The sequence below is a fragment of the Scyliorhinus canicula genome, chromosome 15, assembly GCF_902713615.1.
Source record: "Scyliorhinus canicula chromosome 15, sScyCan1.1, whole genome shotgun sequence".
NCBI lineage: Eukaryota > Metazoa > Chordata > Chondrichthyes > Carcharhiniformes > Scyliorhinidae > Scyliorhinus > Scyliorhinus canicula.
This window is the reverse complement of record NC_052160.1, coordinates 122382636-122526814: the sequence shown is the minus strand read 5'-3', so window position 1 is coordinate 122526814 and position 144179 is coordinate 122382636. Positions and strand designations below refer to the sequence as shown.

The 144179-nt window shown below is 46.6% G+C and overlaps 1 protein-coding gene across 2 annotated transcripts; it reads right to left on the bottom strand.

The window, feature by feature from the left end:
* Nucleotides 1-67049: 67049 nt before the first annotated feature.
* Nucleotides 67050-139425, bottom strand: LOC119978510 (hematopoietic progenitor cell antigen CD34-like). 2 transcript variants are annotated; one of them, XM_038820192.1, is made up of 5 exons: nucleotides 139122-139425; nucleotides 105763-105840; nucleotides 98327-98526; nucleotides 77238-77378; nucleotides 67050-69881 (listed from the first exon to the last, which is right to left on the bottom strand). In XM_038820192.1, exons 1-5 carry the CDS (start codon nucleotides 139189-139191, stop codon nucleotides 69846-69848), a joined length of 525 nt encoding a protein of 174 aa, XP_038676120.1. In that variant the 5' UTR covers nucleotides 139192-139425; the 3' UTR covers nucleotides 67050-69845. The 2 variants fall into 2 exon arrangements, with proteins under 2 accessions (XP_038676120.1, XP_038676119.1); XM_038820191.1 differs by having other exon boundaries at nucleotides 67050-69936; nucleotides 139122-139422.
* Between the last annotated feature and the right edge of the window lie 4754 nt (nucleotides 139426-144179).

Here is a 144179-nt window from a genome sequence, read left to right as displayed (position 1 = left end):
GGAAGGCGGAGGGGGTTATTGAGAGGAGTCATAGGGAGGTAGTCACACCTCAGGTAAAAGAAGAAGGTAGATGGGTTACCGTCAGGGGAGGGAGAGGGAACCGGCAGGCAGTGCAGGGATCCCCTGTGGTCGTTCCCCTCTATAACAAGTATACCGTTTTGGATACTGTTGCGGGGGACGACTTACCAGGGGTAAGCAATGGGGCACAGGTCTCTGGCACAGAGTCTGTCCCGGTTGCTCAGAAGGGAAGGGAGAAGAGGAACAGAGCACTTGTCATTGGGGACTCCATAGTTAGAGGAACAGACAGGACGTTCTGTGGGAACGAAAGAGACTCATGGTTGGTGTGTTGCCTCCCAGGTGCCAGGGTTTGTGATGTCTCTGATCGTGTTTTTGGGAAGGGGGAGCAGCCCCAAGTCGTGGTCCACATAGGTACCAACGACATAGGTAGGAAGAGAGATGGGGATTTGAGACAGAAATTCCGGGAGCTAGGGTGGAAGCTGAGAGCTAGAACAAACAGAGTTGTTATCTCTGGGTCGTTACCCGTGCCACGTGCTAGCGAAGTGAGAAATAAGGAGAGAGAGGAGTTGAACACGTGGCTACAGGGATGGTGCAGGAGGGAGGGTTTTGGTTTCCTGGATGATTGGGGCTCATTCTGGGGTAGGTGGGACCTCTACAAACAGGATGGTCTTCACCTTAACCAGAGGGGTACCAATATCCTGGGGGGGGAGATTTGCTAGTGCTCTTCGTGAGGGTTTAAACTAATTCAGCAGGGGGATGGGAACCTAAATTGTAGTCCCAGTGTACAGGATGTTGAGAGTAGTGAGGTCAGGGATAGGGTTAAAAGTTCGAAAGAGGGCACCGGCAAGCAAGACACTGGTTTGAAGTGTGTCTACTTCAACGCCAGGAGCATCTGGAATAAGGTGGGTGAGCTTGCAGCATGGGTTGGTACCTGGGATCTCGATGTTGTGGCGATTTCAGACACATGGGTAGAGCAGTGACAGGAATGGTTGTTGCAGGTTCCAGGATTTAGATGTTTCTGTAAGAACAGAGAAGATGGTAAAAGAGGGGGGGGGTGTGGCATTGTTAATCAAGGAAAGTATTACGGCGGTAGAAAGGACGTTTGAGGACTCGTCTACTGAGGTAGTATGGGCCGAGGTTAGGAACAGGAGAGGAGAGGTCACCCTGTTGGGAGTTGTCTATAGACCTCCGAATAGTTCCAGAGATGTAGAGGAAAGGATTGCAAAGATGATTCTCGACAGGAGCGAGAGTAACAGGGTAGTTGTTATGGGGGACTTTAACTTTCCAAATATTGACTGGAAATACTATAGTTCGAGTACTATAGATGGGTCAGTTTTTGTGCAGTGTGTGCAGGAGGGTTTTCTGACACAGAATGTAGACAGGCCAACAAGGGGCGAGGCCACATTGGATTTGGTACTGGGTAATGAACCCGGCCAGGTGTTAGATTTAGATGTGGGTGTGCACTTTGGTGATAGTAATCACAATTCAGTTATGTTTACTTTAGCAATGGGCAGGGATAGGTATATACCGCAAAGCAAGAATTATAGCTGGGGAAAAGGCAATTATGATGCTATTCGGCAAGATTTAGGGTGTATAGGATGGGGAAGGAAACTGCAGGGGATGGGTACAATCAAAATGTGGAGCTTTTTCAAGGAACAGCTACTGCGTGTCCTTGATAAGTATGTACCTGTCAGGCAGGGAGGAAGTTGTCGAGCAAGGGAACCGTGGTTTACTAAGGAAGTTGAAGCACTTGTCAAGAGGAAGAAGAAGGCTTATGTTAGGATGAGACATGAAGGCTCAGTTAGGGTACTTGAGAGTTACAAGTTAGCCAGGAAGGACCTAAAGGGAGAGTTAAGAAGAGCGAGGAGAGGACACGAAAAGTCGTTGGCGGATAGGATCAAGGAAAACCCTAGGTATATCAGGAACAAAAGAATGACTAGAGTAAGATTAGGGCCAATCAAGGATAGTAGTGGAAAGTTGTGTGTGGAATCAGAGGAGATAGGGGAAGCGTTAAATGGATATTTTTTGTCAGTGTTTACACTGGAGAAAGACAATGTTGTCGAGGAGAATACTCAGGTTCAGTCGACCAGGCTAGATGGAATTGAGGTTCACAAGGAGGAGGTGTTAGCAATTTTGGAAAGTGTAAAAATAGATAAGTCCCCTGGGCCAGATGGGATTTATCCTAGGATTCTCTGGGAAGCCAGGGAGGAGATTGCAGAGCCTTTGTCCTTGATCTTTATGTCGTCTTTGTTGACAGGAATAGTGCCGGAAGACTGGAGGATAGCAAATGTTGTCCCCTTGTTCAAGAAGGGGAGTAGAGACAACCCTGGTAATTATAGACCTGTGAGCCTTACTTCGGTTGTGGGTAAAATGTTGGAAAAGGTTATAAGAGATAGGGTTTATAATCATCTTGAAAAGAACAAGTTGATTAGCGATAGTCAACATGGTTTTGTGAAGGGTAGGTCATGCCTCACAAACCTTATTGAGTTTTTGAGAAGGTGACCAAACAGGTGGATGAGGGTAAAGCGGTTGATGTGGTGTATATGGATTTCAGTAAGGCGTTTGATAAGGTTCCCCACGGTAGGCTATTGCAGAAAATAAGGAAGTATGGGATTGAAGATGATTTAGCGGTTTGGATCAGTAATTGGCTAGCTGAAAGAAGACAGAGGGTGGTGGTTGATGGCAAATGTTCATCCTGGAGTTCAGTTACTAGTGGTGTACCGCAAGGATCTGTTTTAGGGCCACTGCTGTTTGTCATTTTTATAAATGACCTGGAAGAGGGTGTAGAAGGATGGGTTAGTAAATTTGCAGATGACACGAAGGTCGGTGGAGTTGTGGATAGTGCTGAAGGATGTTATAGGATACAGAGGGACATAGATAAGCTGCAGATCTGGGCTGAGAGGTGGCAGATGGAATTTAATGCTGAAAAGTGTGAGGTGGTTCACTTTGGAAGGAGTAACAGGAATGCAGAGTACTGGGCTAATGGCAAGATTCTTGGTAGTGTAGATGAACAGAGAGATCTCGGCATCCAGGTACATAAATCCCTGAAAGTTGCCACCCAGGTTAATAGGGCTGTTAAGAAGGCATATGGTGTGCTAGCCTTTATCAGTAGGGGGATTGAGTTTCGGAGCCACAAGGTCATGCTGCAGCTGTACATAACTCTGGTGCGGCTGCTCCTGGAGTACTGCGTGCAGTTCTGGTCACCACATTATAGGAAGGATGTGGAAGCTTTGGAAAGGGTTCAGAGGAGATTTACTAGGATGTTGCCTGGTATGGAGGGAAGGTCTTACGAGGAAAGGCTCAGGGACTTGAGGTTGTTTTCGTTAGAGAGAAGGCTGAGAGGTGACTTAATAGAGACATATAAGATAGTCAGAGGGCTAGATAGGGTGGACAGTGAGAGTCTCTTTCCTCGGATGGTAATGACCAACACGAGGGGACATAGCTTTAAATTGAGGGGTGATAGATATAGAACAGATGTCAGAGGCAGTTTCTTTACTCAGAGAGTAGTAGGGGTGTGGAACGCCCTGCCTGCAACAGTAGTAGACTCGCCAACTTTAAGGGCATTTAAGTGGTCACTGGATAGACATATGGATGAAAATGGAATAGTGTAGGTCAGATAGGCTTCAGATGGTTTCACAGGTCGGCGCAACATCGAGGGCCGAAGGGCCCGTACTGCGCTGTAATGTTCTATGTTCTATTTTCTATATGCCTCTCTTCCTCCAAGCTCTTCCCCTTTCCACTGGGAGAAGGATGTAGTTAAGAGAGGCATCTTTATATAGGCAGTTTACATTATAAATGTGGAAAAAGGGGTTTTTGATGGGAAATACAAAGATAAGGGCAGAATGTATTACTTTAAAATTGGGACTAAGTTGCACTTGCGATTTGATCAAATTATTCCTCCCACCTTCTCATCACGCTTCATCTTAATATGGAGCTGGATATCTTATACCCGACAGGGGGGGGGATTGTTCTTTGGCTCCATCCTTTGTCCAGGCCATTTTCCCAGAACTGGGATCAGGGGGTGAGGGTGTGGCAGGGTTGTCCACCCACCACCAGCAGGTAGCCCATTCACCCAGTTGGTAGCACATAAGGACAATTGTCAGAGGCCAACTGGGATTTTCCAGTCGGCCTCCAGATCCCTGCAGGCAGCAGGGGACAGTGCAACACCCTGGAGTTTGGCAGGCCAGAAGCTGCATTGGGTCCAGCTGCAGCCAGAGGTTGCCATGCCAAGGGGGCTTTGGGATTTGACATCAGCAGTCATCGCAAAAGTTGTAGGAAGGAAGGAAGGAGAATGAAGAGGGGTGATCATATCTATCTGCCCGTTCTCTGGAAAAGATTGTGACTGGATGGCTTATTACAGATAAAGAAAACATATGCAAAGTACTTAGAAATTGTTATGATCTGAAAAGGACATAAAGTAATACAGCACAGAAACAGGCCCTTTGTGTCTATACCAACCATCTATACTTATCCAATTTACCAGCACTTGGTTCATAGCTGACTACGCCGTGGCAATTTAAGTGCTTATCCAGGTGCTTCTTAAATTCTGCAAGAGTACTTGCCTCCACCACCCTTGCAGGCAATGCGTTCCATATTTCCACCACCCTCAGGGAGAAAAATGTTTCCTCAGTTCCCCTCTTCACATCCCGTCCGTGGTCAATGTCTCAGTCAGTGTTTATGAGTGAAATGGGGAAAACAGTAAGCAGATTGGAGGAAGAAATATCTGTAATGTGACAAAGCAGGGAAAGGAAGATTCAAAGCTAATTGGAACTGCTATGACTTAGACAACAATATGGATGTACCATAGCTGCCAAAGGGACTGCGACATTCCATTGCTATTTCTTCAGTAAATACCATCAAGAATGTTGCAATATCCTCTGAAGAGACAAGCAATTGTGATCAAACGAGACGCCATGCTTTGTAAACAAATATCCTGTGACATTGATAACTCTGATAACTGCTTTGTTTTTGGAATAAACAGAAGTTGCTCCCAGAAGGAAAAACATACTTGGAGATGATTTTAAAAATCTTTGCTTCCAAATCTATCCATAATTGTATTAGAAATGAGGCAAGCTTCAACAACAGGAAAAACAACCCTCATAAAGAAGGGATTAAGTGTAACATCCTGCGTTCCTGAGACCAAAGACAATCCATATTAGTGTTGGCACTCCATTTGGTACTGAGGAATTTGCTGTGAGTTTGTCAGTAAAATAAACTCAATGTCTTTGAAGTTAGACAACAACAGATCTCACACAAGCCTTTATTCCATCTGATCTGTAAACCAGGCAGAAGTAGGGAAGAACTATCACCTAGTTGATGATAACAATTATTATTTTGCACCAGTGACATTGATACTGCTTCACGGTATCTGGAGCGTTTGGCAAAAAGAATGAATTTTCATTTATATACTGCCTTAACATTTCCACAGGATGTGCAAAAAATACCTAAAGTCCAAGCTTTAGACCCTGTCATAACACAGGCAAATGTAGCACCAGTTTCCATGTGAAAAATTGCACATATTGCAAGTCAGATTTATGACTATTTTAAATCTGTGTTTTGGTTTTGAGGCAAAAATATATGGTGATATAGGGTGGCAAACTTTATTCTAAATTTGAATTATTGCTATAGTTTTGGAATTCAGCTGGACCACATTGTATTTCGCTATTTCCTCACTGTGCTTCACTGCAGCGAGCTGTAAACTCTGTGACCAAGGTTAATTTTAGTGAGTGCAACATGAGACAGACACGAGTTTGGATTAAAATTAGACTTTGAGGCTGGAATTACATGAACTTGCACATCGATTCTAAGTACTGTTTTTTTGTTGCAATTTTAAAACATTCAAAGTATTTTACAACAGCTTGCACATAGAGAGCACTTTTAACAGAAAAATACCCCAAGGTGCTTCACAGAAGCAGAATTAGAAAAGCGTTGACACCAAGCTGAAGATAGAAATATTAGGAGGATTGACTATAAGCTCGGTCAAAGAAATAGGCTTAAGGTCTTAAAGGAAATGGCAAGATAGAAAACTTTACGGAGGGTATTCTAGATTTTGGGGTCTAAACAACTGAACTGAGTGGCTTGCTCGCCCAGTGCAGAGGGCGGTTGAGAGTTGATCACCGTGCTGTGGATCGGGAGTCACGTGTCGGTCACGCTGGTCTAGACGGCAAATTTCCTTCCCTAAAGGTTTTTACAACAATCAGCAATAGTTGTCATGGTGACCATCACTGACAACTAACTTTCAATTCCAAATCTATTCATTGAATTTAAATTTCACCAGTTCCATGGGATTGCAACCCATGTTCCAAAAGTATACCCACCTGGGTCTCTAAAACAAACAAGTAAAGAGTATTCCATCACAGAATCTTCAAAGTGCTGAAGTGGCCCATCGAATCTGCTCAGGCTCTCTGAAGGAGCACTTTTCTTAGTCCCACACCCCCTGCCTTATCCCTGTAAACTTGCACATTTTGTCTTTTCAGATAGCGGTCATGGTACAACGGCCACGCTAAGTGCGAAAAGCAGCTCTTCGCAGTGCAGCATGGCCGATAGAATCCAAGAGACCCCACTCCAGGGAGCTAATGTGCTCTCGCGAGACGTTGCAATGTAAAGTCCTGCCCATTGTGGGCGGGATCACATTTTAGCAATTCTGCATATTTAAGCGAGACAGCTAGTCTCACTTTGATATGCAGTTTCTGGAGGTACTCAAGGCGTTGGAATCCATCACCTTCCCCTCAGAGTCCTCAGGCCAGTGCCGTTCAGTTCTGGTTTCTACAAACGGGGACCAGATGGAATGGCATTTGTGGGAGTCTCCCAGCGGATTAGAGGCCAACCAGTGGCATACCCTTTGCGTAGGGTGGTACCCTGGCACTGCTGGTGCCACCCAGGCACCCTGGCAGTGCCAGCCTGGCACCCTAGCAGTGCCACTTTGGTGCCACCCTGGCAGTGCCATGGTGCTTAGGTGGCACTCCCAGCTGGCAGGGGCACTGCCAGGTTGACACTGCCAAGTTGCTAGCATTTGTGTGTTCAGGCAATTGTGCCGTTGGTGCCCTGCATGGGTGTTGGGGAGGTGCGGGCACCCTCCAATTGTGCGTTAGGGTTGGGGGGTTCGGGGGTAGCATCAGGGGCCTCGGAGATTGGGACGGCATTTAAAAATGGCGTCCCGATTTCTTGCTATACTGAGGAGCTCCGGTGAGATAGCTCCTTGGTATAGAACCAGAATTATGTGCAGTCTTGGACGGGCTTTCCCCGCTTAAGCCGCTTATTTAACGTGAGTGGCGTTTTATAGCCATGTGTTTCTCGGCACTGCGAGTGCTGGGAAACACTTGGCTCAACGTGCTCACTATGGGACTTTATTCCCATTTAGTTGAATCACACTTAGCCATCCAATTCCCTTTTCAATACCTCACTCGAATCTGCCTCCACCACCCTTCAGGAAGTTCGTTCCAGACTCCAACCATTCTTTGGGTGAAAATAATTTTCCTCACATCATATTTACTCATTCTGCCAATTATTTTCAATCTGTGCGCCCAAGTTCTCGATACTCCCTTGAGTGGTAACAGTCTCTCATTATTTACTCTGCCCATACTCAGGATCTTGAAAATCTCTTTCACGCCTCCTCTCAGCCTCCTTTTCTCAGTCCTATCAGACAGTCTCAGATCTATTGAAGTAAAGGGCTTCAAAGTGCAGTCATGGTGAGCTTTGTGCACGAGCAATGGGAGAGAGGCCACAGACAGAGTGAGGTTTAAAATTTAAACGAGAATTTGAAACCGAGTGGGGATTGCGTTGATAGGTCTATTCATTTTTGTTTTCCAGAAGTTTAGTTATCCAGTTAAAAGGTTATAAGGGTTAATAAAGAGCTGCCCCAAATACCTGAATGGCAGTTTTCTGTCAATCTCCTAAAGCCTGATCAGCAGGGAAGAGTTGTTGATTACATCATTTGAAGCTTAATTGGTGTGTGAGTCATCTCAGGCATTCTCGGTTGTATTTAATTAAAGAGCTTCAAAGCGCACTCACAGTGAGTTTTGCGCACGAGCAGTGGGAGAGAGGTCATATCCAGAGTGAGGCCACAGGCAGAGTGAGGTTTAAGCTTTTAAACTTGGGAATTGGAAGCCGAGTGGGAATTTGCTGCAGAGTGGGAAGAGGTGCGCTCCTACCTGGGATTATCCCTCTCTCTGGATCTGTAAAGACTTAATCACCTGCAAATGCTCGCATTCAAAGTAGCATCTTGCATCTTTGACTTTGTCTATATATCTATATATATATATATATGTTTCTGGAATCCACCTCTTCGTTCATCTGAGGAAGGAGCAGTTCTCCGAAAGCTAGTGATTCAAAACAAACCTGCTGGACTTTAACCTGGTGTTGCAAGACTTCTTACTGTGCCCACCCCAGCCCAAAGGCGGCATCTCCACATCATAACTAGTCATCAGGGAGTGGAGTTGGCACGAACTCGGGGAGGAGGAGCTTTGAAACAGTAATTATAAATAACTCACCTGTTGGGTATCGGGGACTGGGAAAAAAAACATAAAAGTTCTGTCAAAATAAAGCCTTGACCTGATTGGCTGGTGGGGAATCTTCTAAATTTGAAAAACTAGAGTAATTAGCTAAATAGAGGAGCAACTTGGGGATTAGTGCATTTAGCATTTAATATTTATTGGAGAAATCTTGAGCAAGGGACCATATAGTTAATTTTAACTTAAATTTAACAAGTATTTATTTTAACATAATTAATTAATTAATTAGTACTAAATTTAAGAACTATTTATTTTGACGTAATTAATTAGTGCTATATATCTCCGTTAGTGCTCTAACTGTGAGATGTGGGAGATCCGTGAAGCTTCCAGTGTTCAGGATGACTACATCTGCAGGAAGTGTACCCTTTGGCAGCTCCTCACGGACCGCGTGGTTTGGTTGGAACAGCAGGTGGATGCACTTAGGAGCATGCAGATGGCGGAAAGCTTCATAAATAGGAGTTAGAAAAGTGATCACATCCAAGGTGCAGGCAGACAGATGGGTGACTGCTAGAAAGGGCAGGCAGTCAGAGCAGGAATCCCCCATGGCAGTCGCCCTCTCTAACAAGTATACCGTTAGGATACTCTTGGGGGGATGGCCTATCGGGGGAAAACAACAGCAGTGGTCGGAGCAGTGGCACCTCAGCTGGCTCTGTTGTTCAGCAGGGAGGGTCAAAGCTCAAAAGAACAATAGTCATAGGGGACTCAATAGTCAGGGGCACAGATAGGCGCTTCTGTGGTTGTGAAAACAACTCCAGGATGGTGTGTTGCCTCCCTGATACCAGGGTCCGGGATGTCACTGAACGGCTGCAGAGCATCCTGAAAGGAGTGGGTGATAAGGCAGAGGTCATGGTACATGTTGGTACCAATGACATTGGTAGAAAGAGGGATGAAGTCTGGCATCAAGAGTTCAGGGAGCTAGGCTGTAGGCTAAAAAGCAAGACCTCTCACGTTGTAATCTCTGGATTACTCCCAGTGCCACGCGTGAGCGATTATAGAAATAGTAGAGTAGCACAGATGAATGTGTGGCTTAAGAGTTGGTGCTGGAGGGAGAGTTTTAGATTCCTGGACCACTAGGACTGTTTTGGGGAAGTTTTGGGACCTCAAACGGAAAGGTCTACATCTGAACCAGAGCAGGACTAACATTTTTGCTAGAGGGTTTGCTAGTGCTGATGGGAGGAGTTTAAACTAATTTAGCAGGGTGAGGAGATGCAGACTGTTAGCAGAATAGGGACATAGTGTATCCCAGAAAAACAATCAGATCAGAGTGAATACAGTGGTAGCAAGTTTCAGGAGAGTAAGACAAGGCTGAATGGCCTTTACCTTAATGCCCAGAGTATTACAGGTGAAACGGATGAGTTAAGGGTGAGGGTTGACACATGGAATTATGATATAGTAGCCATCATGGAGATGTGGTTGGAGTCCTCCAAATTTTTAATTCTCTGGCCATGGGAGAGGTGCCAGAGGATTGGAGAACCGTGAATGTGGTCCTGCTATTTAAGAAAGGCTGTAGGGATAAGCCAGGGAACTACAGGCCAGTGAGTCTCATGTCAGTGGTGGGGAAACTAATGAAGAAAATTCTGAAGGAGAGAATCTATCTCCACTTGGAGAGGCAAGGTTTGATCAGGAATAGTCAGCATGGCTTTGTCAGAGGGAGGTCATGCCTAACAAATTTGATTGAATTTTTTCAGCACGTGACTAAGTGTATAGATGAGGGTAGTGCAGTTGATGTAGTTTACATGGATTTCAGCAAAGCATTTGATAGCGGAAGACTTATAAAGAAGGCACATGGGATACAGGGGAACTTGAAAAGGTGGATTCAAAGCTGTAGGAAACAGAGGGTGATGACAGACGGCTGCTTTAGTGACTGAAAGCCAGTATCCAGTGGCGTACCACAGGGATCTGTGCTGGGTCCCCTATTATTCATCATTTATATAAATGACTTAGATGACTATGTGGCGGGTAGGATCAGTAAGTTTGCGGATGACACAAGGAAAGGCTGGGTGGTTAACAGTGAGGCTGAGAGTCTTGGATTACAGGAAGATATAGACGGGATGGTCAAATGGGAAGAAAAGTGGCAGATAGAATTTCATCCTGTAAAGTGTGAGGTGTTACACTTTGTAAGGAGCAATGTGACAACGAAATATTCAATGAATGGCACAACACTGGGAAGTCCTGGGGAGCAAAGAGACCTTGGCGTATTTGTAAATACCAGATTAATTCCCGGGATGGCAGGACTGACATATGAAGAAAGACGGGATCGACTGAGCTTGTACTCACTGGAGTTTAGAAGAATGAGAGGGGATCTCATAGAAACATGTTAAACCCTGATGGGACAGGACAGGCTAAATGAGGAAAGAATATTCCCAATGTTGGGGACGTTCAGAACTAAAGGTCACAGCCTAAGAATAAGGGGTACGCCATTCAGGACTGAGAGGAGCAAGAACTCCTTCGCTCAGAGAGTTGTGAACTTATGGAACTCTCGACCACAGAAAGCTGTTGGGATCAGTTTGTTGGATACATTCAAGAGGGAGCTGGACGTTGCCCTTTTGGCTAAAGGAATCAAGGAATAATGAAAGAAGGTGGGAGTGGGATACTGAATTTGCATGATGAGCCAAATGGTCTACTCCTGCACCTATTTTTTATGTTTTCTATGTTTCTATGTTAAATAGATCTCTGAAGGCAGAAGAGCAGGTTAATAGGGTGGTGAACAAGGCATATGGTACACTTCCCCTTATCAATTGTGGCATAGATTACAAAAGCAAGGAAGTTATGCTGGAGTTGTATAGAACTTTGGTGAGGCCACAGCTGGTGTACTGTGTGTAGTTCTGGTCACCACATTATAGGAAGGATGTGATTGCGCTGGAGCGGGTGCAGAGGCGTATTTCCAGGATGTTGCCTGGGATGGAACATTTTAGTTATGAAGAGGTTGAATAGGCTTGGGTTGTTTTCACTGGAGCAGAGTAGACTGAGGGGCGACCTGATCGAGGTGAACAAGGTTATGAGTGAGATGGACAGGGTGGATAGGGAATAGCTGTTCCCCTTAGTTGAAGGGTCAGTTATGAGGCGACACAAGTTCAAATTGAGGTGCGGGAGGTTCAGGGGGGATTTGAGGAAAAACCTTTTTACCCAGAGGGTGGTGACAGTGTGGAACGCACTGCCTGCTTGGGAGGGTGGTCGAGGTGGGTTGCCTCACATCCTTTAAAAAGTACCTGGATGAGCACTTGGCACGTCTTAACATTCGAGGCCATGGGCCAAGTGCTGGCAAATGGGATTAGGATTGGTAGATCAGGTGCAGACTGGATGGGCCAAAGGGCCTTTTCTGCACTGTATTTTTCTGTGATTCTCCAACGAAAACAGTCTTTCTACTTTCGCCAATGCCAACTGCAGTATGTCACTCTGTTCAAATGAAACCTATTTTTGGATATGACCCTCCTCATTCCCTTTTCCCATGAAGTCGATTGAAATTGCTGCTGCTGTGTAGCTGGCCTTCTGTATGCACACATTACATTTATCTGCCTGCTTAGGCCATCATCGGTTACATGTGCCTATTATAAAGCTGCAATGAGGGGGGAGTAGGCTAAAAAGAGTTACAGAGCAAGTTTCAATCAGGCCTTCTTGTGGGAACTAAAACAACAGAAGAGGAATGTAAAATCCGTACAGAAATAAGAAGCCATTGGATTGATATTTAAGCCTGGCAGCCAAGTCAGAGCAGCATAGTTGGACGCTCTGAACTACTTAACAAAACAAATAGAATTGCATCTATAATATTCAGTGCGCAGCGTGTTATGAATCCAACAGCACAAGTTAAACAAGCTACTTGAGACAGACAAAAGCCATGGGGGTTCGGGCAATCTGCTAGAAAGTTAGGCCACTGTCATTCACTGCCTGGAACCTGTATTGCAGTGAGTCAGGCACCATGGTATTTGTGGTTGCCAATTGTTAATGTGTTTACCTTCTGCATATTCTCGGGGTTTTGTGGACAACCCGTCACTGGTAACTCAGCCATTAGTGGATAGGAAATTACAAAAGCCAGCTGGAGTTTGCCAGAGCTGTTATTTGTTTCTGTTGGCAAAGCGGATCATAGACGATTGCAAAAAAGAACAGTTATGTCCACAAGTAGTTCGTTCCAGCAACATGATGCCCTGATTTACTGAAATTCCAGCAGAGATTTAATCGTATCAACTGTGCCAGAGGAGAGGGATTTCTGTTCCCGGTAGTTGTTGTTGGGCAGGACACCTGACAGGAGATAATGATTGATGTTAATGGAAGCTGTACTGGTCTGCAAATCTGGCTGCTTTGTGGCTAAAAGTTCCATGACCAAACCAAGTATGTTAAGATAGGAAACCCCACTATAACTATGTTAATGTCATAATGTTAGGGCAGCACGGTGGCACAGTGGATTAGCCCTGTTGCCTCACGGCGCCGAGGTCCCAGGTTCGATCCCAGCTCTGGGTCACTGTCCGTGTGGAGTTTGCACATTCTCCCTGTGTTTGCATGGGCTTCACCCCCACAACCCAAAAAGATGTGCAGAGTAGGTGAATTGGCCACGCTAAATTGCCCCTCAATTGAAAAAAAAATGAATTGGGTACAGTAAATTTTTTTTAAATGTCATAATGTATCATAGAATTTACAGTGCAGAAGGAGGCTATTCGGCCCATCGAGTGTGCACTGGCCCTTGGAAAGAGAACCTTGTACAAGCCCACGCCGCCACCCTATCCCCATATCCCAGTAACCCCACTTAACCTATTTTTTTTGGACACTAACGGCATGGTCAATCCACCTAACCCGTACATCTTTGGATTGTGGGAGGAAACGGGAGCAGCCAATTTCTCCTTGGACAGGAAAATGCTGCAAATCGAAATTTATAATGGTAAAACACATCAGTTCAGTCAGCAACTTTGGAGGAAGAAAGAAGGACTGGGATTTTCTATGCCTTCATGGTGACAGTAAGATTCGCCTTACCTCAGGTCTCAGTCCAGTTGAATAAATGTAAAGCAAAGTTTATTTATTTAAGAACATATTTTGGTACATTCACACAAAATTAGCTGGAAAATGTTTTTTTCCTGTGTCTCTCAAAATGTCCTTGAGACACCAACAAGTGGAAGCAAAAAACTTCAAGATAAAAGTGACTTCTGATTTACAAAATTAAAAGTCATTTCAACAAGGCCTTAAAAAGTAAATTTTACCAATGCTCCAAGGATTCTCCGATGGCTATAATTTCTCTGCCAATCAGTTAGACAGATCACAGTCTTAAGGGAATCCTTATCTGGGTTTCGCCCCTTACTTACTTTGATTGGTTCTAATTCTCAGCTGAGACCCCCTTCATTCGTTCAAGAAAGTATCACTCGCTTAACAGACGATTGGTTAATTAGACATTAATCAATTACTCCAAATTAATTAATTAACTGCCCCATGACTTTTGTCCCATGTTCAAACTCTCTACGTCATGTCTGGTCTCAGTTACGATATTGTTTCAAGCTTGTCGAATGTACCTTCACATCAGAACTTGTAGTACATTATTCATAACATTTTTACAGTCATGGACAATGTTCAAACAATTATAACTTACTCATATTTCTACAAATACAGTAATTTTCAAGAATCATTTTAGCTAATATTTTAAAGGACCCCCTCTATAATTGTTGAATCCAACAGTGACTCAATTACATAAATCTAGAAAGCAATTGTCCCTTAATGATGGTCCACTCTCGGATGTCAGGATCTTAAACAGAGCAAATCAGCATCTTATTGTTGTGGCCAGACGTCAGAACCATCCCCACCTTGTTAAATTTAGTGTGGGATGGGAGGAAAGAGGGGCGAGGGTGGGCAAGGCAGCACCAAGGACAGCCTTGGGGCAAGGGCTGCAGTGTGGGGGAGGGACAAGGCAACACAGACGGAAGGAAGTACGCAAGCATTTACGAGGGCTTAGGTGAAGAAATCTGTCACGTATTTGGAAAAGCATTTCAAGTTTGAGCATTCTTCTGCAGCTGAGACTGTTCAGTATTAGCTCCTTAGTCACGCTTGGAGTCTGACTTCTGAGGCAATTATGCCCATGCAAGCAACACTAATTCCTGACAGTGCCAATGACTGCTCATGAACCTTTCACCCCTCCGGTGCAGATGGCAAATTTAAAACTTAAACATTAGAGGACACAAACTCGGAGCAGGAGTAGGCAATTCAGTCCCTTTAATCCTGCTCCGTTATTCAATATGATCACGGCTGACCTCCCCACAGGCTTATCCCCAACTTCCTGCCTGTTCCCCATAATCCTTCACCCCACTACTAATTAAAAACCTATCTATCTCCTCCTTAAATTTGTTTAGTATTCCAGAGCATCTACTGCACTCTTGGTTAGAGTATTCCACAGATTCATGGCCCTTTGAGTGAAGTAATTCCTCTTCATTTCTGTTTTATAGCTACCATCCCTCAGCCTAAAACTATGGCCCCTCATTCTAGAATGTCCAGTAGGGCAAAGATCTACACTATGTCTATCCTGTCAATCCCCTTTAGCATCATATGTACCTCTTATTTACCTACCTATAAATCATTAGGCAGACAGCGAGAGTAGCAGACTCCATCTGCGGGATTTTCCGTCGGTGGGATCCTCCCCTTCATTAGCGCACCTATGTCCGCGGGTTTCCCAATTGTGTGGAATGGCCACAATGGGAAACACCATTGGCCAGTTGCCGGAACGGAGGATCTCGCTGCCAGTGGAGCATGCTGTGCTGGAAAACGGGTCTGACGGGACGGAGAATCCCACCCCATGTTCCTGATGGTCTCCTCACTGCAGTGTCGAAAAGAGAGACAGTCTCAGTATCACTCAAAGAGAGACAGTCTCAGTATCACTCAAAGAGAGACAGTCTCAGTATCACTCAAAGAGAGACAGTCTCAGTATTACTCAAAGGGCCAAGAATCTGTGGCATTCACTAACCAAGAGTGCAGTAGATGCTCTGGAATGATAATAGGTAAGGAGAAGATTGTGACAGAGGTGTCTGTCTAGGTAAAGGGAGAAACACAGCCCTCAAGATCAAGGGATTGTAAGCCCTCAACCGCATGTATAGGGAGATCCACAGAGAGCCATTGTCCATAGGTGCCTCGCTAGACACAGGGTACATGTATTATCTCCCTGTAGATGAGCAAGAACCAATGTTGCCAAATTCCGCAATTGTCAAGCACGGGCAGCACAAGTGGATAGCACTGTGGCTTCACAGTGCCAGGGTCCCAGGTTCAATTCCCCGCTGGGCCACTGTCTGTGTGGAGTCTGCACGTGCTCCCCGTGTCTTCGTGGGTTTCCTCCCACAGTCCAAAGACGTGCTGGATTAGCCATGATATGCCCTTAGTGACCAAAAAGGTTAGGAGGAGTTATTGGGTTATGGGGATAGGATGGAAGTGAGGGCTTAAGTGGGTCGGTGCAGACTCGATGGGTCGAATGGCCTCCTTCTGCACTGTATGTTCTATGTTCAAGGGAACAGGTTACTCACATGTGCGATCTTCTCCAGGATTTGGCACCTTGGGACTCATAGTCCATTGCCAGTGGCATTGAAAGTGACCACTGCCCTCAGTTTCCTCAGCAGGAACATGGCTTTAGAGTAGAGTAAGAGGTGACTTGACTGAAATATATAAGGGGCGGAATTAACTGACCCCCTGGGGGGTCAGAGAATCGCCCAGGGCCAGCGTCAATCCACCCCCCCCTTGAGATTTGGCAATGGTGGGAATTGCACCACGCCGTTTGGCAGGCCCCCCACGGCAATTCTCCGGCCCGCGATGGGCCGAAGTCCCGGCGCTGACAGGCCTTTCCCGCCGGCGTGGTTTAAACCACCTCTGGCATCGGTGGGATTGGCGGCGCGGGCGGACTCCGGGGTCTGAGGGGGGGGAGGCGCCGGGCGATCTGACCCGGGGGGGTGCCCCCACGGTGGCCTGGCCCGCGATCGGGGCCCACCGATTGGCGGGCGGGCCTGTGCCATGGGGGCACTCTTTTTCTTCCGCCCCGCCATGGTCTTCACCATGGCGGGGGCGGAAGAGACCCCCGCACCGGTGCATGCGCGGACTTCTGCTGGCCGGCGAAGGCCTTTGGCCCCGGCTGGAGGGGCGCCAAAGGCCGTTCGCGCCGGCTGGCGGAGCGGGAGCCATTCCGGCACGGGCCTAGCCCTCAATGTGAGGGCTTGGCCCCTAAAGATGCGGAGAATTCCGCACCTTTGGGGAGGTCCTACGCCGGAGTGGTTCACGCCACTCCGTCCTGTCGGGATCCCCCGCCCCACCGGGTAGGGGAGAATCCCGGCCAAGATCCTGAAGGGTCTTGACAGGGTGGGTGTGGAGAGGATGTTTCCTCCTGTGGGAGAATGTAGAACTAGGGGGGTCACAATTAATTTAGCATGGCCAATCCACCTACCTGGCACATCTTTGGGTTGTGTAGGTTGTGATGCTCCTTGTATAGTTCTCCAGACAACTAAAAGTCGTAGTGTTGACAAAGAACATTAAGCTATGTATTTAATACAAAGCTAGTTTATTTTACACTACTTTAAATGGTTCGCACACTCTACTAAGTAATAGCTAATAAAACAACAGTATTAAACCTATGCTACAGTAATCTATAATGTCTTTCTAATACAACTAACACTATCTCAACCTCTCACTATCCTTCTCCTTAACCTTCTCCCAGAGTCCTTAGAGACGCACCCTTTTATCAGACTACTCAGTGATGTTAAGTAATGGGTTAATTATTCCAATTAGATGTCTCATTTATGTTAAGTATACAATAATTGACACTGATATGTAAAGAGGCTTCAGGTGGCCTTTGTGTCAGGTGATGTGAAGATAGAGTTTTGTGCAGAGTCTGTTAGGGTGAAATAAAGGTGTTTGTGAAAAGGAGAATAACTTTTGACTCTTCATACAACAGCAGCTAAACGTCTAACAAATATTAGCAGAGGATGGTTGCTGTACAAATGCGAAGGGTTGAAAGATATAACCTTTCCAGAACAAACCAAGGAGTGAGTGAGAAGCAAAAAAAAGATATATGGCTGAACCCAGGATAAGATGGCCGGATATGACTACCCGCCTTATTTTCTGAAAGGGGATCGTACGATCAATGGAGAAGTGCAGTAGTTATGTGGACTAAGGTAACTGCCTTGGGAAAGAGAAATCAAGGTATGGCATTGGCTCTTTCTTTACCTTATGACAGTAAAATCCAAAGCAAAGTGTTTTCTGAGCTGGAATTGGAAGAGTTAGACTCAGAAGAAGGTCTGGAGACTCTATTACGTTATATGGATAAGATTTATAAAAAGGATGACTTGTTAAGTGCGTATGAAGCATGGTCGGATTTTGATAGGTTCCAGAAAATAGAGGAATTCTCCATGGAAGACTATATAATGGAATTTGGCAGACTATATAAGAGGCTGCAGAAAAACAACCTGAAATTTCCCACAGTCTGTGTTGGCCTTTAAATTACTTGACTGTGCTAGAGTGAGCAACATGGATAGGCTCCTGGTTTTGACAGGAGTTCAGTTTGCGGATAAGGATACCTTATTTGATCAGATGACAGAAGCTTTAAAAAAGTTTCTGGAGAAACATTCGATTCCGATGGCTCTGATGACCCAAATAGGTCAGTCTGCAATAAAGCAGAATATGGAAGATACACTACTAACAGGATGGCAAAATCGCACGGCTACAAACAGGTTCCAAGACTGTAGAAGCAGATCGGGACCCGGAAATTATGAAGACAGAAACCCAGTTAGAACCTACAATAGGAAGATGAACCCCAGGAATGCCCGGGGTATGATAAATCGATGTTTTCGATGTGACTCTCAATACCATTATGCTTTCAACTGTCCAACATGTTATAATACAGTGTTTGAAGTGACACATGACATGGAAGAGTCAGAAGAGGAAAAAGATAGTGACCAGAAAGAAGGCATTGTCCCATTAACAAGCAGTTTTACGCCAGTAATGAGGGTGTTGGTTGCAGAATCCTTCAATTGTGCTGTATTGGACAGTGGCTCCACATCTACTGTGTGTGGGATTGACTGGTTAAAATGTTACCTGGACTCCTTGAATGCTGAAAATCGTATCAACGTTAAGGAATTTGAAAGTTCCACAAGTTTCAGGTTTGGGGATGATAATACTCTGAAGTCGCTGAAAAGAGTGGTGATCCCTTGCAATATTGCCGGAGTGAATCATTTTATTAGCACGGATGTTGTATCAAGTGAGATACCTTTGCTTCTGAGCAGACCGTCGATGAGGAAAGCACACATGAAGCTGGATATGGAACAGGATAAGGCAACAGTTTTTGGAAAGACGGTGGACTTACAATTTACACAGTCGGGACACTATTGTGTTCCATTACTGACAAATGATATTTCAAGTACAGTTGTTAAAGATGTTTTAATGGCAGCTAAAAATGGGACTTTAGCTGATAAAAAGCTTGTTGTATTAAACCTGCATAGGCAATTTGCACATCTGTCTCCTTGGAGGCTGAAAAAATTATTAAAGGATGCAGGGGTAAGGGATGAAGACTTTACCAAACTGATAGAAAAGGTTAGTGATCGCTGTGAAGTTTGTAGGAAGTACAGAAGGACACCAGCCCGGCCGATAGTAACCCTACCTTTGGCCAGGGATGTTAATTACATTGTGGCCATGGACCTTAAGATCTGGGATAAAGATAAATAATATATTTATTTTGCATTTTGTAGATTTAGCAACCAGATTTAGTCAAACAACGATTGTACGAAGTAAAGAAAAGAGAGTAATTCCGGACAAATCATGGAAAAATGGAGAGGGACAGGAATGGGCCCACCGGCAAAATTCCTTACCGTCAATGGGTAATGATGAGTTTAGGGATATGTGTGAGAACGTGAATATCACAGTTATGAATACGGCTGCGGAAAGCCCATTAGTAATGGTGTGTGTGAAAGAAACCATGCGGTAATAGATGACATGCTCCGGAAAATTTTGGTAGATAGACCAAACTGCAAACTAAATTCAGCTTTAGCATGGGCGGTACATGCAAAGAATTCATTGCAGATGGTTGGGGGCTATAGTCCTGATCAATTAGTGTTTGGTAGAAATCCTAAAATTCTGACCATTTTCGATGACCAGCCTCCAGCTTGGGAAGGGACTACAATTAGCTCTGCATTTGGTAAGCATTTAAATGCATTACATAGCAGTAGAAAAGCTTTTTTGGAAGCAGAAGTCTCTGAAAGAATTTGCAGAGCTTTAAGACATAATGTACGGCCATCATATGCCGCTCTTCAGAAAGGAGACATAGTATACTATAAGAGAGACAATTTTAATGAATGGAAAGGCCCAGGGAAGATCATAGGCATAGATGGCAAAATAATTATTTTGCAACATGGCAATCAAACTGTTAGGGTATGTTCATCAAGGATAATGGTACAAATTACAAATTTTCAAATTTGGACAGAGCAGACAGATATGACAAGGAACCAGAGTCATCTGCTGTGCATGTATTACAGAACTATGAGGACCAGTTAACTGATATAGACAGGGTTTCTGTAGAGGAATACAACACTTCTCATGAATTAGAACAGGCCATTTTTCCAAAAGACAACTGCCAAAAGTTGGTACAAAAGTGACATACTGGCCTGAAGGGTCTAGTCAATGGAATGATCCAACTTTTATTAGTAGAGCAGGGAATTCCACTGGAAAGTATAAACATTGGTTGAATGTACAGCATTCAGGGGAGGGAGTCAATCCGATGGATTGGGAACACAAAGTTTAAAAAATGGAGGGCACAGAAATGCAGTGCCAGTTCAGATAGTACATTGGATAGCGAACAGGTCCGCAGGAAAAGGTCGAGAACTATTGAAAGGACATCCCACAGCAGAAGGGAAAGATCAAACAGTAGCAGTACAGAATGAGATACCAGGCCGGAGAGGGGACGTAGTTTACCAAGGTCTCGGAACATGAGTAAGACTATAAAAACTAATAGGAGTAGAAGCCCACATGCACGTGAGATTTTGGTGGCTTCCAATAAATTAGATGAAAAAGTTATCAAAGATGCCAAACAGCAAGAACTGCATAGTTGGAGTGAATTTGGGGGATACACGGAAGTACCGGATAGGGGACAAAGAGCTCTATCCCACAGATGGATTTGCATGGTAAAGGTTCTTCCAGATGGAACTTATAAGGCAAAGGCGAGGCTTGTTGCAAGGGGATTTGAAGAAAACTTAGAAAATCAGGATTGAAGGGTAGATTCACCTACGGCAGGAAAGGTTATTTTAAAGATCTTCTTGGCTCTATTGGCCACAAAGGTATGGGAATGCAAATCTATAGATATAAAAGCTGCCTTTTTGCAGGGGCATCAGCTCCAGAGAGACATTCTCTCCGTCCTACTAAAAAGGCAGTAACACAGAAGGGGTACCCTGGAAGTTGAACAAATGTGTATATGGATTCAATGATGCATCTAGAGTCTGGTACATTTCGGAAAGGTCAGTTTTGTTAAAGTTAGGCTGTTGCCAGTTGAAAGCAGATCCAGCAATGTTTTACTGGCAGTATAAAGGAAATCTTCCTGGCATCTTTATGATGCATGTCGATGATTTTTTTGTGGGGTGGGACGAGTGATTTCAAAGCTATTGTAATCTCTGGTTTGAGGAAAGAATTCAGGGTTGGAATTCAGGCTTCTGGCGCATTTAAATATATTGGACTGGAAATCGGACAGACTAAGTTAGGGGCAACTTTACGTCAGCAATCTTATTTGGAAAGCATCAGCCCAATAGCAATTAGTCATGGCCGGGTTTCACAAAAAGACACAATGGTTTCAAAGATGGAAAAAGAGCAACTGCGAAGTTTAATTGGGCAACTGAAGTGGTTAGGTAGACCGACTAGACCGGACGCGAGTTTTGATGTCTTAAGAGTTGAGTACAAAACTGAATGATCCCAAAGTGGAAGGCATAATAAGAGCAAATAAAGCGTTGGTCAAACCAAAAAGGCAGGAGTGTGTTTTGAGGTTCCCGGTTTTAGATGACCTTAGGCACTTGAAACTCATAGTTTATAGTGATGCCTCCTATGCAAATTTATGTGATGAGGTTTCAAGCGCAGGAGGTTTTATAATTTTCCTTTTGGGTAACAATCCCTCTTGTGTGGGAAACAAAGAAAATAAGGAGAGTGGTCAAAAGCACTTTGGCTGCTGAGACGTTAAGCCTTGTAGAGGCGGTGGATATGGCCTTTTATATATCTCAGATATTGACAGGAATTTTGGGATTAGGGGATTTGGGTAATATACCTATTGAATAGCACACTGAAAATAAATCCCTGTGGGAAAATGTGCACTCTACAAAAAGTTTCAATGAAAAAGGTTAAGGATAGACATTGCATGTTTGAAGTAGCTGTTGGACAGAGGGGAAATAGCAAAAATTAAATGGGTCAGCAGTAGCTATCAATTGTCAGACTGTTTTACAAAAAGAGGGGCTAGTTCACAGAAACGTTTGGGTATTGTTAATGAAGGGCGCCTGGCTCTGTGACTTTTTTTTTTCCAAAAAAAATGAAACCAAAAAGAGAAGGGGGGGAAATGACGTGTGTGTTTTTGAGTTTCTTGTAATTTTGGTTTCACCTAATTATTTTTTTTTCTCCAAGGAAGGGGATACTGTTAAGTAATGGGTTAAGAGACATTCCAATTAGTTGTCTCATTTATGTTAAGTATACAATAATTGACACTGATATGTAAAGGGGCTTCAGGTGGCCTTTGTGTCAGGTGATGTGAAGATAGAGTTTTGTGCAGAGTCTGTTAGAGTGAAATGAAGGTGTTTGTGAAAAGGAGAAGAACTTTTGACTCTTTATACAACAGCAGCTAAACGTCTAACAAGTGATGCCATCTAGTGTTGAGATACATGAACATCATCTTTTTAACCCTTTACACGCCTTACATTATACATATCATTACATAGGTGAGATCAAGCAGACACAGAGGGAATGTGCAAATTCCACATGAACAGTGACCTGCAGCCGGGATTGAACCCGGGTCCTGGGTGCTGTGAAGCAGCAGTGCTAACCATTGCGCCACCATCCTGCCACATCACTGTTTAAAAATAAGGGATTAAAAATGGAAGTGGGGTGAAATATATTCTCTGAGAGGGCCATGAGTCTGGAACTCTCTTCCTGAAAAGGTGGTGGTAGCAGAGTCTTTGAACATTTTTAAGGCAATAGTGGATAGATTCCTGGTGAACAAAAGGGTGATCGGGGCAGGTGGGATACAGATTTGAGGTTACTATCAGATCAGTCATGATCATATTAATTGGTGAAGCAGGCTCGAGGGGCCGAATGGCCTACTCCTGCTTATTGGCCATATGTTCAAAAGTACTTGTTTCCTTTGCATGCACAATCACCTGTCCCCCTCCAGCATTACATCTGTCAGGAATGCAGATGAAAAGGGCACATGTAACAGCTTGTGACCTAACAATGTTAGGGAAGTATATTCTTGCAGTAAACACATCTACCTCAAGGTGCAGGCCTCACTGATGTGGGCAGTGACTTTAGGACGGTGCAATCACTGTGGTCAGAGGTTTACGCACAGCACACTTCATTTTGTGCAGGGACCAAGGTTCCACTTCTGAATGACATGAACACATCTCATCAGAACAGGACAAGGCACCAAGACCTGTAGGGTCCTGGCCTGCTTTCAGTGTCCTGTGTGTGGCCTGGACACCCTCCTCGGCATGCAGAGCTGGAGTTGATGCAGTCACAGGAAGAGGGGATAGGAAGTAGCTGGACACATCCAGAGTTACCCGAGTGGATGACCCTGGACTGTAGAGAAGCTGGTCCTCCTTCTTATAGGTGCCCTTCACTCTGTCTCGGAGATCGGGCAGCTGGAGTGAGATTGAGATGCTCCACAGCCTTCTTGACAATGATGGATGCCAGCATGTGCCTCAAAGAAGAAGTGCAGCACATGCAGCAGTGCAAGGCTGTTTTTTCCCAAGGTCCCATGGCAGCCACCATCCTACCTGTGTTCACCTCAATGCGATGGCATGCCAATGCGATCGCCTCGGTCCGAAGGTGGATGGACTCTTCCATCGTACCTTGCAATTCGAGGAATGCACCCCTTCTTAATGCTCGGAAGCTTGTCTTTGCACCATCAGCAACTAAGGTAGAGCCAAGTCCAGAGGCTTGACATCTGCCTTGTACTCAGCAGATTTCTGTCCTGAATTCAGGCATGCTGAGATGTCCTTGCCTCCAACCTTCAATGGATCAGACAGAGGACTGTGCCCACCAGATTGTGACTCCAAGGCTACTCTAGAACTGGGTCCAATCGAGGTGTGTGTCTCTGCGCAGGTGGAGGATATGGGTGGGCCCTATGACGGATCTTCAATTAGTATGTCATCAGATTCACCTTCTGAGGTGTCTTTAGGCCTTGAGGCAAGGGTTGGCTCATGGATGGTCTCTGATGTTTAGCAGAAGTGCCTGTGAAAGAAAGGAGAGGTTGTTAGTGTATGGCAGGGTTCTGTGGAACAGGAAGCATCACTCGCTGTATGTAAAAGGGTTATATGGATTCAAAACATTAACTCTGTTTCTCTTTCAACAGATGCTTTCCAAACCTGCTGAGTTTATCCAGCATTTTCTGTTTTAATTGCAGCATGGTTTTCTGATGGATGTTGTACTGCAGAATTCTCACTTGGTTGAGTGTCACTGACCTCACTGTCAGCAGAGGAACAGTCTGCATCTCTCAAGCCAGTTGGATGGCTCTATTCTCAAAGTCAGTCAGGACCTCCAGTTTGGGTATTCTGCTGCTGGCCCGAGACCTCTCCCTATTGTTATGAGTCAGCTTGACCTGCATGACAACAGGTGGAAAGTGTGTAAGCAGGATGCCTGCCATGTCAGATCAGAAGGATGCCTGGTATCTGTGGGTGGTGAATGTGCTATGGACAGGATGTGGACACGATCCACAGGGGAGATGAAGGTATGCGTGAGAGGGCAGTCAATGAGACTCCCGTGGCTGTGTGATGGGTTTGTACGTGTGTAAGTTGAGAGTGATTTGAAGAGTGAGTTACCCTGGCAGAAAGGAAGAGATCATTCATCCTCTTGCCTCACTGGTTGGCTGTCCTCCTTTGTAGGCGATTAACACTAACCACTATACTCCTATGCTGGATTGGTCACCTTGGATGAGGTTCTTCATGCACAGCAAGGGTATATAGGTCTTTGTGAAGGGACTCTGTTTTGTCAAGCAAGTGCTGAAGAGAAGCATCACTGAATTTGGGTCAGCAGTTTTCCTCGCTTTTGAAGCCATGGCTTTGCAGCTGATTTCAGTCTCTTTGAGCAGCGATTCCTAACCAGTGTGCCACAACACTCTGGTGTGCCATGAAGACACCCAAGTGTGCCACGAAAAAAGATTCAAAATGATTCAAAATTCATATAATTAAACTAAAACTAACCTTCATCTTCAGTTCTTCAAGACCCGATGAACCTTGGAACTCTTGCGCAGGGACCAGCTGGGAAAGAGCCGCAGGTGCTTGCTTTATATATTTTATGTTGGTCAGGTCCATGCACATAACCAACGGGACTTGGAGCTGAAGACAAAGGTCCCATGAGCTTTGGGGCAGCACGGTAGCATAGTGGTTAGTACAATTGCTTCACAGCTCCAGGGTCCCAGGTTCGATTCCCGGCTTGGGTCACTGTCTGTGCGGAGTCTGCACGTTCTCCCCGTGTGTGTGTGGGTTTCCTCCCACAGTCCAAAGATGTGCAGGTTTAGGTGGATTGGCCATGTTGAATTGCCCTTAGTGTCCAAAATTACACTCAGTATTAGATGGGGTAACTGGGTTATGGGGATAGGGTGGAGGTGTGCCTTTGGAAAGGGTGCTCTTTCGAAGAGCCGGTGCAGACTCGATGGGCCGAATGGTCTCCTTCTGCACTGTAAATTCTATGAATGAGCCTGGACAAAAAAGTGAAAATTCAAAAAGGGTGCAAAAACCCTAGGAGAAGTGAGAGAGGGAGAAAGAAAACAGGAGAGAGGACAGGGAGAAAAACAAAGTTCCCAGTAATGGAAGAAGACAGGGAAAATAGGAGGTGTGCCGCAACGATTTGTTATGGAATAGAGGTGTGCCTTGACATTTAAATTTAGAGGACTACGGAGATAGGGCGGGGGTATGGGACGAGCTAGGGAGCTCTTTCAGGAGCTGGTGCAGACACCGTGGGCCGAATGGCCTCCTTCCTTGTTGTAAAATCCTGTGATTGTATAAAAGGTTGGGTAACACTGCCTTAGGGAGTGCTAGCTCTGTTTAAAAGATGCCTTTAAATATGGCACCTGGCTTACTGAAGGTCTGATGTCACGGTGAGGCAGGCGAATCTGAGGCTGCCCCGCCAGCAATTTGAGGTGAAACCTGTGCCTCTGCATTTTTTCCAATAAACTGCCGCATGCTGCGATAGAAAAGGCCGCATTGCTGTCGATGGCGGGTCAAATGCTATTGTCCCCGCCCAATATCGAACTTTGTTGATTTCCAGGATGATTGCCCTCCAGAGTTAATGTTTCGGGTTGAAGCCCTCTCATTATAACTGAAAAATGTTAAAGATGTAAAACGTGTTCAACAAGTCCAGAGATAGGTAAAGCGGGGAAGGGATAGGAAAGAACAAAAAAAAAGATTTTTGATGGGTAAAAGGCAGCGATTGAATGACAGAAAGAATGGCTGCAAGACAAATGGGATAGGTTAAGAAATGAAAAAATTGGGTCTAGAGGAGTTGCAAATGTGAATCGCAGAATTTTGACTTATTTCAACAATAATAATCTTCATTAGTGTCACAGGTAGGCTTACATTACACCGCAATGAAGTTACTGTGAAAATCCCCCACTCGCCACCCTACGGCGCCAGTTCGGGTACACTCAGGGGAATTCAGAATGTCTAAATTACCTAATCAAGCACGTCTTTTGGGACTTGTGGGAGGAAACCGGAGCACCCGGAGGAAACCCACGCAGACACGGGGTGGAACACGCAGACACCACACAGCCAGTGACCCAAGCCGGGAATCGAACCAGTGTCCCTGGCGCTGTGAAGCAACAGTGCTAACCACTGTGCTACCGTGCTGCCCTTGTGGAGGCAGAGGTCATTGTTTTATATGTGTTTTCGCTAAGGAATAGGATGCTGCCAATGTCATAGCACAGGATAAGATAGTAAAATATGGCTAGGATAAAACTAGATAAAGGGAGATCCTTAAAATTGTTGTCAGGGTTTGCATGTTCAGATGGGACACATCAAATGTAAGGGTAGAAATTGTGGATGGTCTGACCACAATCTTCCAATATTCCTTCGCTATAGAGGACTGGTGGGTTCCAAGTTTTACACAGCATTTAAAAAAGGGAGTGGAATAAACACGGAAATTATTGTTGACAATGGGACAATTTTAGGAGACAATAACCTTGAGAAAATGAATTGTCATTTGAGAAAATATGGCTTCCATCAATGAAAGTTATTTATTAAAGACAAATCACATTTGGCTAACTTGATATTTGATGAAGTAACAGAGAGGGTCGCTAAGGGCATATAAACTTTCAAAAGATGTTCGATAAATTACCATATAATACATTTCACTGCAAAAGTATAGCCCAAAGCAGGATTTCCTAAACGTTTCCAGCCATGGAAAATGTTTGACCTCCCAAGAGTACAGAAGGAACACCTGAGAAACATTATTATTGTGTTGACGAGCCAAACCACAAAAAATATTGTTTTTGTGCAATAGGTACAAACCTCCAAAAACCTAATTTATGGAAGTCATTTCTATTTCTTATATGTATACATTTACTATAATTTCAAAGTTATCTTGTTAAAAAATGTACTTAGGCCTCGCCATTTTGTCATCTTTAAATGGGAGGAGTACTGTTGGAAAGCTAGACTCACACGCACTCATTTCTCTCTCACACACATTCATGTTTCTCACACACACTCATCTCTCACACACACACTCAACTCTCTCACACACCCATCTCTCTCTCTCACACAAACTCATCTCTCTCACACACACTCATTTCTCTCTCACACACACATTCATGTTTCTCACACACACACTCCTCTCTCTCATACACACACTCACCTCTCACACACTCCTCTCGCTCTCACACACTCCTCTCTCTCTCACACACTCCTCTCTCTCTCTCACACACTCCTCTCTCTCATACACACACCCATCTCTCACACACACTCATCTCTCTCTCACAACACACACATCTCTCTCTCACACACACACTCATCTCTCTCTCACACACACACTCATCTCTGTCACACACACAGACTCATTTCTCTCACATACACAATCATCTCTCTCACACACACTCATCTCTCTCACACACACTTATCTCTCTCACACACACGCTCATCTCTCTCACACACAGACTCATTTCTCTCACACGCACACTAATTTCTCTCACACACACTCATTTCTCTCATACACACGCTCATCTCTCTCACACACACACGCATATCACATACATACTCATCTCTCTTGCACACAAACTCACCCTCACTTACAGATTTATTGTAACTCACAAAATCACCCTCACTCACACACATTCTCTCTCACACTCATTCTCTCTCATTCTCATCTCTCACACAATCATACATACTCACCCTCAATTACACACAAACCCTTCCACACAATCATTCTCTCTCACACTCATTCTCCCATACTCTTGTATCCTTCACGCACACTCATTCTCTCACACTCTCATCTCCCTCGCACACACTTATCTCTCTCACACCCTCACCTCTCTCTGAGGCTGCTCCCCACCCCTTACAGGCCCTGCCCTCTCTCCCTCCCAAACCCTGCTCCTCTCGCAGGTCCTGCTCCCACCTCCTTTCTGAACCCGCTCTCTGCCCTTGCTGGCACCCCTTCCCCCCCTCTCGAAGCCCTGTTCTTCCCCCTCACAAGCCCTGCTATCCCACCACACAGGCCCACATTTCCTTCCTCAAAGACCTGTTCTCCCCCTTGCAGGTCCTGCTATCCTGCCCCGCAGACCCGGTCTCACCTTGCAGGTCGTGCTCCCCCGCCCCCACCGCTTTGCTGCCCCCACTTTCTCCCTCTCAAAGACCCTGCTCTCTCTAACAGCCTCCATTCTACCTGATCAAAAGCCCCGCTATTGCCCCTCGCAGGCCACTCCCCCCCCACGGGCTCTGCCTGTGGTAGTATGACTAGAGTACTACGGTACCTGGGAGTGTGAGCTACCATTGGTGGAGAAGGCTCGCTGCTCATTGGCCCAAGTGTTTGCATTTCATTGGTCGGAATGTAAGGTAGCTCTGCCCAGTGAGGCTGGGTATAAGAACCCGTGTTTCCCAGCAGCCAGCCTCTTTCTGTACTCGAGCTGCTGGGGAAACATCTTGTTGATTAAAGCCTTCAATTCGGACTACATCCTCGTTTCAGTAGTTATTGATTGCGCATCGCTGCCCCTACCTCCTCGCAGGCCTCAATCTCCTCCCCTCGCTGGCCCTGCTTTCCCTCGCTCTAAAACCTTGTTGTCTCCTCTCGAAGCCCTGTTATTCCCCCATGCAAATCCTGCTAGCCTGCTGTGCAGGTCTGCTCCCTGCCTTCCCCACTTCACTGGCCCCACTTTATTCTCCTCACAGGTCCCTCTATCCCTCGCTGGACCTGCTTTCCGCCTCTCAAAGGCCCCGCTCTCCCTCGATCACAGCCTCCAATCTCTCCCGTCACAGACCCCACTATCCACCCTTGCAGGCCACTCTCATACTCTTGCAGGCCCTGCACTCCCCCCTCACAGCCCCCGCTCTCAGCCTCGCAGGATCCACTATCCCACCCCACAGGCCCAAGAATTAAAGGGGCATTGACAATGTGGATACAAAATTGATTAAGGGATAGAAAGAAGATAACTGTAATAGTTGTTTTTCAGACTGGAAGGAAGTGTACAGTGCAATCCACAGGAGATGGTCGTTGCTCTTACTAATATATATGGGCAGTACAGTGGCACAGTGGTTAACACTGCTGCCTCACAGCAGCAGGTACCCGGGTTCAATTCTGGCTATGGGTAACTGTGTGGAGTTTGCACTTTCTCCCCTTATCTGTGTGGTTTCTTCCTGGCGTTCCAGTTTCCTTCCACATCCAAAACTGAGCCGGTTTGGTGGATTGACCACACTAAAATTGCCCCTTAGTGCCCAAAGATGTGCAGGTTGGGTGGGATTGCGGGGATCGGGTGGGGGAGTGGGCCGAGTTTGGGTGCTCTTCCACAGGGTCGGTGCAGACTCGATGGGCCGAATGACCTCCTTCTGCACTGTGGGGATTCTATGGATTAATTACATGGGCAGGGCATAATTCCAAAGTTTTCAGATGGCACGGAACTCAGAAATATAAGATACTTTGATGAGTAAGAGATTTCGGGAGGGCATCGGCTGACTGGTGGAAGGCGTATGGCAGATGGAAATTAATGCAGGGAAGTGGAGAATGATTCATTTTGGTGGGAAGAATGAGGAGAGACAATAGAAGCTAAATGAGACAATTGTGAAGTAATTTCTGGAACAGAAGACCTGTCTGAAGGTGTTAGGAAGTGATGCACGATCAATTGAACAAAAACTAGAGTTGGATACAACTGAGGCTTTATTGCTCTAAGATGTGTGGCCTCCCACAGCAGCTGGCGAAATGGCTGCTGCATGGGGGACACACATATTTATACTCCGCCTACTGGGCGGAGCCAGCAGGCTGGGAATATCGGCAAACCTGTAGTACAGGTCCTACCATACATCACCTAATAAAGGTGTAACGGTGGTTTACCACAGGAAGATATTGAGAAATAGGATGGTATCCTTGAATTTATAACAACGTAGTGCAGAAGAGCGTGGCCGGAACGGAGAATCCCATGGACAGTGAGGACGTGCCGCTGAGGAACACACAGCTGGCAGACTGACGAATCCCGCAGATGATGTTTTGGCCTCAACCACTTCCTGTGATAACAAATTCCACAGGTTCACCACTCTCTGGGTGAAGACATTTCTCCTAATCCCTGTCCTAAATGGTTTACCCCGTATCCTCAGACTATGACACCTGGTTCTGGACACACCCACCATTGGGAACATCCTTCCTGCACCTACGCTGTTTAGACCAGTTAGAATTTTATAGGTTTCTATGAGATCACCCCTCCTTCTTCTGAACTCCAGCGAGTATAACCCTCTCCACATACGTCAGACCTGCCTTCCCAGGAATCAATCTGATAAACCTTTGCTACACTTCCTCAAGAGCAAGAACATTCTTCCTCAGATAAGAAGACCAAAACTGCACAATATTCGAGGCGTGACCTCATCAAGACCCTGTAAATTTGCAGCAAGGCATCCTGCTCCTGTACTCGAATCCTCTCGCAATGAAGACCAGCATACCATTTGCCATCTTTACCGCCTGCTGTACCTACATGCTTACCTTCAGTGACTGGTGTATGAGGACACCTGGGTCTCATTGCACATTCCCCTCTCCTAATTTATGCATATTCATATAATAGTCTGCTTTCTCGCTTTGGCTACCAAAGTGGATAACCTCACAGTTATCCAAATTATATTTCATCTGCCATTCATTTGCCCATTCACTCAACAAATCGCACTGAAGGATCTTTCCATCCTCCTCACAGCTCACCCTCCCACCCAACTTGGTGTCACCTGCAAATCTGGAGATATTACGTTTGGTTCCCCCTTCCAAATCATTAATGTATATTATGAATAGGGGTTCGAGCACCAATCCATGCGGTACCCCACTAGTCACTGCCTAGCAATTTGAAAGAGAGCTGTTCATTCCTACCCTTTGTTTCCTGTCTGCCAACCAGTTTTCTATCCATCTCAATACGCAGTCCCTAATCCCATGGCCTTTAATTGTACACGCTAATTTCTTATGCGGAACTTTGTCAAAAGCCTTCTGAAAGTCCGCATATATCACATCCATTGGCTTCCCTTGTCAACACTATTAGTTACATCCTTGAACAATTCCAGTAGATTTGTCAAGCATGATTTCCCCTTCACAAATCCATGCTGACTGTATTATTACTGGAGGGGGCGAATGTGGAGAAGGTGCGGAGCTGGGTCAGAGGGGTTGATTCCCAGTGGGTCAGAATGGAGGAGAGATTGTGTAGGGGGATGGGATTGAAGGCGCTAGCAACAGCTCCGCTCCCGATGGCCCGGGAGAGATACTCAAGGAGTCCGGTAGTTATAGCTTCATTGAGAATTTGGAGGCAGTTTCAACAGCACTTCGGTTTGGGGGGCAGGATCAAGGGAAATGTTGATTTGGGGGAACCACAGATTTGAGCCAGGGAAGTGGGATGGAAATTTTCGGAAATGGGAGGAGAAGGGGATTAAGACACTAAAAGATTTGTTTCTTGAGGGTCGGTTTGCAGGATTGAAGGAGCTGAGAGCGAAGTATGGGCTGGAGCAGGGAGAAATGTTTAGATACATCCAGGTTCGGGATTTTGCCAGGAAAGAGATACAGAGCTTCCCGGTGGAGTCGGCCTCCACATTGCTGTAGGAGGTGCTGACGTGCTGACGACAGGGGAACTGGAGAAGGGGGTAGTGTCGGCAGTTTATTCTGGAAGAGGAGAAGGCACCACTGGAAGGGATCAAAGCAAAGTGGGAGGAAGAGTTGGGAGCGGTTATGGAGGAGGGGTTCTGGTGTGAGGTGCTCCGGAGAGTGAACGCCTCCACCTCATGCGCGAGGTTGGGGCTGATACAGCTGAAGGTGGTATATAGAGCACACCTCAAGGGCGAGGATGAGACAGCTCTTTGAGGGGGTAGAAGATTGAGTGAGTGTTTGGGGGGGGGGGGGGGGGGCGAATCACGTTCATATGTTTTGGTTCTGTCCAAAGATGGAGGATTACTGAAAGGAGGTTTTTAGGGTAATCTCTAAAGTGGTGCACGTGAAACTAGACCCGGGCCCTCGGGAGGTCATATTCGGGGTGTCGGACCAGACGGGGTGGGAAACGGGTGTGGAGACAGATGTTGTAGCCTTCGCCTCATTGATAGCCCGAAGGCGGATCCTGTTAGGATGTAGAGCATCCTCTCCACCCTGTGCCCTGGCGTAGCGGGGGACCTGTTGGAATTCCTGACTCTTGAGAAGGTTAAGTTTGATCTGAGGGGAAGGATGGAGGGGTTCTACAATTCATGGGCATTATTCATTGTGCACTTTCAAGAATTGGATAGCATCGAACATTGGTGGGGGTTGGGAGGGTTGGGGGCAGGGGGGCTGTATGTGTTAATGGTGATATGGGTGATTCCTGATTCCTTTTTGTTATCTGTTTATGTTAACTCTTCGTTTAGGAGACAAAGGGTGTGATTTTACAGAAATGAAACAGAGTCCCATGTCGGGCACATTTAGCCGGGTATTTCCTGATGCTGGCAGCAGCGAGAACACCCCCACTATTAAATGGAACTCTGCTTTGATTCTGGCATCGGCAAGGAACACCTCGCTGAGCCCGCACGTATCCCGTTTCCTGCACTAAAGAGTTCCGCTATTGAAAAATGGTGCCCTGACCTTTGACCCCCCCCCCTCCCCCCCCAACCATGGCCTATGGACCTCCTCAATGCTCCAGCTTACCACTGGGGAGTTCCTTAAGACCCTCCCCAAACTCAACTTCATAAGGGCAGGGCATTCCTGGGCCTGATCCCAGATGTGGGCAGAATGCTATCTGGGGCACGGTTCCGTTGTCAGATCACACAAAGTGTTGCCACTGGGACTGAATCGCTGGCACTTGGCGTTTCCCATTCCCACCCACGTCTGATTCGCTGGGGCTGAAATTGGCATTACAGAGCCTGGCAAACTGGAGCTGCTTTTAACTGCTCCGCTCACCAAACACTCTCATTCCAACCAAAAAGAAGGCTCCAAGGTTCATGGAGAGTGAGCTGGACAGAATGCTGGATGCATTCAGAGTGAGGCAGAGACTGAAGCCCACCATTGTCAACAGGGCCCAGGAAGAGGGGGTGGAGGCAGTCAGTGCTGCCAGACTCCCTCGGAGGACTGGGACCCAATGCAGGAAGAAGATGAATGACCACCTTAGGGCAGCTGAGGTGAGTCATCACCTGTGACCCTGGCATCACTCCCCTCCCTCACTTCTTTCACCACTGCCCATTCCCCTAGAGACCAACCACACACCACCTGCCTGTGTCGCCCTTATATCCTGTCCTCCACCAAACCCCAACACCTGTATTGTCCTCTGCTGTCAGGTGCCTCTTACACACATGCCACCAACTACAGACCCCAATTAGAGCTCACTTCCATGCAACACACAATGTCTTTTATGTGTCCCGAGCGTGGTCCATAATATGCGAGAGCACCAGAACACTAGAGGCGGCATCACTGATTTGCGAACCCAGATCCCCGAGGAGCAGAGGGCGATGGATCTAATGGGCTAGGCTGAGGAAAAGACAGTATCAGAAAGAGAGGTCGGCATGTGGCAACCAAGTGATAGCCAAATTACACCATGTGAAGTTGATGTCCCTACACTAAGTGAGTCACCCATCTCTTACAAACCAATATTTACCAAGATCTCATCATGCCTCTTGTCTTTCGTCTTCCAGGATCATCAACAGTTGAGGCCAGGCTGTCCGGGGTTCCTGTCCCCCAGCCACAACCTCAGTACACCCAACACTGCTGTCACCGACAGTCTCTGCGACAGTGGAGGGTATCACCTTGGTGAGGCATTTTAATGATAAGGCTCCTGGGACACCTTCTGGTGCACACGGCACACATGCTGCAGCACTGAGGGTGCAGATGGTCGGAGGGTTGCCCGATCCCCGGTAACACCTGTAACCTGGACAGATGTCGCGCTTCTGGAGTGCATGATCCCCTTACTGGTACTGGAAGGCTTGGGTCAAGAGGTCATAGCCATGTGTCAAGACATCCAAGGCTTGGGGCACACTGTGCGGTCGATGGCTGAGGCACAGGACAGGGGAGCCCAGTCACAGGCTGACATTTACCAGGCTCACATGGACATTGCAGCGGGATTCCAGAGTCTGGCCCAGTCACAAAGGGCCATGGCTGAGGACATCAAGATCATTGGCCGGGCACTGACTAACCTTGGCCAGCCACAGAGGGATATGGCATAGTCTCAGGGGACATTGCATAGTCTCAGGGGGACAGTGCAGAGTCTCAGGGGGATATTGCACAGTGCCAGATCGACATTGCACAGTGCCCTAGGGATATTGCACAGTGCCAGATTGACATTGCTCAGTGCCAGAGGGACATGACCGTGGCAGTGAGGGGACATGTTTCACTCACTGGGGGATGGGTTTCACACCTGTAAGAGATGGGAAGCTGATTCACCGTATTAGTGGCCACCTGAGACCAATTAACAGGGGCCAATTGGAATCCATGTCCCCACAGGCAGAAGAGATCAGTGCAGCAGCCTGGAGACACCCTCCTCATGACAGACTGGGGGCCAGAACTCCAGGCTATGTTAGCGGCCTCCCTCTTTGTCTGGGTTCAGCCGATGCCCCAGCTGCCAAGATTTTATTTCATTTCAAATTTCAAAACATTGGAGAACAGGAACCTTCATTTTGATGTGTCCTCCCCCTTGCTTTATCTGGCACCTGATGTTGTTTCTATTAATTTAACGGGATGTGGGTGTCACTGGCGAGATCAGCATTTTTATTGCCCATCCCTAGTTGCCCTTCAGAAGGTGGTGATGAGCTGCCTTCTTGAATTACTGCAGTCCGAGGTGTAGGTAGTGCCATTAGGGAGGGAGATCCAGGTTTTTGACTGAGCGATAGTGAAGGAACGGTGATGTACTTCCAAGTCAGGATGAGGAGTAGTTTGGACGGGAGCTTCCAGGTGGTGTTCACAGGTATCTGATGCTCTTGGCCTTCTAGATGGTAGTTGTCGTGGGCTGCCTCAGGAACCTTGGTGAGTTCCTGCAGTGCATCTTGTAGATGATACACATGGCTGCCATTGTTTGTAGGCAGTGGAGGGAGTGAATGTTTGTGGAAGGAGGAGCAATCAATCAAATTGCTCTGTACTGGATGGAGTCAAGCTTCTTGAGTGTTGTTGCAGCTGCACTCACCCAGGCAAGTGGAGAATATTGACTCCAGTTTTGCTCGGGCTCCTTGAAACCATACTTTGTCAAATGCTGCCTTCATGTCAAGGATAGTCACTCTCACCTCACCTCTGGTGGTCAGCTCTTTTGTCCATGTTCGAACCAAGGATGTACTGAGGTCAAGAGCTGAGTGTCCCTGGCAGAATCCAAACAGAGCATCCGTGAGCAGGTTATTGTTGAGCAAGTGCCACGTGCACTGTTGATGGCCCCTTCCATCACTTTACTGATGATGGCGAGTAGACTGATGGTGCTGATTGTGTACAGGACATACATGGGCAATTTATACATTGCCGGAGACATGCCAGTGTGGTAGCTGTACTGGAACAACTTGGCTAGGGGGGCGGCAAGTTCTGGAGCACAAGTCTTTTCAGGGTCCATAGCCTTTGCAGTATTCAGTGCCTTCAGCTATTTCTTGAGATGATGTGGAGTGATTAGAATTGACTGAAAACTGACATATAGATACATAGAACAGTACAGCACAGAACAGGCCCTTCGGCCCTCGATGTTGTGCCGAGCAATGATCACCCTACTTAAACCCACGTAACCCGTATACCCGTAACCCAATGTGGGGGGCCTCCAGAGGAGGCCAAGATGGATCATTCACTCAACGCTTCTGGCTAAAGGTGGTTGCAAATGCTTCAGTCTTGCCTTTTGCACTGATGTGCTGTGCTCCCCCACATTAAGGATGGGGATATTTGTGGAGCTTCCTCTTGTTAGTTGTTTAATTATCCACCACCATTCACGGCTGGATGTGGCAGGACTGCTGAACTTAGATCTGATCCGTTGGTTGTGGAGGCCAGTTAGATCTGTCAATCACTTGCTGCTCATGTTGTTTGGCATGCAAGTAGTTCTGTATTGCAGCTTCACACGGTTGACACCTCATTTTTAGGTATGCCTGGTACTACTCCTAGCACTCCTGCACCCTTCATTAAAGCAGGGTTATCTCTCAGCTGGATGATAATGATAGAGTGGGGGATATGCCAGGCCATAAGGCTTACAGATTGTGGTTGTATGCAACACCGTTACTGCCGATGGCCCACAGCACCTCAAGGTTTAGGGGCTGGTTTAGCTCACTTGGCTAAATCGATGGCTTTTCAAGCAGATCAAGAGGCCAGCAGCACGGTTCGATTCCCGTACCAGCCTCCCCGGACAGGCGCCGGAATGTGGCGACTAGGGGCTTTTCACAGTAACTTCATTGAAGCCTACTCGTGACAATAAGTGATTTTCATTTTTCATTTCAGGTGCCCAATTTTAAGCAGCGAGATCTTTTTGAAATCTATCCCATTTAGCACAGTGGTGGGCCATGCAACACTATGTATGGGATCCTCAATATGGGTGGCACAGTGGTTAGCACGGCTTCTTCACAGCGCGAGGGACCCGGGTTCAAATCGGTCCTCGGGTGACTGTGTGGAGTTTGCACATTCTCTCCTTGCCTGCATGTTTTTTTATTATTATTATTTGGATGCTCAAAACAAATCTGTGTGAAAACCTATTAATTAGGTTCAAAACCACAGGAAATCTTGGAGATGGTTAATAATAATCTAATAATCTTTATTATTGTCACAAGTAGGCTTACATTAATACTCCATTGCAGTTACTGTGAAAATTGCCTAGTCGCCAGACTCTTGCGCCCATTTGGGTACACAGATGGAGAATTCAGAATGTCCAATTGACCTAACAGCAGGTCTCTCTGGACTTTTGGGAGGAACCCGGAGCACCCGGAAGAAACCCACGCAGACACAGGGAGAACGCGCAGACTCCGCACAGTGGCCCAAGCCGGGAATCGAACCTGTGACCCTGGTGCTGTGAAGCAAAAGTGCTAACCACTGCGCTAGATGGTTAAGATGTGGGCAGCACGGTAGCATGGTGGTTAGCATAAATGTTTCACAGCTCCAGGGTCCCAGGTTCGATTCCCGGCTGGGTCACTGTCTGTGCGGAGTCTGCACGTCCTCCCTGTGTGTGCGTGGGTTTCCTCCGGGTGCTCCGGTTTCCTCCCCCTGTCCAAAGATGTGCGGGTTAGGTGGATTGGCCATGCTAAATTGCCCGTAGTGTCCTAATAAAGTAAGGTTAAGGGGGGGTTATTGGGTTACGGGTATAGGGTGGTTACGTGGGTTTGAGTAGGGTGATCATGGCTCGGCACAACATCGAGGGCCGAAGGGTTCTGTGCTGTACTGTTCTATGTTCTATGTTCTAAGATATTGAATGAGGAGTAAAAAGAATGGGGTCTCGATGGAGGTGATACATCAGAGTAGGGTAAATACTGAATTTGGATAGGTGAACGTGGCTGTTACTAATTCGGATGAATAATCTGGTCTCAAAACAAATGATAAAATCTACACAGGAACCAAACTAGGCAGGTTAGAGGAATTGAACATGGCTGCTCACAACCTGGTCAGGCTATTTGGACAGAACTCTGCTGTTCTTCTTTCAGTGCCTTGGATTTTTTTTTAAAAATCATTCATGAGATGTGGACACAGCTGACAAAGGCAACATTTATTACCAGCTTTAATTGCCCTTGAAAAGGTGGTGGTTTGCTGTCATCTTGAACTATCGCTATCGTAGTATTTCTGGTGTGGGGACTCCCACAGTTCTATTAATAATAATAATCTTTATTATTGTCGCAAGTAGGCTTACATTAACACTGCAATGAAGTTATTGTGAAAAGCCTCCAGTTGCCACATTCCAGCGCTTGTTCGGGTACACTGAGGGAGAATTCAGAACGTCCAATCCACCTAATAGCACGTCTTTCAGGACTTGTGGAAGGAACCTGGAGCGCCTGGAGGAAACCCATTCAGACACAGGGAGAACGTGCAGACTCCACACAGACAGGACAGCACGGTGGCATAGTGGTTAGCACAGCTGCCTCACGGCGCTGAGGTCCCAGGTTCGATCCCGGCTCTGAGTCACTGTCCGTGTGGAGTTTGCACATTCTCCCCGTGTCTACGTGGATTTCACCCCCACAAGCCAAAAATGTGCAGAGTAGGTGGATTGGCCACACTAAATTGCCCCTTAATTGGAAAAAATAATTGGGTAATCTAAATTTGTAAAAAAAAAAGACTCCACACAGACAGTGACCTGAGCGGGAATCAAACCTGTGACCCTGGCACTGTGAAGCAACAGTGCTTGCTACTGTGCTGCCCAGGGAGGGTGTCTCAGGATTTTGACCCAGTGGCAATGAAGAAATGATGATATATCTCCACGCCAGATCGGTGTGTAGCTTGCAGGATTGCTTGCCAATGGGGGTGTTTCAATGTGTCTATTGTCCTTGTTCCTTGAGGTGATAATGTCCTAAGTTTGGAAGGAGGTGTCAAAGGATCTATAGAGACTTCCAGCAACGCATCTTGTGCTTGGGTGGTGGAGGGAGTGAATGTTTAAGGTGCTGGATGGGGGTCTGATCAAACTGGCTGATTTGTCCTGGACGGTGTCGAAGTTCTTGTATGTTGTTTGAGCCACACTCATCCAGGCAAGTGGAGGGTATCGTATTACAATCCTAACGTGTGCCTTGTAGATGTTAGGAAGGCCTTGTGGAGTCGGGAGATGACTTACTTACCATGGAGTCTCTTATACTCAACAGGTCTCGCAGCATCATGATTCAGGTCATGACCTTTCCTTAGATGTGCGTTTGGGAAGATGGAATTGATAATGAGTCTTAGTAGAGTCAGTACTTAAAATGTCTAACCCAGCTGGAGAAACAATCAACAAAGCCAATGGAAAATTGAAACAAATTGCCAAACAGTCAAACACAAATCAGAGTAAATCATGATCAAACCATTTGGTGATTTAGGCCTTTGATGAGATCTACCATGCGGAATTAGTGAAATCTTCCGACGCTAAAACTCAGTAGAAATTGGAATTAAACTTCTCGGACGCAAACAAGAATCTTTATTGCCTCTATTTCATTACAATTGAGAAAAACTTAAATCTATTCTCAATAAAGTCCGGCTAGCAAAAGGACTTAAAGAGAAGTAACTTATAAACAATTTAACTTTCAAAATAATACAGAAATGGTTTCTTTCTTCCAGCAAAACAGCTTGCATTTACTTCAAGACTTAGAGTGGAAAACTGAAAATATGAAAATAAGGATAGCGAGTAGTTAGATCAAAGTATAGGATGATCCTGGATAAAGATGGCCATACGGACCATCATGTTTAAGGAGAATCTTATCAGACTTTAGGCATCTATCTACACCTCTATGTCGTCCTCATTGGTTTGGGTTAGAATCAAATACATTTGATTTGATGGTTAACTGTCATTCCTTAATGTGGAACGTAAGTTCTGAATGTTTCATGTTTGAATATTTGTGTATGTTATGGAATGCGATTCTGTGCTTTTATCAAGACTGGTTTCTACTAGGGCAGTGCGGTGGCGCAGTGGGTTAGCCCTGCAGCCTCACGGTGCTGAGGTCCCAGGTTCAATCCTAGCTCTAGGTCACTGTCCGTGTGGAGTTTGCACATTCTCCCCGTGTTTGCTTGGGTTTCGACCCCACAAGCCAAAGATGTGCAGGCAGGTGGATTGGCCACGCTAAATTGCCCCTTAATTGGAAAAAATTAATTGGGTACTCTAAATTTATTTTTAAAAAAGACTGGTTTCTACTGGTTTCTGCTGACTTTGCTTTTATCCACAGTCTGGAAAATGGTGCCTTCATATTGCTGTGGTGCTTACTTGGCTTTGATATGATTACTGGTACAGCTCATTTCTTAATGTCAAACTGCCTTTAAAAATATGTTTATTAGAACAATAGCTTTTTCATCTTGCTCAGTGAAAATGTTGTTTTTATCTCCAATTAGTTTATGTATGTGTCAGGTTTTTTGTGTCTCTGTTGAAGCTATGTGTTTCGTCATGACCTGAGGTTGTGAGTGCTGAAATCCTCATTTTAAATTGGGTATTAAAACTGGGTCTTAATATTTACATTAAAATAGCCTTTTTACCTATTAGATCTATCAGGAAATAGTTGATTACTATCAGCCTTCAATAATCAAATGTCTCACTGACAAGGGCTGGATACAATTCTGAGGTGCAGATAAATGCTGTGTCTGATCGTCAGTCTTATAGATCTCAGATATGAGGAAAGTCTGTAGATGCCTTGGTTCTCAAGCTCTTAAAGGAAATATCTGAGGGGTGACCTGAAACATGTTTGTACACAAGTAAAATTAAATGAAACTGTAAGGGTAGGACTAAAGGCTCACGGGTTTAGTTTAGATTTGAGACTGATATCAGGAAATCCTTCTACATTGGGTAGCATGGTGGCGCAGTGGTTAGCACTACTGACTCAAGGTGCCGAGGACCCGGGATCGATCCTGGCCCTGGGTTACTGTACGTGTGGAGTTTGCACATTCTCTTTGTGTCTGCATGGGCCGCATCCCACAACCCAAAGATGTGCACGGTAGGTGGATTGACCACGCTAATTGCCCCTTATTTGGAAAATGAATTTCCCATGAGAATGATGGGGGTGATTCCCTGGCCTCACCTCTGTAGGCTCATATCGTGTTGTGATTGGGTCTTTTGCGAGAGGGCCATAACACGATGTACACCGGTGGAAACACATTTTGCGATTCTTCCCAACTCCAGCTGGCAACATAATCTGGTTCATGCCCTCACTGAGCGTGAAACAGATTAGCATATGTAAATTCAAATGTAACTATGCAGAATAAGCTTTAAGGCAAATACATCTGGCTCCTGTAATTCTCCCACTCGCCGGCGCAATATGTAGTCGACGGGAATCACTACTGGTCACCAAAAATGGAGACCAGACGTGATGACCAGGGCAGCACGGTAGCCTTGTGGATAGCACAATTGCTTCACAGCTCCAGGGTCCCATGTTCGATTCCGGCTTGGGTCACTGTCTGTGTGGAGTCTGCACATCCTCCCCGTGTGTATGTGGGTTTCCTCCGGGTGCTCCGGTTTCCTCCCACAGTCCAAAGATGTGCAGGTTAGGTGGATTGGCCATGATAAATTGCCCTTGGTGTCCAAAATTGCCCTTAGTGTTGGGTGGGGTTACTGGGTTATGGGGATAGGGTAGGGTGCTCTTTCCAAGAGCCGGTGCAGACTCGATGGGCCGAATGGCCTCCTTCTGCACTGTAAATTCTATGATATCAGGGGACTCAGAGGTCACTGAAGCCCCAGGTGGTCAGGGACATGGCTGGAAAGTGCCCTCCCACTGTCCTCCTCACCCTGGCAGTACCAGATTGATACTGCCAGGTTGGCACCGCCAAGTACCAAGCTGGCCCTTTTTGCGTGTTTGCGATCAGGCCAGGGGCGTCCCAATGGCGTCCCGATCTCTTGCTACTCTCCACTCTGCGCAAAACAGGGCTATGCGCTCGCCATGGAACTTTGTTCCCATTTGGGTGAATCGTGCCCAGTATCTCACCGCCTCCTCCATTCAGATGAGGCTGAACAAGGAGAAATGCTTTGCCACCTGTGGATCCACGCAGGATTACAAACCTAGATTTCACCCAGTACACTCCTCTGCACTGTTAAGCGGTGGCCAAGGCGGCAACTCTGGCTGATTTTCCTGCCTGCTAAACCAGGGAAAATGAGGTTAATTGTAACATCATCCAACCTGATGGCACTGGACAGATTTTTAGTCAGTTTATTCTATCTTGTTTCTCATTAGGATTCCATAGCATTTGTCTGTGCTTCAAAGCAAGATTTTTAAATCTGAAGTCTGTGAAACATTGTGTATCTGCGAGGCATAAAGATCATGCAGGCGATGGTCTGTCCAGCTAGGCCCTTGGTAAACAGGCGGCAGTCACAGGTTTCCTCCAACGTACATTTCTGCTGTTTACAAACAGACTACAACGACGTCCTGGGACACGGAGGGTTAAAATGGAATCCCTTAGCTATAACATGCATTAACTTTACAGGCCTAAATATATACTCTAATTTTTGCTGCCAAATTCATCATCTTTTCACACTAAACTCTGCCAAATTAATTGCTCCAATGGATATTTTATGAGATAGTCAGCTGAGCAGTTACTTCCAGCAACATATGAATAGCAACACTATGATAAAATATTCATACACATGGGTAGAGAACTATGCAATTATAACTTCAGCCGAAAAGTGCTACTAATTATAACGTGTGGGATTTCAGAAATTAATTTGTTACAGCTCGACTCTTCTGACATAAGCGCAGCTTTCCAACAGGGGGCAGCATAGAGCTATAATGGAAACGGCAATGGATGCAGCGATCATATAAAATTCCCTGCCAATACAACATAAACCATTTTAATAGCAGACAGATCCACTGTATGGAAATGCTTTTCTGCAAAAACATGTTCCATGTAAAATATCAAGTTAAATTGTCACAAATATAATTGCATTGTAGACAGAAGGAAATGACAACTATTTATTAGCAGACACACGTCTGAGAGAGAAGTATCCAATGGGTTATCTCAGGGCTCACCACTATTTCCAATAATAAAGAAATAACCAGGATTCGGAAATGCAAAGTGTTCAAATTTACAGGTAACGTCTAACTGGGGGAGGGGCAGCTGACTTGTAGGAGGCAGCTGGGAAATGGCAGAATGAGTTGGAGTGGGTGGGGGAAATAAATGACAGGCGAAGTTGCCTGCGAATTGTGAAGTGCTTCACCAAGGAAGGGGAAATAAACAAATGTGTACTGCGAGAATGAATAACCGGGTGTCCTCTTAGACTCAGTGTGCAATGTGGCCCAACCAGTGCAGGGCATCCCATAATCGAGTGCACTCAGCAGGTCAGACTGCATCTGTGGAGAGAGGAACAGTTAACATTGCAGGGTCGATGACAGTTCACCGTTCACCAGAACCTCCACCTCTGTCATCTACTTTGCAGATTGTTCCAATATAATACAACCCCCGTTTCAGGGTGCAGGGGGGAGATGGATGGTGTGGTGGGGGCAAACGGTAATGTGCGGAGGCTGGCCTTAACAAGGTGAGAGTGGCACCTATGCCCCTCAGGGACAGCAAGTCCCACCCTCGCCAGCTGCTGTCCCATCTGATTCAGCCGGCAGGCCTGTTTCCTACTGCCTTCCCCCACCCACTGTATCATGGCAGCAGAGGCAGAAATGGGTTCATAAGTGACCTTTAGTTGGCTGCGTAAAGGTCTCAATAGGGCCAAGGAACTGGGTGAACTGGCTAACTCTTTAACTGCACAGCATAATGTGGTGAACTGGCTCAGAGGTGGGTACGAATGTGATGGTCTAGCCAGCCGTTATATTTTACACGGCCCAAGCTGTCAAAAATGCCAGTGCAGGCAGTAAAGTCTCTCCCCCCCCCCCCCCCCATGGTAAACCACTGTATAATATATGTATTGTGGTAAATGGCCACTGTATTATATGAAATGTGGTAAACCACTGCCCGAATGCTCCGCCTCGCCTCGGGCCCGGTATAAAGGTAGCTGGTCTCCACCTCTGATCCAGTTTGGGATCAGAGGCCAGGAGGCTTTCCGTTTGGTTTATTAAAGCCTCTAGTTACATTCACCACTCGTCGTGTGTTCATTGATGGCATATCAATTGAATAAACTAAACATCTAAGATGAATTCATCACTCAAGCCTGAACGCCTGGAGCTGGACCCACAGGCAGCCGACGCCACTGCAACATTCGAGCACTGGCTAAGCTGCTTTGCAGTGAACCTCGGATCCTTCACCGAACACTTCACCGACCTCCAAAAGAAGCAGATCCTCCACGCACGGGTGAGCCCGCAAGTCTTTCTTCTCATCAGGGACGCCCCCTCATATACGGAGGTGATAATGCTGCTGAAGGGACACTATGTTAAGTCTGTGAACGAGGTGTATGCTAGACACCTTCTTGCCACAAGACAACAACACCCTGGGGAATCACTAGCAGAATTCCTGCGTGCGGGTATTCTGCCGGAACTTGACTGCCAGGCGGTATCGGCTAACCAATACGCGGAGCTGTTGATCAGGGACGCTTATGTTGCAGGCATGAAATCAAACTACATCCGCCAGCGATTGCTAGACGGGGGTACACTCGGCCTCCCAGAGACAGTGCAGCTCTCAAACTCGCTGGAGATGGCCTTCCAGAGCATGGAGGTCTTCACCCCGACCGCGCGGCACCCTCGAAGACCTCGTGGGCACCGCCATCATCCGACACAGGTGTGGCGCAAGCCTGTGCCGCGCAGCAGCCCGCCAATGCCAGAAGCCCGAATTGCTACTTTTTTGGCCAGGGTAATCATCCCAGACAACACTGCCCTGCACGGAACACGACTTGCAACGGGTGTGGGAGGAAGGGCCACTTTGCGAAAGCCTGCCAGGCCCGAACTCTCCCTAAAACTTCTAGGCCCAGCAGCGCTGCCTGCTGCCTATCAGGGCCGCCCCCAGCTACCGCACCACCCACCATGTGCGACCTGTGGGCGCCGCCATCTTCGATTTTGGCCACCACGTGCGACCCATGGGTGCCGCCATCTTTAATGCCATCTTATACTCCACCCGCCACCACGCGCGACCCATGGGGAACACCATTCTTGACGCCATCTCCGATGCCACGCGCGACTCATGGGGGCCGCCATCTTGGGACCACTCCGCAGCCTCCCGGGGGCCCTGCTCACCCGATCGTACACTGGCCGCCGCTATCTCCAACCGGCCTACCCATCACCTTCCAAATCTCGCCTCCATCACGCTTGACCAGTCCCGCCTCATTACCTCACAAAATCTACGATGACAGTAGATGCCTTTTCGACTCTGGGAGCACAGACAGCTTCATACACCCAGATACAGTAAGGCGCTGCTTCCTCCCTATTTTACCCATGACCCGGAAAGTCTCCCTGGCTTCCGGATCACATTCAGTGGAAATCCGGGGGTACTGTGTCACGACCCTTACTGTACAAGGCGTAGAGTACGCTAACTTCAAACTCAACATCCTTCCCCATCTCTGCGCTGCCCTATTACTGGGGCTCGACTTCCAGTGCCACCTCCAAAGCCTTACCTTAAAGTTCAGTGGACTCCTGCCCCCCCCCCCCTCACTGTCTGTAGCCTCGCGACCCTTAAGGTCGCCCCACCCTCGCTCTTCGCTGACCTCATGCCGGACTGTAAGCCCGTCGCTACTAGGAGTAGACGATACAGTGCCTGGGACAGGGCCTTTATCAGGTCGGAGGTCCAGCGACTCCTATGAGAGGGGTCATTGAGGCTAGTACCAGCCCCTGGAGAGCCCAAGTGGTGGTTGTCAAGACTGGGGAGAAGCACCGGATGGTCATTGACTATAGTCAGACCATCAACCGGTACACGCAGCTCGATGCATACCCCACATATCTGAAATGGTTAACCAGATTGCGCAGTATCGAGTATTCTCCACAGTTGACTTGAGGTCCGCGTACCATTAGCTCCCTATCTGCCCGGAGGACCGCCAATATACAGCCTTCATGGCAAATGGCTGCCTCTACCACTTCCTCAGGGTCCCCTTCAGCTTCACCAATGGGGTCTCGGTCTTTCAAAGAGAAATGGACCAAATGGTTGACCAGTATGAGCTGCGGGCCATGTTCCCGTACTTAGATAATGTCACCATCTGCGGCCTTGACCAGCAAGACCATGGCGAAAACCTCCGGCACTTCCTCCACATCGCTAAACTCCTGAACCTCACCAACAATTAGGAAAAATGCATTTTCCGCACAACCCGCCTAGCCATCCTTGGCTGCGTTGTGGACAACGGAGTCCTAGGGCCCGACCCCGATTGCATGCGACCCTCCTGGAACTCCTTCTCCCCCACAGTCCCAAGGCCTTGAAGAGATGCTTGGGGTTCTTCTCTTACTATGCCCAGTGGGTCCCTAGTTATGTGGACAAGGCCCGTCTACTTATTAAATCCACAATTTTTTCCCCTGATGGCTGAGGCCCGCTTGGCCTTCAACTGCATCAAGGCTGATATTACCAAAGCCGCGATGCACGCTGTGGACGAGTCCATTCCGTTCCAGGTGGAGAGCGATGCGTCAGACTTCGCTCTGACCGCTACCCTCAACCAGGCGGGCAGGCCCGTGGCTGTCTTCTCCCGTACCCTCCATGCCTCGGAAAGTCGACACTCCTCCATCAAAAAGGAAGCCCAAGCCACTGTGAAAGCTGTGCAACATTGGAGGCATTACCTGGCTGGCAGGAAATTCACTCTCCTCACTGACCAACAGTCGGTTGCCTTCATGTTTAACAATACACAGCGGGGCAAGATCAAGAACGACAAGATTCTGAGAGGAGGATCGAGCTCTCCACCTACAACTACAATATCTTGTGTTGACCCGGGACGCTCAATGAGCCCCCAGATGCCCTATCCCGCGGTACACGTGCCAGCACACAAGTAGAGCGACTTTGGGCCCTCCACAATGACCTTTATCACCCAAGAGTCACCCGTTTTTTTCACTTTATCAAGGCTCGCAACCTGCCTTACTCCATCGAGGAGGTCAAGACCGTGACCAGGGACTGCCTGGTCTGCGTGGAGTGTAAACCGCACTTCTATCAGCTAGACAGGGCGCACCTGGTAAAGGCCTCTAGCCCCTTTGAGCGCCTCAGCATCGACTTCAAGAGGCCCCTCCCCTCCACTGACCATAGCGTGTACTTCCTCAACGTTGTTGACGAATGCTCAAGATTCCCCTTTGCCAACCCATGTCCTGACATGACCTCTGCCACCATCATCAAGGCCCTGCACAGTCTTTTCACCTTGTTCGGGTTCCCCACCTACATCGGTAGCAATCGGGGTTCCTCCTTCATGAGCAATGAGCTGCGCAGTTCCTGCTCAGCAAGGGCATCGCCTCCACCAGGACGACCAGCTACAACCCCGGGGCAACGGTCAGGTGGAGAGGGAGAACGCAAAGGTCTGGAAGGCTGTCCTCATGGCCCTACGGTCTAGAAGTCTCCCAGTCTCCCGCTGGCAGGAGGTCCTCTCCGACGCGCTCCACTCCATCCGGTCGCTCCTGTGCACTGCCACCAACGAGACCCCTCACGAGCGTGTGTTTGCCTTCCCCAGGAAGTCCACCTCCGGGGCCTCGCTCCCATCCTGGCTGACAGTCCCAGGGCCCGTCCTCCTGCGGAAGCATGCGAGGAGTCATAAATCAGATCCCTTCGTCGAGAAGGTCCTGCTCCTCCATGCCAATCCACAATATGTCTACGTGGCACATCATGACGGGTGACAGGACGCAGTCTCCCTACGGAATTTGGCACCTGCAGGTTCCCCAGCGACCGTCACCACCACCCCCGACCCCGCACCGTCTCCCTCCACTCCTGCCCAACTACCTTGAGAACTGGCACCCGCAGGCCCACCGGCGACCATCAGCCCCCCCGCCACTGATTCAACAATTGGGTGAAGAAGTGGACAACACGCTCCCGGACGTGCAAGTCTCGACACTGGTGCCCACACCATAGCCGGGACTGAGGCGATCACGGCGGAAGGTCAAGGCCCCCGACAGACTTGATCTTTAAGTCCACTTCACCCCCGCTGGACTCCTTTTTTTTTAACAGGGGGTGAATGTAGTAAACCACTGTAGTGTATAATATGTGTATTGTGGTAAATGGCCACTGTATTATATGTAATGTGGTAAACCACTGCCCGATAGCTCCTCCTCCCCTCGGGCCCAGTATAAAGGTGGCTGGTCTCCGCCTCTGCCCCAGTTCGGGATCAGAGGCCAGGAGGCTTTCCGTTTAGCTTATTAAAGCCTCAGTTACATTCACCACTCGTCGTGTGTTCATTGATGGCATCACCCCATAACCCTTTCTTTCTCCTAAGCGGGGAGACACGGTAGCACAGTGGTCAGCACTGTTGCTTCACAGCTCCATGGTCCCAGATTCAACTCCCAGCTTGAATCACTGTCTGAGTGGAATCTGCACGTTGCCCCCATGTGTGCTTGGGTTTCCTCCAGGTGCTTCGGTTTCCTCCCACAGTCCAAAGATGTGTAGGTTAGGTGGATTGGCCATGATAAATTGCCCCTTAGTGTTAGGTGGGGCTCCTGGGTTCAGGGATAGGGTGGAGATGTGGGCTAAAGTAGGGTGCTCTTTCAAAAGGGCCAGTGCAAACTCAATGGGCCGAATGGCCTCCTTCTGCACTGTAAATTCTATGATTCTATGATTCGAAGCATTCCTCAGATTTAAACATTGTCACTTGTGAATTTATCTATATTCCCATTTCCATTTTAAAGGAGGGATTCTGACAAATTATCAATCTGAAAACTCTCCACACATACTGAGTGTTTCCTGCTTTTTCTGTTTTTATTTCAGATTTCCAGCCCCTTCAGTTTTATGCTTTTGTCTTTGTTATCAACCAGTTTTAATTTCATACCTGCCCCCCCCCCCCCCCCCCCCCCCCCCCCCCGCCCCCCGCCCACATTGTTAGGAACAATGTATATATTTTTAGATGAATACATGTATAATATATGTATTATTTCTGTGTGTTATGGAAAGTAGGGTAGTTCCAGTTTCATTTAAGTTTTTTAATGGACCTATGTGCCCAGAAGTCTGGGTGGAACTGTGACCAAAAGGTCAATCTTTTGTTTTTAAAAAAATATATGGATAGATCACCATTTTTAATGAGGATTTACAACACCTAAAGTTAAAGAGATGCGTTAAGTAGTTTTGGGGAAAAAAGCACTTCGTAGAAAAACTGGGCTGTTGCCTAACAACAGTGCTCAAGATACTAGTGTGACCACATCTGGAGTACAGTGTACAGTAATAGTCACCTTATTTAAAGAAGAATGCAAATATGTTGGAAGCAGTTCAGAGAAGATTTACCAGACTAACACCTGGAATGGGAATTGATCTACTATGTCCGCATGTTGACTGACTTGCTGTTTGCTTCTAGTATTTTCTCTTTTTCTATCATACTTTCATTTTAAGGCAGTCCATGGTCCAGGATTAATCGGGCCACCAAATGGAATGCATGGGTAGCTTCTCGGAGAACAAGGTTGTCATCTTGGTGTTTTAACTTATGTCACCTCTAAAACTTTGTGCAAAGCAGCCACAACTAGGTGTGCAAGCGTTTAGAGCATTACTGAATGAAACATGCCATATTGCTGGACAATATTAGGCTCCTCTACAATATGACAACACCTAAGGTCTTTAGAATCATTTGCGAGGATTTAAGACAGGGATCTCACCTACCGGTGGGAGACAAGTGTTGTTTTTCTCTCCAGGAAGCTCGATGTGATTCAATTCCAATCAGGCACTTACCTGGTCAGTGTTGGGCCTCCCATCCAATTAAGCCCGCAGTAGGATGGAAATCCTGCTCTCAAAACCTGCCAGCCAGTTAGAGGTCGGCAGCTGTCCAGTTCTGACAGCGCCACCAGGAGTGGTGGCTGCAGCTGGTACTGCTAAAGGAGAGCCTGCAGGATGGACGGGCAATGGATCACTAGAGGTGAATGTGAGACGTATAGTCATTGAGTGGAGTGGGATGCTGATGAAAAGAGGTTGGGGGGTTGGAGGCAAGAGCAAGGGCTGCCTTACTGGTGCACGTTCCCCCACTTCCTGAAACTGGCTCCATCAATCACATAGTGTGTTAATGAATGAAAGACCTTTCACACTTCCCCACCCCCCTCCCCTGGCCCTGGGTGGAATGCTGTCCCGTGCATCAGGGTGAGTCACCCAACTACAATTGATTGAATACTAATGACTTGTGGCTGAGGCTCTTTAGTGGCCACTTTAAAAAAAAAATGTAAAGTACCCAATTCTTTTTTTCCACATAAAGGACAATTTAGCATGGCCAATCCACCTGCCCTGCACTTCTTTGGGTTGTGGGGTGAGATCCACGCAGACCCGGGGAGAATGAGCAAACTCCACACGCACAGAGGCACAAGGTCGGAATCAAACCCGGCTCCTTGGCAGCGTGAAGCAGCAATGCTAACCATTGCACCACGGTGGTGCCCTTTAGTGGCCAATCAATGGGCTCAATTGGCCTCTGGATTGAAAGGCCTCCCATCCCTAAGCCTTCCCACCCCGGACTTCACCAGAGACAGGTGGGAAGATGGTGGGATTTCAATCCCAAACCTTCCCAGCAGATCACACGGTCCCCTGCTGTCTCTGAAGCATTAATTTCTGTCCACCGTGAGTTGCCTCTTACACATACTTAGCGATGTAACATTGCACAGGTTGAAGATATTTGACGTTACATTTAGCTGGGGCCTTGCAACAGGTGAAGGCCTCAACCATTAGATCAAGTGCCTCATCTGCCCAATGCATTAACAAACATCAGCACATCTGCCTCAGGTACTGTCCAACTATAACTTCATCAAAATTGACCTCTGCACCATTTTGTTTATCATGGCTCCAATTCCTTCAGCTGCTAAAGGCGTACCCAAACTATGAGAAGAAAACTGTCTAGACACAGTTGATCTAAATTGCAACCAAATGTAATTCCTGAAATGTGAGTAAATTTGGAGCTGGTGTTTTTCACCCTGGTGCTTCCTCTTGGCGACAGTCCATATTTAATGTGCTTTGCATTCCTTCTCAGTTCTCCCCCGGTGATAGGAGGAAATAAGGAAGTTGGCTGCTGCATCCCAGTGTGAGATTCTTCATTTTGCGAAAGCTCTGAGAATCCTAAGGCGGAGGGAACTTTAACCTAACAAACTCGCTGGCGGTAAGAAAGACATTAGCTGGTTGAGAATGCGCCCGGTTCAGTAGTGGGCTTTACCGTGGCTCTTTAACTTAGCCACAGCATCAGTATCGGTATCCCTCTTCACAGTTCCACAACCAATTGGAGAATGTGGACGAGATGATGTGCCAAAAGGAAGGATATTTAGTTAAACTTCCCCTGCCTGGGGTCAGAATGGCTGAACTGGACATTGATTCCTGAGCCTTCAATTACCATAGGAACAGAGGGAAGACAAGGGAAGGATGCTCCCCTCATTCCCTCCTTCCACCAACCCACTGAAATGAGATGATGTTTCCCAGGTGCAGGAGGGAAGTGCCAACCTTTCAAAGTGAGCAGACACGATAAGTGACCTAGGAAATGAACAGCAAGAGTGAGATCCCCCAAAGCTGGAGATGGGCTCTGTCTCAAGAACCTCAGGAGGGGAGGGTGCGTGAGTGGGAAGATGCACATTCTGCCTTTCCAAGCTTTCTCTTGCACAACACTTGCATATCTTGCAGCTCCACTAATACAGATCCTTCCACGGATCTCCTCACATAGAATTTCTACAGTATAGAAGAAGGCCATTCAGCCCATCGCATCTGCACCTTCCCTCGGATTGAGTACCCTACCGAGGCCCACTCCCCCACCCTATCCCTGTACCTCCACCTAACCTGCACATTTTTGAACACTAAGAGTTAATTTAGTATGGCCAATCCACCGAATCTGCACAGCTCTGGACTGTGCGAGGAAATTGCAGTAGTGGGAAGAAACCCACGTAGACGCAGGGAGAACGTGCAAACTTCACACAGTCGCCCAAGGCCAAAACTGTGAGGCAGAAGTGCTAACCACTGTGCCACCATGCCGCTCACCATCCTCATCTGAACAGTCGATCTTCACACATGCACTCATCTTTGTACCATCTTGTCCCTATGTCTCCCAGTAAGCCTTCACATATGTTGTCCTTCGCTCCTCGCCACACAATCCACTTCTCACATTTACAACTCAGTCATTGGGTATGTTCAAGGCGGAGATCAATAGATTTCTACATATTGAAAAACATCAAGGGATAGGGGAATAGTGCAGTCATTGAATGATGGAGCAGACTCGAAGGGCTGAATGGCCTGCCTCTGCTCCTCTTATTTTTATGGTCACTTTTACTGATACTGATACCAGCATCATAGATTCCCGACAGTGCAGAATGAGGCCATTTGGCCCATCAAGTCTACACCCACCCTCCAAAAGAGAACCTTATTTAGGTCCACTCCTCTACCCTATCCCTTCACTTCCAATCTTTAAATACTGAATCCGAACTCTCAAACTACCATGGATTTGAAATCACTATCTGCTTACTGGTCCCAGCCTCTGCCTTGTCTTTGTGAAAAGGAACCTACCAGGATTCTCACCTCATCCTAATTTTGTACGGTTACTTTCATCTCCAATTTCACTACCACTCCAGAAGTAGGTTCCTTGGGAATCTTATCCCAAATGGTGGTTCTTCACACGTGAACCAAGGAGCAAGTACCGGCAGATTACTGGGCACTAGGGGCATCAGAGATGAAACTGGTTTTATTCTCACTCGGACTGCATTCGCACACATTTCAATAGAGATAACAATCCGGAGAAGGCGTAGAAGGAGAATTAGAAGGAGAATAAGACTTACATTTAGAAGACTTCCTATCTAGACGTACCTGAGGCAGACAAAGCATGTGCCTGCGTCTGTTTAGAAAAGGGAACCCTAGCTGATTTTTCTGCTCCTTCCTCTGAGTGCATCGAGCCGACTGAGGTACTTCAGCAGTTTCTCTGTTGGGGCCCAGTTAGCCGTCCAAAACAGGAACATTCTATTCTCTATAGCAGGCATTTTCAAAGTGGGGGCTACGACCAGTGGGTGGGTCGCGGGCGCATGTCGGGAGGAACACAGAGCCAGCCATTGCGGCGTTCCGGATCGCGGGAATTTACGCGCAACAGCCGCAGCAGCCGGCTTTTAACAATGCCGGCTGTGACCCGGCTTTGAAAATGGCTGCCGCGACTAGCTAGAAAAATACGAGAGTACTGCACATGGGTGTCCGCTCATCAGTGTGCATGCAGCCCGGGAATGTTGGGACCAGAACCTGGGGTCAAAGTGCAATCGCGGCATGGCAACGGCTGACTGTGTGGTGATCACCAATGATGAACAACGCTATGACCTCGATCTGTTTTGCATCCCTAAATATTACTGTAATGATTTAGAGAGAGTATATATTCCTCATGGTTTAATCATGGACAGAACTGAATGTTTGGCAAGTGTTGCTTGAAGAGTTACTGTAATGATCAGTCAACAGAGGAGCTACTCCGAGTTTATGAACTGAGATACAAAATCCATGCTCTTCTCCTGTGAACCTTGATAAGTTGGGTATGCTGGGTCTGCGAGGACTGCGTTTACCATAGCAGTGAGAGAGACAGGCTAACAACACTTGTAGAAGTACAACTCTATTTTATTTAACTATGAGCTGTTAAACATATTTGCACTGTGGGTCGACACTATGTTAGGTTGACTGGAGACCTGAGGCTAACCTGACCAGACTATACTGCTAGCACATGGTAGATGTTCGTGTTACTGATTACGGGCTCTTGCTGACTCAGAGGCTGCATCCCGAATGAGCGGGAAAACTAGTGCCCTCTGGTTTTATAGTGGCCGTGTCCTGTCTAGTGATTGGCTGCTGTGTTCTGTGTGTTGATTGGTCTTTCAGTGTGTCAGTCAGTATCTGTCTATGCACCATCATATACTTGTGTGTATATTATGACAAACCTGATTGGAGTGAGATCATGAGGACCAAGCAGACTCATATCTTGCATTAAAGGTAGGAGAAAATGGTGGGTTGCAAATATCGGCCGGGTAGGTCACGAAGGTCGGCCGGCATGGGTCCCGAAGGTTGGCCGGTTGGTAAAAATGGGTCCCAGAGAAAAAAGTTTTAAAAACATTGCTATATAGCTAGGAGCACATTGTTTGGTGCCTTTAGGATGTGGTTTATGCGGGAAAGGCCACATTTATTGCACAATCCTAGATGCCCTGAAAAGAAAATGGTGGATGTCCTCTTTGAGCTCCTGCAGTCTTTGGGCGGCACGGTAGCACAGTGGTCATCACTGTTGCTTCACAGTGCCAGAGTCCCTGGTTCAATTCCTGGCTTGGGCCATTGTCTGTGCGGAATCTGCAAGTTCTCCCTGTGTGTGCATGGGTTTCCTCCTGGTGCTCTGGTTTCCTCCCACAAGTCCCGAAAGACGTGCTTGTTGCGTGAGTTGGACATTCTGAATTCTCCCTCTGTGTGCCCGAACAGGTGCTGGATTTTCACAGAACTTGATTGCAGTGTTAATGTAAGCTTACTTGTGACACTAACAATGATTATTATTATTATAATTATTATTGTGGAGATGACATTTCCACAATAGTATTAGGAAAGGGGTTCCAAGATGCAGTGATAATGGACAATGGTGAAACCTGTCTAAGTAAGGGTGGCATGTAACTTGGAGGAGATGTCTTTCTCATGCTTTTGTCCTTGCCATTGATGGAAGTCAAGGGGTGAATGTGTGGTCAAACTAATCTTGCCGATTCACTGCAATGCATCTCTCTGGACATGGTTCTGGAGCAATGCTTCCTCTCAGCTGCACAGCATGCAAGCCGTGCCCAACAAGGCCAAACACAACTGTCCGCTTTAAGTTCCATCGCATGTGCGGTTGCGCAAGAGAATTCAACGGACTCATGCACTTAAATGAATAGGCAGAGCACAAACAAAAGAAATCAGCAGCAGACAATATTATCGAGCATCCAGTAGCTTTATGCACTTTCTCATATATATTGGTGTATAGTTTGAAATCCTTTGCTGCAGGATGCCAGATATTACTTTAATTATCTTTTCTCTTGCCCACTGTGCCTCATTATGCCTGTACTATTCTGGTGATTTGAGATGATGGAGTGTTGTCACAGGGCTTTTCTCAGACAGCAATGACGGACAGAAGGAACTGTCTATTCATTTGAACTCCTTGTTCAAAGTGTTCAGCAGTGCTGATTGGCAGCACAAAAACATTGTGCATTGAACAAAAGAGCTTGCAGTTACCTACAAGCATTCTCCCTTTGCACACAGATCCCTATTTTGATTGGTACACGAGGTGGCATTGTGTCTTGGGAAGACAGCAACTGCACAGAGGCAATTAAGTGACGCGCCTTGATTTCCAGATCAAATAATCCCATCACCTCATCAATACAACTAACCATGATCAAATGTGTAATTCTCGCAAATCCCGTTTTCATAAAATGTTTCATAACCCATTTAATATTTTTTACATGCCAAGTGACATATCGCATCAAGTGACTCTAATCCCCGTACAATCTCACTTAGCCAAGAACAATGGGAGCGAAATATGCTTGTGTGGAGTGAATGGAGATTGTCCTTACCTGCGAGACAGAATTATCACTGGAGCCGGGATGTGATCTGTCAGGATTGGTTGAGGTGACTAAACTATACCAATGGAAGCCAGCAAACTCATGGTTTCCTGGTTTAGATTCACATTCTATTCCTTATGAACTTTTGAGCGGCAATCAAATTCATAATTACTGATAATGCTTGTAATTATATAACTAATTCCAAAGTTTGCCATAGCTGAAAACCCTTTGACAACTAGACAAGTCACCTCTACAGAGATTCATTTTGGAGCCACAAGCATGACATTGTAGTGGACCATTGACATTGCACACAAAATATTTCCAGGTTCATTTATCACTTATGATATTTCAAAGGCCAAACTTTAATACAAGCTCAGATTGGTAATAAAAAGAGACACAGGAAACAATGAAATCAATAAAATCACATCAGCCCGGGTATGCCAGGAAATTTGAACATAATTTGTATCTACCTTTCGCTAATTAATGATTAAGAATAACTCTACACATAACACCCAAAGTGATATGGTGAAAACAACTTGGGCGAGATTCCCCATCCAGCGACGCCGGAATCGCGAATCGGGATCGGGCGGAGAATCGGGCATCAGCTGAACGCCTTGATGGCGGCGTGGATGTGTTCCACTCCCTGCACCGGCGTGGGCATGCAAATCGTACAGTGACACTCTTTAGCGTACCATTGACGGGCCTGACCTGCTAGTCTCCTGCCTCCTGCGGTGCTCCGCCTCCCCCAGGCAGAAATTACACTATCCCAGTTCACTTGTGGTATTTAAAAACGAGGACTTGCCGACATGGTTGCTGAGGGGGAGAGAGAGAAGTTAAGTAAAGTTTCCAAAGGTGCAACAGTGTGCTGAAAGTTATTCCCCAGGCTGGCGAGTGGGGGGCAGGGGGGTCTGCTAGGGCCGGGGGAAGCTGCAGGGGAATAAACAGGGGATGGGCCGTGGACTCGGGGTCCCTGGCTGCTCACTTCGCTGACTGCCCACTGTGTCCTATAAATGTGCAAAGCCCCACCTGCTATATGGTGTCACCCTTCCCCCAAAGGTCACCTCCTCAGGAACCCCCAGATCCCAGCCACCCATCGCAGGATGGGATTGGTCAGCCAGTGGCCCACCTGGTGCTGGCACTCCTTGGTGCACCCACAGAGGCGTGTCCCACTGCAGGGAGAGCAAGGGGACAGCAGAGCGCACCCCGTACAGCGGACACATGCACCGTGATTTTCAGCACCCACCCTGGAACACTTCCCCTTTCTGGGCAGATGCCCCACCAGTGGCACTCTTAGCTAGCCAACACCGCAGGACCACTGTGTGTCACTGAGCCCTGACTGCCCACTGCTCCCCTGCCCCACATGTCCCCCTCCCCATCACCCGGCTGCTCCACCCAACACTCTTCTCTTCGCACCATGCCCTTGGCCCCTGCCAGTGTCTGTTACCTGCCCTGCCACCCCTCCCTGCCAGTATTACGCTCTGCAGCCCATGTCCCATGCCCTCCAGAGGAGTCTATCGTGGGTGTCCTCCTTGGGTAGGCCACATGATACCCTGTCAGCACGATGCCGCCTGGTTGCGGGGAGAACCGTATACCACCGACCAGTGCCATACATGGTGGCAGCTTGGGGGCAGGGACTGTAAACGGGGCTGGACGAAAGGGTGGGCACCCATTGAAACTGTAGTTATAGTCTGCCGTGGGTGATGCATGGGTTGTGCCTACCTGTCTGGTGGCAGGATGGATGGGAGCAGGGGCGCAGTTGTCGATGGGACTCAGTGACGGCCAGTGTTCCTGCTGGGTGGGCTGGTTGATGGTGCCACTGGTGGGGCATCATCCCTGGGGAGGGGAGTTGGTGCTGTGTGCCAGGGAGGGTTGCAAATGTCATGGTTCATATGTCTGTTGTTCGGGCTGCACTCCACACCCCCCTCTGTTCCCTTGCAGTGGGGCAGCACCTCGGATGGGTGTACTGAGGGGTGCCAACACCTAGTGGGCCACTGGCTGTACTGGGCCAAGCACATCCCATTGATGGGTCAGCTGGGGTCTGGGGGTTCCTGGGGGTAGCCTCGGATGGTGGGGGGCATCCATATGGCCGGTGGCGCTCCGCACATTTACGGGATACAGTGCGCAGTCAGTGGGATGCGCAGCCAGGTGGCTGCCTTGCAGGTTGTGGCAATGGCGGCCCCTGCCCACCGACCCCACTCCACAAGGGGGGCACCCTGAACCCACGGCCCATCTCCTGGCAGCCCTCCATCACCACACCCCCTCCCCCTTGGTCCTGACAGACGCCCTGCCAGCCCACAGTTGCGCCTTTGTAAATATGTCTCACCTCCTCCCACCCTCAACAGCCACGGCACTCGGTTCCCATTTCTAATGACCACAAGTGAACCGCGCTGGCATCACCTCAGCCTGGCGGAGGCGGAGCATCGCGGTAGTCCGAAAACTACCGGGTCAGGCCCATTAATGATATGCTAAGGCCATTACTTTATGACAAGCATGCCCACACCGGCGCAAGGAGTGGAACACATTCTCACTGCCAATGAGGCACCGGAGCATGTCGAGCGCCCGCGACGACCTCGATTTTCAGCTGACGCACGATTCTCCACCCGATCGAGTTTCGGGAATCCGGCGTCACTGGATGGAGAATCCCGCCCATCATCTTTTCTCATTATCAGAATTTTGGCATTGGCATTGCTGTTTTACAAAATGGACCACGCTTTTCATACTTTGCAATCAAATTATATTTGTGCTCCAGTAAATAGTCTTCTATTGGCCATTGGTTTCAATGCAATATATGGCTCTTTGGGGGGCAATTTTCGCCAGATACACCAAGATGGGCAAGCTGGTGTTTTAAACTGAAATACTGGTTTAATCCATGTCCAGAGCAAGGTGTCATCTTGGTAAAGGGGTTGAATCCACACCAGGATCAGCTGCCCCGAGGATCATCTTAAATTGTCAGCTAGCACTGATTATAGTAATAAACTTTACTGTCACAAATAGGCTTACATTGCAATTAAGTTACTGTGAAAAGCCCCTAGTCGCCACAGTCCAGCACCTGTTCGGCACAGTATTTTGAAGGGTAGCAGTTGCCCTACCACAGTCCAACTGTGGCCAGATGACTGAGAATAAACGAGTTAATGAAAAGGGTTTTGAGTGCCACTTCAGGGCATATAAAGACTTGCTTTTCTCTTGCTGAAGGCTTGAAGAAAACATGAATGGATCTCCTGGCAGACTTTGGCAGACTTCACCACCACACAATCAAAATTAATTTCAGACATTTACTGAGAGATCCACCTAAAAGGAGTAAGTACTGCATTATCGTACCTTATTGAACACTTAATAGGAGAAAGTGATTGCACGGTCATTGACATCTTACTAGGAGTTTCCCTTGGTCTGCAGGAGGAATGGGAGGAGGGCATAGGGAAGGCACAGAGGAGTCAGCTTGTGCAGTAGAGGGGGCAGGAGGGCAGGGCGGACTCCATAACCTCCTTCGGAGATCCCTCTCCCTCTGGACTTCCTCCACCAGCACTACGAGTGACGTGTCCGAGAACTTATACACCCACTCACCTGTTCCCCAATCCAGCCCAAAGCTAGCTGTTGTCTGTTAGCCAGAACACCACACACCTTCAGTGGGTACAGTTGTGTGGAACCTTCATATCCTACTCCACAAAAATTGTGTCTAATCAGTGCTTCAGCAAGTGTCGGTTTTCGTAGCTTCAAGCAAGTTCAAATTATGATTATCATCAAACACTCATGTTAAAACCAGTCTTGTCTTATTAGCATAGCACGCACAGTTTTTCCACCTTTTATCAAAATAAATGCCTTTGTTTAAAGAAGTTGTAGAATTTAACATAAAGGAGCTGTATTCACTTCTTCCTCCTGTCAATCCACTTGACGGCCATATTGTATTGTGGAAGGGTGAAAAAGCCTTATGCAGAGGAAATAACATATTTACCGTGAAAAATAATTAATGCGCAATTGCAGGCACCTAGTGGGATGACATTTATAGTCATTGTGCTTGAGTCTAACTGAAGCATCAAGCCTCTTGTGTAATAAAGTTCAAGTTTCAAAGGCTTAATTACCCCTGCTCTGATAAAGATGCAGCATGTCCATTGGCAACGCAGCCACAAAATGTTAATTTTTCCATCCTCTACTGAGACATTTTAATTCATGACTGTGCACAGGAAGCTTTGTAAACCTGCACACAAAATCTTTGGCAAAGGCCTAAGCAGGATCTGGAAGCACTGACACAAAACTTTGGCAAGTTGACTGCATTGTTGACTGAACTGTTAAATTAAACAAAGGATGTGTCATTACTGAGGATGCTGAGCTACACAGTTCTTTATGAATGTAAAAGTTATAAGTCAAGAAGGTCATTCATAAAAGAGGAAGCATGCCAGGAGCTCACGATCATTTGCAACAATCAGTCCCACACAGTCCCTTTGCCTACACACTAACAGTCAAATAGTAAATTCTTTTTAACTTTGCTAACACAAGATGAACTCGCCATTTTGTAGAACATAACTTGAGTATTGCTGTAAAAAGAGACATGCTGTCAAAGTTTTTCATCTTACACTCATCAGGATAGGTGCAGGAATACAACATTTCAATTTATACTGCATGAGAAAAGGATTCTGATTGGTTGGCAAGTGGACCTTGATTGGTCAAAGTGTCACCATGGATAATGCACCAGGGAACCGTTATCCCCAAACGTTAGTTTAAATTCAAAAAAAGGCAAGTCAACTCTGATTAGTCAAGGTTTGGCTTTGGAGAATGCATGAGGGAAAGGTGTTCTCCCATGCTTTTGGTTAACTGAGAAAAGTACAGTGTCTGGACATGTTCTTTCTGTTTGCAGAGGACAGGGCCCTGTGAATGTAGCTTCTAGCAAGTGTAAATGAACCACATTTGAAGCTCTAACACGATCAACCCAAGCTCGCAAAATTCAGAAAAATGGGTAGAATCTTACCAGAAAATGGCACAGTGTCAGTCCCAGTGAGAAAAACCGGTGGGATTTCTCATGGAATCTTGAACCTCTTAGAAAATAAGAAGCGAGTGGGTAGTTAACGGCATTACTTTGGCAAGGCGAAGGCTCTTAGTGCAGGGTATCGGCTTAAACAGATCTGGGCACCATCTTTAAAGGGCACACTGGCCAGCATTGAAGCTGAACGGCACACGGGCTACATCTCAGACGTCTTGGGCTCTCCCCCCCACAACGCACACACACAAATATCGCTGGGAGATCCTTCTCCCATCCATCCAACAGTCAACGCTGGCAGATTCCCCCACAACCTCTCCCCCTCCCCGTCAGTCATCGATGGCTACTTTCTCCCCATCCCCCCGGCAGTCATTGCTGACTGAATTCTCCCCCACCAATGTCCGCTTGCCCCCCCCCCCCCCCTTCCCCGACCACCAAATGGTGCTCCCACCAGGATCCTGACCTGGCATAGGTTGGCACTGCCAGGGCATATCCCTCTACCCCCCTCCGGGGGCTGTACTTACCTGTGTGCCCCTGAAGGGATCCCCTTGACTGCCTCACGCATGGCCAGACTTGGTGTAAATGATGCCAGCGTGACTTCACACGGACACCAGGTCAAGATTCCGTGAAGGGGGGTGGGGTCCTGGATAAAGTGCTTGCTAATGACATAGTAATGTATTAAAATAAGGCTCCCGTGGCACAATTCTCACTACTCCACCGGAGAGGGGGTGGGAGGGGGGGCGGTATTCCAAAACCTGATCACGCTGGAGAGAATCATACTTTTTGATTATCTCCGGAATTTGAGCCCGCACCGAGTTTCTCATAGACGTAGAGAGGGATCAAAATCACCCCCATAGTGTCTAACATCTGATATGATTCCAGGAATGAACAATCCCGAGCATGGAAATAATGTCACGAGCAACTAATTTTAAATGATCCGTTGGGCTCGTAACATGGCTCACTTATGTTTGCTGGCAGCTACACATGTTCATATGCAGGGTCCTGTTTTCTACAAACTGAAAGAACATGCCCAGCAATTGCATATGTTTCAATTAAACAAAGGCACGGGAGACAACCTTTTCTGGTGCATTCTCCGTGGCGATTCCCCAACCAACCACTTGTCAACCTATCAGCACCCTTTTCTCATGCAAAATTGTTGTTCCCTTTGAAATTTGGAATTCCTGTGAGGGTCTGTTGAGTGCAAGAGGGAAAGCTTCGACAGCATGTCTTTTTCCGGCAACAAAAGCTGAACTGTAGCTTTAGCACTTTGAGGAGCTTTTGAAAAGCTAAAGCAGAGGCATAGTAAAAGAAAATTCTGACTCAATTAAAATCAATTCCAGAAAAGTGCACAATTTGGAAAGTGTACTTTAAGAAGTCAAGCATGAAAATTATTTTTTAATGTGGACTATTCCATTTGATATTCAGAGATAAACCATTACTTCACAGTAGAAGGTTAAGATTGAAAGCTTTGAGTCAATAGTCAACCAAAACAGGGGCCAACAGAAGTTCAACAACAACATTAATCACATATTTTCAAGATTTTAAACCTGTCAACATTCTAACTTTAATAAAGTTTCCATCATGTGCTTATATTTAGAATTTGGCCATCGGTAAGTGATTTGGAAATTTCTTATGGGTAGGAATTTCCACCCCCCCTCACCGGTATGTTTTCCGGCGGCAGAGACAGCTCGTTATTGGCCGCTACGTCTATGGCGTTTTGTGTGGCTCACCCATCCCGCCGCCAGGAAACCTGCCGCAATCGGTGGTCACCTTTGACGGGACTGGATAATTCTGCCCGTGGGAAGGGATTTATGTAGTGTCGAGAGTAGCCACTAGAGGGAGCTGTAGATACAACTATATAAGGCAGTGATGCTGGACCTTAGGGGAGGAGTGTATGCAGGAGATAGCTAGTGAAGGTCATAAGAGCAGGTAGTGTGTGCAAGGTTATATTATAGTTTATACCAGTAGTGAGATTAGCAGGAGATGATATTGATCAGTTCAGTATTCTTAAGGAACAAGTGTTAAATCCCAGTTTTAGTAGTGCAAATAAAATCATAACTTTGTTTGAGTAAAAACTATACTGTGGTCTTGTGGACCCTACGACAACCATCCTGAAATAAGCAACACAAAGAACACCACAGTGACCAAATGCTTGTGCCAAAGAGGTCAATGTGAAGGAGCATCTTAAATTAGGAATGAGATGTAGAGAGGTGGATAGATTTAGGGGGGTAAATGCAGAACTCAGGATACATAGATACATAGAAGATAGGAGCAGGAGGAGGCCTTTTGGCCCTTTCAGCCTGCTCTGCCATTCACCACGATCATGGCTGATCATCCAACTCAATAGGATCTTGGCAGCCACCAATTATGAAGTGAATGAAATTGCGAATCCCACAAGACTGAGGCCAGAATTGTAGCAAAGCTGGGATCCTGGATGTTTGTCTGGCTGGAGGAGATTACAGGAGTTGGGAGAGGTCACACCGTGCAGTGATTATGAAACCGAGAATAAGAATGTTGAATAAGTACTGTGCAAGGTGATCATTCCACAGGCATCAGTCTTCATTTTCATTTTCGACCTGTTACCAAATTGCCTGCAGACTTTTGATTAACTCTGTTTACCAGAGAGCATTAGCTCCATGCAGGCGGGGAAGGCGCCGGGACTGGACGGATTCCCGGCGGACTTCTACAAAAAATTTGCGACAGCGCTGGCCCCGCACATGCGGGAGATGTTCACAGACTCGCTAGCTAGGGGCACGTTGCCACCCACGTTAGCACAGGCCTCAATCTCGCTGATACCTAAGAAAGACAAAGACCCAACGGAATGTGGGTCATACAGACCCATATCTCTGCTGAATGCAGACGCCAAAATACTGGCCAAAATCCTAGCCAAAAGGCTAGAAGACTGTGTACCTGAGGTGGTCACAGAGGACCAGACGGGCTTTGTCAAAGGTAGACAGCTGACCGCGAACATCAGGCGCCTGCTGAACGTGATAATGACCCCCTCCGGGGAGAGAACACAAGAGGTGATCGTCTCCCTGGACGCAGAAAAGGCCTTCGACAGAGTCGAATGGATATACCTCATAGAGGTACTGGAGCGGTTCGGGCTTGGAACAGGGTTCACCGCTTGGGTAAAGCTCCTGTACAACGCTCCCATGGCGAGTGTACAGACCAACAATACCAACTCCCAATACTTCCAGCTGCACAGGGGCACCAGACAAGGATGCCCACTGTCCCCGCTGCTGTTCGCACTAGCAATCGAACCGCTAGCAATCGCGCTCAGGGCAGCAAAAAATTGGAGGGGGATCCGAAGGGGAGGTAGAGAGCACAGAGTCTCACTCTATGCGGATGATCTGCTCCTCTATATCTCGGACCCACAAAGCAGCATGGACGGAATCATCGCGCTCCTGAAAGAGTTTGGAGCCTTCTCGGGCTACAAACTCAACATGAGCAAAAGTGAGATCTTCCCATTACACCCGCAAGGGGGGGGGGGGGGGGGGGGGCAGCACTAAAGGGGCTGCCGTTCAAACAAGCCCGACATAAATTCCGCTACCTGGGGATCCAAATAGCCCATGACTGGAAAGGGATCCACAAATGGAACCTCACCAGCCTGACGGAGGAAGTTAAAAAGGACCTGCAAAGATGGAACACACTCCCGCTCTCCCTCGCGGGGAGAGTTCAGACGATCAAAATGAACGTACTGCCCAGGTTCCTCTTCCTGTTTAGATCCATTCCGATCTACATCCCCAAGGCCTTTTTCAAAGCGCTGGACAAACTCATCATGGCGTTCGTATGGGGGGGTAAAAATGCTAGGATCCCAAAGAAGGTCTTACAAAAAACAAAAACCAGGAGAGGGTTAGCCCTCCCGAATCTACAATTCTACCACTGGGCAGCAACAGCCGAGCGAGTAAGGGAATGGATCCAGGAGCCAGAAGCTGAGTGGGTGCGTGCGGAGGAGGCCTCCTGCATGGGAACCTCCCTCCGGGCCCTCGCCACGGCAGCACTCCCATCCCCACCCAAAAAACACTCCAGCAGCACAGTGGTGACAGCCACCCTCCAATCCTGGAACCAACTGCGGCAGCAACTTGGCCTGACCAAAATGTCGAACAGGGCTCCCATCTGCAACAACCATAGGTTCAAACCAGCACTGACCGACGCCACCTTCAAAAGGTGGAGGCAGGACGGGGGGACACTGACAGTCAGGGACCTATACACGGACGACAGGATCGCAACACTGGACGAACTGACAGAGAAATTTCAGCTAGCTGGGGGGAACGAGCTACGGTACCTGCAGCTCAAAAACTTCCTATGAAAGGAGACAAGGACGTACCCACAACCGCCACGACAGACACTACTGGAAGACCTACTGGACGCAAGTATCCTAGAGAAAGGGAACTGTAGTGACATGTATGACCGACTGGTAGATAGGGACGACACCGTACTGGACGCAACAAGGAGGAAATGGGAGGACGACCTGGGGATGGAGATCGGGTGGGGACTCTGGAGCGAAGCACTGCATAGGGTCAACTCCACCTCCACGTGCGCAAGGCTCAGCCTGACGCAACTAAAGTGGTACATAGAGCCCACTTAACAAGAACCCGTATGAGTAGGTTCTTCCCGGAGGTGGAAGACAGATGTGAACGGTGCCAAAGAGGCCCGGCCAACCACGCCCACATGTTCTGGTCTTGCCCCAGACTCGTGGAGTACTGGACAGCCTTCTTCGAGGTAATGTCCAAAGTGGTGGGAGTGAGGGTGGAGCCATGCCCGATAGTGGCGGTCTTCGGGGTTTCAGAACAGCCAGATCTATTCCTGGGGAGGAGGGCGGATGCCCTTGCCTTTGCCTCCCTGATCGCCCGCCGTAGAATCCTGTTTGGCTGGCGGTCAGCAGCACCGCCCAGAGCTGCGGACTGGCTGTCCGACCTCTCGGAATCTCTCCAAATGGAGAAAATCAAATTTGCCATCCGAGGGTCGGACGACGGCTTCCACAGAACGTGGGAGCCATTCATGCAACTGTTCCGGGACCTATTTGTGGCCAATGTACAAGAGGAAGAATAGTCAGGGGAAGGTAGCGGGAGGGGGGGGGGGGGCTACAGGTTCGTTACGGGGGTTCGATGGCTAGCTAAGGCCCAAAACCAAGCTAAATAAACATGTTGAGGGGGGGGGGGGGGGGGGGGGGGCGCAGTTACTACTACGAAGATGCTTACCTGTAAATATGTATGTTAATTTTTGCGTGTTTGTTTTTGTTTGTTTTTTTTTTTTTTTTTTGTTTCTCTCTCCTAACAATTTGTAATTTGTTCAATATAAAATACGAAAACTGAATAAAAACATTTATAAAAAAAAAAACTCTGTTTACCAAAGTTTGATAACATTAATTTATAGCATTGCATGGTGCACTGTCACAACATTTTAAAGCAATTGCAAGAAGATGTTTTCCATGTATAAATCAGAAGGTGAGGTTACAGCATTGCAGTCCAACCTAAAAGTGTCCTTAACCGGCATCCAGCAGTCACCTTCATTCAAAATAGCAACCAAGATATCATCCAAGATAGGAATCTTGGGTGATATTTGTTCCTCATATAAATGACATGAGGTAGGCTGTGACAGTGATTCCTATGATGTTTCGATAGAGGTCAGCTAACTCAATGCAAACCACAAATTGATCTGGAATCTTTATGATGTGTATGGGGATCGAGGGGGAAAGTAAGTTGAAGTCAAAGAATGACCATAATCTTATTGGATGATGGAGGCTCGATAGAGCTGCATATGTGGCCTCGCCCTGCTCCTATTTTGTATGTTCTTATGGCAATGACAAGATCGTTGATATATTTAATCTCAGTACTTTATTGGAAGTTTACCTTTATATCTATTGAATGCATTACTGAAGCTGAGTTTTATTTCATGGGTCATAGGAAGTTGATTGGAACTGGATAACTTGTTTGACTAAGGGTACTTAATAACCAGAACTCAGTTCTGTCTGTTGGACAGTTTTGGATTAAGGGTAAAGTTACAATGTGTTAAAGTAACAATGTTACAGTTATCAAAATATTAGGTGCATTTTTAAAATGCATTATTTTAAATTAGACCCAGAAAGATTTTAAATATCGTTAATCATCTTTCAGATTTTTGAAAGAAGTAATCAATGCAATGGTTACAGAACCACTTCCATCAACAATTCCATATTACTCTGATGTTAGCCCTGTTCACATGGAGTGTGGGATTTTGAGCACCAAAAGCAATAGTCAAGTAATTGGCACCAACCATTGTTGCTAAGTCCCTTTTGAATCTTTCAGTTTGGTGATTGTTGACCCTGTCCAGTGTCAGGGAGGGCCCATTCTGGACAGCAATGTAAATCATCACAGCGTCCCGAGTTCCATGTGTGACACGGTGCTTATACTGTGGCGTTTGGAACAAAGGGGATGTGTGGCTGCAAGGCCCCAGAGCTCCTGTCAATTAATGGTGATGTGCCGGCATAGTGGACAAATGTTTAATTAAGTTTTTTAATAGAGAGTGGTGAAAATAATTGTCATGCATGCACTAACGTTTAATCTCATGCCGAATCTATTCAATGTTACTATGTTTCTCTGCAGTCAATGAGTTCTATGCAAAAATCAAAAGCTTAAATTGTTTTAACTATCTTTATTTTCTTTGCTTAGAAGTAGAAATCATTTATGAGACAAATGTTAAAACATTTTGGACACCTTACCACGATCATACGTTAGTAATCATAACACTGCAATTTTAGAGAAACTGGAAGCTGAGGAAAAACATACACGGATTATTTTATACGCAACATAATGCTGTCATTTTTAATCAAAAGCATGCGCTTAACATTTTTTTTTTAAAAAAAGCATCCACAACTATTTTAAACATTTTCCACAATGTATTTCATATTTTCAAATATTCCAAAATCTTGTCTGAGGATCAAACTTCAGAGGCACATATTCGGACACGCTGCTGTAAATCTGAGGTCCACAGGTGTCAGTAGCAAGGTGTAAAAGTACCAACATGTTTTATGGCACGTCGATAAGCAAACACTTTAAACATTGCATCCATTTCTCAGTACTAAAGCGATGTTGAAAATCTTGCAAGGGAGGTTGATAGATTGGGACATTAATACCTCTTCAGATCTCCTCAGCTAAATGTAAATTCATCAACTTAAAATATTGTTTGTTGATGCAGGCACCACTTGTTTCATTTATTCCTGGATGATCATATTGAGTGCCGCCATTTATGGTTATGTGATCACGTTGTATTAGCACAGTAAAGAAAAATATAGTGTGATCATTAAGTAACCTTTTACACTAAATCTATAACTTTCTAATGTGATGGATAGAAACTAACAGTTTACAGTATGTTATAACACATGTTTACGGCTCCCAGACAGAATGTTACGTGCAGGATGGACAACAGTTCCAATCTGCTTATTGTCACAGAATCTGGTACTATAGGTCGGCTCTCAGAACAAGGTGAACTTTTGGTAAAACATTTTATTCAAAATGAAATTGAACAGGTCCCTCTAAATCTGCATTTGTGTTGACAGCGGTGGCATGCTTGTGGCACAGGTTCCAGAAGCAGGGGGCCTCCCTCTGCTCCTGACAGCCTAAGAGTAAACCGATTGGAGTCACTGTGCTCAGCATCTAAGGGACATCCAACAAAATGACACAAAACATCCCTCTGACACGAATGCAGAAAAAAGAAACAACAGTCAGAAAGCAATATAGCAACGGGAGTGAATCCTTCCAATGTTAATGAAGCTGCCAGCACTTTGAACCAGTGGAGATTATTACCTTTGTTCGCTGGGTTAGAGAGATATTGTAAACACAGCAGGAAGATTCCCAACAATTGTCACTGCTACAGAATTGCAGGCACAACTCGAGAAGACACACAACTTGCAGTGGACTCGGTGAAAAGGAATAGTTAATTTAAGATTGTTGGGGCCAAAGTTATTTTGCAGGGTAACTGTTTTCATTCAGTGTTCTTAATGTACTGTGTACAACAAAGGTGTCGCCTGATAATATCAGTTTGGAATTCTTCAATAAGCCCACTTCATTTCCATGTGTCAGCCAGTCGGCACCTCATTCATTTTCATCACTTACCTCCTTTGCGCCATGAGGTTAGGAACACGTATTCACCTGTGGTGAGGACGTATTCCCAGATTTCTGTGGATCGATATGTAATTCCCTTGGACCCAGGAAGAGCAGACTAATTAACCAAGGACTTCAAAAGAACAGAACATAAAGCCATAGAGTTACTACAGCACAGAAGGGGGCCATTAGCCTATTCAAATCCATATAATGAAGATGATTGCATTTTTCTAGTGGCTGAGCTGGTTTAGCACAGTGGGCTAAACAGCTGGCTTGTAATGCAGAACAATGCCCGCAGTGTGGGTTTAATTCCCGTACCAGCCTCCCCGAACAGGCGCCGGAATGTGGCGACTAGGGGCTTTTCACAGAAACTTATTTGAAGCTTACTTGTGACAATAAGCTATTATTATTCCAATGTGCAAATTTTCTGATCCGTAATGCTGTGGTGTATTGGCTATTGAGAGGAAGTCAGACACTGCCCCGACAGGAATGGTGGCATGGGGGTGGTGGGCAAACCATAACATTATATTTGTAGCTATAAAAGGCCCCTTAATACCTGCATCTACTTTGATTGTCCAAACTAACATTTTTCTTTCACTTTTTGCCTTGCCTTGTCAGCAACTTGAGTATGTGGGTTGCCCTCTCAAATCTGTCTGGATGAACAGGAAACGCCAGTTACTTGAATGAATGGCATATCCGATTAACTTATGTTTGCATCAAAATGAATGTAATATGATGTGACATGCCATTTTCCCATTTGAAAATGCACTCATCAAATTGAGGCGCAGCAGCGATGGGGGAACAGACTATTTCACTGTCTTTCATCAAGTGCTGGCAGTAAGCACTGATATAATGTAGAATTTCACCCTGCACATTACCCTAATTAATGATACACTGCCTCTTACCATCCACTGCGCCAGCAGTATATATTAATTTCATATGCATTCAATCATCTCGTTGATTATCTTTCTTTGTTCGAACTGATTTCAGCTGGAAGGATCACCACCTGCCACAGAAAAAGTCAACTTTTGCGCCATACCTCTGCACACTGAATTGTAAACCAGGTCAAATAGCTAAAGGACATTTTGTGTGCGAGCAACTGTTTTGATTTCATTTTGAAATTAAATGATTTATGTTCAGTTCTGTCAGCCAAACGTATAGTACCTGGCATAAAGTCATAAATTAGAGATTCGGGCAGTGAGGCCTTGATTTCTTTCCATCGTGGGTTACAGTTCTGTGTCCGCTTCCTCTCCTTTCTTCCTCTGCTGGCCATTTCCTGTTGCCGCACCTGCCGCAGCCTTTTGGTTCTCCCCATTCTCCTGTGGTTCCCCGTTTAGTTTTGGCTTCTCATGTGCATCTGATTGGTCCTCTGAAGCAACAGAAAACATTGTGCTATCATGATCCTGTGCATCGGGCTCCTCATCCTTAAAAGAGAAAGGAGAAACTGAATGTATTGGCCAGCGCACTGCTGCTGAGCTGACGTGAGACATAGCTGGTTGCATTCTGTTGGTTAAACTGTTGATGACAAAAGGCCGTGGAATTTTGCTTGACCAGTGATTTCACAAAGGCCGCTTTTTCCTTTTTGAGTTTGCTTGGATTGTTACACCTTGAAGGAGGGCTGATTTTGCAATAATAATCTTTATTAGTGTCACAAGTAGGCTTACATTAACATGCAATGAAGTTACTATGAAAATCCCCCAGTCGCCACACTCCGACGCCTATTCGGATACACTGAGGGATAATTCAGAATGTCCTAACATTAAATGGGGGATGTTGGGTGAGATCATGGCCTTAGCTCTCTTTTCTTAACTAGCTGGGTGCTCCGGTTTCCTCTCACAAGTCCTGAAAGACATGCTGTTCAGTAATTTGGACATTCTGAATTTTCCCTCTGTGTACCCGAACAGGCGCCGGAATGTGGCGACTAGGCTTTTCACAGTCACTTTATTGCAGTGTTAATGTCAGCCTACTTGTGACAATAAAGATTATTATTATGTCAATTAATTTTACAGCTGAGTAACTAATGGTCTCTAAGAAACAAAATCTAGTCCTATTTTTTACAGACAATTTTGGTGCTCAATTTATTTTATACAAATTTATGGATTAGTCAACTTGAAAGCTGTACAATTGGTTCATGCAGTTGTTACATGATTGTCAGTGGCTCTGATCTGTAGGTACAGTGGAGGCCACCAGAGGGCTCTCACTACCCACCCAGCTGACCTACCCTACCTCCGAGTTTGAAGTAGCGACTAATCTACACAAATTCATTTTGGAAGAAAAGCAAAAACACTCATATCTACATTAGTTCTTGGGTTTGCTCAGTTAGCAGCAGAACGTGAACAAGACAAACTTACTGGACAAATCTTATATCTGTTTCATTAGTGACAGGTTAAACACCCCCTTTGTCTCCCTGGGCATTTTACATTAACCGTTAATGACAATGAGGAAAACTGAATGGAGCTTGGCAGTGAGGGTGGGGGGGGGGGGGGGGGGGGGGGGGGGAGTTGGAATACTGAATTCACAAACATGTGACTGTGGTTTGGCTTTTCCAGAGATACTACTTATCATTCTTTATCCTTTATTCTTTCACAGGATCTGGGTGTCGCTGATAAGGCCATAATTTGTTGCCCATCCCTAATTGTCCCCAAACTGAAGTGCCAATGGCGTGTTGGGCCCTTTTAGAGAGAGTCAACAACATTGCTGTGTAGTCTGGAGTCACTTGTCGGCCAGACAGGGGAAGGATGGCAAATTGCCTTTCTTGAAGTGAACCAGCTGGTTGTTTTTTAAAACAATCAATAATAGTTGTCATGGTCACCATGACTGAGACTGGCTTTGTATTCCAGATTTATGCATCGACTTTAAACTCCACCAACTGGAGGGCACGGTAGCACAGTGGTTAGCACCGATGCTTCACAGCTCCAGGGCCCCTCCAAGCTTTGATTCCCCGCTGGGTCACTGTCTGTGCGGAGTCTGCACGTTCTCCTCGTGTCTGCGTGGATTTCCTCCGGGTGCTCCGGTTTCCTTCCACAGTCCAAAGATGCACAGGTTAGATGTATTGGCAACGCTAAATTGCCCTTAGTGTCCAAAAAGATGGGGATGAGTTGCTGGGCTGCAGGGATAGGGTGGGGGTGTGGGCTTAGGTAGGGTGCTCTTTCCAAGGGCCGGTGCAGACTCGATAGGCTGAGTGGCCTCCTCCTGCACTGTAAATTCTATGATTCTATGAGCTGCTGTAGTGGGATTTGAACTCGTGTCCGCAGAACGTTAGCTCTGGAAATATGATTGTCATTGGGGTAAGACTTCTGGCCGAACTTACCGCGGTAATCATTGCGGGTGGGATGGACAATGTGGTGCATCGTTTAAAGGTCCATTGGCCTTGGGTGAGAATTTTGTGTCTGGGGCGGGCATGACCAGAAAATCCCACCCATTGATTTTGAAGTGTTCATATAGTGACGACCGCTACCTGTGCAGCTGATTGATAGTAAGAGTCCCCGGAGAGTCCAGTGACATTACCACTCTGCCGCCATCTACCCCATTTTAAATGGTGATATGGCACTCTGGGCTCGATTGAACTAAATGGGAACAAAGTCCCATAGCAAGTGTGTTGAGCCATGCGTTTCCCAGGGCTCGCAGTGACTCACATTGTACAAGGTGCCTCATACTTTACAATATGTAAAGTATGAGGCACTTCATACTTAGGTGGCCGAGGCCGCACATAGCCCCATTTTGTACATTGGGGAGCTCCGCTCACTGAACTCCCCGGTGTAGCGCGAGATCGGGAAGCCCAAATGGCGTCTGTGGTAGTCACCACTGTTGTATATATATCACATATGAGGTGTATCACGGTAAGGCCCCTGTACTACAGCTGTGGTGGTAGATCCCTGTCTGCTGGCTCTGCCCAGTAGGCGGATATAAATGTGTGGGCTCTCTGAGCTGCAGCCATTTCGGCAGCAGCTGCGGGAAGCTGCACATCTCTGCGTTATAAAGCCTCGATTACACTCTATTCTCGTCTCGCCGTAATTTTTAAAAACATTTTTTTAATTCTCCTCCTTTTTCACAATTTTTCCCTGAATTTACACCCAACAACAATCAATAACCAACAACAAATATCTCAAACCCCATAACAGTAACAACGATCCCATCCTCCCACCATGCCCAGACATCATCCCGCATGTTAACATAAACAAATGACAAAGAAAGAAAGGAATCAGGGATCACCCATAGCCATCTTCAACATACACAGCCTCCCCTCCCCCCACCCCACTCACTCCCTCCCCCCCCCCGCAACTAATGTTCGATGTTATCCAGTTCTTGAAAGTGCATAATAAATAGTGCCCATGACTTGTAGAACCCCTGCGAGCTGCCCCTCAGTTCGAACTTAACCTTCTCAAGGGTCAAGTATTCCAACAGGTCCCCCCGCCACGCCAGGGCAGAGGGTGCAGAGGCTGCTCTCCATCCCAACAGGATCCGCCTTCGGGCGATCAACGAGGCGAAGGCTATGATATCTGCCTCCGCACCCGTTTCCAACCCTGGCTGGTCAGGCACCCCGAAAATGGCCTCCCGGGGATCTGGGTCCAGCTTCACATGCACCACCTTGGAAATTACCCTAAACACCTCCTTCCAGTACTCCCCAAGCTTTGACCAGGACCAAAACATATGAACGTGGTTAGCGGGGCTCCCCCCCCCTCCCCCTCCCCCTCCCCCCTCCCCCCTCCCCCACTCCCCCCTCCCCTCCTCCCTCCCCCCCCCCCACCCCCACAACGTTCACACACATCTTCTACCCCTTCAAAGAATCGGTTCATCCTTGCCCTCGTGAGGTGTGCCCTGTACACCACCTTCAGCTGTATCAGCCCCAACCTCGCACATGAGGTGGAGGCATTCACTCTCCGGGGCACCTCACACCAGACCCCCTCCTCTATAACCTCTCCTCTATAACCGTCTCCTCGCAATTGATAGTGCATTAGCGTCCCGATCTCCGAAGCCCCGAAGTGATTCCCACATCCCCTCCCAACACCCACAGAGTGCACCCCCAGCCTGATAGCATGTGTGCAAAATATGCCAGCTTGGCACTCATTCCAGTTGGCAATGTCACCTGGGCACATTGGTAGTGCCAGGCTGGCACCCAGCAGTGCCAGGTCACCACCCTGCCCAAGGAGCATGCTGCTGGGGGCCTCTGATCCCCTGGGAGACCTCATGAGTGCCATTCTGTCTGATCCCTGTTTGTGGGCGCCAGTGCTGAATGGCGCTCACCTGAGGCGAAGGGAATGAATGTCAAAGCCTCAGGTACCTCGGGAATGTGTACATTAGAGTGAGACTAGCTGTCTTGCTCCAATATGCAGTTTGCCAAAAAGTAATCCCGCGCACAATATGCGGGATTTACATCGCAACGTCTCACGAGATTGAGTTAGATTTTACAAGGCGTTGCGAGCAGGATAAATTCTGGGAGCGGGGTCTCCCGGCTTTATAGGGCCACACTGTGGCAGGGCGAGCTGCTTTTAAGGAGCAGTGCAGCCATTGGATTGCGCCTGTCAGGTAGAGCCAATGTCAGAATGGCGCTCACAGTCGTAATGCTCTTTAACCCACGGGAGCAGAATAGAGGCTGGATGGACTTACTTGACTTTACAACATTCAGGAATGATGACAACATTGAGGAATGATGACAAATATATGATCAGCGTTCCACAATTTCAAGATTGTGTTTCCACCCCTCCACCCCCTTGAGTGCAATGAGTGCACAGTATTCCTGCCATCTATGCACAAGGAATTTAGAAGCAGTATTTAATAAGAAAATCTTAATAATTTTTCACAAGATCCCTGCTGAACGTCTGGCTCGGAGGTTTCTGCTTTCCCTTTCCACCAACAGAGTCAAATGCTGAAAGCTGAACATTTTAGTTCATGCTGAGAATTACAATGAAATTAAAACAGAAAATGCTGGAAAACACTCAGCAGGTCAAGTTCATTAACCTATAATCTCCACACCCTCCACAGATCTGTATTTAGAGAGCATTCTGCATTAAATGCCGTGAAGCATTCCAAGGTGCTTTACGGGAGTATTTTAAAACAACATCTGACACCAACACACATGAGGAGGTATTAGGACAGATGGTGAAATGCTTGGTTAAGGGTTAGGGTTTGAAGAGCTGAATTGTCAAATGTGTGAGGTCTACGGCTGTAGCCAATTTGTGTTTAAACTCTCATTCGATAAATGGGAGTTTTCCTGTTGGCCTCTCAGCTGCCTGGGCCAAAGATCTGGGTCCCCCCCCACTCCAAACCTTTCTACCTATTTCCTCTTCTAAGGTGCTTCTTTCAGTCATTAAGCATTAAGTCATCTGACCTAGTCATAGAATTTACAGTGCAGAAGGAGGCCATTCGGTCCATCAAGTCTGCACCGGCCCTTGGAAAGAGCACCCTACTTAAACCCACATCTCCACCCTGTCCCGTAACACAGTAACCTCGCCTGACCTATTTGGACACTAAGGGCAATTTAGCATGGCCAATCCACCAAACCTGCACATCTTTCGACTGTGGGAGGAAACCGGAGCACCCGGAGGAAACCCACGCAGACTCTGCACAGACATTCACCCAAGCCGGGAATCGAACCTGGATCCTAGGCCCAAATCTTCTGATTAACATCAGAACCACATTGTCTGATCACACCAAAAATTATCCCCACTTACTTGTATTTGTTTAAAAGGCCATAGCTTTGATCCATGATGTAGAATAATTCCCTCAGTGCAGAAACCCACAGAGAGCAATGAAAAGAATCAGCGCTGAAGACACTTACCTGCTTTCCGACGGCACAAAGACAAATGTTTGTGAATGGTTGGGTGTATTAATGAGTGAGTGGAGAGGTGTTAGGTTGGGTATAGGAAAGTGAGGTAAGCAGGTAAGGTAACAGGTGGGTCAAGTGGTAGGTGGTCAGGAGTGGGCAATATGGTGGGTAGCACGTGGGTAGATTGGAAGGTGGAAAGCAGGATGGTTGGATTGGATCAGGAGTGGTTGTCAGGTTTGGAGCCACTCAAGTCTGGTCGTGGGACAGCCAGATGATAGGGGGGAAGTCCGGTTGGGTCGAGTGGGGGTACATGGGTGTGAGGAGTCAGGAGGGCTGGGAGTAGTCAAGGGGCTCAAAGTTGGAGATAGTCCTTGTGAGTGACTGGGGTGTCAGTGATATAGATATAGAGGTGTTAGCCTAGGATTTTTGTGCCTAAGATTTCCAGGATAACTTTCCAGGTATCCTGGAAATCCGGGGAAGATTGTGCTCATTGCACCAGAGTTAGGACATGTTCTCTGTCACAACTAGAGTGCATGTTGTGTCAAGAATGGAGCGTGTTCACTGTGTCACAAATGGAGTGTGTTCTGTGTCATGGATCTAGCATGTTCTTTGTGTCACTCAGAGAGCATGTGTCATGCATTGAATGTGCTTACTGGTGTTATGGATATAACATTTTGTGTCATGGATAGAGTGTGTTTTGTGTCATGTATAGATTGTGTTCTCTGTGTCAGGGATGGAACGTGTTTACTGTGTCATGGATAAAATTCATTATGTACGTCATGGATACTCAGATCCTTTGGCATCAGAAAGGTGATGAGGGCATGTGTTTGCTGGTTGGAGTCAGATTGAACACATTTGGCATTTTAACATCACTCCAACCTGCATCTCCCCTCTGTCGATGGATGGCTGGGTTGGGAGAGAGTTTAACATCGAGTCCGATAATTTATTATTTATTCTGGAAATTGGGTTCAAAGTTCCCTATATATTTTCTCATTCTTCTTAATATGTACCGTTAAAAATGATCAAAGATTGTATTTTGTAAATTTAAACAAAAGGCCTTTGCAATTAGAAAGAAGCATAGAAATCTCAAATATTTATTCTGCCCCTCCCCGTTTCACTCCATGAAATCAGTTGGCTGCATATTAAATGCAAGAAACAGTTGAAAGCACAAACATTTTGAGTTAAACTTAGTTGATTGTTGAGAGAGTGTCTAAAACCATTTATAGGCATTCAATTGATGGGTGTTTTTTTTAAAGGAAAGATTTACTTTGGCACTTAATTCTTTCGTCGCATATTCGGCAGCATGGTGGCACAGTGGTTAGCACTGCTGCCTCCCAGCACCAGGGACCTGGGTTCAATTCCGACCTTGGGTGACTGTGTGGAGTTTGCACTTTCTTCCTGTATCTGCATGGGTTTCCTCCCACAGTCCAAAGATGTGCAGATTCGGTGGTTTGGCCATGCTAAAATTGCCCCTTGGTGTCCAAAGATGCGCAGGTTAGGTGGGATTACGGGAATAGGCTTCGGTGGGACGCTCTATCAGATGATCACTGCAGACTTGTTGGGCCGAATGGCCCCCTTCTGCACTGTAGGAATTCTATGTTGACTTGCTCTGAACAATCGATGTTTAACAGCTACGTTCATATTTTCAGGTTTACAAATACAGGTACTAAATTGTCCAAAACATAATGTGAAGCTTTGAGTGACACTAGTGTTCAGCAAATGAATTTCCCCCGGACACTCTGACAACAGATTAAGAAATTATGAATTTTGCACAAATTCCTATCTGGTCCCTCTCCCCCGCCCCTCCCCACACACACACACTTTATGCTGCCCATTAACACTCTGATCAGCAGCAAGACACCCCAGTGTCAAAAGATACAATCTACTATACAGATTCCATTTTGTTTTTATCACTGATACTGAATGTCAGGAAATCTTGTCTGTTCTTTAGACAATTACCAGTCTCTTGCTCTGTGGGCTCCAAGTCCGTTTGTTCATCTGTTTGTACACAACCAGTATGATTGCAGCAAGGCACAATCCACTGACAATTAATGCGATTAACACTTTAGGCGGGCCTGCTTTGTGAGACATCTGACTACCCTGAAAAGAAAGAAATATAATCTCAGTGTGACAACATTTATTTCAAAAGGCTAGCAAGAGCAGCATTTGCATATCAGACATGTTAAATTTCTAAATGCTACTGAGGTGATGTGTCGTCATTATGGGGTTTTAAATATTTATGTAGCAGTAAATGCTTTCATTCAGCATTTAATGCCACAAATTTAGTCAAAACATTGTCTTAATTCATCGCTGTCATCAAAATAGGACGAAATTTTACCAACCCTTTCAAGACTCATTACGAGGTGAGAAGGTTGGTGAAATTATAGCGGAAGGCGCTGGAAGGGGGATTGATATTTTCAAAGGCAAGAATTGTAGCAGCTTGGCCATTTGACTACCATGCCCCGGCAGCCATTTAATCCAATTATTTGGCCACTTTCACTGTCATTTAATAACTCCACTTTGATTTTCCGAACTTAGAACTGTATTGTGCACCTGTCGGCTGAAATGGGACATGGTCAGTGCATCCAGGGAGGGGGTTGAGCCCTGACAACAATACCCACCCTCGTGGCTCCGACCCCGCCCCTAGAGGGTTCACCCCTCCAATCGCTGGCGCCTGTCTGCGCGGGCACCTGGAACACGACTTTCTGATGTCGAGACCCACGGACTGTCGGTAAAATCCCAGCCACAAAATCAGAGGTCAGCTGCAAATTTCAAATCCAGCACCTCAGCAAATAAAAACGAGAAAAATTAAAACAACAACATATATTTACATCGTGCCTTTAATGGTACAAAACATCCCAAGGTGCTTCGCAGCAGACTGATAAAGCAGGATTAGACACCGAGGATGGGAATTTTCAGCCCCTCCCACTGACAGGATATTCTGATCCCGCCAAATCCGACACCCCGCAGCAGGTTCTCCCGCACGTGGGTGGACAAGCCATGCAGAAACCCCATAGACATTGGTCGGACTGGAGACAGCAGTTCGCCGCTTCCGCAACGGTTAATCCTGTGACCATGGGGGGTGGGACGGGGGGGGGGGGGGGGGGGGGGGGGGAATCCTGGCTTCAGCCATGTAAGGTGACATTAGGGCAGATGCCCAGTAGCTTGGTCAAAAAGACGGGGTTTAAAGCGCAACTTAAATTAAGGAAGTAGAGAAGCAGACACATTTCGGGAGAGAATTCCAGAGTTTATGGGCTAGGCAGCTGAAGGTACAGCCATCAAATCGTGCAGCAATTAAAACTGGAGATGCTCAAGATGCCAGAATTAGATGCATAACTGCATCACGGAGAGGTGTCAGGATGGAGGAGGTTACAGAGATGATGTGGAGATGCTGGCATTGGACTAGGGTGGGCACAGTAAGTAGTCTTACAACACCAGGTTAAAAGTCCAACAGGTTTATTTAGAATCACAAACTTTCAGAGCATAGCTCGTTCATCACCTGATGCAGCTTGTGATTCCAAATAAACCTGTTGGACTTTAACCTGGTATTATAGAGATGGGCAGAGATGAGACCATATGCCTTTAGAATGTACCAAAGCGTTTTACAGCTGATGTCACATTTCCTTTTATTGAAATATCAACAATACGTTTGAAATGTAGTCAACATTTAAATAGGGGAAACGATGGCAGCTGATTTTTCAACACCAAGTCCTGACAAACGATGATGGGACATATAATCAACTGATCTATTTGAGTGATGTTGGTGAGGGAGAAATGTTAAGTATTTCTCTGGAGAACAGCCTTGCTTTTCTTTGAATAGTTCTGTTAAGTTTTTTCTTTACAGCCTCATGAGAGGCTCTCTCTGTTGGGTGTAATATCTCACCCAAAAGACAGCAGATCTGACAATGCATCCCTTCCGCCGTACTGTATTGCATTGTCGAATCAGCTTAGATTACGTGCACAAGCTTGCTGAAGCGGAGAATCAAAACACAACCTTCTGACTCGGAGCTGAAAATGTTATTAGTGAGACAAAGCTGACACCTAAGACAACAAATATTGCAGGTTTATTGGCAAAGGACTAACAACTTAAACGAGAGGCTGCTCAAAAAACAGGATTCGAATAAGAAGTGGTCCCAAGCACTCCAGAAAACCCTGAGGTGCTTAACAATACATCCGGGTCTGAAGCACATGTTTGCCAAGTGTTTTCAATGAACACACACACAGGGGAGAGATTAGATCCCCAAAGTCTCAGCAGTTTGGCAAGTATAAAAAATGGTTTCCTTCGGAAAATTTTATGTACACAGTAGGTTTGTTTTAAATTACCATTCATTATTGATGCTTGAATTAGTTTGCTAGCTTTGTCAGCAATACAGACATATTTTAACGACGTAGATTATCCTTGGATTCTCCGGCATGTGCTGAGCTTTGATCGGAGTTTCAATCTATGATGACTACTCTATAAAGACAAGACCACCTCTGCTGTATTTATTCATAACTGTTTCAGGGTATGAGACACAGGACTACAAAGAGTCCTCAATAGGAATCTATTATTTCCTGACCAACCAGCAGAATTGGCACATGTGTGTCAAGCATCGAGAGTACAAAACGCTGGTGGAATCATCGCTTGGGTATGAGGAACAGATAGAGAAATCTGTTCCTCATCAGAAACATTAGAAATGCATGATGGAGGCGGGGGCGGGGGAAGTGGTTGATCAAAGAACAAAGAACAAAGAAAAGTACAGCACAGGAACAGGCCCTTCGGCCCTCCAAGCATGTGCCGACCATGCTGTCCGTCTAAACTAAAATCTTCTACACTTCCTGGGTCCGTATCCCTCTATTCCCATCCTATTCATGTATTTGTCAAGATGCCCCTTAAATGTCACAATCGTCCCTGCTTTCACCACCTCCTTCGGCAGCGAGTTCCAGGCACCCACTACCCTCTGTGTAAAAAACTTGCCTCGTACATCTCCTCTAAACCTTGACCCTCGCACCTTAAATCTATGCCCTCTCGTAATTGACCGCTCTACCCTGGGAAAAAGCCTTTGACTATCTACTCTGTCTATGCCCCTCATAATTTTGTAGACCTCTATCAGGTCGCCCCTCAACCTCCGTCATTCCAGTGAGACCAAACCGAGTTTATTCAATCGCTCCTCATAGCTAATGCCCCATGCAACACTTCTGCAAAGAAATGGGAGGAGAAATCATAGAAGGAGAAATCAAACAAAAAAAAGAGAACAGACCAACTAAGGCCATTTTGTTGGAGATGAAGTTGGTCTTGGGTGGCACTGCGGAATGGGCTGTTTTATACCCAGGCTGAATCTGGAAAAGTAAATGGGATGGGTCATAGAACATGTGGTCAATTCTACTTCCATTTATCAACCTGCTTTCTATTTTGCCTCCCAAGCTGGCATTCAGGTGGCACTGCCAGGATGCTAAACGGCATCTGGCTGGGGTCGCCCCCGCGAGACCGATAGATGCTGGATGCCAAACAGGTCTCTGACGCCAGCACAGCTCAGTAAGCTTTTAAGCATTTTTAACTATGCAAGTCTGGGTTTCGCCCATTGTGGGCGGGATCCAGATTGTGAAATCTCGCAAGATCTCGTTAGATCTCGTAAGGCACAACGACCGTCCGGAATCCCAGAAGAGGCCTCTCCCAGGATCTACTGGTCGGGTGCCGTTCCAATTTCGGTGGGACGCGGCCGGTAAATCGCACTTGTAATCTTTTCCTCTCCCTTACAAGAGAAGTTAATCATTGCCAGGATACAGTTCAATGAATGTTAAGGTCATTAATGTAACTGACCAGCCATATGAACATAGAAAGTGAATCCAGCCATTAAGTCAAACATGAGGGAAAAGTGAGTCATGAATGTCTTCACATGATATCCACACCTGCGTGTTTTTAATGAGGGTCATGACCCTAATAATGTGTTTCACCATATCCATTCCCGTCCCTGATCTCAAAAAATGATATTTTATTGCACTACAGAACTCAATAATTAATTAAACAATAAGCTCAATGTTCTATCAGGATTCACAAACTTAGGGAGTATCATAGCAGCAACCAACTGTTTCATCACTAAAAGAAGGCACCATGACAGCTAAATTATATCTCTGATAAATTTCCATTGTCATAAAACAACAGGGATGGATATTTCTCTCTGCTGCTGATTTCTACACCCTATAGACCTGGCACACTTTGGATAAGCAACTTGTATGCAGCTTTGTTCTATCAATCTGTATATATCTAAAACAAAAGTATATCATTTCTTGTCAATTACCTTCTCTCTTTTCTAATTCAATTGCCTCTTGCTGAGGAACAATACTCACTTCTGGTATCTTACACAAAGAGCTGTTATTCATGACAATGGAGGAGGTCTTGTGGCACAGTGGGCAGCTGCGTAACTGCCTCTGAGCCAGGTGCTCTGAGGTTGAGTCCCACATGAGGACTTGAACAGCCAAGGAAGGTGCGTTCATAACATGACCAAACAGGTTGATTATCAACCTGTAATTCCTTCCAGCACATGCTAAAGGTAGGCGCCAAGAGTGGGAGAGATTCCTGGTCACCCATGTGATGGGAAAATTGTTGGAGTCTCTACTATCACTATCCATAGCTACAAAATGCATGTAAACGTGTCAGAGTAACTCAGATCCCTTGAGCGACCTGTAACGCAACACCAAGTCAGCAATGAATGTTGGGAGATTATTCTTCTACACAAGTATCAGAACTGAACCACTGCCCTCACCTCAACGGAACTTGTACTGTGATAGGTCGATGTTCGTGAGAGTCATTGAAGGTCAAATTTGCATGTTATCTATTGCCCAATTCTCAACGTGGGGTGTTGCCATTAGAGCCAGATGGAACACTGAAACAAAGACCCACTGACTCGGAGTGCCCCATAGCCATTCCACACTGGAATGAGCATAAACTGGCTACAGAGGGGGCACTTCACTTGAGAGGATGTCCCATCTTGGAGAGTTGCCAGCCTATCAAATTAACCGTTAGCTCTCCAGTCCTTGCAGAGACGGCGCTCCAGTGGGTAGAAGAAGAAATGCAGGCGGACATCAGAGCCTATGCCCTGGCTCTGGATGTCCAGGAAACTTCAAGGGGCCCCAGGGTGGGGAGGGTAGGGAACTAACACTCCAGCGCATGCGTGGACTTCCGCCGGCTGGCGAAGTCCCTTCGGCCCCGGCTGGCGTGGCGCCAAAGGCCTTTCCCACCGGCCGGCCGGGTGCCTACCACTCCGGCGCGGGACTACCACTCAAGGTTAGGGCTTGGCCCCTAAAGGTGCGGAGAAATCCTCACCTTTGGGGCGGCCCGACGCCGGAGTGGTTCACGCCACTCCATCCCACCGGGACCCCCCGCCCTGCCAGGTAGGAGAGAATCCAGTCCTATTTCTAGGGCTCTGACAAAACAAAGATGGGAGCCAAAATACCTTGTAAAGTAATGTACATAGTAATTACAAAGCCAAGGTACATTACAGCTCCAAAATACAACATTATCCCACGGTCACTATTACCTTTGTAATTCTGCTTTTTTTTTAATCCCGCAGGATATTATTGTCCATGAATTTGGCTAGCCACCAGCAAATGATCTGGTTATTGCTGGGAAATACCTGAATTGGCTTGAAGCATTTGCTTGAAGTGCAATTATTTTTGGGGGGCCTGCTATCCAACTCAACATGTCGGCAATTGTTTCTGCTGGTGAATGTCCTTTAGACAGCACCGATACCTCCTGATCTTGCTTCTTTGGCAAGGGTAAGATTCAAAGAATACTATTCAGAGGTGAAACTTCCCCAGCGTCCATTGCAGAATTTAACTGATCGATTGTGATTTCTAGGCTAGTGTCAGATTGGGGATATTGACTAAATGAATCTAAGATACTGGAATGTGGGACCTAGCCTACTTCAATCACTAAACCCACTGGTGATGCAGGAAGCACTTGCTAAATGGGGTTAATGCAGCAGCTACGATAATTCCCAATCCCTTTGTTGTACTTCACCCCAAACCTACCTCATTGAGAGCAAGGTAGAAGCCTTTTTCAAACAATATGTGGAGTCAATGAGGTGGATCAGTAATTTCTTTACCTCCCCCCCACTACCAACTACGCTATCCCTTTTGCCAAGAAGTCGTAGGTTTTGAATAATTCCAGCTTTTGCAGCCAGGTGAAAAATAATCAGGAAACATACAGAGAGTGCAGCTGGCAAGAGAAAATTCTTGGCCTTGAGAATTAATGCAAATCAGAAATCTATTTCATTTCTGAACCAAAAATGTTGAAATGTCTATGAGAAAACGACAAGAAATAATAACCAACCGTATCTCAAACTGCTAATGGAAAATAAACTCTTTCATAGAGAATAACGGGAAGTCCAGCAAACAGAATATGACCTGAATATTTTAACCCACATAAATATTTTTACACAGTGGAAACTCTTGTAATCCAGACTATTTCCTTTGCAGATATACAACAGTATTTGATGCGTGACAAACTTCTAACTCGTTTGCCAAGAAGTTTTATGTCTGGGTCAGGATTAATTATCTTTTGGATGATTATTGCTGCAGAACAATGGGCAATTCACAATACTGGTACCTCAGCTTATTTAAGTGTTCTCTCAGGCTGAATTAACACTCAGATTTCCTTCCCATAACAAGAATAAATAAAAACGATCTTTTGTCATTGGATTAAAGAGTACAATTTTTACATTCACATAGAAACATTAAGAACTGCAGAAGTCAGCTAAATCATAGAATCTATACAGTGCAGAAGGAGGCCATTCGACCCATTGAGTCTGCAACGACCCTCCGACAGAGAACCCCACCCAGGCCCAATCCCCCGCCACATCCCTCTAACCCCACCTAACCTTTGGACACCAAGGGGCAATTGAGCATTGTCAATCCACCTAACCTGCCCATCATGGACTGTGAGAGGAAACCGAAGCACCCGGAGGAAACCGGCAGACACAGGGAGAACATGCAAACTCCACACAGTCATCCAAGGTCATAATCGAACCCGGGTCCTTGGCGCTGTGAGGCGGCAGTGCTAACCACCGTGCCACCTCTTGTGCCATCCCATTTATGTGTTTCCTCAAATGCTGTCAAATATTGCTCTTCAAATAATGCATTATTTTTATTCCCATTAAAAATATCATTGCCATCAGAAATTATAAATATTATAATAAAAGCACATAATCACTTTCATCCACAGGCAACATATTCCGATTGGACTGAAGAACTATTTGGAATTTAGGGTGATCAGGAGCAGGAATTGGAGAGTTGCTAATCAATTTGTTTGATCATTAAAAGGTGGCCCTCAAAATACAGACTTAATTTCACCGATAACCATCCAATAATATTTGTAATCTGGTATTATTTGTAGTGCACAATGCTTGTATCATTTCCACTGGTACTGCTCACGAGGAGTTGGAGATATGGAACAAACAATGTATTCTTAGGGTCACTGGTTTGCGGTGAATGCAATAACATTTTACTTTTAGGCTCAATTTGCATGGTCCTGTCTGATTTGCATATATAAGCTGTAAGTCAATTACCATGATTTCTATTTGGTAATTTTTATCTTGTATCTTCTCTGAAAGCTATAAAATGCAGAGGAAGGTCATAGAGAAGATCTCCCCAAGTTGCAAGTGGGAAACGTGTGCACCGATACGAGGGATAAGGGGAGCCATGTGGATTAGTAGCATCAGAAAGATGGTACCGGGGTCTGGACATGGTTCATGGGCGCGGAAGAACTAGAAGGGGGGCTCAGGGCCCATTAAGATGGGCAGTGTCACTGATTGGCAGCACTGGGCAGTGTCACTGCTTGGCAGCACTGGGATTGGAGGATCAGGTTAGGAGTGGAGGAGGGGTTGTCAATGTATGGGAGCACAGGGGAAATGCTAGGATGTGGACAGAGTAGGACATGTGTCCACCTAGTTGAAAGTAATGGAAAGAGCATATCAGCTCTGACAGAAGTGGGGATGATGTGATGGGGATGATGTGATGGGAATTGGGAACAAGGGCGGAGGAGTCCTTGTTTGTTCTCTAAAGATTTCCAAGGATGCAGGTTCACTGGGAGAGGATGCATTGGGTAGAGTTATCATAGAATCTCTATAGTGTAGAAGGAGGGCATTCGGCCCATCAAGTCTGCACCAGTCCTCTGAAAGGACACCCCATCAAGGCCAAATCCCGCCCTATCCCTGTAACCCCACCTAACTTGCACATCTTTGGACATTAAAGGGCAATTGAGCATGGCCAATCTAGCTAACCTTTTTAAAAAATAAATTTTGGAGTACCCAGTTATTTTTTTTCCAATTAAAGGGCAATTTAGCACAGCCAATCCATCTCCCCTGCACATCTTTGGGTTGTGGGGGTGAAACCCACACAGACACGGGACGAATGTGCAAACTCCACATGGACAGTCACCCGGAATGAACTATGGCCATCCGTCTAGGCAGTATGTACATTCCTCATCTCGTCTTTGAGTGTTTCATATTTCATGCAACTTCCGCTCTGCTGCACGTGGTTAAGGTCATGAAAGCCTCAATATCCTCAAATAGTTTCATCTTCTTCTTCTGCGCAGTTGGTATCTATCCATGACAGGATGTCAGCCATAGTTTGGTATTTACCCTGCACTCCGTAATAGTGTTGTACTGCATAAGCCTTAATTTGAATGTCTGGATATGGGCTGGAATCTTTGCAAATTCCTTCATGTTCAACAAGGTTATCAGTGGTTTGTGATCAGGTTTGGGTAGTGAGCTACAGGTCCAAAATGTAATCAGAAAATCTTCACAAACCCATGTTGCTGTGAGGGCCTCCTTCTCTACAACAGCGCAGTGATGTTCAATTCTTGGTTAAGGATCTTGATGCATAATAGACAGGCCTCCTGGCTCCGGAATAGCACTGCTCCAGTCCTGTTGCTGGCTCAGTCTCTACTACAATAAATGGAAGTTCGTTATCATCGTGAGCGAGGAATCTTCTCAGTTGCTTCATCATATCCATAAACCTTTCCAGCTCGGTGATATTCCTGGGTGGCAGGGATTCTTTTGTGACTTTTGTCTTCTGTGGGGTTGCAGTGATTCCTGCTGCCTGTATAACATGGCCCAGATGGTTAATCCACCATCTTGCAGTGGAGTCAATACTTCCCTTACTCTTTTGTCATGTTCTTCCTTTGTTGAGTCATGGATTAAAATAGCGTCCATGTGGCATATGGCACCTTCTTTTTATATACTGGGCATTTCCCTCTGGAAATTTTCAGGTGTGAATGTGATGCCAAAAGGCAGATGAATAAAACCTTAAGTAACATTAAAATGATGTTATTAAGGTGGTTGGAAGTGTTGACTCCTGATCCAGCAACAACTGCCAAAATCCATTCTTGTACCGGGCGGCTTGGTAAAGAGTGTACTCTTTGCGAATTTGGCTAGGTTCTCATCTACTGATGCCATTAGATGTCTTTCTCATTCCACTGTTTTATTCAGTTGCGTCAGGTTGATGCACATTCGGATAAAACCATTTGGTTTTGGAATAGATACCATACCAGAGCACAACCTGGTATATTTAGTGACTAGCGACATAACCCCTTGTTGAAGCATTGCCTCTGTCATTCCTTACCCATTTACATCCCTCCAAACGGGTTTTCAATCTGTCTTGAGCATGATGTTCCACACAGTTTTCAATTTTCCTTGGCCTCTGAAGAGTTTCGGAACTTCTCTTCTACATTCATTGTCCTGTTCTTGTTTGTTGACTTCACCGACTTAAAGGGTTACGTTCACACCTATGCAGGCTATCATCCTCTCCAAACAGCATTCCTCACTCTGAAAGAGGGATGGTGTCTCAGAGATTTTCTTATCTTTATACTTTAGTGTTGCATCAAGCTGACCTTTAACATTTAGCTTGATTCCTTCTGGGCCTTGAAGTTGGATGAGGAAGGTTGCAGGCTGATTTTTTGCAGCCACTTGAACTCTAACAGCTAAAACTGCGACACCAGCTCCTTTATCCAATTTAAATTCTGTATGATGTCGATGTTAGCACTCCAGTATTGGCTTGTTTGCTCTTTCATTTCCCCGAGGAAGGTCATTTCCTTGTTGTCTGGTTCCTATATTTCTTACATAGGAGTTTCCTATAAATTATTTATCTTTCTTCTTTGCAATCACAGACTTTTTTGAACAACAGGCTGTACTAAAATGACCAACCTTTACCACACCCACAGCACCAAATTATTTGGGCAGGATATTCTTCGAGTCTGTGGAATGTCTTCCCACTACCACTTGGATATTGCAAAATGGCAGTTGGCACTTCCCTGATTACTGCTGTAAAGTATTTCTAGTTTTGAACCCCGCAAACTCAAAATTTCATGTTGGAAAATTGAGACACAAGGTAAGACAAGCAAGCAGAAATATTATTATTTTTTTTTTTAATTTAGCGTACCCAATTATTTTTTCCAATTAAGGGGCAATTTTAGTGTGGCCAATCCACCTATCGTGCACATGTTTTGGGTTGTGGGGGCGAACCCACGCAGACACGGGGAGAATGTGCAAACTCCACACAGACAGTGACCCAGGGCCGGGATTCGAACCTGGGTCCTCAGCGCTGTAGGCAACAATGCTAACCACTGTGCCACCGTGCTGCCCGAAGCAGGAATATTATGACAGAAAAATGCAATGAGAATTAAATATGGCAAATACAGGAAAGTGTATCTCATAAAGAAAACTTTTAATAAATTATACACATTGAGTCTATTTTTGAAATGTTACATATCTTAATATTCCAGAAACATGATAGAATTCACCCTTTAGTTTGAGAGGGAGAAGCTGGAATCAGATGAACCGGTTTTACAATTGAATAACGGTATTATAAAATCATGAGGGAGAAGCTGGTCAGAGTTGATTTGAAGGGAAGCCCAGCAGGGAAGGCAGTGGAACAGCGATGGCAGAAGTTTTGTTGGGTTATCCGGAAGGCACAACAGAAATTCATCCTATGGAGGACAAAACATGCTAAATGGCTGAGGAGGGAAGCTAAAGACAGCATAAAAGCAAAAGCAGACAATAGTGGCGCGGATCAGTGGGAAACCAGGGGATTGGGATGCCTTTAAAAGCAAGCAGAGGACAACTAAAAAAGCAATAAGGGAGGAGATGATGAAATATGAGTGTAAAACAGCTGGTAATATAAAAGAAGGTTGCAAGAGTTTTTTCGATAAAAAGGTAAGAGAGAGGCAAGAATGGACATTCCACCACTGGAAAATGAGGCTGGAGGAGTAGTAATAGGAAACAAAGAAATGACAGAGGAACTGAATAGGTACTTTGCATCAGTCATCACTGTGAAAGACACCAGTGGCATACCAGAACTTCAAGAGAGTCAGGGGACAGAGGTGAGTGTAGTGACCATCACTAAGGAGAAGGTGCTGGGGAAACTGAAAGGTCTGAAGGTGGATTGGTCACCCAGACCAGATGGACTACACCCCATTATTCTGAAGGAGATAGCGGAGGAGATTGTGGAGGCATTGGTGGTGATCTTTCAGGAATCACTGGAGACAGGGAGAGTCTCAGAGGATTGGGAAATGGCTAATGTAACACTGCTGTTTAAGAAGTGAGGGAGGCAGAAGACAGGAAATTATAGGCTGGTAAGCCTGACTTTGGTTGTTGGTAAGATTTTAGAGTCTATTATTAAGGATAAGATTGTGGAGTACTGAGAAGTGCATGATAAAATAGGGCTGAGTCAGTACGGCATTGTCAAGGGGAGGTCATACCTGACAAATCTGTTAGAATTCTTTGAGGCGGTAACAAGAAAATTAGACAGAGGAGAGCCAGTGGCCATTATCTATTTAGATTTCCAGAAGGCCTTTGACAAGGTGCCGTGGAAGAAGCTGCTAAATAAGATAAGAGCTCTGGTCTTAGGGACAAGGTACTGACATGGATAGAGGATTGGCTGACTGACAGAAGGCAGAGAGTGGGGATGAAGACATCCTTTTCAGGATGGCATCCAGTGACTCGTGGTGTTCCGCAGGGGTCAGTGTTGGGACCACAGTAATTCACGATATGCATTAATGATCTGGAAGAAGGAACTGAGGGCATTGTTGCTACGTTTGCAGATGATACAAAGAAATGTAGAGGGACAGATTGTGTTGAGGAAACAGAGATGCTGCAGAAGGACCTGGATGGGCTCGGAGAGAGGGCAAAGAAGTGGTAGTGGAATACAATATAGGAAAGTGTGCGGTTATTCACTTTGGCTGGAAGAAGAGAGGCACAGGCTATTTTCTAAATGTGAAAAGGCTTCAGAAATCAGAAGCACAAAGGAATTTAAGAGCCCCTTAGAGTTCTGGATTCTCTTACGGTTAATATGCAGGTTCAGTTGGCTGTTAGGAAGACAAATGCAATGTTAGCATTAATGTCGAGAGGGCTAGAATACAAGAGCAAGGATATACTGTTGAGGCTGTATAAGGCTCTGGTCAGACCACATTTGGAATACTGTGAGCAGTTTTGGGCCCCAAATCTAAGGATGGATGTGCTGGCCTTGGAAAGAGTCTAGAGGAGGTTCACAAGAATGATCCCTGGAATGGAGGACTTGTCATATGAGAACACTGGGTCTGTACTCGATGAAGTTTAGAAGGATGAGGGGGATCTTATTTAAACTTTAAGACAGAGATAGATAGGTTCTTGAGTAATAAGGCGATCAGAGGTTATGGGGAGAAGGCAGGAGAATGGGGATGAGAAACATAGCAGCAATGATTGAACGGCAGAGCAGACTATATGGGCCGAATGGCCTAATTCTGCTCCTGTGTCTTATGGCCTATGGTCTTATGATACAGGAAAAAATGATATTTTCAAGATTGTGCACATTGCATTGATTGAGGATTTCTGCTTGATAACAACACATAGAACATAGAACATAGAACGATACAGCGCAGTACAGGCCCTTCGGCCCTCGATGTTGCACCGACATGGAAAAAAAAAACTAAAGGCCATCTAACCTACACTATGCCCTTATCATCCATATGCTTATCCAATAAATTTTTAAATGCCCTCAATGTTGGCGAGTTCACTACTGTTGCAGGTAGGGCATTCCACGGCCTCACCACTCTTTGCGTAAAAAACCCACCTCTGACCTCTGTCCTATATCTATTACCCCTCAATTTAAGGCTATGTCCCCTCGTGCTAGCCACCTCCATCCGCGGGAGAAGGCTCTCGCTGTCCACCCTATCTAACCCTCTGATCATTTTGTATGCCTCTATTAAGTCACCTCTTAACCTTCTTCTCTCTAACGAAAACAACCTCAAGTCCATAAGCCTTTCCTCATAAGATTTTCCCTCCATACCAGGCAACATCCTGGTAAATCTCCTCTGCACCCGTTCCAAAGCTTCCACGTCCTTCCTATAATGAGGCGACCAGAACTGTACGCAATACTCCAAATGCGGCCGTACCAGAGTTTGGTACAGCTGCATCATGACCTCATGGCTCCGGAACTCAATCCCTCTACCAATAAAGGCCAACACACCATAGGCCTTCTTCACAACCCTATCAACCTGGGTGGCAACTTTCAGGGATCTATGTACATGGACACCGAGATCCCTCTGCTCATCCACACTACCAAGAATTTACCATTAGCCAAATATTCCGCATTCCTGTTATTCTTTCCAAAGTGAATCACCTCACACTTCTCCACATTAAACTCCATTTGCCACCTCTCAGCCCAGCTCTGCAGCTTATCTATGTCCCTCTGTAACCTGCAATTATTTACATCATAAATAATAATAAATAATGACTAGTAATTGAGCCAGTGTTACCAGGCAATTTTGGGCCATTAGATACATTAAAATCACGTCTGCACTGAATATATTGGAGCAGTGCTTGCTGCGCAGCCACTCTGCTGCAGTACCATCAGGCTGCTAAACATTGTGCTCCATTTTAAATTGGCAGCACACCAACTGGGGCACACATTCCCTCCGCCAAGTTTATAACGAGAAACCTTTTAACCCATTAAGTCAAAGGGAAAAAGAATCAGTATATTTCCACAGAATACCACAATTCTGGATGAGGTACAATTCCATTGCAACATTCTAGACCATCTCCACAGCTCACTCATGAGTAGAAAGCAATAAAAAGGGTGTTATAAATCATATGCCTCATTCTTCCTTCTCTCTGGTTGTGTATCATTTTAATCTCCACAGAGCAACATTATATGCTACATTCTCAGGGCAGAACTCAAGCCTGAATCTCTCTTTGTGTTCTGTTTCTGACGGTGCTTGTAACCTGTTCAGCTCAATGCTGCAGTTAATATGCACCTATGTTATTCAGCAGTCCACTCAAGGGATGTAAGAAAGGGTCTTACACCCCAGCCTGCGAAAGATCTCCATCAATACCTGAAGCTGAAACCTTCACAAATATAAAACCAACACTGCCCCCCCCCCCCCCCCCCCCCCACCACCACCACCCTCCGTGTTCCCTGTCGGGGATTCTATTCCTTTATCCCAATCACTCAGCCTACATCTTGATGTTGATCATTTCCTGGGAATATTGTTAACGTTGCAGAACCGGTTCGACCAGGAAAGAACGATGCTGTGTGGAATCAGAGCTGTTTCTCAGCGCTGGCGGAAGTAGCCACACAAACTGAATTATCTAACAGTGCTGCGGCTGAAGTTGTTAGTGTCTCTGGGCTCCGTCCTATTCACACAGCACAGAAGATTGGGACAAGCAGAGGAAATGTTGACAGTCTTTTGGATGAACCGATGGCCCCTAGAATTACGCCGCGAAGAGCATTCATTTTGCTTCAAAATGTGTTTTAAGAACAAATCATCAACACCAGGATACACTTTTTGTCTGTTGAGAAAGGATGTTAATAGTTTACTTCTTGGATAGATCTATTGCTGCTTTGTGGGAAGTGAGGGAATACAGGGAGAAGCATGTTTCCTGTTTTTCAAGCACACATATTGAAAACTGAAGATCAGAGCAGAATGTCCGATCCAAACATGGGTTTAGCAAGAATAAGAATGTTATCCTTTAGGATGCAAGCTTTTTGAAATATGGATTTGTTCAGAAGATAGGCACTTGTTGTTTTCACACATTTTCTCACTTCTTGTTCTGTTCTACTACTGTGCTTATCTTAATACAAATGGTTCCTCACATCACAAATGCAAAATGAAAACTAAAGTGTGTTCCTCACTATCAAGTTTATGTTAATCTACTGCAGGTTTTACCATTCTGATGATGATTGTAGTTTTACTAAAACAAGAGACACATTGTCGAATTTTTCGTCCAGCACTCATCAAGACAAATGCAAGAATGCCAAATTTCAAAGGGAGCAGCAATTTATACTGCTTGAGAAAAGGGTGCTGATCAGTTGGCAAGTCAACTCTGATTAGGCAAGGTGTTGCCATGGAGAATGCAGCAGGGAACTGTTGTCTCCCATTCTTTAGTTTTTTTCAAAGAATGTATAATGCCTGGACATGTTTCTTTTGCCTGCAGAGGTTGGGTCCCTGAATATATATAGGTTCCAGCAAGTGTGAGTTGCATTGTGATTGCGACTGATCATCCTAACTTGGTTGTTAGTGTAATTCTTAGCACATGTTTTGTACAGCAGATGCTGTCCATCTAACAATATCTAATATTAGACATGATGTTCTGAGTTTTGCAAGCATGAGCTGGTTCAGTATAGTCAGTACTCTGTGTATTGTGAACGGCTGAAATGATGTCCTGTTTATATTAATTGCCAGTCATTGGGATGCATGGCCTAACAACTTGGCATTGTACCAGCACTGAAATTCATAAACCACATCCCTTGAGGTTGCAGCACGTTCCTTGTGCTATTCCCAATAAGCAGAGGGCTGACTATAGTCAACCAACCTATGCTTGCAAAACTCAGACATGATGTGCGGACTTTTCTATTCCCATCGGCAATGGGTATCGTGGCCGGCAGTGGAACTTAATTTGGCATGAGGACAAAAATCTGTTTCTCGACAGCGGGATGAATTGTCAGAATTTTGTTCTCAGGAAACAAACAAATAATGTCAGGAATCCCTTTCGCATGCATTGGCATCTCATGCATGCTCAAAAGGCCACCTCGGCGGAATTAAGCTCATCCTCCAAATGATGTTCCGCGCCAACGAGAATTTAAAATGTTCAGTTTTCCGTCAGTATATAAATGGCATGCATTTGGTGAGCTTCATTTCTCCCACAGAGGTCAGTAGACGCGACTTTCACCTTCTGGGGGACCATTTGCAACCTCACCCATATCGGTAGGAATAGCTCTGCCAAGGCTGGACATGGGAGGCTGGGCCCACAGGGAGGGGGGATGGGTGGAACTAAGGCTGAACAGTGGTGGGCACCAGCAGGAAAGGGTAGAGTGGAGACAGGCCTGAGAGAGGGAAGGCCAGCGAGGGATGTTCGAGAGGAGACAGGCCAAGGAGAGGGCGGGTCAGCAGGGAAAGATAGAGTGGAGGACGAGCCAGGAGAGGGAGGGCCAGCGGGGAAGGATGGGGTGGAGGATGGACCAGGAGAGGTAGGGGCAACATTGAAGAATAGGAACTGTCCTGGGAAGGAGGAAAGACTGTCTGGCGCATGTTTAGAAGTGTAAGTATATCCTTTGTGGGGGGAGGTCGAAAGACTCTCTGGGCAGTGAATGTCGTAGAGAGATGTGTCTGAAGGGTGTGGTCATTGAATTCCTGAATTTGGTCCTAAATTTGGAGGAGAGTGTTGAGACTCCGAGATTAGTCAGATCTAATGAGTTGGATCTGCGAGGTTGGAAGTAGAAGGTGGATGAAGTGAGGGCGGAAGGGAGGGGTTTGGATGATCTTATGAGGGAGTCTTAGAAAGTTAGGGTACAGTTGGCTTCAAGAACAGGAGGGGCATGGGCATGTCGACAGTGAATGGAATGGAGGGAGAACAGGAATGCCCACAAAAAGTATATTTGGGTCCATGAAAATGGGAGAGGCTGAATGGGTACAGGAGGGCGAGGAATTAGGAGGCCGTGATTGTGGCGGAGAATGGGGGAAACTTGATGGGTAACAGAAGAAGGGTAGACAGTGTTGAAAGTGCTGCCAAGGCATAATCTTCAAGATCTCAAACGTTGTTGCACAGTTACTTGAGGGAGAGATGTTGGTGTCATGATAACATCATTGGACTAATAATCCAGAAGTACTGACTAAAGCTCTGGGAACAGAGGTTCAAATCCCACCATAGCAGTTTGTGGAATTTAAATTCAATTGATAAATCTGTAATTAAAAGCTACTCTCTGCAAGAGTGACCATGAAACCATTGTCAATTGTCATAAAAACCCTTGCTGGTTCACTCATGTCCATCAGGGAAGAAAATCTGCCATCCTTACCTGGTCTGGCCTACATGTGACTCCAGATCCACAGCGATGTGTGTGACTCTTAACTGCTCTCTGAAATGGCACAGCAAGCCACTCTGTTCAAGAGGTAGTTAGGGGTGGGCATCAAATGCTAGCTTCATTGGCAATGCCCACATCCCATGAAATAATAAAAGAACACAAAAATCTTGCAATAATTCTCAGCACGGATGGGAGGAATTAAAGACATATTTTTCGGGCTGAGTGAAGGGGGCAACCTATTAGCTGTTAGTTGACTCCATGGAGAAGAGGTTCAGCTGAATACAGCTCTCACTGTTCCAACGCCAATAAAGCAGCATTGCTCCATTACTAATGGGCTTCATTCCAGACAGAATCCACCAAGGTGTGGAGCTGTCATTAATTCTGTGTGACCAGCCATCTGCTGTTATCAGAGGCAGGGTTGATTGGTGGGGGTGGGGGGGGGGGGGGGGGGGGGGGGGGGGGGGGGGAGGTGGATACCTCCAAGGGACACTGATGGCAGCCAACTCTGGATTCCAATCCTCCATCCTCCCTGCTAAATGGTCATGGTGCCTCCTCCCTGTGGGTGCCGGATGGAACTGCCTGACTCCTTGAGGAGAAGGGGCACCTGGAGGGAGGATAGGGTGCACTGTCTCTTGCCGAGCCACTGCGGCACTGCATCAAGGCCTCGAGCAATGGAGTGCAGATCCGACTACCTTTTTAGCAGCCACTGCATGTAGTACTGGGTTTGGGTCTCCAAGTTGGCTGCCAGCCATTCCACAGAGACAGCCAAGCGCTCACCTGCTGAAGCCACGGCAGCAGACAAAACGTGGATGGACTCCTCCAGCCTTTGGTCCAATTTGCTTATGGCCGCTTGCAACTCTACATGAAGATTCCCTGCCTGTCTCTGCGTCTCCTACAGTTTTCCTGGAGCCCATCATTTGTTTGGGGCTCAGTAGGGGTCTGGTCTACACCAGTCTTTGGAGTGTCAAAGACTTCAGCTGGCACTGCCTCCGCCAACTGTGGACCCATGTCAGATGTGCCCACCAGATTGTGATTCCGAGCCTACTCCAGAACTTGGACCCGCCAAGGTGGGTGTCTCTGCGCTGGTGGAGATCAGGTGAATCGTGTCACAGTGCATCCTCTAAGGATCTTGAAGCATCCTCCTCAGAGGTGGATTTGGGGTTGGGGCATATCCAGGTGGCAATCCTCCCATTTCTTGCTCGTACCAGAATGGAGAAAAGGAAGATTTAGTGATTGACTAAGCAGGCTTGTAAATTAAAGACATCCCACAGTCGGAGCAGACAGCTGACAACTGCAGACTGGATGCATCCTCACTGGCTTCCAGAAGAAGTTCTATTTTACCTTCAGCGCAGACATGATCCTGCTCCCCATGAAGTGTGAAGAATTGGGAGCGAAATTCTTCGACCCCCACGATGGGTCGGCGAATAGCGGGAGGGCCTTCCCGACATTTTTCCCGCCCTCCCGCTATTCTCCCCCCCCCCGCCCCCCGCCCAACTCCCGACACGAATCGCTGCCGCCGTTTTTTTACGGCCGGCAGCAATTCACAGCTGTTCGATGGGCCGAAGTCCCAGCCCTTTACGCTGTTTTTACGAACGGCAAACAGACCTGGTCTGGCCGTTCGTAAAAACGGCGGGAACAACTTGCTTTTTATAACCATGGCACCGATTGGCACGGCAGTACCACGGCCGTGCCAAGGGTGCCATGGGCCCGCGATCAGTGGGCACCGATCACGGGCAGCGGGCCCGATGCCCGCGCACTATTTGTCCTTCCGCCGCCCCGCAGTATCCATTCGCGGGGCGGCTGAGGGGCATCCCGGCCCGCGCATGCGCGGGTTTCGCGCAAATACGCGATGACGTCATCCGCGCATGCGCGGGTTGGAGTCTTCCAATCCGCGCATGCGCGGCTGACGTCATATGACGCGTCAGCCGGCTCTAACTCCGGCAAACCGGGCTTAACGAAATTCGTTAAGCCCGTGATGCCGGAGCTTGCGGCGTCGGGCTGCTAGCCCCGACCGGGGACCAGAATCGGTTCCCGGTCGAGAAGGGGCGCGCTGGCGTCAAACCCGCCCGGGTTTGACGCCAGCCTTACGATTTCTCCCGTTTTGGGAGAATCGCGCCCAGGATGTTTGCCATTACCGCTTATTGTCGGTGATTGTCTATTGCAGAAAGATAGAAAGGTTGTTTGTGATCCCAATGGTTGGATGGACAGTTTAGGAACATGCATGCCTATGGTCTCTGCTAAACCCAGCCCAGTAAGTGAGCAATGGACTGTTTGTCCTGCAAATGATCTGCGATTGAGAATATAAAGTGGATGACACTCATTCAGTACTGATGTCCCAATTGCTGGCTGTGTGTGACATTGCTGTGCCTTCTAACCCTTCAACTGCCAGATGCTTGTTTTGTTATGCTCTTGACTTAGCATAAGCTGCTTCCTTGATGTGCACTCTGACAAAGGAAGGTTCAGATGTGGAGATAGCTTCAACACGTTTATTAAACTATTAACAATTCTCCTACTTGGATTCGACTCGACTGTTAATCCTTCTATAGCTACTCAGACCGACGAACCAGCCTGCTACAATCCACGTGGTGGGTGTGATGTTCAATCAAGCCTGTGTCTGTACTCACTGAGTGTCTCCACTGAAAAGAGGAAGATCATGTGTGCTGTGTCCTTTTTATATGGGTTGGTGTAATGCCCTCCTATGGTGGTGTCACCTCTGTGTGTATCGTGAAGGCCCATTGGTCGTGTCCTATCTTACTGACCTATTGGATGAATGTCTGTGTGTCATGTCTCTGGTGCTCCCTCTAGTGTCTAGCTAGTCTACGCGTATTTACATTAACCCCTTGTGTACTTACAGTGATGCATATCAGCACAATGCCCTTATGAGAATGGCACTTTGCAGGGAGTAAACAGTGCCCTTAGTCTGGTGGAGCACAGCAGATCATTCATCCATTTCCTGCATTGCTGGCCAGTTCATTTTTGGGCCCCATGGGTGCTATCCACCCCACCACCTCCTGGTTCTGGTGCCTGGTTATTCGACCCCTTGAGTTAACAGAAGGGACGGTGACTTACTGTTCGCTCCTGCCATAAGATTTGCCATGCTCTGTACAGATAAATGTGCAATGTTCTGAACATCGCAAGATTACATGGATTCAGCAACCCCCCCCACCCACCACCCTGCCCCAGTGGGCATCATTCCCACTTCCACATCTACCACCAAGCCTAGACCTCAGAATGGAAGATTCTGCCCAATGTCTGACGTTAGATGTGATTGGACGGCACTTACTGAACTATCCCAAGTGTGTTCAGAATTATGCCAACAATCAATTTAAGATCATCAGATGGGCTCACAAAGTGGCTTACTTACGTTTGCTGGAATGTACATATATTCATCTGTCCTCTGCAGGCAAAAAGAACCTGTCCATGCATTGTGCACTTATGAATTAAACTAAAGCATGGGGGAACAATATTTCCCCACTGAATTTTCTATGGCAACACCTCAACTAATCTGAGTCGACTTGCCAATTGATCAGCACCCTTTTCTCACGCAGTATAGATTGTCGCTTGCTTTGAAATTTGTCATTCTTGCGCTTTGCCTGATGAGTGCAAGATGAAAAGCTTTGGCACCATGTCTCTTTTCTCAGCAATGCTCAAGTTATGTCCTGCCAAGTTACTATTGCAGTTATAGCACAACAGGCTCTCGTATAAATAGAATGAATAAAACAAAATATTCCATTTACCTGCACGTCAGATTTTACCCCACTTCTCTCATTGTGTTCCGAATTTTTTTCCAGATCTGAAGTATTTTTAGCATGATTAAGCTCACTTGTTGGCTCAATGGAATTGCTCTGTTGAACTGTTGTAGGTTTGATGGTTGAGTTCTCAGTAGAAGCACTGGCATTTACAGATATATTCAGTGCGTTTAGGGGTGAAGTAACATCTGTAAGCATACAAATAGATGGAATTGTTAAAAGACTTCTACTGACCACATACGGATTTTTCCAGTTTTCGCAGGCTATGAATGGCATCAAGAATCCGACTGTGTGTTAACAATGAATGTCAAGGAGTTTCAAATGTCAGTTTCAATAACTCAAAAAAAGTAATACTTTTCACCACTCTTCTTCTCATTTAACCCTTCTACATCCGAAAGCTTCTTGGAATACCGCCAGCCCCTCTGGTGCATGTGTGAATATCAGCTGTCAGCGTTGGCAGGCAGTTTTATGCAGGTGAGAATGTGGTAGAGCCAATTTTGTGCCCGAAGCTCTCGCATACTACGTTCCTTTCGTCATTGGGAGCAGGAAGAGTTGGTTTCGTGTCTTTTCTGATCGTGAATGTAAAGGCGCTAAGATAAATTATGGTGTATCAATTGCTGCCCCAATTAAAATCAGCCAGCCCAGCACCCAATAGATATCAGAGCTGACCAGAGTCTAGTTGTCTTAGTGCACAGTGGTCAGAGCCATCAGCAGAAATAAAATCTATATATTTAAGTAAATGTGGGCATGTATGTGCATATCTGCATGCATATATATTGTGTACGTATATGAATGTGTGTGTGAGTGGAGGTGGAACGGGTGTGTGTGTGTCTCTATGCTTGTGTGGGGAGGATGTACATGCCTTTGTGCATATGCTAATTTGTCTATCCATGTGTTTTTATGAATGCTGAACTTTACAAGATTGACATTTCCCTTTAACTTAAAGTGAAACAGAATGTTCTAAAAGAAATGGGAAGCGTAAATTCCTGATAAACACCTCAGTCTGGAGAGATGATTTGGTTGCCACGGGGGGAGCAACCCAAACAGAAACTCACTAAGGTCACTTAGAAGCTGTATCACAGAAAGGACAGCTACGGCTCGGGCAGTTGAATTTGGAACTCTGCTAGGAGCAGATCTGTAAAAATGATGGAGAGCAGAAGTAAAGCTCTCACTGGGGGAAAGAATGTTACCAGAGCCAACTAAATCCTTTAAAGGTGACTGGGTAGAGGACTTCCGGTTGCGGTGATGCGGAGCTAAGCCGTACGTTCGGTAGCTCCCGCTATTTTTGGTCTTTTGGGCTCTTTTAAGGGCCCGCAGCGGTACTGGTTGGACTTTTCCCCGCGTGGGAACACTTCTTCTAAGATTCTCCGCCGGTGGATGGCCTGCACCAGGAGTGGAGCGGTCAGAAAAATCGGCTTTGGAGCAGCGAAAGGTGCGAGGCAGGAAAGGCAAGATGGCGGCAGGCGGGGAATCAGCAGCGTGGCAGCAGTGGGCACGGGAGCAGCAGGAGCTGCTTCAGCGCTCCTTCAGGGAGCTGAAGGCAGAGATCCTGGAACCGCTTAAGGCCTCCCTGGACAAGCTCATGGCGACCCAGACGGCTCAGGGTGCGGAGATCCGAGAGCTTCGTCAAAAGGCCTCGGAGAGCGAGGACGAACTCCTGGGCCTGGCAGTGAAGGTGGAGTCGCACGCGGCGCTCCACAAGAAGTGGTCAACGAGGATGGAGGAGATGGAGAACCGCGGCCGTCGGAAGAACCTGCGGATTCTAGGCCTCCCAGAGGGGCTGGGAGGTTCGGAATTAGGGGCCTATGTGACTATGATGCTGAACTCGCTAATGGGAGCGGGATCGTTCCAGGGACCCTTGGAGCTGGAGGGTGCCCATCGGGTGCTGCTGAGGAAACCCAAGCCAAACGAGCCGCCTCGGGAGGTGCTGGTCCGTTTTCACCGCTTCGTCGACGTGAGTGTGTGCTGAGATGGGCGAAGAAGAAGAGGAGTAGTAAGTGGGAGAATGCGGAGGTCAGGATCTACCAGGACTGGAGTGCGGAGGTGGCAAAGAGAAGGGCTGGTTTTAATCAGATGAAGGCAGTGCTCCACAAGAAGGGGGTCAAGTTTGGCCTGTTACAGCCGGCACGCCTCTGGGTCACTTATAAAGACCGCCAGCTCTACTTTGACTCTCCGGAGGAGGCCTGGGCTTTCATCCAGGCAGAGAAGCTGGACTTGAACTGAGGACTGGGGGCTGGGGAACGGTGTACACAGCCCGGAGGCTTTGTCCTCCTTGGTATCCTTTCGTTTTTATCGGTTTTATTTGATGATGTCTTTTTGCTGTTCTGCTTTTCGCTTTTTTGGGACTGTTATCTGTTTAGTTGGGTGTTTTGTCACGTCTGTTTTTTTTTCACTGGTTGAGAGTTTGGGAGTGGTTCGCGGTCCTGTTGGGTCATGTGCCCGTCTTTTCCCGCGTGTTGGGTCGGGGGGGCGGGGCTCGGGATGGAAGCGCGGGCTTCTCTCCCGTGCTGGAGGAGCAGTGGGCGTGGCCGGCACTGGGGAGGGGGGGGGGTGGTTGCGTTGCACTGGGGAGGGTCATTGGGGTGGCGGGAGCAGCCGGGGTCAGCAGGAGTCGGCTGACTTACGGAAGTACAATGGAAGGGGCTACGCAGCTAGGAGGGGCCCTAGCTTTGGGGGGGGGGGGGGGGGGGGGGGGGGGGGAAACACTAGCTATTAAATTATTATATTAAGAAAAAATAACCAGGTTATTTGCAAAATACCAGAAATTAATTAGATCTGCTCTGTCCTCAATGGAAATTACTCTGTTTTCATTCTGTAATCAAAAATAAAACTGGATTGTGAAATATAAAAGTTCATCACAGTCCATTTGTGGAAATCGATAGAGTACTATGTACTGAAGTATTTGTTGCTATTTTTGTTCCATTTTATCGAACATGTGACAGAACAATTATTCAGGGACTTTTATGAGGAACTGTATCGGTCCGAACCCCCAGCGGAGGAGGGGGGGGCTGGGGCGCTTTTTGGACCGGCTGAGATTCCCGAGGGTGGAGGAGACACAGGAGGTGCCGGTTGAGCTGGAGGCGCTGGTCAAAGGGATAGGGAGCATGCAGTCGGGGAAGGCGCCCGGGCCGGATAGGTTCCCGGTCGAATTCTATAAGATGTATGCAGATCTGTTGGGCCCCCTGTTGGTTAGGACCTTCAACGAGGCTAGGGAAGGGGGGTTCTGCCTCCGACGATGTCTCGGGCGCTGATTTCCTTGATCCTTAAGCGGGACAAGGATCCCCTGCAGTGTGGGTCATACAGGCCGATCTCACTCTTAAATGTAGACGGCAAGCTGTTGGCGAAGCTTTTAGCCACGAGGATAGAGGACTATGTGCCGCAGGTTATCCACAAGGATCAAACGGCGGTAGAAGGGGAGGCGGAGATAGTGGTGGCGTTGGACGCGGAGAAGGCCTTTGATAGGGTTGAGTGGGGGTACTTGTGGGAGGTGCTGTAAAGGTTCGGGTTTGGGGAGGGGTTTGTCAAATGGGTGAGGCTGTTATATGAAGCCCCGATGGCCAGCGTGGCCACGAATAGGAGGAGGTCGGAGTATTTTCGGTTATACCGAGGGACGAGGCAGGGGTGTCCCTTGTCCCTCTTGCTTTTTTCGCTGGCAATTGAACCCCTGGCCATTGCGCTGAGGGAGTCGAGGAACTGGAGGGGGCTGGTGTGGGGTGGGGAGGAGCACCGAGTGTCGCTCTATGCGGATGACCTATTGCTGTATGTGGCGGACCCGGTGAGGGGAATGCCGGAGGTGATGAGGACTCCGGGAGTTTGGGGATTTCTCGGTGTACAAGCTCAAATTGGGGAAGAGCGAGCTGTTCGTTGTACACCCGGGGGACGAGGAGGGGTGGATTGGTAGGCTCCCACTAAAAAGGGTGGAGAGGAGCTTCAGGTACTTGGGGGTCCAGGTGGCCAGGAGCTGGGGGGGCCTTGCATAAGCTTAACCTCACAAGGCTGGTGGAGCAGGAGTTCAAGAGATGGGACATGTTGCCGCTGTCGCTGGCGGGTAGGGTGCAATCAGTCAAGATGACGGTGCTCCCGAGATTTCTGTTCCTGTTCCAGTGCCTCCCCATCCTTATCCCGAAGGCCTTTTTCAGGCGGGTTAACAGGAGCATTACGGGGTTTGTGTGGGTGCAGGGGAGGGGGGGGAGGGGGGGGGGGGTCCCCTTTGTTTTGGGCTGAAGGGACGTGTATATTTGTTTTTTGCTAATGTTGGGCGTTAATTTATTTCTTCTTTTTTGTGTACAGGGGGGGGTTGTTCTTTCTGTTCTTAGTATTTTCTGTTATTGATATTTTGTGAAAATTTGAATAAAAATAATTTTTTTTTAAAAAGGTGGCTGGGTAAAGGAATCCATGAAATTCTGGATTGTTAGCAGTCTAGTGACCTGGAGGAGAGGGAGATTTTGTCAAAGTGTGCTTAATTGGTGAAAATCATATCCAGAAAAACCTGGGCAGAGTGGAATAATTGCCAAAGGCCACTGGAATTTTTGGCATGGCATGGTGAGGACTGGTGTTTTATCTATTTTAATTTGTTTGCTGCAGTAAAAGTGTGAAAAACTTAATTGTGTCGTTTGATTCTTTCCATTGGTCATTTGCAAAATTAATTTCTCTGAAAACGTTATCAGTCTCTACAGGGATTGTAACAGTTTGGGGACATATACGTAGAGGTGTGTGTATGTCTGCACGTGTGTGTGTGCGTGTTTGTGTGGAAGTATGTTTATGTATTTGTGTTTGTGTTAATATGACCATGGTAAACCAATTCACCAAACGACCACGTGAAGAAATTACCAACAAAATTTCACTGTTTGTAATTTTTACTTTAGCACAAATCAGAACCAATGCAAATTTAGCATGAATTAACAGAAACATTATACTTCAAATAAAAAAGTTAATTTCACTTTAAATATAATAGCAATACATCCTACACAACCACATCACCCCCACCTCCCCTGCCTCTCCACAGGCATGTAGCACAAGGTAGCCATACAGTTTCCCAATATGCTGTACTTTATTCACACCAAGTAGATCAGGAGTCCTATCCAACAGCAACTTTCAGCTCTGACTTTCACAGGTACGATTATCAACAATAAGGAACACTTCTATAATTCCTCTCTCTCAAGTCGTGATAATGCTGATGGTGTAGCTTCCCAGGGTCCCTTTCCAACTGACCACCCAATAGCACCTTGGTTCGCTGTCTGGTCACTTAGAATAAAAAAATACCCTGTTCTGTACTGTCTCCCAGCTACTCGCATAACCTTCCAGGCTTTAGACCTTGTTAGCTTACTCGCACAGTACCTCCAAGAGATTTTGCATCTGTGTGTTGATCACCTTCTGCCTCCAGATCTCTTTTGTTTCTGCCAGCTGCATAGCTTTCATACGTTAACTTCCTTCCTGTTGGTACTGTTCCAAGTTTCGGATTGCCAAGTCATATGTACCAGCATTTCGTATTATTCAAGAAGATTACAATTGACCCCTTTATAACTGATATAAACTCTTAAAAGTCCTTTTCAAAAAATTACCGATCCCTGACATTTTAAGGAAATTAAAAATGTTCCTTATTTACTCATTCCAGGTCAAAAATCATCACAGAGATGTGTGTGTGTTTGCATGTGCGTATGTCTGAGTGTGTGTGTGTGTTTACCGTACTTTCCGGACTATAAGCCGCGACTTATTTCACACGTTTCGAACCTCGCGGCTTATACAACGACGCGGCTTATTTATGGATTTTTCCCGCTTTCTTTTCTTTACCGCTAATTTTTTATTTTTGTTACAAGCCGTATTTCGTTAAAGCCTGTGTAAAGCTCATTTGTTTCAATGTACCGGTAAGCACCTGCGGCTTATATACGTGTGCGGCTTATTTATGTTCAAAATAAAAAAAAATTTCAAAATCAGTGGGTGCGGCTTATAGTCAGGTGCGCTTTATAGTCCGGAAAGTACGGTATATATGTGTTTGTGTGTGTGTGTGGGAGAGGCTCCGCCTGTTAGAGTGCTTAATACAAATGAGTTCCTTTATAATTCACAAATAAGTAATTGTTCTGTCTCATGTTCGATAAAATGGAACAAAAATAGCAACAAATACTTCAGTACATAGTACTCTATCGATTTCCACAAATGGACTGTGATGAACTTTTATATTTCACAATCCAGTTTTATTTTTGATTACAGAAATGAAAACAGAGTAATTTCCGTTGAGGACAGAGCAGATCTAATTAATTTCTGGTGTTTTGCAAATAACCTGGTTATTTTTTCTTAATATAATAATTTAATAGCTAGTATCTGCAGGTTTCTTTATGACTGAAACATGATCAGGGTAAAAATGCTTTAATGAGTGGGCCTCCTTTTTTTTTTCTTTTTTAAAATACTTTTATTGAAATTTAGAGTTCCCAATTATTTTCTTTCCAATTAAGGGGCAATTTAGCGTGGCCGATCCACCTAACATGCATATCTTTGGGTTGTGAAACCCACACAGACACGGGGAGAATGTGCAAACTCCACATGGACAGTGACCTAGGGCCAGGATTCGAGCTCGCTGTCATCCCAGTGCTAACCACTGCACCACATGCTGCCCATGAGTGGGCTGCCTGATAATGTAACTTATCAAAATCTTGGTGGAGTCACATGCATCTTTAAAATATTTGCTTTGCATTTTCATTCAACTTTTTAACAATTGCAATGGAGTTTATAGGAAATGGGAAGGATATTTGAAGACCAACCTTTATGTCATTCCATTTGGCAAAATGATTGAATCCAATTTTAAAGCAAATCCCTTTAGCAGGAGCCATTATTAATTTAATCTTACCTGGCAGCTGCTGTTGCTACGATCATTTCTTGGGAGCATGTTGGAAACCATTATATACACTTTCAAAACTCCCAAATCAATTTTAACGTTAACATAAGTAGGTGAGTGGGACATGAAATCAAGTGATAAAAATCACAGTCCAAGTCTTTCCTTCCCAAATTACTACCAAAAATATACGCAGAGGATAGAGCTGTGCGGACAGAAAATTAAGATAGTTTATTCAATTAAGAAAAACATTTATCTTCTGGGGCTAATTGGCAACATGAAGAGACAAACAAGGAACAGTTTACGTCAGAGGATATGTCAGGAGACCTTGGAGTAGATTTGCAACTGGAACCTGGTCCTTTGCTGGTGTTGAAATCAATAGAGAAACAAATCGGATAGATTCTATAACATGCAACAGCCAAGTTAAAAATCTACCCAATTATTCCACCGGTGACAAAATTATTTGTTACATCTTTAGCATAAATATGAGTCATTGGTGACCTTTGACATTTTAAATTTGGTTTAATTATGAGCAAATTACCGATGAGTTAAATGTAAATAATGAAGCTTATAGCCAACCAATGATGATAAAACTCACTTAATTGTGCACTATCATTCTTTCCTGGAAGGTTAGTTGTATTCGTGGTTTGTGCTGAACCGTGACAGCTCCATTGGTCTAAATTGAAAAAAGGAACAAAAAACAGTTAATAAGATGGCGTCATTTGCATCATAAACCCCGAGCTCTGCTGCAGGAACTAAATCCCTATAACATTTTTTTCCCCTCCAAACGTGAGTGATGAGGGGCGGGATTCTCCCAACGGGCGGCAACGGGAGTGTTTTACTCCGGTGTCGGCGCCCGTCTAGGACCCCTACGGCGCTCCAGCTGCCGATCCCAGCCTGAACCCGGCGGCGCGGGGTCACGCATGCGCAGTTAGGCCGGCGCCAACAAGCCCATGCGCAGTGGCCTTCTTCCCCCGGTGCCCCGTCGCCAAATGGCTTGGGCTACAGGAACTGGCGCGGAGGAAAGGAGGCCGGGGGGCAGAGAGGCCGGCCCGCTGATCAGTGGGCCTCGATCGTGGGCCAGGCCACTACGAAGCCCCCCCCTGGGGTCAGAACCCCACTACCCCCCCCCCCCCCCCCCCCCCCCCCACAGGCCTCCCCCAGACCCTTCAACGCCGAGGTCCGCCGGCTCAGAGCATGTTAGATCGGCACTGGTGGGACTCAGCGTTTTGTTGATGTCCGCTCGGTCCATCCAGGCCTGAGAAGAGGCACGCCGGCCGGTGCCGGCCCGGGTTGGAGAGTCGGCGCATATCCCGACCGGCACTGCGCCGATCACACCGGCGCCGATTCTCCGCACTGCGGAGAGTTGTGTCCCGCCGTCACGGTGGCGTGGCGCTATTCGCACCGCACCGATTCTCCGACCCAGCGTGGGGTGGGGGTCGGTGAATTCTCCCCAAGCTCATCTTTGGCTAGGGGCACCAAAGGGGCAAAATTAACTGCAACAGATGGGAAAGGCGGACCAATCTACTGTGATCATACCTGAACTTCACTCACACTGCCTCTAATTTCTCATAAAGCCTAAGTTTCTTATTTCTCTCTTTCCATTGAAACTGTGAATACTAAAAAGCATGTGGGCGATCCCTAAAGTTAAAGGTCCAAATCATGAAGAAAGAGGAGAAAAAGTGGACCATTTTAGCCTTCAGAGAGAGGTGACGTTATAGCTCTACCGAAGGTGGAAAAGGTGAATCTGGAAATCTACATTAAATTATATGAAGAGGGTTGGACAATGGAGAAGCAGGCTCAAATTAGTAAAAGGCAAATTTAGGATTGATTTTTCAGAAAGTTTTCTTTGCACATTGATTGCATTTTAGAGAGGATCTAGTGTACTGAGTTTTCGGATGTAGAATTGTGCAGTTGCTATAATTTCTAATTGCATTTTCATCTTTCTAAAACAAAAACTCCACATACAAACTGCTGATATACCATTGAAAACTTCCATCTTGTATGGAGACTAGGTTGCTCGAGAGCTGTCCGTGTTGACGGCTGTCTTTAAATCTGAGGATTTCATCTACTCAGGATCCTGCGTTTCTGTTATGTGATGAACATGTCATTTCTTGACCCACAGATCTTTGGACATGGGTCAGGTCACTGTGGGTGTTTCCCTATTGAGGGGATGTCTGAGGAGGGTGGGTCGGGTCACCCCTGGGGGAAAAGGGGGCAGACACTCAAAAACAGAGGGTGAGGTGTGGATGGCCACAGGATTTCGCTATCGGGCCGCCCGCTCAAAATGGCGGCCTGATAGCGGGATCCCCTCGAGAATCCCTCATATTTCTCGCCATGCTCAGTGAGCGTAAATCACGTGCAATTCTGCTCTGGCAAGTGATTAGTCTCCCAAATGTAGAATGTAGTCCAGTGTCTTTGAAACCTTTTATTTCCCAGAAAGTTGAGTTGAAAGAACAGGACCTGGTGGGGGGAGATGCCTTTATGCCATTTGCACAATGTATGATCCATCAAATCTGATTTTGCAGGAATTTGGTTTAAACGTTTGTGGAGCTGGCTTCTAGAAGGGCAAAGACATTTGTTCGACAGCCTTCCCATTTAATCTGGAGAATGCCACAGAAATATCATTGATGGAATTTTTTTAACACTCGAAAGTGCCACTAATATACTGTCCAGGTCTGACTACAGTACGGAATGTGGTGATGACTTCTGCTGACCTGCTCTCTCTGTTTTCCTGCTTGAAAGTAATCCCGCGGGAAGTTCCAATTCCTTTGTTCAGAGCTGATCAGAAATTACCATCCCATGGGATAGAATACTAGGTTCCTGTACAAAAGGTCATATCCTTTTCAACTCGACTGCAAGGCATTCTCATAGGAGCTCAAATTTACATGTCTCATGAACAATTATGCTGGAATGCTGTTTAGTAATGGCTTTAACAACTATAAAATTATAATTCCGAATCACTTGCTGACTAGATTTTTATTTTACATCTGTGCAAGCTAAGTCTTTCACAAACCAAAATCTTTAATAAGAGAATTGTGGAAATGCAATGAAACACATTTTAAATCTCAACGACAACATTTGTTCTTGTAGTGTGTGTGAGTTACCGAGAACAGGACAGTAAGAAATGAATCGAGCTGTTGGCACAAACATGCACTGTTTAAAATAACATTGTTACCTCAGTTTCTCATATGTGAGGAGCAGAGCATGCACCATGTTTCATCACCACAAGCTATTTTCCTTCTCATGCACCCGACAGTAATTCCAACATTGAAAAGTAAATATCCCCTCAACCATTCCACAATCGTCGAATAGGAGGCCTAAACTAACCAATTAAAGTGGTCCCTGGAGTTACGGTCTTAATAATGCGGCGCCAACGATGTGCAGTTTTGAAGGCTATCACTTAAACAATACCATTACATGCTGCTGACATTTATGCCCATAAACCAACACATTGTGCAAATTATCAGGTGAATCGGAATGCCAATATCACAAAGTACTTGCAACTACAATGCTCATAAAAAATGGCCGCATTTGTGTCCATTTTTCCAATGGCTTTTTATGCAAAGGTTTATTTTTCAGCCCTGTTTCCAGTATTGACACACGCACTGAGGGCTGTATTAAGATGAGAAGTGCCGAGAATATTAAGTACCCTAAAGTTTCATGTATTTTTGATCAATCATCTTGGATAATCATGTGTAACAACTGTTACCCTTGTGAGATTAATTCTAAATGTTGCGATATAAAAGTAAACCACTTCACACAACCGTTTCCTTTCTCGCAGCAAGTTATTTTGATCTGGAAAGGGTGGGGAAATCAGATTCAGTAGTAACTTTCAAAAGGAAATAGATATATACTTAATGGGAACAAACGTACAGGGCCATGAACGGGGAGAGGAACTCTTGCAATTGGACAGCTCTTCCAAAGATTCAACACAGGCATGAGGGGCTGAATGGCCTCCTTCTGTGCTTTATCATGCTATATTATTCTATAACTCTAAGATTGATAAGGAAGAATTAGCGGTAGCATGCTGGAAGTAGTGCTTCTAAAAAATAAATAGGTATATTTTAAACATTGTGTCTCATCAGAACGGCTCAAAGTGTTTTGGACTAAATTCCCAACTGAGAAAATTCATGACATAAAATAGTCCCTTTTGTATTACTGCATTGAATTAATTCAGCAATCGTGCTGAGAAAAATATTGAAAAATAAATATCATATCACTGAAGCAGGTTGGGGTCATTTTACAAGTATCAACGGAAATTGTACAAAATAATTCTATTAACATCATAATTATTGGTGCCTGCTAATTTTTTTCTGAATTGGATTATGGGATGTGAGTGTCGCTGGCTGGGACAGCATTTATTGCCCATCCCTAACTGCCCTCCATTTGAGGGGGCATTTGAGAGCCAGACACATTGCTGTGGATCTGGAGTCACATGTAGGCCAGATCAGATAAGGTGGCAGATTTTCTTTCCGAAGGGGTATTAATGAAACAGATGGGTTTTTACGAATGGTTTCCTGGTCATTATTAGGCTTTTAATTCCAGATATTTTAATCAATTAAAATTTCACCACCTGCCAGGTCCCCAGATCTGGCCCTGGGTCTCTGGATTACTCATCCAGTGACAATACCACTCCGCCATTACCCCCTCTTGATTGCTATTCCTCATCTGGATAATTTCACTGGGCTGGGAACCACACAACAAAGTGGCTTAAATTGTTAACTTTGGATGGTTCTGCCAGTTTGACATCCAAAGTTACTCTGAAAGGTTTAGAAGGAAAAAAAGCACTTTTAACGTCAGAGTTACTATTTTAAACACCAAGGCGAGGGATTTCCCATCCTCTCCATTGGCCGAGCTGAATGACATCCTCATGGCCCAATCCCCTGACCTGACCCTCCCCACCCCGACCCGACCACTCCCATGACTAGAGCACACCCATAAACAATGCCGCTGACCCAAATGACGTCCCCGTCCCAACTTGGTACACACCCGACTCAATACACCATAACCCGGCACCCCCTCCCCACCCCCAGTTTCTGAACCTCCCTCACACCCCTGATGACTGTATCCCTCCCCCCGGTGTATGTTCAAATCCGCCCCTCCATATGTCCGGATCCCGCCTCCCCCCCCCCCCCCCCACCCCCATCCCAATCGGCCAGATGCCATTCACGTATCGTAGAAACTTGCCCTCTCTCTTTCAATGGCGTCAAAATTCATGTCAATTAGATAATCTTGAAAGGAAGGCATTAAAATCCGCTGTAATTAGGGTGGCATGTGGCGCAGTGGTTAGCACTGGGACTACGGCAGTGAGGACCCGGGTTCGAATCCCGGCCCTGGGTCACTGTCCGTGTGGAGTTTGCACATTCTCCCCATGTCTGCGTGGGTTTCACCCCCACAACCCAAAGATGTGCAGGTTAGGTGGATTGGCCATGCTAAATTTCCCCTTAATTAGAAAAAAAACAATTGGCTACTCTTAAAAAAAAATTTGGAAAATCCACTGTAATTCTGTGAAGATAATGGGAACTACTACCCATCTAGTTACTCTCCACCAGATACTCAAAACCTCCTGTGAAGGATGAAATAACCCCCATACCTTGTCCGTTTCTACTATCTCAAAATGGGTCAAAAGGGTTCTGAGATTAATGACCCAAAAACTATGATTGTTTGATCTCCAATGATGACTGTAAGAGCTGTTAATTGAATAACTCCCTAGGAATGTAAAAAAGAAGGTTTACAACCTTGTTTTGCAAAGCCAGTAACAGAGAGGAACCATCAAAGTCATCTGGAAAAGAACTGCTGGAAAAAGCAGTAAAGAATTTCGACCTCTCAGAAGCTGTGCGTGTCTCCAGTGAAGTGCACTGTCCGAAATTCAGGTTGACTTTCGGATTTTAAAGGAAACAAACTTACCTCAAAAGGGCACAGTGTTCAACAAACTATGCCTCACTGACAAGAAAAAGGACTTAATTGTACATTCTGTTAACTGTCACTTGGACATTAACTTTTTTAGTTCTGATGTGTATGTGTGGGGTCACATCATTATTACTTTTTTCCCTCCAGTTTAGTAACCAATAAAGTTATTCTTTATTTGTCTCAGGAAAACTGATGCGGTTGGCTCTTCATTAAAAAACATTTCGATTAGAAAACAGGGAAAGTTAAATTGAAAAACCTTCTTTGGGAGTAACCAAGGGAACTGAATTAAAGGGAGACAGTTCATTCTTCCGCAACTGTTTGAATCAAACCTCCTGAGAGTGCGAGCTGACAATAGGTCAATGAAGGGACAAGGCATCCGAAACCTCAGGACCAGTCAGGACCAACTGTGTGCTTCCTGAACCAATGTGAGTTAAGGATTGAGAAAGAACATGAGAAACAACGGAGAGTAATGGTGAAGGCAAGTTGAATCACATCCAGAAATAGAATTATGGGTGGGATTCTCCGCCTGCGCCCGCTCGGTGACCTGGAGAATTCCACCCAAGGTCAGCGGACTTTCCATTGTCTGTGTCTCGCCCGTGAGCTGGCGGAAGAATCCAGCACAAACAAAATTAAAAATTAGATTGGGGCACGATTTTGTGGCCACCTTGCACTCGAGCGAAAGCACAGCACTGCTGGTAGATCCTGGGAGAGGCCTCGTGCAGGCTTTCTGGGAGCCTTCAGGCTTCGCAGGATCTACCCAAGTCCCAAGAGACGGCGGACTTTGAAGCATTCTCAAAAGGGGATGAACAAATGGCGTGTTCCTAAGTAGGGTTTAGAAGTTCTTAGGCGTTCACCAATACCTACCAGCCTCCCGGGATCTACAAGCCTTCCCAGCGAGGATGCAGCCAGATGCCGATCAGTGCTGGTCCACATAAATGTGGACGAGGTGGAACGGAACCCGGGGTGGGGAGGGGGGCCTCTTGTGCCATTGGAGACTGCTGGGACATCAGGGATAGTGCAGGGTGGCTTCCTGGCCCTCCCCCAACTGGCACATTGGCACTGCCAGCTTGGCACTGTCAAGGTGCTCAGGTGGCACAGCCATCTGGCACCAGTAGAGCCAGCACACCACCATGCCCAAAGGGCATGCAGGTGGGGGCCTCCGAGATGAAGTAGATGAATCGCAAAGCCTCAGGTACCTCGGGAATCTGCACATTAAAGTTAGACTAACTGTCTACTATGCAGATTTGCCAAAAAGGGATTTGCCTCGCAACATCTTACGAGATCGCATTGGATCTCGTGAAGCGTAGCGAGCCAGGTAGATCCCGGGAGCGGGGTCTCCCGGCTTTAATTGGCCACCCTGCACCAACTACTTTTCCGGCACAGCGTGGCGATTGGATCACGGCCAAAGACAGGCAGAAAAAGAAAATAAATATTTAATAATCTAAAGCGGTGACAGTGATAAAATCTCTAACAACAATTGACATCATGCAAGAATGAGATTGAGCAGTTTAAATTGTTGTCCGTCAGGTCAGGAATGTTGGTTGGCATTTCATTAGTAACTATCACGTTGTTACACTGTTAATTATCTGACTTACTTTCTAATGACAAGTCTATTCAAATGTTCAACTCCAGTAATTTCTGAAAAATATTGGTGCAGTTAAGGTGAGATATTGTTTGTGTGGAGCCAAAGGCAGAGCAGTATAAATAGAATAGAAGGGCAGCATGGTAACATTGTGGATAGCACAATGGCTTCACAGCTCCAGGGTCTCAGGTTCGATTCCGGCTTGGGTCACTGTCTGTGCGGAGTCTGCACATCCTCCCCGTGTGTGCGTGGGTTTCCTCCGGGTGCTCCGGTTTCCTCCCACAGTCCAAAGATGTGCAGGTTAGGTGGATTGGCCATGATAAATTGCCCTTGGTGTCCAAAATTGCCCTCAGTGTTGGGTGGTGTTACTGGATTATTGGGATAGGGTGGATGTGTTGAATTTGGGTAGGGTGCTCTTTCCAAGAGCCGGTGCAGACTCGATGGGCCGAATGGCCTCCTTCTGCACTGTAAAATTGTATGAATAGCAACTCATGACAATCCTGTAAAGAAGAGCAGTGCAGAAGACATGCTCCCTTTTTAGCACGCTAGCTACCTTATGCTAAGATCCACTTTGAATGCTAATGAATGGATGAGTACATGTTGAATGAATGAAGGAATGGGTGAGTGAGGTGGGTAAGTGGGTGAAATGAGTAGGGGATAGTCAGGTTGGGAGGTTTGGAGGTCGGAGTTGATTGGGTATCAGGGGGGGAGTTGGGTGGTCGATGGAGCAGTGGAAGACGGGTGGTTCACCAGTAATTGGGTAATTGGCGATGGGGGGGGCTAGTCAGGTGTAAGGTGGGGTGACTTGTAGTTACTTGTAGTCAGTTTTGTAGTTACCTAGATGTTTAACCTGGTTAAGTACATCAGAAGTACAAGACCAAGTAAGTACATCAGAACGTGTTAAGTTTCCAGCTTTATCTCAGAGTTGCAGATATTCTTGGAAGGGTCCCGTGGAGCTGAGGAATTACCTATCAAAGTTGTAACTTCCTGGGTAATTCCCATGGAGATCTGCACATCAAGACTTCCATAGTGTTCTGATGTGCATCTCAGCATACGTCTGCTTTCTGACAATCTAGAGGCCAGAAGATTTGGTCCATTAATTTCTTTCCCGCCCAGGCCCAACATAAAATTGATTTAAGATTTACCTTTGGCTTCTTTCTCATGATAATGACAAAACTGCAGAAATATTGGGACACATCCAAGTCTGAAGTAAGGGAATTATGTAGGTCGCAGTGTACAGCTAGTTACACATGGGCTAACCTGAACTGGCTGATCAGCAAATAATCTTAATTCACGGTCCTGATTTCAATGGGGCTGAGGGCAGGGAATGGAGTGTAGCACTCCTGAAGAATGCTTGGATGTAACTGAGAGGTTAAGAGCAGGCCTGATTTTAATTGTTCGGCCTCATTTCTGTACATTTTCTCAGACTCCTTTGAAATGAAAATGAAATGAAATGAAAATCGCTTATTGTCACAAGTAGGCTTCAAATGAAGTTACAGATTTTGCAACCTGACTGATGAGGGTAACTGGAATTTAGCAGGAAGAGGTTGCAGCCGGGAGCCTGTGAGAATGATTCCTGGAAGTCAGCTGGAGGCGGGGAAGCATTTTATGTGACCGATGTGGGGGAAGGGGGAGTGAGGGAGCCCAGGACACAGGAGGCCCAACTCATCGTTGTGAGGTCTGGAACAGCTCTCTTGCGCTTCCTGACCCATAAGGGAAATAAAGTGAATGATTTACCTTTCTGGTCCTCTTTTAATGCAGGATCCTATCCCTAGAAGGTCAGGTCACGTGGGGAAGCTGTCTGCTCCCCCACTTAGGCCTCCACCTAAAATTACCTGTTGGGATCTGGTGATGTTACTGTACATTTTTAAAGAGGACTCCTCTGACTTCCTTCTCTCCTACTTAAAATGGCAGCTTAACATCGGGACACAACAGGTAGGCAGCAGAACCACAGAATTACATAATCGTTACGGTGTGGAGCCCATTGTGTCCGCATCAGCTCTCCAAATGAGCATTATAACCGAGTGCCATTCTCCTGCCTTTTTGTCGTAGCCCTGCAGATTAGACAGTACCGACCCCACCCTGGGTGGTGTGAATCGCAGTGGCAGAGGCAGTCTGCCATTGGCTGGAAGTAGGATGTTCCGGTCCCACCAAAGTCATTGACCTTTTCCGTTGCTTTCACCATTCGTTGCTGGGTAATCCACAGCGGGACGCTGCCATCAGCAAGAGCAGAGGATTCTGCCCGTGGAAAGGGCTGAAACACTTTGGCCATCGGTTCTATTCAACCAAACAGCTAGGGCGTGATTCTCCGAGCCTCGCGCCGGGTCAGAGTATCGCCGCAACCGCGCCACGCCGCCAGCGTGCGATTCTCCAAGGTGCGGAGAATCGGCACCATTTGCGCCATCGCGTTTGGTGCAGCACCGGTCGCGGGCCGCTATCCGCGGCCAGGCCGCCGATTCTTCGGCCCGGACGGCCGCACAGAGACGTTGGAGTCCCACTGCCGCCGTTCACTCCTGGTTGCTGCTGGCGGGAACTCTGCGCGAAGGGTCAGGGGGTGGCCTGTGAATGGGGGAGGGGGGCTCCGTCCCCGGAGGGGGGGCCTCCGATGGAATCTGGCCCATGATCGGGGCCCACTGATTGACGGGCCGGCCTCTCCCCACTCCAGGGCTGCTTTGTTGCATGGCCAGCCCCTGAACCCCCACGCCATGTTGTGTTGGGGCCGGCGTGCTGAAGAAGTCCCCTGTGCATGCGCAGTTTGGCGCGGCCCAATTGCGCATGCGCGGGTTGGCGCGGCGCCAATTTGATGCCAGGAAGGGAGGCTGGAGCAGCGTGAACCGCTCCAGCGCCGTGCTGGCCCCCACAGGTTGTCCCTGCGCCCATTTTGCGCCATCGTGAAACGCGACGGCTTTCATGACGGCGCAAACACTTAGGGCGGAATTGTCCGCAGGGGGCCGAATTCGTGAAGGCCATCGTGAACTCAGCCGAGGTTCACGATGGCCTCGGGGCCCGCTTCCTGCACCTAATTTACCCCCACCCAGGGGGCTAGGAGCGGGCCCAGTCACGCCGAGAATGTGAAGTCATCCGCGCATGCGCGGACGACTTCATCGCGCAGACGGCACGAACCCGCGCATGCGCGGTGACCATCTTTTTCCTCAGCCGCCCGGGAAGATGTGGCGGCTTGATCTTGCCGGGCGGCGGAGGGGAAAGAGTGCGTCCATTTTGGACGCTGGCCCGACGATCGGTGGGCACCGATCGCAGGCCTGTCCCCTCCGGAGCACAGTCGCGGTGCTCCCGTCCAAATCGGGCCCCTAGATGCCCCAAACGGGCATCTGGCACCCGTTTCACGAATGCAGCGACCAGGTATGGTTGCTGCCGTGGTGAAACGGGCGTGAAGGGCCGGCCGCTCGGCCCATCGGGCTCGGAGAATCGCCGTTCGCCGTATAAAACGGCGAGCGCCGATTTTTCCAAGCGGGGGGTGGGGGGGGGGGGAGAATCGCTGGGGGCGCCAGGGGGGCGTAAAAAATGTCGGGAGGCCCTCCCACGATTATCCCACGCCACGTGGGGAGCGGAGAATTCCACCCTCTCCATTTAGGAGAATCGCGCCCCCGATGCCCTCTTGAATGCGTCAATTGAACATGCCTCCACCACACTTCCTGGCAATATAGTTTCAGACCCCGACCACTCGCTATGTGAAAATTTTTTTTCCTCACATCACATTTCTCTGCAAATCACTTTAAATCTCTGCCCTCTCATTTTTGAACCTTTAACGAGCGGGAGTGGGTCTCCCCATCTCTACCCGGCCCAGCTCCCTCATGATTTTAAACATCTCTATCAAATCTCTTTGACTTTTCCTCTCCAAGGAGAACAGTCCCAGTCTCTCCAATCTATCTTCAGAACTGAAGTTTCACAACCCTGGTCCCGTCCTTGTAACAGAGGTGATAAGTCACATTCCTTCTTTGAACTGTCACCTGTCCCCCACTAAAGCCGTGGCCCCTCGACAGGACTTTCTGCGCTCCCGCCGCGTGTCACAGCAGCGGGAGTGGCCCACCACTGACTGGCAGTAGGATTGTCTGCTCCCGCCATTGTCAACAGGGTTTCCCATTGAATGCACCCCCGCTACTGGGAAACTCACGGCGAGGGGGGTTGCACCAACTGCGGGACTGAAATTACAGCCCATACATTTTCTTGGCTCACGAAACAAATCCGTCACCAATGGGTTAAATTAATAGATGAATTCAGTTGTCAGTTCATGGCCACAGATTTCATTTCAGATGTTTCTTTGATTAACCAATAAAGAAAAAAAACACTTCATTGCCAACCCACAAATTCAAGAACATCAAGGGCCGGCAAAATTCCATTTAAAACATCTTGGTTTCCTTTAAAAGCTGCATAAATGTCACTATACTCCACATAGGGTTAACATGTTGAAACTGGGACTGAAGAAGCCTCTTAAGAGTACGTTTGACTGGGTTATATTTTCCAGCCGCACTCTGGAAAAGTTTACCTAATTTACTGATGTAATTCCTTCATCGTGTTTCCCAAACCCTACTTAGCAAATAGTTGGCAAATTTGAATCCATTGATGAGCTATAATAAAGTTGCAGATGTCCTTGGAATAGATTGTATAGTTCTGCAAGAAACAGCTAGCTGGACAAACTCTGGAGAGAAAAATCAGTGTTTCCATTTTATCATTTTGGATTAATCAGCCTTTGAATGTTCCAATGCTGAATCTTGTTTATAAAAAAAATTGTCGTAAAGCATCATTTGTCCCAGCAAATACGAAGCATTGCCAATGATAAATATTTCACTTTGAAGGTATTTTGCTAGTGGTTGAGTGATAACTTACAGTATAGTCCTGCCTCTTTAGTTAAACTTTCAGATGATTATACCCCGTTAGGCATCAACATGAAGTATTTTCACTGCACAACTAATTTGACAAATGTTATTTTGTATTGACCGAAGCTTAAGAGATTTTACAGGCTTTAGGCATATGTACACTGGCTATGGCCTGATCCCACAGAGGAACAGGCAATAGATTAGAATTTGCAATTGCAACTTGGAAGCAAAAAATTCCAAGAATGAAAGAAATCTTCCTTCTTAATATACCTCAGACAACGCAGATTCCCACCGAAGCTAGACAATTTGGTTCTTTAACAAAAATTACTCACCATGAAGACCAGTGAAATTTGCACTAAGCTCATGGGAGAAACCAAAGTAATGAGTAATTAATCTGTACAGAGGAACACTGACCCAGGTATGTCCCAGTTTACATCACAATGACAGAGATTTTCTTTACTGTGGGAAGAATCTAGGAGCCTTAAACTGCAGAAGCGGCCAGGGAACTTCAGACAAAAGCATTAGCTTTCATTTATCAGTGTCCCGTGCAGTGATTTCAGGGTTTTGCTTTTAAAGTTTAACCTCAGTAACGGGGTTGGTTTTTAGCTTCACCACCTAATGGTCACCTTGCAGAGTTGATTTTCACCCATTCATTGATTTCATGTGTGGTAGCCCAGGAGCCCGAGTGTTAACACCTATATTAAAGACTTTGGGGTAAATTCTCCGTTGGCGGAATTCTCCATTGTGCTGGCAGCGCAATCCACCCATGGGTTTCCTGGTGGCATCTGGTAGCTACAATGGGAAATCTCATTGGCCAGCAGGCAGAAGGAAAAATCGGGTGCCAGCAATAACTCGCTGCCGGGAAACACTCGGCTGGGGAGGTAGAGAATTCACCCCATTCTGTGCCTGTTCATAAGTTACTCTTATTAGTTACCGATAAACACTTTTGTTCTTCATTACTACCATCTACCTGCCATTGCCTTGTACCGCCACATCATGGAATTAAAATTGGGCAGGTTCCATACTGCGTGTGGAATTCTCTCTGCACCATTACCGTAGCAAATGATATTTTAAATTCTCCCATACACCAGCTATCCTATGACCTCCCAAAGTGAATGCCACATTTGTTGTCGTTGAGAACAGCTCTCGGGTGTAGAAACACTGCCCATGTCCCCTAGGAACTGGATGGAGACTGGTCAGATACAAATTGTGACAGCAACAAACAGAGAAGATTTTGAGCCATTGGGCTTTGAATTTGAATTCAAATGTCAGGGTTGAAAGGCCAGTATCTAGTCCACTGCGCATTTCAGGCCCCAAAGAGAGAGCTTGTGCTCCTTCTGACAGATTTTCAGTTGTGGTCAAAAGGAGTAGAGACCTTGAAAAAAATTACAAATAGGGAGAGCTTTTCCTCCTGGGTGAGAATCTGAGGTGAGAATGAAAGGGCCTGACCCACATTGCATCTGCCTGACCAGCTGAAAGGGGCAACTTTCTGGATCCACACTGATGAAGATTGCATGTTAAAGGTTGGTAAGCAGGGTAAGGTTCTGGGAGATTACACTTTGGAAGCAGGCTGTCTGCCACGGGCAACCCTCTGGGTCCTTTCTAATTGCTATCACCCCAATTTGAATCTAAAAATTGTTCATACAACAGGAGTGTTAAAATAGCCGAATCGGTGGAAATGAGTGGTAATTGTGGTCAGAGGGAGTTGAAACTATGCCATATAGTTTGAAAGTAAGCCCACACTATGAGCCTTTTTAGCAGTTACTACTCACCACCATCACACATTGCTGAGAAAACAATGTACTGCAAAAAAACCTGTAACATCCAGGTGTCAGTCAACATTACAGATGATTGAGGAGTTTTAGAAGCAGACAGTGTGACAGATATGTCCTGTTAAATTATGAAGGATTCGATAATTCTAATATTTCTTTGTAGGGTTTTAGTATTTCTATTGAATGTATACACATTATCCATCTCATGTGCTGATACCAGAGCAATGGTAATGTTTCACCCTTGTCCAAATGAACTGCTTAGGCAGTATTAAATGAAAAGTTCACCATGGTGTTAATAAACAGTTAATATTGATCATCAGCCACGGCGGCATGGTGGTGCAGTGGTTAGCACTGCTGCCTACGGTGCTGAGGACCCAGGTTCAATCCTGGCCCCGGGTCACTGTTTGTGTGAAGTTTGCACATTCTTCCCGTATCTGCGTGGGTTTCACCCCCACAACCCAAAGATGTGCAGGATAGGTGGATTGGCCGTGCTAAATTGCCCCTTAATTGGAACAAAAAGATAATTGGGTACTCTAAATTTTTTAAAAAATATATTGATCACCGACCGTTTATTGATCCAATATATGGATCGCGTGTCAGTGAGCCACTGTCTGTGCCCTTCAAACAGAATTTTCGCAGACCAAGAAGGAGTCCACACCGAGTTGTTAAAAGGAAATAAGGTTTTATTACAATAATTATTACTTACACAGCACGAGAGATCCCAGCCGGGTCACTCCTGTTGGTACCCAAACTGGACGACTTTATACGGAAGATAACTTTACATGGTTTAGGGTACCCCGCCCCCTTTAACGGGGGAGCTTGTATTCGGCGAGGCACACAAGGAGTTTAATCATTTGCACCTCATAAGTTCCGTGCAGGTTATGACAAGAAAGATGAGTAAGCCAGCAATCCTCCAAAAGTCAAGATAGAGTCCATTTATTTCCTACATATTATTAAATGTATACAAGGCCAGTGCTTACTGATTGCTTTGTACACAATGACACACTTCAGTTTATTGGAAGCAAGGCCTTGCCTCTGGATGCAATCTTGTGTTGCACGTATGAAATAGTATCTGAAGAGTGTCCAAATCATAACAGTGGTATGCAGATTTACTACTCAATATGCATAATCTGAGTGTACCCCATTGACATATCATGAAACAAAACACAATAAAGGCAATTTTCACTCAGTACAAAAGAGTACTGCAGATTTGATCATTATGGTTTTTTCACGCATTGATAATTGCTTAAATAAGCAATGGTTATTCTAATGTGTAATGCAAATAGAATCTGAATAAGAATTTTACATTGAGATTTTGGGTTAAAATTAACAAAATGTTCTGTACAGCCATTTTCACGGTAGGTTTGACCTAATTCAATTTTTCAAGAGATAATTCAAACTATAAGCTACTTTTCAAGCTAATGTTCTTTAATTCCTAATGATCTCTGGTAAATACATTTTGGAAATTACAAATAATTAGAGGTTTGCAGTATTCCATTTGAAACTTGTTGAAAAACGAATAGATCTCAGTGCCTTCTGCATGGTTTTCATTTGAATAAAAATGAAAAATTGAACATAGAAATAAATAAATGCGTACACCATTATTGCACTTGGATAACTATGTTTCTCACATGAACAATACTAACAAGATTCGACGTCTGCCCCTCAGCTGTGGCTACGCCTTGTTATAAAATCATTAGAAATGAATAGATGACCATCATACATGAAGAGAATATATGATATCAGTGCAATAAATAAATATCAGTGTCATTGATAAAATTAATCACATTTGCCAGTGACTTATGAATGTAAATGTAAATATATAATTTGGAATTATGATTCATATTGTTACATATAAATATATTTGATTATAAGATAAAGTATCAAACAGAAAACAAATGTGTTTCCTCGATTCACAAAACAGGTGACAGCGCAGAATGAGGCCATTCGACCGACAGGGCCAGTTCTCCAGCTCATTCCACCGGGGGGACCTTCAGGTTCTACCAAAGTTGTCGGCTGCTGTGGGTTCCCCGATGGCGGCACAGGCAAGGGATATAAATCACCATTGGCTTCGGCGGGACTGAAAGATCCTTCTGGCGGCCGATGGTGAGCTTCAGGAAAATGTGCCACCGTTGGGGAGAGGGAGGTGGTGGAGGGGTTGGAGAATTCCGCCCCTTGTGTGCTTGCCAGTTCTCTTCAAGAGCACCTAGTCCCACTTCACTGCCCTTTCCCTCGGGCCTTGCAAATTCTCTCCCTTTGGATGCTTATCCACTTCGTTTGTGAAAACAATGATTTAGTCCACCTCCACCACACTCTCAGCCAGTACACTATTCAGATCCTAAAACCACTTTTCTCATGTTGCCATTGTTTCTTTTGCTCATCGCCTTAAATCATTGTCCTGTGCATCTTGATCTTTCCACCAATGCGGACAATGTCTCTATCTACTTTGACCAGAGCCCTCATTGTTTCATGCAGCTATCAAATCTCCTCTCAACCTTCTCTTCTCCAAGGAAAACAATCCCAATAAAAGCAAATTACCGCGGATGCCTACAGATGCTGCCAGGCCTGCTGAGATTTTCCAGCATTTTCTTTTTGAAAACAGTCCCAACTGCTCCAATCTATCCATGTAACTGAAATTCGTCATTTGAGGGACTGTTCTTATCAATCTTGGGCTGGATTCTCCAATCCCCGACGCCGAAATCGCGTTCGACGGAGAATCCCCGATGATGCCAAAACCCCGAAAAGTGGTGTACTCTCGGAGTACGTTGCACACTGTATCCACAGTGAGGCCCGCCCTGCAATGCTCCATCCCCGACTGTCCGAGTTCTAGTCGCGGACTCAGCATGGTGGCTGCGGCCGCTGCAGGCCGCGGCCGTGCGCATGCGTGGCCATGGACTAGGCAATGCTCCGGGCCATATCGGCAACTAGAGCTGGGAGCTCCACCTTGCCTCTCTGCTAGCCTCCCCCCGAGCAGGAATCGATGGCCGTACTACGCCAGTTTTCCTGACATAAAACACCACTGGTTTCACGCTGGCGTGGGGACTTAGTCTCCCAAACGGAAAATCCAGCCTCTTACCTGCACCCTTTCTATTGTATTCACATCTTTCCTAAGATTTGGTGCTCAGAATTGGTCACACTACTCCAGTTGAGGCTGAACAGTATTTTATAAATAACCTCCTTGCTTTTATACCCTTTGGCCTAGATTTTCCAGAAAATCCAGCTAGTTGTCTGTGAGTCCATTGACTTCAGCGGCACCAGTAAATCCCGCTGGTTAACAGGACCAGAAGATCCCGCCAGTCTGCCTCTATAAAGCCTAAGATCCAGTATGGCTTTTTAATTACTTTCTTAAAAGTGCTTTGCCATGTTCAGTGATGTATGCACATAAACCTCAAGTCTCTCGGCTCCTCCACCCCCTTTAGAAATGCATCCTTTCTTTTACTGCCCCTCCTGGTTCTTCTTAACAAAATGTATCATTGCATATTTCGCTGCATTCAATTTCATCTGCCAAGTGTCTGCTTATTGCAGCAGCCTGTCTTTTTCTCCTTGGTTTATTTCTTTCCTCTTCACTGTTCACAATAGATCTAAGTTTTGTGTCATCTGCAAGTTTTGAAATTATGCCCTGTTGCCCCGTGTGTAGGTCATTAATATATGCCAAGAAAAGCCATGGAAAAAGACTTCCGGAAAACCCCACTGGATACCTTTCTCCAGACTGAAAACCATCCCATTAGATCTCGTGAGGCGTGACAAGCCAGGTAAATCTCGGGGGATTTTCCGGCCGAGTTGCATCTGGCGCAGTGTTAAATATCGGCCCCTTTCATTCAGTGGGCTTCAATTTTGTTGCCAAGTCTATAATCTGGCACTTTCTCAAGCACCTTTTGCAAGCCTATGTAAGCCACATCACCTTCATTACCATCATAAACCCTCTCTGGTACCTAATCAAAGAACTCAATCAAGTTAGGCAAGATAGATTTGCCTTTAACAAATCCATGCTTCCTTTCCTTAAGTAATTCACTCTTGTCGCTGTTAATTATTTCCTAGATTATCGTTCCTAAAACTTTCCAACATCAAGGCTAAATTGACAGCCCTGTAATTTCTGGGTTTATCCTTACACCCATTTTTGAACAAGGGCGTAACATTTGAAATTCCCCACTCTTCTAGCTCCATTACCATATTTAAGGAGAATTGGAAGATGCCACAATTCTCACCCTTATTTTCCTCAACACCTTGGGTAGATCTCATCCAACCCTGGTGACTCCAAATTCCACAAGCACTTTCTTATGGCCACAGCAGAGATGAAGATACAAACAATTTTCCTTTCTCGATATGATCTAAATATCAATAATCCAAGCAGATTGGGAAAGGTATAATTTGTGTCACATTTGTTTCTTTGACTCGATATATGGACTGAATGTCATACACTCCGAGAGATTCGCATTGGGCATTATGCAATGATGTATGTAATTCTTTCTGCATGTAGGAATACTGGGGATGCTTTTAAAAGTTATGAAGAACAGTTGGCTGATTTTAAACTAACATTTTCATTTGTGTGTGCAAGAATGTCAGAGTAATTTGGGAAAGGTAAATGATGGGTCTTGGAAAATGTTATAAAGTTTGTATGTGCGCATATTACATCTGTTTTCTAAATGACAGATGTTACCAATTATCTAAAATTAAAGACTGCAATTTAGAAGTTTGTATAATGGTCGTATTTTTGTGCAGCAATCCATCTCTCATCTGTGTTTCACATTAGTTTGCTTCACATGAACCTCTTTTGCACATTGTACTCACAGCAATGGCTCCAGATTCAGTTGGATACCAACTCTAGTAAACGGTGGATCACAACATGACTACCAGCATTGTATCAAACTGCCACTGCTGTCCCTCACATTATCATACACTATTCCTGATCCAAAATGTGCGGCAATGATTAAGTGAGCTTATAAATACTCTGCATCGACCGGGTCAATTTTCTTTTTAGTAAAACCTTCACCTATTTGTGTTTTCAAAATTCAAACAATTACAGTATTATTTCATCGCTGTGTTTGAAAATAGTGGTCTTACCGGCTGAAAAATGCACATTTCTAATTGCATGAGGAAGATAAGAGCTGCAGAAGATATTCCAGTGTTTCCAAATGGCGATAAATTATTTTGATAACCCTCACCAGGACCACAGAGGGTCACTGATTGATATCCCCATGGGCTTCATAGAATATGAGTTCCCATAGTGAGCGGGCGGAGGATCACCCAGCTGGAGCTCCCAGACCCGGACCAGCAGTTCCTGATAGTCCGGAGCTGGAACGTTTGTTTTGTGTGCCGGGCTATTGGCTTTATTTTCATTTTAAAATCAACCTGTTCGGCCTTTCACTCCAGGCCTCCTGGAATTATCACATTGACGATGAGGATCAAATATGGGATTCTGAGCAGCCTTTTGGAAACTCTCTGATGACAGCTCCAGTGAGATACCAAGCAACCGGAAAACTCAGGAATGCCCTTGTTTGGGAAGCTCGAGCCAGATAATGCAGAGAGAACTGGCCCCAGTATGCTGAAAACTACTTCTGCGCCTATGGCACAGATTGTGATGAAAAACATAAAGTAATCCTTTGTCTCGGGGTCCCAATGTTCAGTATTATTAAGAGTTTAACGTATCATGCAGCCCGACACTAAAATGTTCAAGGAATTTGTGGATCTAGTAAAGAACCATTACAACACAAAGTCATCCATAATCCTCCAGCATTACCGATTCACACAGTTGGGGAACCCGTGACAATTCCTGGCTAGATTAATGAAGCTGGCTGAATACTGTGAGTTTGGCCCATCCCTGACAGAGATGTTACACGACTGGCTAGTGTGTGGGACTGACAATGTCACGATACAAAAAGAATTGTAGGCAGAACCACCCTGGACCTCAAAAAGGCTATAGATTTAGCATGATCCTTGAAGAACGTTGACGAAAGTGCCCAAGAATTCCAAGGGATGGTGGACAGTCATGTTCCCAGGATGGTGGGGGGGGGGGGGGGGGGGGGGGGGGGGGGTGGCGGTGACGATCCTCATACAGGAAAGTCAGCTTTCCCAGTGAAAGCTCCCACATGCCTCACTGACCACCACCTCAACATTCAGCCAGAATATTCTGGAATCACAAACGAAGGCCCCCCGGCCCCCCTCCCCCGCCCCGGAGGAATACAAGTGTCAGTTGCAAGGCTCTATAAGTGGGGCCAAAGGACACGACCTAGGCAAGGGTGCCAGAATCAGCAGTATGTGCACCGCCCACACCGGAAACCAAAGCCACCTCAAGCCCAGGCCTTGCAAGTCTATCAGCCCTTAGAGGATGAAACAATGCAGCTAAACTGCATGATCGCCTCTAAGATTGGCCCAAAAAAGATAGCACTCTTAAATCTGGAATTAAAACTCCATGAAACCTTGCCAATTGTCGTAAAAACCCATCTGATTCACTAATGTCCTTTAGGGATGGAAATCCGCCTGGACTGGCTACACATTTTTAAACTAGGAACCAATGGTCTGTATGAGGTCATTGGCGAATACCCCAAGGTATTCTAATAAGGCCTTGGTAGAATAAAAGGAGCAAACTGTTCCTTATTATGGTCAACCAAAATGGTTAGAAGTACATTGTATGTCCTCCATGACTACTCATGCCACAATAGAAAAACTCCGGCAAAGTTTCTGTACCCACGGCACACCGGACATCGCTGAGAAGCAGGGAACCGTCTCCAGTGGAGACTATTTAAGCAGAGACGGCATCCTTGATGACCGTTGCAAATACCTCCGGCAAGGGGACTCAGCCTATGGGGGCCCCGAGAATTGTTCCTTCTGACGATAAAGATTCAGAGTCCGAAATGGAGACTTGAGGAAATTGATCCTCCGCCAGAGATCAGGGCCAAAGGTGAACCTCCATCTGTAGCACTTCGATGCTCAACAAGGAAGCGCCAATCCCCAGTCTGCTTCAGGCCCCCTGATCCAGCTCCACCTGCCGCCGACTAGAGGCTATGTGCCAAGGGATGAAAGAGGCCTCGTCGGCCGCGGGAGTGAGGGAGATGATTAAGACTTGAGGGGGGAGGGATGTTATAACCCTCACGGGTACCGGGGGGGGGGGGGGGGGGGGGGGTGTCGCTGATTGATCTCCCTGTGGATTTGGTAGAATACGAGTTCTGTGGTGAGTGGGTGGAAGCCAGTTCAGCTGGGGTTTGCCGCGGTACTTTTAAATGTAGCTCCCAGATCCGAACCGGTAGTTCCCGATAGTCCTGGGCTGGGACGTTTGTTTTGTCTGCCATGGTAGTGGCTTTATTTTCAGTTTAAATAAACCACTTTGGCCTTCCACTCCGCACCTCCTGGAATTATTACAATTATCAAGTATTATAACCACTTATGACAGCAGCTTACATGTACGCTAGATTTTGATGACATTTTCTAAGGTGAAGGGAAGGGCGGTTGGAATGTGGTACATGGACATGGACAGTATTTGGCAGAAGAGCTGACAGAACGTGTTCGATATGCATTTGCAATGAATAGCTGGGGCTGGATTTTGCCTTCCCCCACCAAGTCTCCTACCCCCAGAGAAACGTCCGCAATCAGCTTTGCCAATTTTGCATTCATTGGGATAAGCCGAGAAATTTTCCCCCATTGAGGCACCTCCGAGAGCTACGACGCAATGAAAAGGGTGATAGCTCCTTCGTCCCAGCTGTGTCACCGGGAGAGAATACCACTTTGATGCTCAACAAGGAAGCGACAATCCCCAATCTGCAGCCCCCAATGGTGAGGAACCATGGACCCTGAACTAAAGGTAAGTGTGCGTGGGCAAGGATGTGGTGGTGGTGGTGCACGGGGAAAATGGGGTAGAGACCAAGGGGAGGTGAAACAGAAGTAGGGAAGCCTTTGTTGAGCCTAGCAGGCCGATTTCTCTCTGCTGTTTATTAACTCCCAGCAGCAGTGGGAGGAGGCCTCAATTGACTCATGGGCAGGCAGGCCTCTTGCCACCTCCCCGCACCACTGACAAAATTGTGGTGTGGTGGGGCAAGTGGGAAAGCAATGGGCACTGCCCCAATGGCATGGCACCCAAATTTACCAGTTCCCATCACCTGCCAATTGAACGCTGTCATAATATACATCTATGTATATAATGGAGTGCAGACAGGCAGTGATTGGCACACAGGATGACCAGTAAGCACACAGAACAGAGCAGCCAATCACCAGTAGGGACACTATAAAGCCAGAGGGCACCAGGTTTCCCGTTCTCACCGGACCCAGCCACTGAGACAGTCAGAGTTTGTGAGCTAGCCAGTGCAAACACCATGCGGTAGCTAGTAAGTCTGGTCAGGCTCGTACTAGGTCTCCAGTCAAGTCAGTTGAACATGAATAATAGTTAAGACATTAAATAAAATCGTGTTGCATCTCATCAAGTGTTGGAGATCTGTCTCTCACTACACTGCATCAAGTGCAGTCCACATCGACCCAGCCTGCCCAACACATCAAATGCCAGGGCAGGACAACAAAATCTTCAACAAATAAAAGCATTCATTAGTTTGCTGTTGTCTGGTTTCAACATTTGTTGATTAATTAGAAAATTCCAAAACACTGCCGGGTTATATGATGACCTGAAATCTGTTTGTGTGATGGTGGGCAATATAATTCTGAAAATATTCACAACACTCGCCATTAGCACTGTACAAATGAGGCAGTAAATTCTGGAGATTAAGAAATTGGCCATGAGTTGCAAATCTTCAGAACTTGATGGTTGATTTACACCACTCTGCTGTTTGTTTGGCACAAATAAGATATTGCCCTTCGCCTCCTCTTTTCTTATTAATTAACACTAAATTCTTTACAGACTGTAGGTCTGGTATTGAAAAGTATAAGCACCTATTTAATGACATGATAATTGTTTAGGCAATTCCAATAAGTCTTCTGGCCCAGAATGGGAACAATTTTAATTGTTATTAGAGAAAATGCCAAATGTGAAATTTTAACTTTCTTTTCTTAATTTTGATTTATATTTCCTTTTTTTCTTGCTCTTTCAATGAAATCCTTCTTTGACTCTCCTTATTTGTCTTTCTGGAAGTTGTTTTGACTCTAATCCACAATCTTTCTTCTTTGTTCCTCTTTCTCAATCATCACATTTTTGATTGAAGAGTTATACTTCCAACAAGTTATGATCCAATTTCTTTTTTGGTGAATGATGTCGAAAGGGTCTAATTAATGGCATGTGGCACGAGATCCCCATTTTAGCAAGATCTGTCCAATGCAGGTGGCACGGTGGCACAATAGTTAGTACTGCTGCCTCACAGTGCCAGGAACCTGGGTTCGATTCTGACCTTGGGTAACTGCTTGTGTGGAGTTTGCACTTTCTCCCCGTGTCTGTGTGGGTTTCCTCCGGGTGCTCCGGTTTCCTCCCACAGTCCAAAAATGTGCAGGTTAGGTGGGGGATTGGCTACGCTAAATTGTCCCTCGGTGTCCAACGTTTAGGTGGGGTTATGGGGATAGAGCAGGGGCATGGGTCTAGGTAGTGTGTTTTTTCGGAGGGTTGGTGCAGACTTGATGGGCCGAATGGCCTCCTTCTGCACTATAGGAATTCTATGATTTTCAAATGGAAGAGTCAATTATGTTGGCAATTTAACCTTTTTATTAACCAGAATATATGAAAGTTGAGACATTAGAAGTCTTGATTAGTGCCAAATATATACACGCAAATGATCAGAAGTATTGTACCAGAGGTCTCTATTGGCCTCTTAAAAACCAAAATTCCTCTGAATAACAAATGGTCTGCATTGTCTGCGTCACTTTGATCATAATTTATGGCAGAGGTGGCAGGATGCGCTTTAAAATCTGGCTGAACTGTGTTTTCACCATAAATGTCATCTAATCTATGATTAATAAGGCTAAGAAATAATTACAGCCATTACATAATGATGTTTATTCAGATGCAGCCTGTGGCTTAACCTTTAAACCGACATTGGATGCGTTTGTTCAGGTCATTTAACCATTCTCACGACGCGCAGACACACATTTGGCCTGGTTAATGGAAAGTAAGATCAAATTTGAAAACTTAACTCTTAAGGCATCTTTTGGACCTGATCTTCTTCCCTGCAGAGTTTACCCGGTGCAAAACTCAATAACTTCTGCAGACTCATCAGGTCAGCTGGAGAAAATAGAAAGTGGCCTCAAACTTATCATCGGGACTCAACACGCAGGTATTAAAAAAAAAAAGAGTCTGCTAGTTTTGGACAGGTGTACTTGTCTACTGCTCCAGAGAATGGGTGAAATTCACAAACAGCTAGATCGTGGTAGCTCCAGGGGGCTTATGTACTTTGGGTAATTTTAACTGCCTACCTATCTGGCAAGACAAGTAGAACTAACATCACCTGTAATGGATCTATACTTATTTTTCTTTAGGGCAGCATGGTAGCACAAGTGGATAGCACTGTAGCTTCAGAGCGCCAGGGTCCCAGGTTCGATTCCCTGCTGGGTCACTGTCTGTGCAGAGTCTGCACGTTCTTCCCATGTCTGCGTGGGTTTCCTCCGGGTGCTCCGGTTTCCTCCCACAGTCCAAAGACATGCAGCTTGGGTGGATTGGCCATGATAAATTGCCCTTAGTGTCCAAAAAATGGTTCGGAGGAGTTATTGGGTTAAAGTGAGTGCTTAAGTGGGTCGGTGGAGACTCGAAGGACCGAATGGCCTCCTTCTGCACTGTTCTATGTTCTCCTATTTTCTCTTTTTCCCATAAGCACTGATCTATATCTATTACCTCAATCAAATGGCCATATTGTTGTTGTGTGAGCTTGCACAGAGATTGTTGGCCCAATGTGGATCATCATCACTGAGCCCAATTCTGCTCTTACTTAACATCCATTAATGTGCCTTTTCAGCAGGATTCACTGTGGCCAAGAGAAGGAACCCTGGATGACAATCAAAACCTCCGCACCCAGGAATACGGAGCCAAATCGTGAGACCACAAAATGCTGCTCCAGTTGTGCGCAGCAACCTCACTGGGAACAGAAGTTATCTGCATGACCCAATTGCACACAGTGCAAACAATCATGCTCGCTCAGGCACTGATTAATCCTGCACAAATTGTGAACGTCTTTTATGCCATGGCATCATGCTTGCGAGAGCACAGGCCCATTTCATGCAGCTGTATCTATTACTGCAGAAAGAGGCAACATCATCAATCTGAGCTGGTTTCAAACGCTGCTCCCAGAGAGACATTAATTCATTGAGCTATCTAGTTCCCTCTATAACGTAACTGCTTCATTTGTTCATTTCCGTTGAATTTTAAAAGTGTCTTCCTAACCGTTACCTGGGGCTGGAATCTCCACACCCCGCACTCCGCACCCCGAAATCGCAGCCGGCACCGGGGCGGAGAATCCATTTCCTCGCACGGAATCGGGACCGGCACCGGTTCCCCGATTGTCCGGGCCCCAAAAAGCAGCGGGTCGCCTAACTGCGGCCATTGCTGGAGGCCTGCCTCGCCATTAGACAACACCTTCCGCCCCCGAATGGCCGAAGTCCCGATGGCATGGATCCAAGATGGTCCTGCCGGTCGGGATACTAGCGTGGCGACTGCGGAGTCAGTCTGCGGCCTGCCTTGGTCGGGGGCTGGCCGATCGGAGGGCGGGGGGGGGGGGGGGGCCTTATACACAGCTGGGCAAATTTTGGGTGGTCAGGATCGGTGTACAGCTGATCGGGGGCACTCTGTTCAGGGTCCAGCTCCGCGGTCTGAGTCCGCCATGGAGCATGGCGCAGCTGCTGGAGGCTGCCGCTGTGCGCATGCGCGACCTCCGACCTGGAAGTGCGGGTCCCGTATCTGCAGCAAAAAGCTGCTAGATTTACACTGGTTCACCTCTAGATCCCTGTAGGGCTGGGAATATGTGGCCCTTTCACAACAGGTTTTCTGGCGTGACAGTCCACAATTTATACGATGGAGTGGGGACATAGTCCCAAAAACAGAGAATCCAGCCCCAGATGTCTCAGAGAATTGTCCCCTTGATGTCAAGAATATGAGAAGGAAGAGAATCAAAGTGGTGTGTTTATGCTGAACTTATATAAGGTGCTTGTTAGACCTCAGCCTGAATGTGCACAGTTCTGGGCACCACACTGTAGGAAAGATGTGAACGCATTAGAGAGAGTGCAGAAGCGGTTTACAAGAATGGTTCCAGGGATGAGAAACTTTAGCTATGCGGATGGATTGGCGTTGTTCTTGGAGTGAAGAAGGCTGAGAGGAGACTTGATAGAGATGTTCAAAATCATGTGGGGACTAGACAGAGTAGAGAGCGAGAAACTGCACCCCCCCCCCCCCCCCCCCCCCCCACAACCTTGTAAAGGATCAAGAAAGAGAGGGAACAGATTTAAGGTGATTTTATAAAAGTTTTAAATTCATTTATGGGACGTAGGCTTTGCTGGCTAGGCCAGCATTTATTGCCCATCCTTAGTTGCCCTTCAGAAGGTGGTGACGAGTTGCCTTCTTGAACTGCTGCTGTCCCTGAGGTGTAGGTACACCCACTGTGTTCTTAGGGATGCAGATCTAGGATTTTACCCCAGCGGCAGTGAAGGAACAGTGAGATATTTCCAAGTTGGAGTGGTGAGTGAATCTTCAGATGGTGGGGTTCCCAGATCTGCTGCTCTTGTCCTTCTAGATTGTCGTGGTTGTGGGTTTGGAAGGTGTTGTCTAAGGAACCTTGGACAGTTACTGCAGTGCATCTTGTAGATAGTACACATGGCTGCTACTGTTCGTCAGTGGTGGAGGGTTTGAATATTTGTGGAAGGAGGAGCAATCAAGAGGTTTGTTCTGGATGGTGTTGAGCTTCTTGCGTTTTGTTGGAGCTGCACTCACCCAGGCAAGTTGAGGGTATTCCATTGCACTCCTGACCTGCCTTCTAGATAGTGGACAGGCCTTGGGGGGTCAGGCGGTGAGTTACTCGCCATAGGATTCCTAGCCTTTGACCTGCCCTGGTAGCCACAGTATTAATGTGACTAGTCACTCAGTTTCTGGTCAATGGTAGCCCCCAGGATGTTGATTATGTGATTACCAGTGATAGTAATGCCATTGAATGTCAAGGGTCGATGGTCAGATCCTCTCTTGCAGAAGATGGTCATTGCCTGGCACTTATTTGGCGCAAATGCAACTTGCCACTTGTCAGCCCAAGCCTGGATATTGTCCAGGTCTTGTTGCATTTGCATATGCAGGGGCTACTTTAGCACAGTGGTAAACAGCTGGCTTGTAATGCAGAAAAATGCTAGCAGGGTGGGTTCAATTCCCGTACTGACCTCCGCAAGCAGGTGCCGGAATGTGGCTTTTCATTAAAGCCTACTTGTGACAGTAAGCAATTATTATTATTAATTTGGACATGGACATAGACATGAAGAGTCGCGAATGATGCTGAACATTGTGCAGTCATTCGCAAACATCCCCACTTCTGACCTGAGGATATTGTTGAAGAAGCTGAAGATGGTTTGGCCCAGGACACTACCCTGAGGAAATCACGCGGTGATGTCCTGGAGCTGAGATGATTGACCTCCAACCACCACAACCATCTTCCTTTCTGCCAGGTATGACTCCAACCAGCGGAGAGTTTTCCTCCTGATTCCTATTAACTCCAGTTTAGCAAAATAATCAATGTTTTGCAAAAGAAACAAATGTGATGTGAGAAAAAATCTTTTTCACACAAATGTTTCAGGTCTGGAATGTACTGCCTAGATGTGTGGAGGAAGTAGGTTCAATTGAAGCATTCAAGAGGGCATTAAATGGTTACGTGAATAGAAAAATATGCAGAAGCATGGGGAAAAGGCTGGGGAATGACACCAAGCCATAATCCATAGAATCCCTAAAGTGTAGGAGGAGGTCATTCAGCCCATTGAGTCTGCACCAACCCTCCGAAAGAGCACCTTACCTAGGTCCACTCTCTTGCACTATCTCTGTAACCCCACCTAACCTGCACATCTTTGGACTGTGGGAGGAAACTGGAGCACCCGGAGGAAACCCACGCAGACATGGGGAGAACGTGCAGACTCCACATAGGCAGTCATCCAAGACTGGAATTGAACACAATCCTTGGTGCTGTGAGGCATCAGCGCTAACCACTGTACCACCCTCATTTGGAGAGCTGGGGCACGCATGATGGACCAAATGGTCGTCTTCTGTGCCTTAAAAATTCTGTGAAATACGGTTTTGTATTAAAAGTTACAGTTGAAAATAAAGAGGTCCAGTAACATCTTTCTCTGCTATGAAACTGTCACATTAGCTACTCTGGTGGAGATCACATCTCAAAACAGAAAACAGTAATCCGTAAACATTCAGCACTGTCCACATTTGTACAAAACACATCTGTAAAAAATGAATGCTGGTTCAAATGACCTGTCTGCTTGCACTATCTGGGACAGGATCTCAAGCAGGCGAGAACACAGGCCGAGCCAAATATTCAACACTTGTGTTAATTTACCAGCAGGAAATGGCTGTGAACTTTTCAGCCACAAGTCAGCGAGCAGGCAAGGCTGCACTGAGTAAAGGAAACTATGTTGTGTAGGTTACAGTATTGAACATCATTGATCTGGGAAACTTTGCAATGATGTCCTTCCTTATAGTTGCACGGGGAACTGGCAGGCGGAACAGCGCTAGGCAAGCAATGGAACAAATTTCCACCACTAAAGTTTAGCAGCTGCCGCACTGATCATTAACTCTCGGGCTACCAAGAACAATTCAAGGTTAAACAATTCCCTGAAGTATCTGTAAATGGTTTCCAGCAGTGGTGAAGGTTTCACTTAATTACAAAATCATTGGATCATACAGTGCAGAGGGAGGTAATTTGGCCCACTGCGCTTGCATTGCTTTGTTGAAAGAGCTATCCAATTAATCCCACTCCCCTTTTCCGCAAACCGTCCAAAAGTTTCCCTTTCAAAGTTACTTTAGAATTTGAATTCAGACAAGGCACTCCAGATGAAAACAGACCACTGCGTGAAACAAATTCTCGACATCGCACCACTGATTCTTTCACCAACGTTTGCGAAGTCTTCTTAGCTTTATATTGCTTGAACGCACTTTGCTAAAGAAGAGAGGCATTTTGGAAATTCATGCTTTATTTGGGTTTGAGCCTTTACTACACAGAGTGCAGGTACCAGGAACTCGCCATGAGCAGCATAGCAACAGTACAACTCATCAGCAACTAAATCAGTCATTTCGTACATTCATCCAGGAACTTAAAGGATTGAAAAATCGGTGGTTGCAAATTGGGTAGAATACTGAATCACTTTTAATAAATGGTATGAGTAAGAGCACAACCCATTTTAAGGTATGTGAATACATTGCTAATATCCTCCTTATAATACAAGGAGATTGCAGTGTATCTCTTTCTAACTCAATCGCAGTGATATCCGTGTACTCTCTATGGAGTGAATGTGTGGCAAGAGTGGGCAGCAGTTGCAGGAAGTATAAAGTTCTGAATTACACTAACTTCTCACTGAGGACTCTGGAGTCAGAGGTAACATAATTCTTCTTTAAAGCCCTTCACACATAGATGTGAATTGTACAAATGGTGATGATTAGGCCTGGTGCACTGTGTTGAACTTGGGTATCCCGGACATTAAGCTGTAAACTGTCTTGTTTAGGTTCGTCACTACATTGATGGCAAAAATCTATGGACTAGGTGATGAAAAAGAGATTTGGAAGGTGGTGGTCAGTAACTATTGTCACCTTCCTGTATATTGCACAGATATATATCACACTCTATACCGCCACTTCCTCCATAAGAAAATTCTAGGGCTTTGTACAACAGATGCTGGAAGGCAGTCCCGAAGGTGGGTATGAGAATATGGGCCGGGATTCTCACGCAATTGGTGGGACGGCCTGTTGCCGGCGCCAAGAGCGGCGCGAACCACTCCGGCGTCGGGCCGCTGGGAAGATGCGGAATCCTCTGCATGTCCGGGGGCCAGGCCACCGTGAGTCCCCCCCCCCCCCCCCCCCCCCCCCCCCCCCCCCCCCCCCCGAGGACACCGCTAGCCACCCTCCAAGCCAGGTTTCGCCGGGATGGACCATGTCCATTTTACGCCGGCAGGACTGGCCAGGAATGCATGACCGCTCAGCCCATCGGGGCCGGAAGAATTGCCAAGTTGGGTTGCTACCAACGGCCCCCGACCCGCGCGGCGTAAACCATGCCCCTGCCCAAAATCCGGCGCCAGAGAATACGGCAGCCGGCGCCGGAGCGACGGGGCGGGATTCACGCCGCCCGCCAGGGATTCTCCGACCCGGCATGTTATCTTACGTCTAGTAAGCTGGTTAGCGCCGTTGGTTGGATGGCGAGTGTATGGTTCAGAATAACCCCAACAGTGCAGGGTTCGATTAACCTGTTCCTGTTGAGGTAGATTTGGGGTCTGTCTTCTTGCCCAGCCCCATAGCAAAATCAATGCGTAAGCCATGGTTCAGCAATTCTCAGATAATCGAGGATGCTATCTGGAGAAGAAGAATCTTGGGTGGGATTCTCCAGTAGCCGATGCCGAAATCGGGAAAGGCGACTGGGCGGAAAATCGGTTCCGATGCCAAAATCGCGACAGGCGCCGATTTGGCTCCAAATCACGATGCTCAAGCACCTGGACAACGGTGTCAATGCGTTCTGGAACGCACGTACGATAGACACTGTTTGCCCATCGTTAGCGGGCCCGACCCGGTATTCTCCAGTGCCTCTGCAATTCCCCGCCTCCGATGGGCCGAGTTCCCGATGGCGTGGTTCACTTGCGCTTTTCAAAATTGTGAAACTGGCACGGTGGCTGCTGAGGGAGAGAGATGAGGCATGGAAAATGTCCAACATCGCCACAGTGTGCTGACAGTTCTGCCGCTGGCCGGGGGGGCTTCTGCCAAGGCCGGGTGGGCTCGTGGGGGGGGGGGGGGGTGGCCAGGCGGTGGGCTGTGGGGTCGGTGTGGACGGGCACGGAACACCATTGTCGCAGCCGGCAAGGCAGCCATGCAGTTGCGCATACTGCAACAGCCCATTTTGAAGTTAGTGCCGCGGGTCTTATAGGTGTCCCCCCCCAGGGTGCCCTCTGGCCCCTGCTGACCCATCAGCTGTATGTACGCGCTCCAGTCCAACCAGTCCCATCTTGTTGGCTGGGATAAGTGTGTGTGGGGAGAATATTGGGCATGTACGGCTGCAGTTTGTCAGCCTCCCGCGTGTCAATCATGGACCCGGAGAATCACACACTGTTTTGTATTGGAATCGATTGTGTTCCACGCGGCACCGGTGCTAGCCCCTCTTTAGTAGCAGAATCGGTCCAGTTGTGGCACCAGTTTTTCTGTTGTGAATGTCCACGAGTTCTATGTTGGTGTCACCACTTAGGGCAGGATTCTCTGTTGCACGATACCAATATCATAATCGGCGATCGGCGGGGAATCGCTTTTGACGCCGAAATCAGTGGTGGCGCCTGTTTTCGGATGCTCTGCTCCCTCCAAAACGGCGTCATCGGTGAATACACCGCACGCTGTTGGGACGGCCTCAGGACGTCACCTGAAGGCCCTCCCCTGATGCGCCGTCCCTGATGGGCCGACTTCCCGACACGCGGGACACATGTGCTCGGAGTTTTCGTCAACCTCGCATGGCGGCTGCGGACTGTGTCCAGCACCGCTACAAGTCGTGTGGGGGGGGGGGGGGGGGGTGGAAGTAGCTCCGCTGGCTGGGGGCGGGGCTGAGCAGGGGGTGGGGTCGCGGGGGGGAGGGGGGGGGCTGGTCTGGATGTGATGAGAGGGATTACAGGGGGCAGTTTATGGCAGGCCGTTTCCACGTGCGGCCGGGCAAACGCGGCAGGTCACCGCAGTGTGCATGCGCAGCCATGACCCGGCAATTCTCCGGCATTTATGATGGGAACGCTGGGAGTTTTACGTGGCATGGATGCTAGCCCCCCACCAGGTGAAGCATCGGTACGGGGTGGCGCCAATTTTTTCAGCGTAAAACTAGACACTTCCTCCAGACATTGCCTCAAAATCAGAGAATCCAGCCCTTAGTCTCAGAAACATATATCCTGGGTGCGGTGTCAACTATGATTTGGTTGACAAGCAGCTGATGCTCAACATTCTTAAGTGATGTCCCTAATTTTGCTCTCTAGGTGCTCCTGGTACATGCTGTCTGCCTCACGAAGGCTCACACAAATGCTCATTAACTGGCTAATGGCCAACCAGTGATTAATTACCCGATTGACTTCCATTTGGGTTTTACAAGGATCCAAGGATGTTCAGAACCAAATGAAACCTCTGAGCAGATGTTGGAATTGAATACTGGAACCAGGCAGACCCCAGCAATCTAGGATACCTCTGATTATTCACTGGCCTACTCATTCCACTAAAGGGATCTGGAAGTGGAGTGTGGGAGGGGTTGGGAATAGTGGTGGGAGGGATGTGCAAGTGACCCTGTTTCTATAAGCAGGGTCGCCTCACATTCACTTCCAAAATTGTGTCAAAGTGGTACAGTAGTGTGTGTTCCTGTTGCAGAAATAGCAGAATATCTACCAGTGATTTGTTTGGCATGATGTGTTACTTTAGCAAGTTAAACTAGCCAAGATTTGGCTCCACTCATCTATACCTAAGCTCTGAGTAACTGGAGTGTGAGACTGCAGGGAGAGTTCCTGCAAACCATATTGGACACATAGAAACTCTGCTCTGTTTGGATTTCTCAGATGGTTTGTTTAGGAACCCTTGTACTTGGTGATGTGCCAAAATGATTTTTAAAAAATCAATCAGCTAAGAATCAGACAATAATAAACAAGAAGTCATACATCCATGTATCAGCACACATGGATTACTTTGAGCCAAGGAAAGCCAAGTGTTCTGGTATAAATCTCCTTACACTTACTCCTGACCAGTTGGAATCCTACCATTTTTCAATATTGTAAATTCAAGTTAAAGCCCATCAAAATATGGCGACGTTTGTCTCATCTTGTCTAGGATGGAGCTGAGGGAATAACAGGATTTTGCTCCATCTCCATTCAATTTAAAACAGCACCCTTAATTGTTCACACATGTGAACTGAAATGATGATTCCGCTGATAATCCCTTAAATATCACACTCTCAATGATTCATTCATTCTTCAGGGCGTTTTCCCCAGTCAATTCTGTTTATCCACACCTATCATCTCCTAGATCACAATGCATTTGTTTTTCCATGCCTAATTATCTTTCTTTATTTAGAAATCCACTATTCTCTAAATCACATGAATGAATTTCCTTGTCTTTCGCACATGCCCCTGAACATTATCAAGATAATATGATCAATAACATAATTGATTGGAATGATTTAGTCTATTTGTTCTTTGGAATTCATTAACTTGCTAGAAACGTATTACAATTGAAACAGTCTGCACGGTTGTGTTTGTTTCGCATTGTTTTAAAACATTGGAGCATTTGACGGAACTATGAGACTTGAATAAACTTTTCGCACAATTTCAAAAGGGTAGCTTTTTTTTTTAAAAAGGTTGTGAATTATAAGATGTGGTTGAATCTTTAAATGAAAAACATTGGAATTTTACTCAGCCTAAACTGACCATACATAAGGTGAACAAAAGTTTAAGGTCAGAATTCTTATCAGCAACTCAATGCAAGAAAGTTTGCTTCATGAAAATTGATCATTGCCATCGTTTTATTTCTCTCCATTATCGTGGACATTTTAACAAGTGTGATAATCAATAGATTTTCTTGGAAGATCAACTTCGACTGCATTTAAAAATCTAGCATTAGCCTTGCTCCCCTTTCATAAATATTTACATTTAGGAAGGAGGAAAAATACAATAAAGACAAAATGATATTACTTGTATTTGGAAATTAATGCAATATATTTTTCATTTCTTCAGAAGCAATTATTTCCATGTCTTTACTTACCAATCAAACACAGTACACATAGTATTAGGGAGAGCTGCTGTCCTTTTGAAATGTTCACCAAACTCCACATGGTAGTCAGGATGATGTTTAAAAGCTAAATTCGCGCTTCAGTGTCTTTGTTGGTTACTCTGTAAAATCAGTGCCCAGCATTACACAGGCTGTGCTTTGGAGTGGTCTTGTTGAGACTGGATGTTTTATACTGAATTATTGATAGCCCCCTCCCATTCTCTCCACCTCTTTTAATGACAAACACGCTCAGGAAAAGGGATATCGAAAAGGCAGGGCTCTGTGTCTCGAGTGCCCTAAATGGAGGGAAAGATTTGTAATTGCTATGTGGATAGCTGCAGCAACATCAGGAAACAGTAAAAAAACAAAGAAACATTAGGTTATAAAGGCGTTCTCTGTGTTGTACTTCCTTTCATGAAACACATTTTCCCCCGGATTCTGTGCTGGTTCATTTCCTTTGGGATATGACTAGTGCTGTGTGCTCCGATTAAGTGTGTCTTCTGTTAACCCTTACCCTGCTAAGTCAGCCACACCCTTAAATTCTTAAAACAAATGTGAAACGTGCCTTAATATTACAGATATGAAGTTCAACTTCAAGGTGGTCACTGTGCTTAACATAGTTAAAAGGGCAATTGACTCGGGCAACACGGTGGCGCAGTGGTTAGCATTGCTACCTCACAGCGCCGAGGTCCCAGGTTCGATCCTGGCTCTGGGTTACTGTCTGTGTGGAGTTTGCACATTCTCCCTGTGTTTACATGGGTTTCGCCCCCACAAACAAAAGATGTGCAGGATAGGTGGATTGCCACACTAAATTGCCCCTTAATTGGAAAATGAATTGGGTACCGGGTACTCTAAATTTATTTTTAAAAAAGGGCAATTGACTCGAATCTTACATTGCCTGTGATCTTATTGGGTCAGTTCAAATTAATATAATAAAAGAAACAAACTTAGGGATAAATTAAAACGGGCTGCTCCTGGTAGGGGCACTGGCAAAAAATAACAAAACGCAATGGAAACTTAGCATAGATCAAATCATAATGTGAAAAGAGGAGTCGCTAAAGGAATCCAACCCCTGTGGCGCCCACACGCACGGAAGGCCTCGAGAGTGTTATATTGCCTGTGTGATTTCTTGGTGCACAAGTAACATGGGCTGGTGGCTTTGCTTATCCAATGGTGGAGTAAAAGGGGGCTGGAGCATCGTTTGCATGAGTTTTTAGGAGTTCAGGTGAGAGTTTGTTGTTGCTGTATTGTTGAGATTTCTGACCTTTTCCTCTGCTCTCTTCTGAAGTAGATACTTTGTTAGCCTTATTATGGGAGCTCTTTTTTGTTTTGTCAACTCGGTCAGTGCACTTTTTCCCAGCGTAGCCTTCAATGCCCGGGGCAGTGCTATCTATATCTCAGCAGATGGGGATTGTGTGCACTGACTGCAGGCAGCACCTCACCCGAGGAGGAAGAGACTGGCAGAAGGGAGAGGAGACTAGGGGCGGGATTCTCCCCTACCTGGCGGGGCGGGGGGTCCCGGCGCCGAGAAGTGGCATGAGCCACTCCGGCGTCGGGCCGCCCCAAAGGTGCGGAATCCTCCACACCGTTAGGGGCTAGGCCCGCCCCGGAGTGGGTTGCGCCCCACCAGCGCCGAAGGGCCTCTGCTGGCCAGTGCGTGATCCCCTCGCATACGCAGAGGGCTTCGATTCTGCACCGGCAATGGCGGACTGCTACAGCCGCCGGTGCAGAACAATTGAGTGCCCCAACGGCATAGCCCCGCCCGCGGATCAGTAGGCCCCAATCGCAGGCCAGGCCACCGTGGGGGCACCTCCTGGGGTCAGATGCCCCCGCGCCCCCCAAGAACCCCGGAGGCTGCCCGCCCCGCCAGGTGCCGTCGGTAAGGACCTACTCCAATTTACGCTGACGGGACTGGCAAAAAATGGGTGGGACTTCGGCCCATCATGGGCCGGAGCTTTCGGGCAGCCCCGGGGCCCATTGAGTCGCGCCTAACCCCGCCATTCCCCGAGGCGGGCGGCGCGATTCACACCGGGCCGATTTTTGGGGGGGCGGAACGATTTGGAGGACGGCGGTGGCGGGATTCGCACCATCCCCCGGCGATTCTCTGACCCGGCAAGAGGTCGGAGAATCCCGCCCTAGGTGTCTCAAGGCCGTGTCGCAGAGAGAGAGACCTGTCGGAGGAGAGGGACAAGCATAGAGGGTGCAGGGCCAGCAGGAAGAACAAGTTGGGAGGAACCGTAGGAGACACCACAATCCTGCTACCAATATACAGGAAACGATCCCCTATATGGCGGCACGGTAGCACAGTGGTTAGCACTGTTGCTTCACAGCATCAGGGCCGGAGGTTCAGCTCCCGGCTTGGGTCACTGTCTGTGCGAAGTCTGCACATTCTCCCTGCATCTGTGTGGGTTTCCTCCCACAAGTCCCGAAAGACGTGCTGTTAGGTGAATTGGACATTCTGAATTCTCCCTCTGTGTACCCGAACAGGTGCCAGAATGTGGCAAATCGGGTCTTTACACAGTAACTTCATTGCAGTGTTAATGTAAGCCTACTTGTGACAATAAAGATTTTTATTATCTCAACATAACCGAGGTCCAATGCCTCAGGAGTTTCCCCCACTCTAAGGACACCATGACATCATTGAGCCACATGATTGGGCCAGAGATCGCCTCCAACTGTTTGGGTGGGCACCTATTACCAGGGGCTCTGAAGGTCACATGAGCCCTCAATTTTGTTGCATGGTATCATTCCAGGAGTTAATGGGGGATGTAGAATCAGATAATTTTACAGCACAGAAGGAGATCATCTGCACTGGCTCGTAAAGAGCTAATTAGTTAGTCCCATGCCCCAGCCCTATCTCCATAGCCCTCCAAATTCATAATTTTCACATATATACAGCTCTCTTTTGAAATCTATGGAATTGGCCTTCAACACTCTCTCAGGCAACGCATTTAATTCCAAACAACTTTATAAGAGATTTATCCTCATCTCACTCCTAGCTCTCTTGCTGGCCAGCTTGAAATTGCGACCCTTAGTCACTGACTTACCAACTAGTTGAAACAAAATATCCTTCTTTATCCTGTCAAAATTGTTCATCATTTTGAACATCTCAATAATCACCTCTTAATCTTTTCTGCTCCAAAGAGAACAAGCACAATTTCTCGAATCTTTCCTTGCATGTAAAATTCCTCATTCCTGGTATGATTCTAATAAACCTCCTCTGTGATGTGTTAGGCAGGTTGGGTCTATGTGGACTGCACTTGATGCAGTGTAGCGAGAGACAGACCTCCAACACTTGATAAGATGCAACACGATTTTATTTAACGTCTTAACTACTATACATGTTCAACTGTGGGTTGACACTATACTGACTTGACTGGAGACCTAGTGCTAGCCTAACCAGACTTACTAGCTACCGCATGGTGTTTGCACTGACTAGCTCACAAACTCTGACTGTCTCAGTGGCTGGGTCCAGAGATAGCGGGGAACCTAGTGCCCTCTGGCTTTATAGTGGTAGTGACCTGTCTGGTTATTGGCTACTCTATTCTGTGTGCTTACTGGTCATCCCTTAACAGCCTTCCTGAACAGGCGCCGGAATGTGGCGACTAGGGGCTTTTCACAGTAACTTCATTGAAGTCTACTCGTGACAATAAACGATTTTCATTTCATTTCATCCTGTGTGTCAATCACTGCCTGTCTGCACTCCATTATATACATAGATGTATATTATGACATCTCCCCTTTCTTTTTTTTTAGATAATAAATATTAAGGTGTATACACATGTGGATGTGTATATGTGCGTGACTATATACAGAATGCGCTAAAATGAACTTATATACATAGGAAGGTGTCGCTAGTGCAGATATAGGGCAGATGAAATGGTAAAACGATATTTGCAATGAGGTAACAAGATGTACAAAAATTCAGTCTATAAACTTCGTCTTTGTGGCGGGCGACAAATTCTGGTTGATTGCTGCAAGGGTGGATCAGGGGCCGGCTGCACTTTGATAGGCGGGACCCCTGCGGTGGTCGCAGGGGTCGGCAGGATTGCTTGTAAATCGGTAGCCTCGTGGTAGGGCACGTCCGGAGGAAGCATTGTGGGTGGTGGGGCATTTCGGTCAGGTGGCGGGCGTGGAACTCTACACAGTGCCCTTCTGTTGCATTGTAGCAAGGAGCCATCAGCCATGCGGACGAGGAACGATCTCGGAGCCACTTGCTTGACCACCACAGCTGTGGCTGACCAGCTGCCGACAGGCAACTGTACATGAACACGATCAGTTGGGACCAGCTCGGGGAGATCCATGGCATGAGCGTCGTATGCTGATTTCTGTTGGGCCTGAGACTGCTGCATTTTTTGTACGACCGTGAAGTGGTCAAGGTCTGGAACATGGGTGGCTGGAACCGTGGTCCTCAGAGTGCGATTCATGAGCATCTGCGCTGGAGACAACCCAGTGGACAGCAGGGTTGCCCTGTATTCCAGCATCGCCAGGTTGAAGTCGGAGCCTGAGTCTGCAGCCTTGCATAGCAAACTCTTAACAACATGGACCCCTTTTTCGGCCTTCCCGTTTGACTGCGGGTAGTGGGGGCTGGAGGATACGTGACGGAAGTTGTATAACCGCGAAAAATCAGACCATACCTGGCTGTAAAAGCAGGGACCGTTGTCACTCATCAGCGTGAGTGGTATCCCATGCCTGGCGAACGTTTCTTTGCAGGCTTTAATCACTGCCTTCGACATGAAGTCGGACAGTTTCACCACTTCTGGGTAACGGGAGAGGTAGTCGACCAGGAGGACATAGTCACGCCCCTTGGCGTGGAAAAGGTCGACACCAACTTTGGACCATGGGGAGGTCACTATCTCATGTTGCTGCAAAGTTTCTTTGGGTTGAGCTGGCTGAAATTTCTGACATGTAGGGCAGTTGAGGACCGTGTTGGCAATGTCCTGGCTGATACCCGGCCAATAGACTGCCTCCCAAGCTCTGCGTCGGCATTTCTCGACCCCCAGGTGACCCTCATGGAGTTGGCCAAGCACCATAGCTCGCATGCTCTGAGGA

Bases quoted from the DNA above. Each gene is read 5' to 3' on its own strand.
- LOC119978510 (XM_038820191.1), bottom strand. From the start codon at position 139,191: ATGTGGAGTTTGGTGAACATTTCAAAAGGACAGCAGCTCTCCCTAATA. The intron at 98,527-105,762 runs GTGAGTTTTATC...GTATGCTTACAG, and splicing joins GAATGATAGTGCACAATTAA to ATGTTACTTCACCCCTAAAC. The intron at 77,379-98,326 runs GTAAATGGAATA...CTTTCTTTTCAG, and splicing joins GGGTAAAATCTGACGTGCAG to GGTAGTCAGATGTCTCACAA.